General features: G+C 47.5%; 3 protein-coding genes and 1 long non-coding RNA gene across 5 annotated transcripts in view; 3 read left to right on the top strand and 1 right to left on the bottom strand.

The window, feature by feature from the left end:
* Positions 1-5,274: 5,274 nt before the first annotated feature.
* On the bottom strand, positions 5,275-89,903 carry NEDD4L (NEDD4 like E3 ubiquitin protein ligase). Its single transcript, XM_041403830.1, has 33 exons — positions 89,764-89,903; positions 64,854-64,927; positions 54,675-54,756; positions 51,227-51,265; positions 50,203-50,256; positions 31,812-31,862; positions 29,947-30,008; positions 29,729-29,831; positions 29,315-29,481; positions 28,314-28,446; positions 27,772-27,863; positions 27,476-27,560; positions 26,133-26,207; positions 24,700-24,759; positions 21,620-21,751; positions 21,047-21,166; positions 20,294-20,491; positions 19,838-19,915; positions 18,486-18,540; positions 18,340-18,396; positions 14,601-14,659; positions 13,342-13,407; positions 12,228-12,457; positions 11,487-11,608; positions 10,706-10,776; positions 10,507-10,602; positions 9,376-9,449; positions 8,239-8,299; positions 7,881-7,940; positions 7,317-7,424; positions 6,936-7,032; positions 6,606-6,678; positions 5,275-5,643 (listed from the first exon to the last, which is right to left on the bottom strand). Exons 1-33 carry the CDS (start codon positions 89,809-89,811, stop codon positions 5,541-5,543), a joined length of 2,985 nt encoding a protein of 994 aa, XP_041259764.1. The 5' UTR covers positions 89,812-89,903; the 3' UTR covers positions 5,275-5,540.
* LOC121335559 lies at positions 7,040-9,635 on the top strand. Its single transcript, XR_005952599.1, has 4 exons — positions 7,040-7,188; positions 7,799-7,961; positions 9,268-9,322; positions 9,461-9,635. It is a non-coding gene; the product is annotated as an uncharacterized LOC121335559 (long non-coding RNA).
* Positions 89,904-110,720: 20,817 nt separating the features above from the next.
* ATP8B1 (ATPase phospholipid transporting 8B1) lies at positions 110,721-123,573 on the top strand. Its single transcript, XM_041403826.1, has 27 exons — positions 110,721-110,901; positions 112,879-112,976; positions 113,269-113,382; positions 113,849-113,947; positions 114,052-114,113; positions 114,523-114,595; positions 114,689-114,759; positions 115,150-115,232; positions 115,384-115,542; positions 115,719-115,807; positions 116,083-116,273; positions 116,358-116,566; positions 116,991-117,034; positions 117,148-117,304; positions 117,846-118,034; positions 118,733-118,845; positions 119,069-119,233; positions 119,329-119,440; positions 119,646-119,721; positions 119,829-119,961; positions 120,186-120,471; positions 121,067-121,290; positions 121,696-121,779; positions 122,035-122,280; positions 122,432-122,570; positions 122,652-122,782; positions 123,299-123,573. Exons 1-27 carry the CDS (start codon positions 110,721-110,723, stop codon positions 123,524-123,526), a joined length of 3,756 nt encoding a protein of 1,251 aa, XP_041259760.1. The 3' UTR covers positions 123,527-123,573.
* A 917-nt stretch (positions 123,574-124,490) lies between these two features.
* The window catches only part of NARS1 (asparaginyl-tRNA synthetase 1), a 7,181-nt gene continuing 6,381 nt past the window's right edge, over positions 124,491-125,290 (top strand). Inside the window, exons 1-2 of one of the 2 annotated variants that reach the window (XM_041403838.1) lie at positions 124,491-124,646; positions 125,234-125,290. The exon at positions 125,234-125,290 is cut by the window's right edge and continues 26 nt beyond it. In XM_041403838.1, the coding sequence (XP_041259772.1) occupies positions 124,604-124,646; positions 125,234-125,290 (100 nt within the window). In that variant the 5' untranslated portion in view covers positions 124,491-124,603. The remainder of the gene's footprint in view (positions 124,647-125,233) is intronic. The other variant, XM_041403840.1, reaches the window with a different exon arrangement.

The following is a 125,290-nucleotide window of genomic DNA, read 5'->3' as shown; positions in this document are numbered from 1 at the left end:
ATTTTTGGGTAAAAAATAAGGTAAGCAAAACTTGGGTTCTAAAACTGGAGATAGTCCCTACAATAGATGATTAATATTTTCTTGTAAAAATGAGGAAATCAGAAGTGAAAAGACAGGGAAAATTTGGGGAGGAAAAGTGAAATAATCCCTGGAGATAAACATCCTGAGGTAAATTGCGGTCATCAGTTATGGACATGGAGGGAAAATTTTGGGCGTAGAAATGGATGTTTTCTCCAAGATGGAGAATGAAACATTTTGAGGAGAAAATAAAATCACTGGTAGTGGACAGGGAGGGAAATTTTGGGGTAAAGAGTTAATCTACATGGAATATGTAGGAGATGTTTTTGAGGGAAATTGGGGGCAGAGGTGAAAGTCAATCCAAAGCCAACCTTGCTACACCTCTAAGTCCCAGGATAAATTCTACAAGCTGCCAGTGGAGAGACTAAAAATTATAAAAATGGAGCCAAGAATATTAAGAAGGTTTCTGGGAATCCCATCCCAGTGTTGTCATTGAATTTTGAACAGATCTTGAAGTTTTTGATGACAATCATTTATTTCTCAGTTGGGATTGCCATGGACCAAGTGAACACTCAGGACTTGTTTTGCTCATTTCTCCCTGGCGTCTTCCGAGCCATTGGGAAGTGCTGGAGAAGGCAGTAATTCCAGGTTATTGGAGAAGTTTTGTGCTGTCTTGTCAGGTGCCAGCCATTTCTGCCTTAGGGCTGTTCAAGGGGCTGGTGTGTAAAACAGCATTAGCAGAAAAGAAGAAGCAGCCATTCCCAGCCCTTTCTCATGACCCCAAAATTTGCTCAGGAGCTGAGAATATGAATATTCTGAGTTCCGTCCCTAGGTAGGTCAGTCACTTGTCATCATTTGACCTGATCATCCTCGGGGGTCATTGCAACTCAGAATCTTCTGTGCTCTGGAAACAGAGGCACCAATTTCCCCTGGCATTTTAAACGCAGAGGTTTTTCCATTGCAGAGGGCCACAGAGAAGGTGGGGAGAGGAAGGGGAGCACGAGGCCTGGGCGGGCAGGTGCCAGGTGAGCGGCCCGAGCCGTGTCCGCCAGGCGGCGCCCCGCGGGCCGGGACGCGGCTCTGAGGGGGCGGCGCTGCCGCGGGGCCGGCACGGGGGGCCCCGTGCCCCGCCGCTTCCAGCCGCGACCCGGCGGCTGCTGCGGGGAAGCGCCGTGCCCGGCTCCCCGCGGCCGCAGCGGGAGCGTGCCCGGAGCTCCGCTGGAACCCCGGCCCAAGCGGCAGCGGCGGCGCCCGTCCCGGAGCGGCTCTTCCCGGCCCCGGCACCCGCAGCAGACACCGGCAGCACCAGGACCCGAATCCCCGGGCCCGGATCCCGGTCCCGGCCGCACCTGAGCGCGTCGGACGCCGCGCAGCGCCGGGAGCAGCCCCCGGCCCGGATCTCCGCGCAGCGCTGCGAGCGAAGGTCCCGCAGCATCCCGAGACGAGCATTCCCCGCAGGAAGCGGAGCGGGCGCGGATCCGCCGGCATTTACGGGCTGCACTCGGCTATTATTTATTATTACTATATTTATTAATTATTCTTTACGTTATTATTATATTATTATATAGTCAAATAACTACTCAATAGTAAATAACTGAGGGAGCCGAACCGAGCTGCACCGAACGCAGCGAACGGCACCGAGTTCGGCCCAACCGAGCCGAGCTGCGCCGAAGTGCCAAATCCAGACGACTGCGGCCGGAAATAGCCGAGTTCAGCCGTTGAGCCGGCCCGAGCCGAGTAGAGCCGAGCAGCCGACAGTAGTCGAGTGTGGCCGAAGAGCCGATTATAGCCGAGTGTGGCCGAGTATAGCCGAGCCAATCCGAGTTTAGCCGAGTGCAGCCGAAGAGCCCTGTGAGGCGGGGCCCGGAGGCGGCCGGGGGCGGTACCGGGCCCGGCTCAGGTGCGCGGGGCGGGGCCCGGCTCAGGTGCGCGGGGCGGGGCCCGGCTCAGGTGCGCGGGGTCCCAGGGCGGCTGCGCGGGGCGGGGCAGAGGTTATTTAACGCCCAGAAATCGCCTCGGCCGCCATTTGCTCATTCGGATCGCGTTGAGGACGGCGGCGTTGTGTCCGGGCTCCGCAGCTCGGGACAGGAAGCGCTTCGGCCTCCCCTCCTGTCCCAGCCTCTACCCTTCCTTCTTCATTCTCTTCTCCTTTTCTGCCTTCTCTATTCCCCTTCTTTCTCTGCCTTTCCCACCTTTCTCTCTCCTCCCCAAAGCCGAGTCCTTTCCCTCTCTTTTCGGCCTCCCCTCCCCTTTACCCCCTTTCTTCCCCCTCCCCGTATTCCTGTTCTTTCTCCCCTAAACTCTCCCCTCCTTTTTCCCCCAACCCGACCTCCCCCAACTCCTTCCTGTCCTGTCCCTATCCCGCTAATCTCTTCCGTTCCCCCTCTCTCCCTCCTCTGTCCGCCGTCTCTCTTGCCCCCCTCCCTTCGCCTCCCGCTTTCCTCCCCAGCCTGACGTCCCTCTCTGTCCTTTCTCATCCCCTGCTGTCGCTCCTCTCTTCCCGTCCCCGCTTTCCTTCTTTCCCCTCCGCCGCGGGGCTGGGGGTGCCGGACAACAATAAAGCCCAGAGGGCCGGAGCCCGGCGCCCTCGGCCCCCGCTGGAGCCCCTTGGCGGGGTCCCCGTGCGGTTCCCATGAGGGTGAACTTCAGCACGGGGCACCGCCGGGGCTCCGGCTTCCCCCCGTGTGTCACACGGGGGCGCCCTCCTTAGGAGAGGGTCCTGGGGTGGGGGGTGCTGGTTAGGGGGGTCCCCTCGTTTGGAGGGGGTCCCGGGTTGGGAGGGGGTGCTGGTTAGGGGGGGCCCCCTCATTAGGAGGGGGTCCCGGGTTGGGAGGGGGTGCTGGTTAGGGGGGGCCCCCTCATTAGGAGGGGGTCCCGGGTTGGGAGGGGGTGCTGGTTAGGGGGGGCCCCCTCATTAGGAGGGGGTCCCGGGTTGGGAGGGGGTGCTGGTTAGGGGGGGCCCCCTCATTAGGAGGGGGTCCCGGGTTGGGAGGGGGTGCTGGTTAGGGGGGGCCCCCTCATTAGGAGGGGGTCCCGGGTTGGGAGGGGGTGCTGGTTAGGGGGGGCCCCCTCATTAGGAGGGGGTCCCGGGTTGGGAGGGGGTGCTGGTGGGGGAAGGTGTAGGGGGTGGGGGAGGGGAGGAAAGGAGGGTAGAAAGGAGAGGTAGAAAGAAAAAGAAACACAAAAGAAAAGAAACGCGTAAGAAATACCGTGAAAAAGAAATATAGGGCGCGGCGCGGCCCGGCATCGGGCCGCTCACCTGGCACCTGCCCGCCCAGGCCTCGTGCTCCCCTTCCTCTCCCCGCTTTGTGCCTCGGGCTACCCAAGCCTGGGGGGAGAGGGACGGGGGAGGAAGGGGCAGAAAGAAATGGAATGCGGGGAGAAGGAAGGAGGAATAGGCGGGCAGGGAGGGAGGTTTTGGGGGGCAGAGGGACGGGGAGAAGAAAGGAGTGGTAGAGGAGCGGTGGTTTTTAGAGGGCGGAGGAAAGGGGGGGAAATGGAGAGAAAAAAGGGGAATACGGGGTGAAGGAAGGGCTAGGTGGGGTGAGGGAGGGAAGCGGGGAGGTTTTGGGGGACAGAGGGAACGGGGACAAAGATGAGGAACACAGGGAGAAGAAGGGGAAGAGGTGGGGAAGCCGAAGCCCCCAGGACTCACCTGGTGAGCCGGGCCAAGGAGCTCCTACTCTCACCGCGCTCATTGTCAGCAGCTGAGCCACGGGCGATTTCCCGGGATTAAATCACCTCGGGCCGGGCCCGGCTCCTGCCCCGCCCCCGACGTCACCCGGGCCCTGCCTCCTGCGACCCTCCGGGGGTCCGTGTTAGCTGCGCTCAAGGTACGGCTCAGGGGGAACACCTGCATTTATCTCTTCTATCCCCTGAGCCAAGCAGGCAGTCCAGCATTCCTGTCTACTCTGATGCCAGCCACTGTCTTGCGTTCCAACTCGCTCCTCAGATGGAAAAGGTCAGGCAGGAATGTCAGGAAGCATATTTAATAGAGAAGGAATCTTGAACTGCATTCAAGTACTGCCCTAATCTTCCTCAGGATTGGGACCGTAACTGCTGAATGCTACTGGCAGTGAGGCTTCTTCCCAGCTGGGTGATCCTGTGTCCTAGGCTCTGCAGTCTGGCTGGACACACAGGTAAGGCTAGGGCGGTGAGGTGCAAGTTTGTTTTGGTAAGTGGTGTCATCTTGCTTGGATGCTGGGGAGCAGGCTGGGGCAGAGCTGCTCCAGCAGTGCTGTCACCATGTCACTGCACTGGGGCAAGCACAAATCTGTCACCTTTAATCTGCCAGAAAACAGATGCAACTCAGACATTATAGATTAGGCATGCAACATGTCACAGGTAACAAAATGGATTAGATAGCAGTGTATATTAAATAAATCTTTGTAAGTAAAAAAGAAATCACAGAAACAATTACTGAGGAACACGTCTGCAGGCTCCGGTCTAGAGCTGGTGGGGTTTTCTCTTCCACAGCAGCAGCCAAATTCACCACAGAAGGACACGTGTAGTGGGAAGGAGTAAAATCCCATTAACTTTATGCTCAAACCAGGTCTGCCTTCCCGGTGGTACAGAAAGTGCCTTCAGAGTCGGTGCTGTTAGAAATGAACAACCCCAGCGTTAATCAGGTTCATTAGTAAGTGCACACAAACAGGAGCCAGAACAGAGCTGTGTTCCAGAGCGCCAGATTTCATTTGGAATGCCTCCATTGCAAACAGGAATGCAGAAAGGGTGGAAAACAAATCACTGTACAGAGAGAATGACAGGGCTCAGCACGTTCTCCTCAAAGGCTAAATGCCAGCCCTGCCCAGATGCTTCGTAGCACATGTACAGCTCGGCAGTAAGGAGGCAGTTTCAGAGATCTAGAACAGAGATCTGGACATGCTGTGTCAGGGCTCTGCTGTGCCTTGACACTGTTCTAGCACTTGTACAAAAATGCAACATCCAGCCCATACTTCTGGATACAGAACAACAGTGATGTGCTTAATGAAGAGAGTGGCTTTTGAGAGACAGCCTGTGGAGAGAAAGCTTCCAACAGCTTTCTCCTGCTCTCCTGGTTTAGGAACACAAGGCTCAACGTACTTTGAAAAAAAAAAAAAAAAGTCTGGTATGAAATTAAGAAAAATGCTCATTTTTCCAAGTATATGATATTTAATTGTAATGAAATAAAATCTGAAAATGTTTAAATCAATTAAGAAGTAAACATGAGTTGTAATACTATACCTGTAAAATGATTAATTCCGTTCATTGCCATTAAAAATTGTGTAAAATATTTATTAAGGGCTTTGCCTACAGAGGCACAACATAAATAGAGTAAGTCCTGCTGAAACGTGATCAGTTCGCAACTGGTGCGGGAACATCAGCAAGGCCACCCCAGGTGACAGTCCCAGCCTCGGGGACCCTGCCGGGGGCTGCTCCAGAGCCCAGCACCGGGCAGCTGCCATGCCACAAGCCCTCCGAGTCCCTCGGGCAGGTGCCAAAGCCAGCAGAACGTGCTTGGAGAGGGAATGGGTGCTGCAAAGTTAATCCACCCCTTCAAACCCTTGGGCGTTCTCCACGGCCATGAGGAGCTTCTCCCGCAGGTCCTCGAAAGATTCGTACAGAGGTAAGTCTAGGCGGTTAAAGCTGGAAGGGACAAGGAAAGAGTCACTCAAATAATCCATGCAAAACAGACTCCTAGAAAAGATGAAATAATTAGGAGTCTTGATTAAGGATGCGGCCTGTGGTCCACAGTGTTCCCTGCATGCCTCACACCTGCCTGGGTGAGCTCTCCAGTAACTGTGTGCTGCCTTCCTCTGGAAAGCTGGAAGCAGGAATTTGGTAAGAATCACTTCGGAGAGGGAAAAAGCCAACAGAAAGCCCTTCACTGTATTTAGACGATGGAAAGCAATCTTTGTTAAAGGACTGATTTCTTAAAGCTCAGCAAAGATATTCTGGATTTAGAGGACACATCCCTTGCTCTCTGGAGGGAAAAAAGATTAAACATCCAAGAGAAAATCTTCCAAAGGTATAAGTTAGCAGAGAACTGGAACCCAAAGAGGATGGGTTGATTTTGGAGTGTGTTCAGGGTAGTATTGTTGATTGTGTTTGGTAGGTTTTGTGCTTTTGTTTTCAGGTTGTTTTTTTTTTTTTAAATAAAAGCTCATTATTCTATAGAATTATTAGTTCACAGAAAGATCCCCAAGTCTGTACTGACACTCTATAAAATAGTTTTCCAATTCAGCACCATTTTTCTTTAAAAAGCCACATTCCTGAAATGTAACAGAGCAAGACAAATTTGTACTGGATGCTTTAATGTTTGCAAAATCTATAAACTAGGGTTAAATTATCTTATAATCTTACATTTGTTTTGAGTTCTCCAATGATTTAAGGGCTTTCTATGGCTGTTTGGTAATGTCTGACTTGCTGTAGTTAATTACATCCACTTACTAGGATGTGGGAAATGAAAGAATATCCTTCAGTTTCCCAGTTTGTGAAGGCACTGGGGACCCACAGGATCAAAAGCTGTTGGATGCTGAGCTGAGCATGATCAGCAGCGTGGCCCTTCAGGCAGGAGCAGCTCTGGAATTTATGCTTTGGTGACTTACCAGGTGTGAGCCCGGGGCAGCTTATCAGGACTTCCCCACTGCTCTATTGTAAACAGTTGAGGACCATTTGAACCTGGATGAAAATGAAAACCATATGAAACAGAAATTGCTACAGAGACTGCTTCAGCATTATTTTAAACTTGAAATGCTGGCATCAGCTGTGGGCTGGATTCTTCACCTGTAACAGGTACATTAAAGCAACATGAACGTGGTTCTTTCTTTCCAGGCCCAGTGAGTGGGTTTCAGAGCTGCCTAATGCCCAGAAGTGAGCTCAGAGATAACACTGAGAGCTGAGTGCCACGTGCAGGCCAGAGGCTCAGAGCAGCTCACCGTAAAGTTCAGCAAATCCGTTCATAGGCACACGTGACGTCCCGGTCACAAACTGCAGGAGCCGGATCCGCTTCTCAGCATCCATCAGCAGAACAGCCTGTGGGCAAAGGGACACCATGGACACACCACCCTGCCTTGGATGGGCCCCAGGAGCAGCCCAAAGCCAGCACGAGTCACCTTCTGTATGAGCCAACCCAGGACACAATGGATTGTCTGCTCCAGCAAGAGCTACACCCGCCCTCGCCTGAGCGAGGTGGGAGCAGGTCCTGCCCCCCAGCACAACACCCCCCCATTCTTAGCAGTTTTCTCGAAGAAAAATGATTGCAAAAAAGGGCAATAACTTCCACTTCCAGGAGCAGTCAGAGGTGGTGCCAGCCTTACCTTCCAGAACCACTGGATAACGGGATGATTTGGGCAGTAACCATTTTTGTAGATGGTGTGTTGTCTCCAGTCGTTGACATCGACATCGCCAAGGCCACACATCAGTAACTGCAGGGAAAGAGAAGGGTGGGATGTGAATGAGTGTGTGCTTCCCTGCACTCCTGGGGTGCAAGGTGTCACTGCCCCTCAGGGCTCTGACCTTCAGTCATTAATGCACACCCAGGGCAGTCAGAGCTTCCCCACAGACTATTCCAGTTACTGGAGGATGGCTGCACACTGCCACGATGTGACAGCCATGTGTTTGGCTCAAATGTGACTGGCAGAGGCAGGATGGCACTTAGCCACTAAGCTGCTTTCAGAGGCACACCCCCAAGCACCTCCCTGAGTGCAGTTCTTCGCATGTCACGAATAGATTTATTCATTAGGAAGAAACATCTAATTTCCAACTCTGAGCAAGGCACTGTGTCTGCACATTCCCTTAGGGAGAGGGATGGATGACTGAAGAGCCCAGAACATGGAGCATCTGTCAGAGAACTGTCAGCTTGGGGCACCAGATTGACTCACCTCCAGCTCATTTTCATCAAAAATTTTAATCAGATCAATAGGAAGCAGTTCTGTGAATCCCTAAAAAGAAAAAGAGCAAAGGTAAAACTCTCATCCCACATAAATCCTTATTGAAAACGTCAATGACCAAATTACTACAAGCTCAAATAATTAAACTTGAAAGAGAATGACTTTATTCTCATAAGGGAAAGATGATACATTCTTACAAAAGATAAAACTGAAAAACCATAAACATAAGTATTCTATTTGCATTCCCTGCCGAGCTCCCTGCTCCCTTTACACAGACACCAGTGGGTAAGAAATGTGTGTTAGAAAAAAATCCCTACTTTTGTGAAAGAAAGGAGCTGAAGAGCCTCACCTCCAGAAAGGCATTCATTTGTTTCTGCACTCTGTTGACAAACCGCCACTGGATGACCAGGCTGCAGAAAGAAACAAAACCCCATCAGAAAAACAAACTCGTTAGCAGGTCTTAGCCAAGTGCTCAGAGGTTTCAGCAACTCCAAGTGTTTTCAGTTTGTCATTTAAACTTCAGCAGCTTCAGGTAACTAAGCAGCTTTCACCAGTTGTGAAATTTATTGGCTTGTGACTGATGGAATTTTGAAGAAACAAACCAAAAACCCCAATGACTGTGACCAAATCACAGTGGGAATATTTTTGCTCCTGTAGGTACCTACGTGAGCAGACATTTTATTCTTCCAGAGCACTGAGTAATTAAAAATTCCCAACAAAGTCTGCAAGCCCTGAGGAGAGCTGTCAGGACAGCATCTCACCTATAAATAAAGAAATAAACTGCAGCATCAAAGGGACACCTCGCTTTCAGTACCAGTCACCCACAGCACAAACACCTCACAGGTGCAGGCATAAAAAAATCAGTTCCAGGTATGGAATTAATTGGTCCAGGTCCAGGCACTGGAAATGAATTCCCAATTTGCATGAATGTATCAATTTTAATGTCTTTCACCTTGGAAAAGGCCCTGATTTAAAATGCCAGCAGATATAAGTGAATTTAGCATTTGACATCCTGGTAGGTGAAAGAACTGAGAAAGCTGAAAATAAAACCTAGTTTCAGATTTGGCCAATTTTTGGTAGGGATGCTGGCACTGGAATCCTGGCTCTGGTCTGTGACTGGCAGAGGAGGACAGGGGGATGAGGGTCAGGCTGGACAGCACCTTCTGGCTCATCTGAACTCGAGCCAGATGTTGGAGATGCACTTTTCCATGGGGGGGAATGTCAGGAGAACAAAGCATGTAACTTAATTTCCTCTTTGTTCTTATGTCTGACTGGATATAACCAATGATAACAGTAAGATTTTTTTTTTTCCCCAGCGATCCCTGATGCTCTCCGTGCAGTACAAACGACAGGAATTTTTTTTTTTTTTTTTTCCCAGCGATCCCTGATGCTCTTGTGCAGTACAAACGACAGGAATTGCAGCAGGGTCAATTGTAAGTACAACTGCTCCTTCTTACCCCCAGGCACATCCCATAATGCTACTTACTCAATGTATTCCCGCTTGTTTTCATTCGTTACCATGATTTCGGACCCGTTGGGCTTCAGGTCCACTTGATATGTCTGTATTTCAGGAGACCAAAAAACCTCTGGTTATTTGAGGACATCTGGGAACCCACTCCAGGACCCGCTCTCCCTGAGCAGCATTTTACAAGCAGCATCAGGAAATCATTAGTAAATTGATTTACACTTTTGAACAAACTTGTGCTGACAGAAGAGCAAACTGGCAGATGCTGACTATTTACTAATAATTTTATTATAACTATTATTTATAATAATAAAATGATATATTTACACCAAATATAACCACTAAGTACGTACTTTACATATACAAAATTATAATAGCTTTTATAATAAAAGAAGCTAAATCACCTATTGAAATTGCCAAAGCCAATCAGTATATTACAAAACCTCTGTGTTCTGTGGCTTCAATACTCTCCCTAGTTCTCCATGTAATCCATAACCTTGTGGATTATGCTTCAGGAAAAAGGCAGTACGCACTGGAAAGTGGATCAGAATGTTTTTGACAGGGCATTGAGTGCATAGTTTGAACTGCTGAAGTAAGTTTTTATAAAAGGCCCTATAGTCCCCAGGTCCAGTTGTACCTGGAGCCAGGACCTAGGTCTCAGAAGTAAACAAAGTGATGACACCAAAAAAGGTCATAAAAGCCTCTAAGCAAATTAATTAATTTTAATGTCTACAACATTTTCATTTGAAATGGCCAAAGTTACCCACTGCCTGTGACCCTTTTAAAGCTGGCAGCTTCCCCCGTTGTGGCAGCAGCTGCTGTGACAGGCACGACAGAAAGGGCCTCCCTGGTGTCACTGTGCTGCTCCCCTCTGAGGACACCTTCAGCCTCAGAAAGCCAGGCAGTCCCTGGGCTGGCACCACGTCCCAGCTGGACTGTGGGACACCTTTATTCCTCCAAGTGTTTTACTCAGCTGCACATGCAGCTTGTCCCAGAGCTGTTGTGGCTCCCTGACAGGGATGTGGCACCCCCTGTCCCCGCTGGGAACACAGCGAGGTGGAGGCTGACCAGTGCATCCCTCACCACGAGACTCTGCTCAGGACTGAGGTACTTGTTGGTACCAGTTCTAAGATGTAAATAAACTTTACGTACCTGTCCAAAGTTTTCCTCGTCTATGCAAAACATGAGATCCAGCTCTGTAGGGTCATTTTCCAGGATCCACTTCAGAGAGTTGTAGTATTCGCTGTCCTAGGGCAGATCACAATTAGGCAGTTTGAAAATGGGCAATTAGTGCAGAGTTGTAGAAACCCAGGGGCCTGTGAGCCCTGGCACGGGTTCAGTGGGGTCTTACCACTGATTCCATGTCCTTCAGCGTTATGGGCTTCCCCAGCATCATCTTGTAGAACGGTCTGATGAAGAAGCCTGCAAGAGAGAGGAGAGCATTACGTGCCCTGCTCTGCGCCTGCACATTCCATAAAGGTATGACTGCTTGAGGGCACCACCCCTGGCATTTCCTGTTACCTCCTGACTGTAACAGTCCTGCAACTGCAACAGCATCAGCATCACAGCAGCTCAGGTTTACCGAGGCACAGAAAGTCCAATTTTTCAGTTTCTACAATTATCCACTAACCACCCTAACACTAATGGCAGAGAGAGCTGGGGAATTGAGCTCAGGACACACTATCCCATTTAAAATCACCGCTCCTCTCTCCAAGGAGTTGCCTGAAAACCAGGCTGCTGAGCTTCCTCTGCTCAGGATTCCTCTGCTTCCTCTTCTGCACCAGGGCTCAGGAAAATCTGATCAGTAACGTCTGCCTAGTGTGAGGTTTCAAAATGCAGCAGAAATTGTAATCAAATCCTTCAGCAATAATTTTACATATCAAAATATGCCGCAGTTGACGCCCCTAGTTTGGCTGCAGGTTTGCACGGAAATGACCGATACAAATTCCGTGCTTCTCCTCGAGGGACAGTGGCTCTAGAGTTTTAACTTGAGCAGAGAAAGGAGCAAAACTTTGTATGCAACCCACTCGTTGAGTAAGCCACTGTAATTTTGTGAATCATCATGTGAGTCTCAGCAGTGCCAGCCCCAGACTGCCCCTGCCCAAAGGCAGCAGAGCAGGAGCAGCACTCACCGTCCAGCAGCTTCCCGTGGTACACAGCCAGGCCGGCCACCCGGCCGATGAACGTGAAGTACGACAGATGGTCTTCGTTACAGAGACCTGAATTAGGATTAATCTGAAGTGTATAGTTGTCCCTTTTTTGGGGAAAGAAAAAAAATAGCTAAAGAACCGAGTCTTTAAATAAGCACACACTCAGATACGTTAATAAATAACTTGTGCCTAGGGGCATGTCCCTTCGGCTGAGTCCGAGTCCTTTCCAGTCTGTCCCACCAAGGAGCCACTGAGGGCTGACCCAGCAGCAAACCAAACCCACTGTGAGCAAGAGCTGCCCTCTCCCCTTGCACTAACAGACTGCTCCAAGGTTGTAAAGCTGGGCAGCCCCCATGTTACAGCTCTGGGAGGCCACTGCTGGGGAGCTCCTGCTGTGTGAACGAGCAGCTGCGTGCCCAGCTTGCGCTACAGCAGCGCTGCAACTCTGGGCACCAGAGGAAAGGGGCTTTTCTGTGACCCTTCACCATTACTGGCCTCAAAAACTGCACTTTTGCTGCCCTGGATATTGTCTGGGCAATGGAAATGTTTTCTGGGTTCTCAAGGAGAATTCCAGAGGCTCTCTGAAGGGCAGCAGGAACAGGGCAGTGTGGCTGCCCAGGGCACCCCAGAAAGGAGGAGCTACTTCTGCCCAGAGCAACTTTGCCTCTTATGCAAAATGTAATGTACATCCCTTGAGAATACAAATATTTAATGGACACTTACGTTGCTGAGTATTCAAAGAGACCATAGTAAGGGTTAAACATCTCCTTGGACAAGAGAAAAAACCATTCTCTGGCCACACCTCCGTAGTCAAGTCCTTTTTCTGACTCAAATTCAATCCAGAGCCTGGCTTTTAGTACATCAGGTCTCTTCACAGACATGATTCTTCTGTAGGACTCCTCAAAAATGTTATTTCTGTGTAATTTCATCTCAAATCTGTTGGGTATGTCAGCCTGTGTGAAAGAAGATTAGATTATCCTTGTTAGTCTCAAGAAATAAGTCTTTGGGCAAATGACAGGTTGGTAAGGGCTCGGTGACAGCTCAGAACCTGGTGTTCCAGTACCCCGTGTTTTTATTTCCCAGTGCTCTCCTGTCCACAGGCTGAGAGCATGGGGGAAACTGGGCCAGTTCCAGAACAGTGCTGCAGACTTCTATGCTAAATATTTGATGAAAATTACAAGAAAAGTATCAAACAAACCAAACAACAAAGGAGAAAGACTGACTGTGCTCTATTTTAAAGGCATTTGCATTTATCTAGAAAAATACGAGTCTTGAAGACTTAGAAAAGCCTTTTGTTGAGAAACCCATGAAAATCAAACTATGCTTTGTGTTTTGGTCACTGCTTGAGCCCTTCGTGAGCAGCACGATGGAGTAAGCAGGCAGGTGTGCCCCGCAGCCCCCGAGCCCGTTCTACTCACAGGTTTCTTTAACTTCTTGCGGAAATAGTCGTACTTCTGCTTGAACTCCCTGGAGTACGGCACTGCCTGTGGGGAGCGGTGGGGACACGTCATTCCTGCCACTCAGCAGCTTGACAGCCCACAGCATTTAAAGGGGTTACAGCCCTGCCACCCACACGCTGTGCTATGGGCTCCCCTGAGCCCACCCACAGGGACAGCAGCCAGGAGAGCTGTCACAAAATGGCATCGCTTTACTCTGATCATTTACTGATGATAATATGACTTCACTACAGCCATTAAATATTTCAAGCCTTTTGTTGAGAAACCCATGAAAATCAAACTATGCTTTGTGTTTTGGTCACTGCTTGAGCCCTTCGTGAGCAGCACGATGGAGTAAGCAGGCAGGCGTGCCCCGCAGCCCCCGAGCCCGTTCTACTCACAGGTTTCTTTAACTTCTTGCGGAAATAGTCGTACTTCTGCTTGAACTCCCTGGAGTACGGCACTGCCTGTGGGGAGCGGTGGGGACACGTCATTCCTGCCACTCAGCAGCTTGACAGCCCACAGCATTTAAAGGGGTTACAGCCCTGCCACCCACACGCTGTGCTATGGGCTCCCCTGAGCCCACCCACAGGGACAGCAGCCAGGAGAGCTGTCACAAAATGGCATCGCTTTACTCTGATCATTTACTGATGATAATATGATTTTACTACAGCCATTAAATATTTCTGTGTGTTTCCTTTACTTAAACACTATGTGAAATGCAATTTAAGTAAATCTGTTTGTCATGGCATCAGAAATATTATTGAAAGCGTTCAGATGAATCCTTAGTGCTGCTCTGAAATTGATTAGCTCCTGCTTTCCCTTAAAACCAACAAACGGTTGTCAGTCGCTTGAGGAGACCACGATAATTTAATTTCCTTCAAACAAACTTTCTCAAATAGTCTCTCTCATTTATGCTCAGCATTTCTGGAGAGAGGCCTGTTAGCAATTTGCACAGTGCCGTGTGTGAGGGTCTCCAGTTTTAAATGCCTGATAAATAAGTAAATCCCTCCCAAAGGAACTATGGTCAAAAAGTGACTATTACTGATATCATTACTAAGCAATTGGCATTTAACTGTGCAGCAGGCTCATCTGCTATGTACTGAAACTCTTAAAGGTCCCAAGGACTTATGCAGAATGAAAACGTACTCCTGGCACCAGAAAACATCTTGGGATTGGAAGTCTGATCACTCAGAATACCAAAAAATGGCATAAAATGGCATAACCCAGCAGAAAAAGTCAAAGAATCACTCTTTGATATTTTAAAAATTTGACACTGAAGTAAAAGGCAGTGTTTATTTTTTTCTAAGGCTGATATTCTCAAACCTCTGTTTATCCACAGGAAGCTTTATGTCTCTTAAACTGACAGACCCATTTTTTGCCTTTTTTCCCCACTTTGAATCTACATAGGCCCACCTGTCTCCTCTCAAGTGTGAAGAGCTTTTCATTGCCTAGAGATTCCAAAATAAACAGAACGGTGTGAATGCTACTGTCAGTAGTGACCCAGGTAATGGGTAAACAGGAGCACTTCTCCAGAACCATCCCCAAACCCTGGACAGTCTGGGAGACAGCCCAGAACTTGGTGTGACATTCCCAGCTGTTGCTGACTTAGGATGTGGACTGGCAGAGCATTTCATGAAGATCCCACAGCAGTACTTACTGGGCCCGTGATGGCTGGGTTCTGCAGCCTGGGGTCTTCCCACTGGGTAATTTTATTATCTGCAAATAACAAAAGAAATGATCCAATAACTTCTCTGGTACCACACTGAATTTCTGTTGTTCTTTTCTCCCTAGCACTGCTCAGGTCTGTCAGGGTTAGCAAAGGCTTGTGTGTCCCCACCCTCCCCAGCTCCAACACACTGTTTAGTTGAAAACATTCACTCAAAAACACACAACTACCCCAGAGCCCAGGGAACTTGCACTGCTTTGATGGCAACATCTACAGGAGCGAGTGAACATGTTCCTTTGAACATGGGCTGGGATTGGAGATACACAGCCTGACAGGTAAAAGAACCCAGACCTTTTGGCAGTGACACCCTAGGTTACTGTTTGGAAATTGTGCCTAGACAGCTGAAGTATCATACTTGTAAATTTGGAGGGAATAACATTTTTCCTAGGCTCTGATTTAATGAGAAGGCAAAGGGAGGCAGAACTGTCCTGTTTTGGTGCAAGCAAATCACCCAGTTATGACCAACGGAGATGCTGGCAGTGGCACAACAGCTCTTTCCATCTTTCTACAGCTTTGAAGAGCACCAGGAGGATGACAGGAAAGGTTCTACAGGACCATGGTGGGACTCCCCTTCCCTGCCTCCAGACAGCTGCTCCTCCCAAGATTCTGAACACGACAGAATCACAACAAAACAATGGTGTTGCAACAATAAGACAATGCTCCAAACCCCATCCCAGGTGCCACCTGCAATGGCAAGGTGTTGATCACCCTTGGCCTGCCATCCCTCTGTTTGTTACAGACACTGCTCTGGGTTAGGAACTGGGGGTCAGCAATCAAGATGGCATTTTCCATGTCTCTAGAACTGGAAAAGCCCTGTAAGTTTGCATCCCAAGCTGGTTTAAGAGGGAGTGGGATCTGAAAGGTGTCACTGAGCATATGTTAACTGGAGAAAATTCTAAATGATTGCAAGCACATTTCAAGACATTTGATCTATCAGTTAATTAAATAGTAAAATACTGTTTTATTTCCCTTCACACATTAAAGCTATTTATCACTGATGGGAATGCTGAGCTCCAGAGACCCCAGAGATGCATGGAGCAGAGTTGCTGCCAAGGTGGACACCCAGTCCAACCCTTTCCTTTTTCAACCCCTACACTGGCATTCCCTTCTACAGAGTTCTGTGGTCACCTTCTTGACACCAGCAGCCACAAACCACAGTGCCAGTTTTCTGTGGAATCAGAGGCAACACAAGTGGAAATGACTGACAGTGTGTCAGCTCTTTGCTCTCTGTGCTTCAGGGTGTGCAATGACACCAATGAATCTCAGTCTAACTTTCTTTTCAGACTCTTACAGGGACTCCAGATAAAAATGGTGTTCCAGGGCTACAAGGCTCTGGCATGAACCACTTCACCTGGAACTGTAGCTCAGGATTCTCTGTCCTATCCCAAGTGGACATGGATAACAAACTCATTCTTTTTGAAGAACTTTTTCAAAAGTCTCCACATTTTCAAAAATTTTAGAAATTTCAATCTTCCTACCAATACAGTTCTCTGTGATAAACCAGGCTCTCAGGCCTTGGAGGATTCCCTCTTCTCCCTGTCTTTCCAATGGGGCCGCTGTTTCCCTGAATTTTGGGACCCCCTGCCAGATACAGAACTGTCACAGCCAGACATTGCTAGTGCTGATGGCATCAGAAGGGTCACTCCAGGTTGGATTTAGGCACTCCTGTCACAGGGTGAGATAGCTCATGACCAGGTGATGGTATTTTTCATGCCCTTTTCAACCCAAATTCTGCTGATTACTCCCATTCTGAGTAACACTTTGCCATTCTCCTTGCACAGCCCCTTCCTGCACACTGCAGTGGCCATTTGCCAGACTCACTCTGCCTTCCCATCCCATTCCAGTGATCCCCTCTCCCCTCTCCTGCTGAGCTAAGGAGTGGTTCCCCCTAATTCCTTGTGTAAATCACTGATGCACATTGTGAATATCACCGTGTGCAGGTGGATGTGGACAGACTTTGAGGGGAGCCCATTCAATGTATCTATCCTCCCTGCCCGTGAATCACTGGTTCACAAAACGGCTGCAGAATGGTTGCTCTCCCTTCTGATCCCTTCCAGCAGGTAGACAGCACGTGCCTGGGAGGCTCCAGGAATAGCAGCAGAGTGCAGGGAACAGGGAACCAGTGTGTCCATGGAAGGTAAGGGCCCAGAGAGCAGGGAAAGGGGCTCACTGTCACACCAGTGTGCTGCATTCAGTGCTCAGTGCTCCTGGTCCCTGTGCACAGCAGAGGGGCTGTGCTGGCTGCAGGGGACTTTGGCAGTTTCTTCCAGGGATGAGAAAAAACATTTCAAAAATAGGACAAAGAGCACTGGAGGACCATGCAGCAGAGGTACAAAACATAGCAGGGAACAGGACGTGACCAGCAGCTGACTCTGTCAGACTTGTCCTGCTGGTTTTGTGTCCTGGCAGTGGCACAGCCCCTGGCCCTCCAGGCCCCCCAGCCCAGCCACCACAGCAGTGCTCAGGCTGGGACCAAAGGGACATCTGCTGGAAACAGGCAGCATTACCAAAAGCTTCCAAAGCTTCCTAAACTTTGGGGAAAAATGCTATATAAGAAATTAAATCCACTCGGATCAAAAGAGACTAGAGGGAGAATTCAGATGCACATAAATTTTGCGTCCTAACAGTTACAAATTCTTTGAGGAATTCTAATTAATATATGACTTCAACATTCCATTTTAGGGACTAACACGTGCTCAAATAGCTTTAGGAGACTGAAAAATTGAAGAGTTTTTAAGAGAGATTGGAAGGCTCAGCAGTTACACGGGTGTTTTAAATGGCACAGCTTTATCCTGTGACTCCTTCGTGGCAGCAGTTTAGAATCATTGGCCATAGTTATATTTCCAGATCTCTGTTGGGAAAAACAATTACAGAAAGGATGAAGGATAATAACTCTGTACCAAAGTTTGGAAGAGGTTCATCGGGTGCTTGACAAGTGTATTACTTCTAATGTTTAGTTAAAAGTATTTATACCATTTCAAAGCTGCTCTTACTTTAAAGGCAGTCTTTTAATGATGACTTAATACTGTCATCTCTAAGGATGAGCGTGGGAGTCAGTGATACTGAGGGACAAACCTAATTCTTTCAAACATGGGTAAGGTTAGGTTTTAACTCTCTGTGCACGCTCCTGTGATGGTTATGAGAGTTAGCTATGGCTGAGAAGAAATGTCTTATTATAAGAAGACCCAGCCCAGCCTTTGTGGGCTGCTTTGTTTCCAAACACCAACAAAACTCACACAGCAGTTCTGAGATGCTCTAGGAAGACAAATCTACAAAGAAACATCACTTACACTAAAACTCCACTAACAGAACTGGAGAATATTAATGGGCTGGTGCAGTTTCACATGCTCTAAATAGGAAATAAGATCAGAATCAGCACTGCCACAGACCTGAAAGCAGAAGAAAGTACTTCTCAATGCTAATTGCTCCACTGCCTATATGTGGAGCTGTGGCTACAGGATCTTTTCTCATCTTATTTTCTATTCCTAGTTTGTATTTTAATTTATTAAGTGCAAATAAGCCATGGGATCATCAACAACAACAACAACAAATCCAAAATATCAACAAGAACAAAATAAACCACAGAGAGGAAATGTTAATGCTTCACAAGTCAGAGAGGGACAAAGCTTGATGAGCCAATTAAAGCAAGCTTCCAGTGAATGTACAGTACCGTAGGAGGGCACTAAGTCTCTGGTATCAATGTCTCCACATATCAACACCTGGCTTCCTAAATGAAGAGTAAAATCACAAAGCTTTCACTTCAATACTTAGTACCTCCCTTTGTCTATTTGCTCTAGTACCTGAGTGCTTACTTACTATGGTCTATATAAAATGTTCTTCCATCCAGGTGTATTCTTTCCTCCCAGCCAGGCTGGAAATGGGAAATAAAAACAAAGAAAAGAGAGAGTAAATGAAATAATAGCAGTCTCACACAGCCTGAAGCAGTGCAATGCTCACACCTACTGGACTTGTCTCAAAGATGCTTATGAGGTAGGAAACCCCAAGTGACCAGATGCATGGTGGCAAGGCCACAAATCCAGGCAGACTCAGACCTAGATCTTATCCAAGGGAATATTTTTTATAGTGGAAACCTCTTGCCTCAGGATTCCCACCCATTTCCTCTGTGAGCAAACAATCACAGAGAACAGATGGTCCACCGTGGCTTAGTTTGAAAGTTTCTGCTCCCTCTTCTGAAAGCCACGTGGGTTATTTACTGTAAATGTGTAACCCAGGCTCCCTGTACAGGGGGACAGGAATGTCCTAAGCTAGTCCTCAGTGCTTCCCCTTTCATCCTTTCCCTTTTCTCACGTCCCAAGCGCCTGCAGTGCAGAAAGGAGAGCGGATGGCAGGCTGTAGGGACAGGCAATGCTGGCCAGCCTGGGCTGCCAGAAAATACAGAGGAGAAATTATTTCACTTCAAGCTTGTTGGAGAAACTCATGTTAAATTCTGTCATCATCCCAACCTCGCTCCAAACCAGAAGGTTTAGCTGAGGTGAAATCTGTTGCTAGTGACAGGTCAGGCTACCCTGGTTTCACTGCTTGTTTCACCCCTTGCAGTTAACAAAACAAATTGTAATTGGGCCTTCAAGGTTAACACATGCCCCACGTACCTGGACACTGCAAGAGCACAGCTGTTTCCTAAAGCCAAAGAGCATTCCTGCTGCTGTGACCAGGAATGAGTCAGCTTTCACACATTACCTTTAAGGGCTGGGAGTATTTTAAAAAAAAACAAAGCAAAGCTCTATAAATGTCTATAAATCCCCATTATACTTTGATTACAAGTATGACAAAACTCCTGACACTAAATTGATTATTTGCTCTGCAAAAGACGGAGGTTTCATTGAAAAATCAAAATTTTTTCTGATTTCTAATTGCTAGAATATGCTGGTGCACTGATAGAGCTTGCTTGGCACAATCTGCTCTGTTTTTCCTAAGCAGTGATTATGATTATCTAAAAGCACAGTCAGACACAGCCCAGGTAAGTGTGTGCAAAGCCCAACACTTCAGCAGCACAGAAAAATGCCGTGAGTAGAGCCTCCTGGGCTGGCTCTGGAGGGCACAGCAGGGCTCCAGAGGCTCCAGGAAGAGCTGCAGCAGCCTGTGCCCAGAACAGAGCAGAGCCCTGGGACAGGAGGTGTAGGTTAGAACACAGGCACAGCATCACTTACAGGAAGAGGGCCCAAATCATTGGGGTTCAGAGACGCTTTGGATCTCAAGTGCACCGGAAACTTCAGCCGTGGATCCTCCTGGAAAACAGGTATGCAACTGTAAATCCAACAAAGTCAAGCACAGACTCGTCTGGAAATGCTCCTATGTTACAGTTATTCTTTTCTTTTCGGAGAATAAAACAAAACATGACTTATTAGGACCTCTACAGTGCAATGAATTCTCCCGTGCTGAGTGATGTACAACCTGACTCCATTAAATGTGTGCTGTGTCCAGGGATACGCTCCAAAAACCACAGGTCTGTTCTTAGGATGCCTGCACTCCCCAAGAGCTTTTACATCCGCATGCACATTTTTGGCTCTTAGAAGCACAAAGACCAGTGCCACGCTGAAACAGGGGCGTGCAGGCAGAGGCAGAGGTGGGACCGGGCCCCCGGGGCTCGGCTGGAGCGCCCTTACCCAGGTGGTGGTCTTGGTGTTGTGGTCGATGAAGAAGGGGCGGCCGTTCGGGGCGATGCGCATCTCCCAGCCCGGGGGCAGGAAGCTCTGGGCCCCCTTGTGCTGGGGCTTGGGCGAGTTGTAGGGGGACGGCTGTGGGGACTGAGGGTTGGACAGGGTGTCCTTCACTGCCCTGCGCACCGGAGAGTCCTTCATGCCCTGCGGAGAGGAAACGGCACCGCTGCGCACTCGGGGCTGCGAAACCAACCCACCGTGGCTTCACAGCAAACAGCTTTTCATTCCAGATGTAATTCATACCAGAATTAAACGCTGGGATTGATTTACTAGAACTTAATTAGCTCTACCCGTGCCTTCTAACATGCCCGGTCCTTTGCTGTAAAGGACACGGTGTTCTGTGCCTTGTACCTTCCTCTGCACCTGCCCTGGATGTGTCCGTATTTCATTTTACCAAGGCAAAGACAAAAGCAGTGTTTTGTGCTTCAGGGGCAGTATATCTCATTTACAAGAAAGCCTGTAAGTGCAAGGCTGTGTGAGCCACAGCTCTTCAAACAGGAAATCTGAAGAACTGGCTCTCTTCAGCACAGCCATGAGTACCTGAGACAAGAGTTTGAGGTCGAACACGCACAGGCTTTGCCCGCGTAGGGAGCCACGTCAGCTATTGAGCCACGTCACAGCGAACATCAGCCCACAGCAGGTGGAATTACTTGGAAAGAGACTCAGAAGAAAGGCTGAAGGGAGGAGGGAGGGGCTCACCTCGAGCGGCGCAGACAGGGTGACAGTGGGCGAGCTGAGGCTGCGGGGCCGCCGGATCTGCGGCTCGCTCAGGTGGTTGCTGCTGCTGGCGCCCGGCCCCACCATGCCGTCCTCGGCGAGCTGTGCCAGAGCAAAGCCGGGTCACAAACGCTGCCCTCGCACGGGACACGACAAACTGACATTGTATTGGTATTGTCATCGTCACTGCTGTTCCCAACCACATTTCCTTAAGGGCCATAAAGGGTATTTAATGTAATTGCACTGGAAGGGCCAAGAGCCTATGGTTCTATTAATGGCTAGAGCCGACTTTCACATTTAATTCAAACAACACATTTGCCTCCTTTTAAGAGCTCTTCTGCATCTCTGGAAATTCCTTCTCTTGCAGCAATCACCTTAACCTGTGCCTTGACATAACTAAAAGAAGTAACCAAAACCATCCTAAATTATTGCAGCGTTTTATGATTCATCTGTATTGCCGTGACAACGATTAGGATGCTTGCTTTACATCTGGGATTTCTGGAAGCTGCCCCAGCTGAATGACCCTCAGCCAAGCCCAGGCTGGCTCCCAGGTACCTGCATGATGGGCCGTGTCCACGTTGTGGTCCGGTTGTTGTGGTTGACGTAGTAGGTCCGGCCCTTGGCGTCCTTGCGCTCCTCCCAGCCCGAAGGCAAGCCCGGCGTGGTGTGCACATAAGCCACAGAAGGCTGCTCACAGAAGGCAAGAAATCATTGAATTCTTATTATATAATAGCTAAAAAAACATTTAAAACTCTGTTGTTTGTAAAAAAAAACAAAGCAACTCGTTAACTTACACTCTTCTTAATCACGACAACCATATGGAAAAACCCAGTTTCTAATTTAATTTAATTCAAGCTCTTTATCATGTGCCTTTGAATCAAATAATTTTTTTCTCCCAAGATATCTTTTGGGTCACTTTGACACAGATTCAGCAAACAGACAAGCTTACATGCCCACAAACATTCTATTTTGTTACCCATAATGACAAAAAGGAACTCTGTTTTAGTGAGTTTTCCTTAAAATGCTGAGGTTTCCTCCTTTTATCAGGATGGATAAGTAAGAGTTAAATAGCCATGCAGTCAAGATCTCCCAAGTCCTGCTCTCTTCTTTACCCCAGGGTGTCTTGAATCAGTTACCAGAAACTCCTGTGGGTTTAGAAAGTTAATTTTAACCATTTTGCTCTGTCACAAATGCTGCACTCAGGGTTCTGTGTCCCAGCGACACCAGATAACCCCAAACTGGAGCCTCAACTTCAGCATGACAAAAACTTTTAGTAGAAGCTCCACAGGCTCCCTGTCCTAAGAGAAGCACACAGGTAAGGGAAGAGTCACGAAATGCTGAGGTTTCCTCCTTTTATCAGGATGGATAAGTAAGAGTTAAATAGCCATGCAGTCAAGATCTCCCAAGTCCTGCTCTCTTCTTTACCCCAGGGTGTCTTGAATCAGTTACCTGAAACTACTGTGGGTTTAGAAAGTTAATTTTAACCATTTTGCTCTGTCACAAATGCTGCACTCAGGGTTCTGTGTCCCAGCGACACCAGATAACCCCAAACTGGAGCCTCAACTTCAGCATGACAAAAACTTTTAGTAGAAGCTCCACAGGCTCCCTGTTCTAAGAAGAAGGTAAGGGAAGAGTCACATCCTGCTGCCCACAGGAACTGTGTCCCTGTGTGTGGCTGATGTTGTCTCGTGTCCTTCCTGTCCCCAAAATACCCAAGCACGAGTTCATACACTTGAGCTAGGAACTGGAACCAAGTGGGATGAAGGACCTGCCTAATTCAGAGGCTGATGCACTACAGGCTCTGGGGTTTTGCCAAGAAACAGGAAAGGCCTCTGAAGGCTCCTGCTGAAATCCAGGACACATTCTCTTCCTCCCCACTATATTCCTTGCTTCAGCAAGATAACAAACTTAATTCTTGTTCTTGCTTCATCTCTGCCAGACCTTTCCCAGAGCAACTGCCATAGGCAGTGCAGGTGCTGCTGAAGAGCAGAGCACAGTTGACACAAGGAACTGGAGAACTGCAGGGACCATGAAGAAAGGAAAGGAGAAGAGATACGGGGTGGGTCAGGAAGCTGACATACTCCACTGGGAAACAGATGAGAATGCAAGTGCAGATCTCAGACTCATCTCCTTCTCTCCTGAAGAGCCAGGGGCCATCTCCCCTGTGCTGGTTCACAGAGCTGGCAGGCAGTGAGGAGAACACCTTGCCCACGCTGTGCCAGCGGCTGTCAGTCCATCACTTTGGGGTCAGGAAGGCCACAGAAGGACTGCAGACACTGCACAGTGTCTGTTACAGCTCAGACATGAGAAGGACACTGCTCTGGGCCTGACCTGCGGGTCCTGCTCCAAGGAGGGGCTTTGTAGGGATTCTGAAGGCAAAACCAAGTGACCAGAGACTGTTATTGCTGACAGGTTGTTTTTCTGCAAGCATCAGGTGCCCACAGACCCAAGAGAGGGCAGCCTTTGAAGACAAAGGATTTAGACCATGAATCCTCCACAGATCTGGGACTCTGGGTGTAAATGCTGAACAAAGACAAGGGGGGATTAGATACTGCAGCATGGTGAGGTAAAACATCTTGCTATGGCTACACTAATGATGAGTCAAAATATTAATATTTTGCTCTAAAAAGTCAAATCAAGACAAGATGCTCTACCAAGGGAGTACCACGTGCAAGCTCACCTAGCACAATTAACTAACTACTAATGAGTCAGGCATTTTATTTAGACTTTGCTATTTTCAAGTGTGCTCCTCTGGTTCTAAAATTAAAAACCAGTGAAGATAGACAGTAAACAGAGCGATGCATCAACACCCGAAGTAAGATTAATTTATTTCCCAGATGCAAATAGCAATTTATACCAAGTATAAATTAAATTTCTTTCTCTGAAACAAATTCTCCAGGAGGGCATAAATTCATAAAAGCCATTTATGACAGTTACTGTAAATGATTTCTGTCAAATAACTCACTTCAGATTGGCAGTTAATTAGGTTAAAGGTTCAACATATATAATTAGATTAAAGTTCAATACAGATTAAACCCACTTTCCTTGTAATACACATTCAGCAAAGCATATCAAGAATTTTAGGGGATGATCAAACTAGTCTTGTACTGCTTGGACTGCTGAGGAACTGCTGGAAAATGAAACTGGCATTCAGTAAGACCATTAAGAGCTCTGTGCTATATCACTGTACCCCCAAGGCTCTCAAATTAAGACCAACTTTAAGAATTAAAATTCATTAGTCTAGTGGAGAGTAAGGGAAGACAAGAAGATACAAGATACAAACACAGCTACATGTACAATGATTTGATGTCTCTAAATCACTGCAGCTTCCCTTTTAAAAGAATTAGCTGCTGTAGCTTTCATTTTTCAGGAGCACATGGCATTTACTTAGCATACAGCTTTGTCATAATTCAATATCACATCCACGTCCCTAAACCATGCCAGTATTTGAGTACAATTGCAGTGTTTTGAGAAATATTGAGAAAATTTGGGACAAAAATATATAAGTTCTCATTCAATGCTGTATTTCATTCAACACGTGGCTGCTTTTTTTTAAAAAAAAGTTCCTCATTGTACAAGACCTAAATGTGCCCCCGTTTTATTTAAAGATAGTGCTTGATAAAGAGTTGTATTACCGTTGGCTCCTCTCCCCCTGTGACAGTTGAAGAACGAGCTCTCCTAGAGGGACCATTCTGCTGTTAAATGATAATTAACGTTACACAGATTTACTGAAGAAGGTCACAGGTTACCATCTTTAGGAGCAAGGCATCAGACACATTTACCAAGAGAGCAGTTAGATGGGTAATAGCAAATCTCAAAGTCATCAGCTGCTGTAACCAAGGCAGAATGCCAGAGGAGCGCTGCACTGAGGAGGAACAGGCACTCAGCAGCCAGAAGAGAAATGATCATTAGCTCAGGAAGGATGAAATGTGGTTAAGCTCAGGTACGAGGGTGTTTAGGGCAATGCTCTCTGTGCTGGTTTGAAGGTGTGCTCAGCGAGTGTCCCTCAAGAAGCAGGAGAAAGGCCTCTCTCCCCACACCCAGCCCCTGGCCCCAGCGTGCTGAACACAGCAAGGAAGAGCACAGCAGCCCTTGTTCCCCCTGCAGCCAGGCACAGAGGCTGCACTGGACCCACCCAGAGCCAGTCATGCTGTAGCTGCACTAAATAACTGCTACAGCACGGGGAAAACCCAGCCAAGAGAAATCCTCTGTGGTTTCTGGAAATGTTCACCCAAGAGAAGCAGAGACAACAAGCAACACAGGCACAGCAACTTTGGTAACAAACTTCTTGGTATGCACAGGTTTTCTGTTTGCAGATTCACATGGGACATACTTATAACTCTTTAAAAATGAAGAAAATGAAGTATAATCTTTTGAAAGATTCTTTTGCAATCTGACCCGTTTTATTCAAAAGCACACCCTGCACACTCCTATTTTAAGTGGTCTCTGTATCTACTGCTGAGAGGTGGCAGAGAGAACAAACCTGCCACCCCTGCAGCCCTTGGACATGGGCTGCAGGAGAGGCACCACTTCCTGTCAGCTGCAGCACAGTGTGCATGGTTCTGACAGGAGAGAGAACCTTTGTTCACAAAACATCTTTCTATCTTTTCCTGTTTGAACAATCTCCTTAAGTAAACCTGCAGAAGTTGCCTCCTTTTCTCTACAACCAATCCTTTGGGATTTCACACAGACTGATATATTGCAAGTAAAATGAACTTATGGGCCACAGAAATAAGTCTGCTATCAGAGTCCTGTGGCTGCTGCAGCTCAGGTAGAGCTGGCTCTCCTGTCCTCTCCTCCCCCAGCTGGGAACTCCCAGGAGGAGTTTCTCCACTGAGTGCACATAGGAGTGCAGTAACCTAAATTTCCACAGTAAATAACTGAGGAGAGGGTGACTTGTTCAGTCTCCAAACTGAACAAGTCTCAGGAATGTCCTTTTTTTGCTCATTTGAATTTGGTTTGGGACAATCAGATGCCCACCTTGGTCACTGATCTGTGCCTGACTGGAGCTGACCCAAGGCTCAGAATGAGAGAATGTCCACCCAAAAAAGAAGGAGCTCTGGCTTACCAGGGATAACTGGGACTGTTCAGCGACTGTGTCTGTCACACTGCAGGACCTCAGTCGTGAAGAAGGTTCTCTTTGCTGCATGGAAGAAAACAGAAAGATGTCTCCATGTTAGGGTGTCTTAAAACATGATGTTCATTCAGAAAATTCAGTAATGACAGGTGCTAACCTCTTTATAGCAAACAACTACCTAGTTCTGTTTTACCACAGAGGGGTATATCCCATTTCTCTACTTCCTATATGGCCCTTCCTAAAAAGGGTCCATTCATTTTCCTAAAGGAGAAATGCCAACATGAACAAACTCAGGAATTATTGAAAAAAATAAAGCATTAAGAGATATATCCAAAATCAAATACTATGGATGAGAGCTCAAAGTCTTAAAAATTAATTTACCTAAAAATTTATGGTATTTCTTAAAAAGAATAAATTTGTTTCAATCTTCCTCTTTGCTGCTAACTTTTGAATTAGTTGTGTCTTTTCCCATGACACATCCTTCATGATTGTGAACAAAGCCCCCCTAAAAAAGCAGACACACATCACGTGTGACACTAGAATGCAATTCCTCCCCCCCAGTGCAGCTGGGCACTCCAGGACTCAGCAGTGTTTAGGAGAACACTGCCACATGTGCAGTAAAAACAGCGGGGGGCTACCAGAACTGCAGTTCCCAACACAAGCCCAAGTGCCTCTGCATGCAGATCCAGGAGAGCATCAGAGCTGTCACTGGCTGACCAACCTCCAGGGGACATTCCCATCAGGCAGAGCCCAACTGCACTGGCTTTTTGGGAAAAATACACCTAATGAAGATTCTGTTTGATGAGACAAAAGTACTTCTCATCTCCTGAACTGCAGAGGTACCTTGATAGCATCATACTAAGAATAAAAAATAAGTAAGAGCATGATGCTCTGTTTAATATTTACAATTATTTTTGTAATCAAAGAGACATAAAACATTCCCCCACTTGTACATGCATTATCCTGACTTTTTAATGGTATCTGACTAATGGATAACACAAACAGAGAGACCATTTTTTTGGTTTTCCTTTTCCTTTGGAAATCCCCATCTTGATACCCTGGACTCTCATCTACTTTGTTTCACTAAGGTCTAACAGTAGTAGAGTCTGCAGTTAAACTCACACAGAACTCCTGAAATCTGAACAGAGGAATTCTGTTGTCTGAGGCAGTTTGCTTGCTGGTGAAGCTGTGATACATTTTTTGGAAGGGAATTTTAACTGCATGCTCAGGGTTTCCTGAGCCCAGCAGTTGCTCCCTGTGCGTGGAAGTGATTCAGGTTATGCCAAAGAACAGCACATTTCTGCACAGAGCTTTAGGGATTACACATCACGTACAATCAAAGAGCCGAGTTGTTCCCCATTGGAATCAGGAGTGACCTGGAGTCTTCTGCTCAGCTCCTCAGACAGCTCCTGAGGACTGGTCCGGGACACTGGAGATGCAGGAGGAGGTGGCAGTGACAAGCTTAAGGAATCCCCACTGGCACTTGCCTCCTCTGAAATGGTTTCCCAAGGCTAATGAAAGAGAAGAAACTAAGTTCAGATTTTATACAGACAAAGCCTTCTTTCCCTTTGCCTTCTGTGTGATCACCTCACCTCTTCTGCTCAGCTCCTCAGACAGCTCCTGAGGACTGGTCCGGGACACTGGAGATGCAGGAGGAGGTGGCAGTGACAAGCTTAAGGAATCCCCACTGGCACTTGCCTCCTCTGAAATGGTTTCCCAAGGCTAATGAAAGAGAAGAAACTAAGTTCAGATTTTATACAAAGCTTTCTTTCCCTTTGCCTTCACACCTCACTGTGCCCAACACACAAACAACACCTTCTCTTCACCCTAAATCAAGGCACTACAACAAACTGAAGCACAGGGCAGTTACAGCCAGCCCACTTCCCCTTTTTTTATCATTTATTCCACTGTTGCTTAGAGCAGAACATGAAAGTGTTTCTATCAGTGTATACAAGACAAGCAATTTGAAATGCTAATGTTTCTCCCAGCATTCACATGGGCCACCAGGCACAGGACCCTGGCAGCGTGCCGCTGTCGTTGTGCTGCTGGCACCTTCCCCAGGCAATTTCCACAAACGCCGTGTAAACCCACGACTCTCTGTGCCGTGTGGTAATTAGCTCACACAGCAGCTCAAAGTTTAGTCAGCTCCCTAAGCCCAAGGCTTGGGCATACCTCAGGAATGTCTCCACTCTCCGCAGGCTCCGGTTCCAAATCCTCACTGATGTGGCGGCGGGAGCGGAACCGCCTGTGAGCCGCCTCTTGGTTTATCTGTCTGATGTTGTTATCTGACTCGGATCCCACGTCGCTGCAGGGGGGAACCCAGCACGGGAAGGAGAAAAGAACAAGAAGATAACCCAAGTTAAACTAAGCCCCCCATTTTGTCCATTGCCTTCAAAACCTCAGTAGTGCTTTTGATTATAAAAATCGTTATTCATACACTCAAGCTTCATAATTAGGAGACTGTTTAATCCCTCAGTTGAAAGAAAATAAAACTGGAAGCACTTCACAAATATCACAGAACAGCAGGTTGGGAAGGACCTCAGGGGTCATCTGGTTCAACCTCTGCTGGCAGGGAACCCATGGCCTAGACAGGATGACCCAGCACTCTGCGGAGCTCAGCCTCGAACGTGTCCAGTGCCAGGGGGATCCAGCACTTCCTTGGACATGGTTTAGTGGAGGCCTTGGCAGTGCAGGGTTAAACACATGATCTCACTACGACTCCTAACACTGTCAGTTATTCACACTCTGTAAAATGTAAGCTTGCCACGGCTTTCTAAATCTAATCTTGAGAAGATATCGCCACATGTGCTCTCTGACAGCACATCCTGGGAATGAAGCGTATTCACAGAATACTAACCAGGCTCTCCTCAAAGTTAATCTGTTCAACTTCATTAAAACTTGGTAGAGTTGACTTTTTTCCATACCTCTTCAACGGTCTCTATAAACAAAGTAATTTACTCCTGTTAAATTACTTCCTGAAAAATTCCTTATCTGTCTCCTAATACTCTAAGGTGCATCGTTAATGCACTGCCTGCCCTGCCATGCCAGAGTTCCTGGAACTTCCCAGAACACTCTGTGTCTCTGCGATCTGCTGGGGGCAAGCGCGTTCTCCTTTCTGACGGAGCCTCAGCCTGGCCGTCCCTCCCCCGCAGCCCCAGCCCACGGCTGCTCACATGAGGCTGGGCCGGTGCCACTGGGTGCTCCTGTTGTTGTGGTTCACGTAGTAGGTGCGCCCCAGGTTGTCCACCTTCTCTTCCCAGCCGGGGGGCAGCGGGGGAGGCGGCAGCTCCTCCTGGCGCTGGGATGCGGCATCGCTGGGATCCACCACGTCCCAGCCGTGCTTAGGGACCAAGGAAAAACACCTCTGTGGTTAGTGTGCACCTGGTTCCAGCGAGACAAGAGCTAACCCCCACGGGTCTATTGAAGAGGGATTGCCAAAGGTGGCCGGCTGGTGGCTTGGTGCCATTTCTCCTGGTGGCTTGGTGCCGAGGAGAAGCGACTTCCAACTCTGTTTCCAGGGCTTTATCCTCCACGTGCAGCTAACTCTACAATTTTTCTTGAATCCTTCCTTGAGGATTCAGCCTTACCTCAGAGTCATCCCTCTGATCACTGTTTTCTTCCTCCTGGCCACCATTTTTGGGCATATACGCCATCTTCAGTCTCAAGAAACCCTTCACGCGAGATTTGTGGCTACAAGACAAGGAGGTACATTGCATTTAAGAACTCTTAAATAATTGCAAATAAAAAATAATGAAGTAAAAAACGTTTTAAAGTCCTCAAATGTTTTAAAGGTCCTTCCTCTCACCTTCTTGGTCTGAGGAGGAAATCCTTAAATGTGTATGGCCTCTCCATAGTTGGGTCTTCAGTCTGTAAGCAGTGGAAAAAATGGCAAATTAAAGGGCTTGCCCACAAGTCCAGCCACATAAAGAACATTCACTTATCAGGCTGACAGATTACTTCTCTGATTTCCATTGACTCCTAAGTTACCTAAAACCTGGAATCTTGAAACCTTTCCATTCCTTGAGAATTTCAGCTTTCTTACCAAGTAAGCCACATCCTTTGCACAGCTGTGCAAACACACAGCTGCCGTGGGCACAGAACTAGGAATTTCAGATGCCAAGGGAAAAGGATGATGAATCCATACACACACTTCCCCTGCTGATTGTCTGGGGAACTTTAATCTGAACTTAAAGCATGAACTGAGTTACACCTGGCAGCCAAATCCCACACAGCCTGACCCAGTGTCCACTTTCTCTGGGAGAGACACGATGGCAGATTTGAACAAGCTCACCAGGACACCAAGGCACGCACGACTCACACTGCTGTTTAGTGCCCAGCTGGAAGGGACGTGCTCCCAGTGAGGAGCTGCATTATTTACCCAAATTCTGTCCGTAGTAATTAGCTGGTATTGGAGAAACAAGGACTTTGACAAAGAAATCAGCGGGATGAGGAAGCTGATTATTAATTTGTTGATAAATACATCCCACCAAGGCAGTGGAAGGACTGCAGATGTACAGCGTGCACCCACACCTCTCTCACAGGTAACCCTCTCCCTGGAATGGGGCAGCAGCAGGCAGGGAGTGCCCGTGCAGGTCCCACAAGGGCACAGCTACTGAAGGAAGGGCTGCTCTGAGACACAGCAGCTTTGCCATGGAACATGTCTGAGGGGAAAGGACTCTTCCCACTGTCCCACCAGGGCTATTGAGATCACGGCTGTGCGTAAGGATACATAAATGGAGACAGCCACACAAGCCCACACCAAGCAATCCTGCACAGCACAGCTGGCATGACAAGGGAACTGCACATTTGTCACCACAAGGTGTTCCTGATCCTTCCCTTGTAGCTTTCTGCTGTTACAGTCTGTAACCCAACACACTCCACATCAACCATAACAGATACGTCTAAACAAGCACCACGGTGCAAGTCATACAAAGCAATTTTTCTCCTACAATAACATCCACTAATAGCAAGAAGTCAAAATCAGACACAAAAAGCCAGTTATGCTCAACTGACATAACTGGCATATGTTAAGATTAACATGCACAACATTCAGCCAATGTTAGTCATCCAAAACAGTATATAATATCAGAAATGTTTGTATCAAGGCTAATGCAATCACTGTATATACATACACATATATATTTATTCCTATTTATAAACCTAGAAATAGAAATTGCACTTCATTTAGCATCTAGTTTTGCAACCCATGCAGAATCCTGGCTGCTGGGGGGAAACCAGACAACTGGAGCTTTACAGAATTACAGAACCAGCGTTACAGTGAATTCCTCCATTAAATAAGAAACAGAAACAAATATTACCACCTTCAAACCAAACACCTCAAATGCCAATAAAATGACAATAACATGATTCAAACCCTGTGTCCATTACATTCAACTGATTGCCATTGAACTCTTACAGTTGGCAAAGAGTTCAGTTTCAGCTAAAACAACAAACAGGTGACATAGCTCTGGCAGCCTTTTGGCTTTTCACGCATTTGCTGAAGCAAACCTGCTCTCGTGAAGCTTTTTTGGCACAGCAAGTGCATCCCTTCCATGTCTTTGTGCAGGTGAGGCTTGCTTGTCCACAAGAGTTTCTTTTAAGCTCTGCTGAGAGCACTTGCTCTAAGAGAATGTGCAATGAACCCAGGGTTTCCAGGGATGTGGTGCTTACCGGGAGGTGACTGAGCGGCACATCCACCTGGCCCAGGAAGTCGTCTCTGGTCTGTCATACAGAAAGTAAACTTACATCAGAAAAGCAAAGAAATCATAAATATCAATCTAGTCACAATGAGACAAAAATACAGACGGTCGAGTACTATTATTTTAGGAATCAGCGGTTTCTATCCCCTTACTGTTGTGGTAATTCATTTCTCTTAGCACAGTATTTCTTGTGCCACTCCAAACAGGTTTCTGAGCCCACACGTGGCGGTGCCGACACGTTCTGCCTGGGGGGGAAACCACCAAAACCAGCCCAGAGCCCCTCCAAGCACTGAGAAGCCGCAGGTGGTTTCCTGTTGAAGGAAGACAGGCCCAAGGCTTCCTTCATGGACTGGCAGTGCCACACCTAGGCACGGCGGAGCAGCTCCTAGCCAGGGTGAATTCCAGCATTTGGGTCTAGGCTGGGAAACGCTGGCAGCAGCTGAGGCCGAAGGACGCCCGCGGCAGACCTGGGCCCTGTGCTCCAGGGACTCCTGGGATTCACTCGGGCAGGAGCTTTCAGGATCAGGTGTTTGTGTTCTTCCAAAGCCAACCGTCCAGCAGGGAAGGCAGCTTCTGTTCAGATGCTGTTTGTGACACCAGACAGCAGCGCCAGTGATTCCCAAATAACCTGCTGCCTATTTATAACCACGCTATGCACGGAATTCCAGGAAGTGCATGCTGCTGCTGCACAGCCAAGTTTACATATTTCTCATAGCAGAGCATTAAGTTTAATATTAAAATTCATTTTTTATATGATAACCACACAAGAATTCTGTTTCTACTACAAAGATAGGATGACGTTTTGTGATCCCCACGGAGGGGACACATCCTGCTGTGCTGGGTGCTGTAGAACAACACAAAAAGCACCAAGGAGACCATCGTTTTTCCAATTTTAAGTAAAAAACAGGGAGTAGACTTTTCATTACAGAATTTTGACTATTAACCTTCTTCCCAGAAAATGCTACAAAAACCTGGTAGTGTGCCCTGTTTTTAGGGAATTAACATGTTTTCCCCTTAACACTGGCAAATCCAAAGTACTCGCCACCTCCTGCTTCAGTACAGTCACTCCAATAACAACTGCTCTGAAGGAAACACACACCTATTGCTGCATCTCTTCTTGCAGCCTTTAGCTCAAGAAAAACACAGCTCATGAATACAGAATATGTTATAGAAACAGCCTTAAAGAACCTGAACCAACAAAATATGTTTGTAGCTTACAGTGGAACTGGAAACCCCTCAGTCCCAGCCAGCCCTGTAAGCAGAATTACTTCCTCATCTAATTCTGCATGCATATAGTCACCTCTGCCAGAACTAGGGCTCTTGTAAAGCTCAGTCTTTATCTAACACCTGACTGTACACACACATCTGTAAGAAAAGGGGGGGGAGGCTAGTATATTAATATTAGTATTTAGTATTTTTGTCTGTGAAAAGAATTTTCTCTTGCAAGCCTCCACAGCTCTAAAATTTAGGCATTCTCACTTTGGGGTTTCCTGCTTCCAGCAAAGGCACCTCATGAGCCACAGGAACCTTTTCCTCCACCTTCTGTTTCCCATTTTTCATGATAATGATGGTGTTTGGGGTTTGCCCTTTCTTTTTTCTATGTTCCCTGTATTCTTCACACATGTATTTGTAACTCTGTCACCTATAGTATTAGTAGCTAGATTTCCCAGTACTTTTCCATGGCCTTTCCCTAAGCAGAAAGACAAAACAAATTCCAAAGCTCCAAGCACAAGGCTCCAGTACTATCTTGGTTCTTCCTGGGAATCAAGGCTGAGAACAACCCTTCAAGATACATTTTCATGGACAAAGTACAGCTAGTGCTGAGGGGGGGCTCCAGAGAAGGGGCTTCATTGGGGAGGGAATTGCATCACCACTTGTCCTCCTAATTGGTGCTTTTTACAAATTATAAATTGGTGCTTTTTATCAATTATGCTAATTTCCTAAAACCTATAAAAATGTACTCACCCCTGGGGTGGGGGTAGGCTTTTGTGAACACCTTTCCATAACTGCTCCTGAAGGCCTTCAAATAAAGATCCCCTTTTATATTACCTCCTTACTGAAATTATTTCCAGGTTGGGAAAAAGGCGACAGTAACGGCGTCCGTTTCGAGAAACTCTCTGTCACGACAATCCACAGAGCCACCCGAGGCACCAGCTGTGTATCACAGCATCACCCTGCTAACTCCTGCTCCAGTCTGATCCCCCAGACAGTGAGTAATCTCTGCTGCACAGCAAAGGCACAGCATGCAGATCTCACCAAGCCAGAGCTTGAGCTTTCCCAGCCAGGAGTGACCCCTCAAACGCCAAAGCAGCAGAGAAAGGAAAAGCACCCATTGACACTTCAGTGCAAACCAGAACATTTAGCTGAGCCTGGGATTGTATACATCACATCGGCTTTACTTGGAACCACACAAAAGTATGAATAAACTGTTGCACTGATGCTCATTTCAATCACTGAAGCTTGTTGTTTTCCAGAAGGGAAAGTGTCAATAGTTAACAGTTCAGCTATTAGAGACTTGCTCCTTTCAGCTCTGGAATAAAAGGTAAATATTACCTCAGACGTGCACCCATAAGATGAAACAGACATTACAGCTGGGTAAGAGCTGAGCACATGAGCAACTACAAAAGGCAACTCAACTCCACTTTATTCCAGCCTGAACAGAAATCAGAAGTTGCAAAAAAGCAGAGGTACCACAGGTTAGTCAGGACTTTGACTAAAAGGTCACACAAACAACGTGAAGGATCTGCAGGAGGGAGCAGGTCTCACAGGGACCAAGACATTTAGCCATGGGCAAAGTACTATTAAGCCCCCCCAAATGTGTACACAAGCTGACACCCCCAACACTCCCAAGGAAAGGCCCTACTGCTGCCATGCAGTACCAGGCCAAGCTGCAATGCTGTGCTTCTCTGCTGCTCCCCTGGGCCAACACCATCAGGACAGCTCTCCCAGCACTTGCCTGGACTTTTCTTGACTGTTTCCTAAGCTGGACAATACACCATGCTGTTACAAGTGATCACCGACAACGCAGAACAAACTCAAAGTGCCTGAGAATTTTCTAAGGTTGGGAATGATCTCAAAGGAGCCATGCTGTTACAAGTGATCACCGACAACGCAGAACAAACTCCTGAAAGTGCCTGAAGATTTTCTAAGGTGGGAATGATCTCAAAGGAGTGTCCCTGTATGGAAACGTGACCACCTTGGCCTGGGAACCAGCAAGAGCCACAAACCAGAGAGCCATGGCTCGCCCAGACTGAAGCACTGGGCAGAGACAGTGAGAAGCTGTGCAAAGAGGAACAGGCTCCCAGAAGCCGTACTGCTGCCAGCCAGGGCTGAGGCTGGAGCACTGCGGGTACAGAGCTCTCAGAGGTGCTTTGGTTCCCCGGCCAGACACCAGGCTGGGAAATAACACTCCACCCACCTACAGTTCCCTTGGCATTTTGAGATGATCAGGATGTTCCCAGCTTCCTGACCTGAAAATTGTTGCGTGCTATTTTTGGGCACTGTTTAAAGAGATGCTGCGTTCCAACCCAGATATTGCTTAATTTCAGAGCGGGCAGACACGATCCCTACGGCAAATTTAACTGGTTTTTGGTGGCCTTAAAGCAAACCAGACACACACCTTTCTCAGACCACAACCACGCTTCAGCACTCAGCTATGTGCCTAAATTATTATCCAGGTGGAATCCCTGCTGAGGTTCAGAGCCCATCTTCTCCTGACATTTATTCTAAATACATGACAGCCATGTTATTTCCAAACTTTTCGAATCACCCTGCTGGGGAACACGGAATGAGACGGAGTGGCCGTGCAGGGTGCTCACGGGCACACCGTGTGGAACACGTGCCAGCAGTGGTTTGGTGGGCAAGAGGAGAGAGGGACAGGGAAGCCAGCCCTTGGGGACACGGCAGCTGCCTCAAACCTGCTGATCCTGACAGCTAAAGGCACCGTGCAAGGTGGGATAAACCCACTTGGCAAAACCAAATCCAGGCTCTCAAGAGGGCATTCTCACCTGCACTGAGCGCTCAGAAGCCTCTCTGGTAGAACAAAAGTGAAAAACTGAGCATGAATTAAGCCAATTTTCCTGATGTAGTACTTAAAACCAGCACTTGAGATGTGATGTGCCTTTGCTGCCAAGTCCTGCAAAACTGCTCCAGGAGTGGTCCAGACTGTCTGGCTCAGACAGCACCACATTTCCCAGCACAAATACATGGGCTGCACACACCAACGGGAAAACACACAAGCAAAAAACTCTGCTGCCTTCCCAGAGAGCTGCAGGAAATCACCTGGAGAGAAAACTCTTCTGATTTGTACCTTCACCAAAGGCTTTAAAAATGAAAAGGACCCCAAAAAAACCAAAGAGGATTTGTGTTCATGAAAGTATTGTTAATTATTAAAAAAACTCCAAAAAACTTGCAGCAAAACACAATTATATTAATTGAAACAAAGCACATTTAACTGCTCTTGACTAAAACCTTAAAGTATTAATTAGCCATCACAGATGTCTCTGTACACGTAAGGCTTATCAACTCCCTGATCTCATTCTCATGAATAAAGCTACAATGAAACTTTTATGATATTCCTCTATCATTTGATGATATGATTACTAAAATTCTTAGCTGGAAAGTTTCAGCAATCTTTCTTTCTTTCTTTCTGAACTGCAATAAAACTCTCTTCATTTATAGAAACTTCCAGAAATTCTGCCACTTGCCATTGTCACCACTTCTTTCTTAAGCAAAATATTTTCAGCATAACTAAAATTCCACTTCTCATTTGCTAATAATGGCAACTAACTATGCTTTTGCAGCGGATCTCTGCAATCTGGCTCCGGTATTTTCACTGATATTTTCTTAATCAAGAATATTGCACTGTAACCATGGAAAAAAAACCCCTAATTGATGTGTGTGTATGAGGGGGTGGTTTTCCCATTCCAAATCTGTAAGTGCAGGTAGAACAAACCACACAGGTGGGTTATTTCCTAAAAAATCACCTCCTCTTATTCCTTTCCACCAGAGTAAACAAACGCTGACTTTTCCTCCAGGCAGCTCAACACAACAGTGTCAGATTACACTTTTCCCTGGTGCCTTCCCTCTCCACTTTCATTTTACGACCCAATTACTGCCCGCTGGGTGTCAGTGCCAGGCACTGGGCACAGGGAAGGACAAGGTGCTACACGAGGCTCCCAGAGTCACACACATCCCTCGCTCTCCAGCCTGGGACATGCAGGCTGCTCCTGGGAGCCAAACCAGAACTGAGATAAAGGAATTATGTTCTGAGCTGCAGTTTCCCAGATGAGGCAGTGCTGCTCCAGAATCAGCACAGCTGAGAGAGAAACGTCTCCTTCCTGGCACACACGGTCAGCCACAACTGGATCAGCTCTTAAAACAGATTAAGCAAATCGCAAGACATAAGCGTCAATTACTGAAATCCTGAATTATTTGTCTTGCACTACCACTGCTTATTTAAACACAACAAAAACCACCAGGCACCTCTGCCAAGATCTGCTATGCTCCCAAAACCCAGTAACAGCCAAGAAAACTCCGGACAACGTCGGGGAAAAAAGAGCCAGTTCAGCCTTATTCTGTTCATTACAGGAAAAGGCTTTCTGCTGAGCTGCCCATCGTAATTAAAGGCATGGGCTGCAAACAGGAGGCTGCTCCTGCTCCCTGTTACCAAAGGCTCTCTACCTGTGATGGACAGAGCAAATGCCTGCTGTTATTACCATTGCTACGTTACCAAGAGCCTCTGGAAAGACAGGAATCCGTTCCTCCTTAGACACTGAACAAACCAAATGTGGACAAAGTATAGAAGTAGCAATGGCAGGAAGAAGGAGCTGATGCACAAGACACTTAAAACAGGCCTGAGCTGTGAGAGGACGTGGAAAATAGGAGCATAATCAATGCACAGAAGTGAAAGAACAGGTACAAAGTGTAGAACAAAATAAAGGTGTTAGGACAGCATCTGTCCTACGTTCTGTAAGAAATGAAAGAGTTATTGGAAAAAAACCTCTCAGAACTGTGGCACTGCACACCTCTGACAGCTGAGGATTCCAGAGGTACAGGATTTCAGAAACAACAGCATTCCAGCTGAGAATCTGTAGATGAGAGGCCTGCTTGGTAAAGGCAGCAAGTGGAACAAAGGCAAGTTTACAGCGGCAGGATTGCTCCAAGGAAGGGGGGCTGTGGCTCTCCAAAGCACAAACAGCTGCTCTTTACTACTTGGACCTTGCACAGAGGCCCCCAGACTCTCTAGCTGCTCAGCCCCATCCTTGGCACTGCTGCTGCCTGGGGAGGGTGCCCGGAGCTGGGACCTGCTCCTGCAGATCCTGGCAAGCAGGCCAGGGAGGCTGGGGAAGCTCTGCTATGCTGTACAGCGCTGAGCAGAGCAAGAAGAGTATAATTAGCTGGCAGATAGTTCATTAATGCTGCCTTGCTGCAGACACCGGGAACCATGCAAACAGCAGACCTCTTACTGTCTCCACCACCATTCCTTCTCCTCTGCACTAATCCACTTATCCACTTATCCTACCTTTTCCTACTTTCTCTGTTTCTTTTTCTCACCAACAGCAGTTCAGATTTTTGGATATATTCAGATTTTGGATTCCACTATGTGTCTGTCATGACAAATTTTTCTGTGTGAGTGCTTTCTCAGCAGAAAACAGTTAAGAAATACAACCCTCAGAAAAGCCAAGTACCGTTAGAGTAGAAATGCTCTCCTGTGCTAGGGGGATTTATATCCCCCCTAAAGCTACTCCAGTGCTTCTAATATATCCTGGAGAACTGCAGCAACTGAGATCTGGAGGGCTTGAGATGCAGAATGTATCCAGCTCTTGCAAGCATGCTGGACAACGAGCAGCAGGATAGCTGCTTTTAACAGGAAGGTTAAAATGGTCATCACCCTTTAAAACACTCTCACCTCCTCCTGCAACGTGAAGAAGGCAGCTGAGAAAGATAAAATATGTTCAGACTGTGATGTCTGTGGGAATTGAACAGAGGTAAAACTGAAGAAATTCATAGATTCTCTCTCAAAATCTGTCAAAAAATGGAACTGCTGTTTTAATAAATAGCTTGATAAATAGAGGGATTAGGGGTGCATCACTTCCCGAGGCATAACGTGTATATATTCTGCACAGACATGCTGAGTAACCGTGCACTTTGGACATTTTCTAACTAATGATTCTTCTCTCTGCAACTCTTCCATGATTCTGGTCAAATTTACTGGCATTCTTCAAACAAATTAGAATCATTCTCAACTCAAGAACTCTGCAGCAAAGAGCTGGCCTTGAAGAACAATGAAATTTTAGTCATCCATCACAATGACGTAACAACATCCTTCATTACTGAGCACTATTGCTGAATTTGCTCTCCTTCACATGCACGCTGCCCATTGCAAAGCAGCCCTGAAATAATATAAAATGATTCACGGCGAAGCAAAAGTCCCCAGCACTCATTTCTGCCGTTCCACCCTCCCCTTATCCACACCATGCACTGGGCCATCAGCCACTCCCAACAGTTCCGAGCAGCCTCAAATGCCTCAGCAATCCCCACTGTAACCCGAGCAGGACAACCCAAGCTCAGGGGACCAGGGACAGTGTGGAACCAAAGGTTTGTCTGACCCCTCCAGAACCCCCAAAAACCCTTGTGGGCACAGCAGCTCACATTTATACAAGCTGACAAAGTCACAGCTCCCCGTGTGCCTAGCTGAACTCCCTCTCTCTGGGGAAGCTGAGGGTGCACATCTTCATCAGCAACAGTCCAGAAAACTGCAGAGGAAGTTCACCTCAGTAAATGCAGGATCCCTTTGTTTAAAACCGACACCCTAAGGCTGCGGCGGTGCTGTGAAAACTCTGCTCTCCCCGAGAGCGCCAGGGATGCCCGGGAGCAGCAGCCCCTGTGTGCAGCCCCGTTACATCAGGAGCATCACCTCGCTTTTCGGGATCGTGATGCAGCGCTTCAGGCGCGCGGGCCGAGGTTAAACAACGGAGAAGCGGCGGCACGGAAATCAAAGTCGTGAAAGGCTCTGCAGGCAGGGAAATGAGATTGCTGGAATGGAATCAGGGAAAGCACGCTGACATTTATTCAGCCTGAATTTTCCGAAGGTACTAAGTACGTTCTATCAACTGGCTGATCCCAGCAGCACTTACACTCAAGAAGGCATTAGGCCTGGCAATATGTGACATCATGTTTTTGCTGGAATGATTTTGCTGATGTTACGGAAAAAAGCAAGATCTACTGTAAGAGTTCTAAAGGCCACTTTTCTGTGGCACGAGACTTTGATTATTATTCTAATAATCAGAATCCTGAGGGAAACATGGCTGTGCACTGACCCGAGGGAACAGTAAGGTACTTCATGCTTAGGCCGCTGACATGCTAATTAGCGGACATTAACTACTCCTAACTTCTGTAAATTAATAATCATTTACACCTACACGTGTCCAAGCACTTTTTCCTTGCTGAGACCAAGAACCTTCACACCTGCTCAATTTTCAAGCAACACATTTGTTTGTAACAGAAAGGAGAGCCAAGATTATATTGACTAGTTCACGGGGATCAGTCGCTAATATTTACTACCAGATTTTTTATGGTGGGTAATTTAAATTGCAGTCAGTTGAAAATCCAGTGCGTAGCTGGTAATATGAACTCTCTGTGTGAAATTTCAAGAACACAGAAAAAAGCTTGAAAAGTTTGTTACATGCTTTATTTTTTAATTTATTTTGTTCGTATTCTGGAATTCTGCACAACGATTTGATTAGAGCAAAAACCAGAAAAGCCAGCACTCCAGCACCATTGGCTGCAAACGTCTGGTCAGAACGGCCAATCCCCATTAAATTTAGGAGCAGAACAAAAGGCAAGGAAGAGTTCTGGCCAGCTCCAAGCTCCCAGGAAGCCTCTGCAGGAGCCTGCCCGTGCTGGGAAGGGAACGGACGGTGCCAACTCCCACATCAGCTCCGTGGAGAATGGAGCTGGCCCTGCCAACCGGCGGCTCGCGTTCTTCCCTCCCCTTCCCGCATCTGTTTTGGCTGCACCTGGCCCAAGGAGCCCGAGTGATGTCAGCTGCCCGATGAGGCCCTCTGGAAGCCACTGCTGGCGACACGAACCCCGGCACGGCCAGCCCGGCACGGCCAGCTCGGTTCCTGGGGGCTCCAGGAACCGTCCCACCCACCCAGAGCTGCGGCTGCCGGGCCCTGCCGGCCTTCCCAGCAGTGCCGCAGCACTGACCGAGCGCTTCGCAGAGATCCTGCAGCGCCACAAAGATGCATCTACTCAACGGGACAGGAACGTATTTCACGTCCTTACTGGGCAAAGCTGGGCACTTGGTTAATGACACTGAACTCACAGGATTTACAAGCGCAGGCAGGGACAGCAGCCAAAGCCCCTGCACGAACCCTCCTCTCCTTCCTCTTTTTAACTGAACCTTCGTGAAGGGACACCAGAACACCCAAACCCCAGCACAATGCAATGTTAATTCCCTAAGGAATAAACACTGTGAGACTTACTGGGGGGATGGCAAGAGCAAGAGCAGATTGATTTCACTTCCCTCACTAAATATGAAGCAGGTACGGTTTGCTTTCCTGTAAGACATTTGCACTGGGGTGCTGCTGCAAGGCCAGAAAGATATTAAAAAATGGTGACATCAGACCAAAACAAATCTGTTAAGACCAGTTCCCACAGTGCAATGTTTCCTGGAAGGTTTTCCCTGCTCAGCCAGCGTGCCATTCCCCACATGTGCAAACAACAAAATAAAACTGTATTTCACTAGCTCTGTTAAGAGCAGGTATTTTTACACAGTAAATTAAAAACATGTAATAGACCTCAAATAATGTCACCACAAATCAACGGATTACTGAAAACCTCTTTTTCATGCTTCATGTGTTACTAAACCCTTTCAGAAATTGCTGGTATCCAGCCTCACATCAGAGACAAGGCAACTGCTCAAAAATGGAAAGAGAATTTATTTCACTATGCAATTTCTACGCAGAGAGCTGACTCACAAAAGCATACTTAGGCCCTGGATGACATCCAAGCTAATAATTAATTACGTTTTAAGCCACTTGCACTGTAACTCCTAATGTTTCTCATTTTACCTGTTATTTTTGAATGCTGTAGGTGTGACTGCACACGACTGACTGGTGAGCAAAAAGGACAGAAACAAGGAGAGACTGACTATTGGACAGACAGAAGCAACCACAGAGTCAGCATCAGATCTATTTTCTAAAATTAATGATCAGAAAGATTAGTCTTAAACCATCTTCGAGGTGCTTGTTGAACAATAATCCCACAGGACTGTTCATCCTGGAAGTTTTTATTTCCAGCCGAGGCTGAAAGGGAAGTTGCAGCTCTCCACCAAAGCACTGACAGCCCTGGACTCGCATCACAGCACAAAGTGCAATTTCCATTTTATTTGAACAACTCGTCTCATTCCTTTGCCTTCAGCTCTGGAAGTTTCTCCAACACACCCTTTTAATTTTTTCTTTCCTTTCGGAGACAAAAACCTGGCTGGTCATAATGCTGGTTTAATTAATTTATTTTTCTGTACGTAACTGCTGACTTTTGGAAGCTCCCAATGCCATCCTGGTATTCATCCTGGACTTCAGATGAAGAGATACAGTAATGTATTTTACAATGAGATTTAATCTAACTAAAAATAACTAAAACTAACTAAACAGGATAGATTTGGCTTTGGAATAGCTGCTGAACTAAAAGCTTCAGTTCACATGCAGAACTTCTGTTCTGTTTGTGTGTACAAAACATGCACATTCTGAAACTCATCATTACTCGACAGCTTTTCTCAAATAGAAAACCAGCTGAACAGCACAAAAAGCAATCAACACTCTCTGCTTCCTTATCTGTAATTTTCTGTGGCTAGATCTGCACCAAGGCAGCTCTGGCTGGCACCTGCAGCGTTAAACCCGTGTCAGCATTTCCATTATAAATTCTCCACTTCAGAGATTGCTGTGTACCCAAACTCACATACAGATTTTCCATGCGGGAGCAAAGAGTTTATTACTGCTATTTAAAAAAGTGATACTATTTCCATCTCTGCTGCTTCAAGTTTTATTCTGGTTTCTTCCCAGAGAAGTACCAACAGATACAGTTTTCAAGGAGAAAAAGAATGCCTGACACAAAATTCACAGTCCCAGGGAGCGCTGGGAATGTGGAGGGATGAGGTAAAAAGACAGCACTGCCAATTCTCGACTCTGAAAACTTAACTAAAAGTTACAGATGGGTTTGTTAATTCTGCAAGCTAATTTACACTACTTGCCATGAATTATTTGTCCCTCACCCACAGGGGGAGAAGAAAAAAAGCAAACTTTATTCAGGTCCTCGGTACCTGCTGCCTTGACACCCAGCTCCTGCTCTGCCCACCCGCCCCCTCCCCAACAGGAGAGCGCCACAGGGGGAGAAGAAAAAAAGCAAACTTTATTCAGGTCCTCGGTACCTGCTGCCTTGACACCCAGCTCCTGCTCTGCCCAGGTCTGAGCGCGCCCACCTGCCCCCTCCCCAACAGGAGAGCTCTTCACAACAGCCTGCAAGCTGATGGACACCAGAATTAAGAAGGGGTGCAGGTGATTTCTTGTTGAGAAGAACTGATTTTGTCCTTAACAGAAAAGCTAGAGACCCAAGGAATGGAATTCATCATCCTCTACCTGCAGCTGTCAACAAAGTCCTTATCTGCAGAGAGCAGAGGCTTTCCAGATGTCCATCTGCACTCCTCGCAGAGCAAGAGGAGACTCAGGAAATTCACAGCACTATTCATTTGAACCATTTAAACCTCCACATGAATTATTTCCTAGAAATGCCTGTTAAGAGTCCAGGTAGCAATCCCCGAAGTAGGAGCAGTATTTATTCTAAAATGATTTCTAAGAAAGGAGAGGAAGAACTGAGCTGTGAGAAATGCAGGCTTGCCAAACTGTTTGTTTACTAAATATAATTCAGTCCTACTCCTGCAACACTTTGTTCGGGCACGCTGGTTTTTGCTCACAAAGATGCCTTTGTCAGCTCTCTCCAGCAGTTGTCCAATACATTTTTGAAGAGTTTCCCACAAATCCAGCCCTGCACTCACAGCCCCCAGCGATAAACAACGGCAGTATGCGGGATATGCACGGCGCACAGACATTCTATTGCACGGCATATAAAATATCAGAGCGGGCAAAAGGATTTGCAACAAGGCTTCCAAATAAAATTTTTCACAGCTTGACTTGAGCTCAGCCTTTACTTAATATTTTACTCTGTCTGGTAATGAAAGACATCCTGCCTGCCCCAAAGCACTTGTGTAAAAGAGCAGATATTTGAAAGGTCACAGCCACTCGGAGCAGCAGGACTGCAGACGCCCGCTCGGATGTTTGCTCTGAGATAAATCAGGCTGCAGCAGCTGCTGCTCCCAGCCCCAGCCCAGGCCCTATATCAATCACATACACATAAACCTCTTGCACTGGGACACGGCGCAATTATTTTTCTTTCACACTATCAGCTATGAACCACGGCAACCTCTCCCCTCAGCTCAAGAGATCAGGTATTTCAGGTACTCCCTTACTTGCATCAGAGATCTTTCAAACAAACTGCTGAGGGACAGACTGAAAGTGGCACCTTAACAAGTAATGTTCTGTGGTCAAAAAATGCAACAGAACTTGCACCAAAACGCTTCCATCCCCCACACTTCCCACGGCATCCTGCCCAGTCCATCACCTCTAGCCATCGTGTTTCTGGATTTACTACAAGGAAGAGAAACACCAGGAAAATGGTTTAAGTTTCAGTTAGCTCTTTTCCTTTGAGAGTTTCTGCCCTGCAGGATGCAGTGCTACGTGGGTTGGGCAGCTCTGTGCCTGCCATGCTGCACAGCTGCCTCAATCCATTCCTCACGGTCACTCAAACCAACAGCACAGAGGAACAAATTTCCTCATTCTCCTCTGGGAACACTGAAGCATGTCCTTGGGATGGGAATTGTTACTACAGGGGGGATGAAAGCAGGGAGGGGAGATCCTTTAGGAAAACGAGAGCTGCTGCACAAACCCCAGAGCACATCTCTGCAAACCTGTGCTGCCTCTGTGCTAGGTCTGACACCCCACGGCTACTTATAGACCTGGCTGTAGTGGGTCTCCATGAACAGCTGATCTTGGAAAGGAGCAAGGGATAACAAAGAGGAAAGGGAAAATCAGACACACTTTTTTCTGCTCCCTTACACGTCCTGGAACCAAACCCATTCCAGGAAGGGATTTCTCTTTCTATTTTACGCTTTCAAAGCTCCCAGAGAGAAGGCTGGGAAAACACGGAGTCCATAAGCTTTTTCACGGGAAAGCTGCAGAGTCACCCTGGCCTTGCTGCAGGGAGCAGCTGTCCCTGTGCTGCATTTCAGTGCCTGAGAGCACAGGAGCCATGGAGCCTGAAATCTCCTCAGCGACCGCGCCACAGCTGGAGCCAGAGCTCGCTCTGCTAAATACAGCATCCCCGAGCTGGGAACTCGAGTGGGCCGTGTTGGATTGCACAGCAAAGCAATTTAAGCAAATGACTAATCTAAACCCTTCAGTTTCGTTCCTACTTTGGGCTTCGAAAAAGTGGCTGAAAAACATCAGCCGTCAATCCTCACCTGCTGTAACAAAGCAAACCCAGAAGATTAATCTTGCCATCCTAACACCAAACTGAGGCAAATCCAAACAAGTCTGTTTACTGACTTGTGCCAAGCCACTTGCACTTGGACTTGGATCAGGACTTGTGGCATACAAAAGGCATGACATGTTTTTCACTTCCAGAAGGAAGAAAGAAAAATTACTATGAGATTACTATAAGATATTACTAATAAAGATTATTTGACTCCCCAGACTTCCTGGTACCTCAACTAAGTCAGTACTTTGATTTAAATTACCCTAAGATTCCCAGAGTCTTAACAACTATTTCATTACAATACACGTTTTAGAAGCGTGTAGAGGTACGTGTGTGTCCATTACACTCAGAAAGTGCCAAAGCATTTGTTCTTAAAACCAGAGTGCACAAAGAGTTCTTCACGCAGCAAGGTCTCAGCCAACTAAACTAACAAGAACATTTAATTTGCTATTTGAATGCTCTGATTTTAAAAAAATCTTTCCAGCTGACGTAACAGTGAATTAAGAAACATGTGACAGCAAGATCTGAAAATATTACACTGGATGTAACCGTAAGTGAGAGCAAAGCTACATTAGATTAGAAATAAAGATGATCTGCGGCTCGCTCCGGAGAAACGCAGAACATTCCAGCACCAACGGTTTAAGTGCTGCAGTTGGCTCCAGCCTGGCAGCCTTTGCAAGGCAGCCTGTGTTTTACCAGCACACGTACTTCAGCAGCACAGCACGCTCAGCGTCATACTTACTGCGGTGCCGGCTGCCGCGGGAGCAGGGGTGCCACGACCCTCCTTACCAACACCCTGACTTTGTTCTTCCGGCCCGCGCGTGACAAGAATCCTGAAGTGCTGCTGCCTCGCGTTTTGATCTGGTCTGATTTTAAACAAGCATCCCTGCCCTTGAGGCATCCGCTCTACTGAATTGCTTCTAGGTATTTCTGCCCCGTTCCTGCTGTTTCCAGGCAGCTCCGAGTTCAGCCCATCGGCTGCGGGGCTGATTCCTTCTGCTGGTGGCTGGACGGGGTAGGAAGTACTCCTTTCCAGCCGTATCCGGGGGTACCTGACCAATCTGTCCCCTTTTGTTCCAGTAAAGCCAAAGTTACCTCCACCTCCTGCGCCTGCACTGCTTGTCTGTGGCTGCTGTAACTGGAGAACAAAGAACTTTTTCCCTGAATTTGCTGACGGATCTGGCACATGCTGCAAGGACCAGCGCCGGGGTTCAGAGGTGGGAGCACTATTTGGAGCCTCAGGAGCAAAGGGAAGTAGAGTAACTTGAGGCACCTCTGCACTTGAGGCCCGATGCTGAATCCTCACACCGCTTATGTTTAAACCTGAGGCCGCTTCACTCGCTTCTTCTCGCTGGGCAGCGGGCAGAGCCTCCTCGCTCTGGGGGTTAGCACCGCGAAACATTCTACGGCTACAGCAAACGCTTCCGTCTGCCCGCTGCCCCAACTCTTCCATCAGCCTGGGGGAAGAACTTTCAGGAGTCACCTGCGGAGCGCTCGGAGGAGAGCGCTTTTCAACGGGGGATGCATAACGCTCCCCGAAGTCCGAGAGCTTCCAGGGAAGCGTCTCCTCCGGAGACTCCGGGGCCGCGCACTCGTCGGCGCAGCCGTCGGCGGCTTTGCGCTGCAGCGAGATCTGCACGGAGGAGCTCCTGGTGGGGCGCGCGTCGATGCCGTTCAGCAGCTGCGGGATAAACATGGATGTGCTCCTTTTCAAGGAGCCCGCTTCGCGCGGATCTCCGTCGCCGCCATAATCCGCTCCGTGCCGCGAGAACGCGTGAGGGCCGCTTCTTCTCGGCAACGTGTGGAATGCCATGAAAAAGTCATCTTCTCTCTCCCGGGCAAGGATCTCCGATTCGGGGGCCGTGTTGCTTCTCCCAGAGCCAAAATGAAACCGCAGCCGATGGGCCATGGTTTTACAGAGAGGAGAAAAGGAGAGGGAGAACAGCAACAATTCAGGCGCTGCCAGAAGTTAAAAACCAAAGACATGAGCTCCGAGAAAAAGTGTCCCATCTGCCAAACGGTTAGCACTGCAGCCCTGGGAGCGACAGATAGCAGAAATAGCCCAAGTGGCAAGCAGCATTCCAGGCATGATTGGGCAGGAGCAGTCAGCGCTCCTACACACACGGTGACATAGGGTAGGATGGTGGGAGTCACGTGGCCTGGTTCCCCCTTCCCCCTCTCCAATGTAAGTGTGTGAGGAGTTTGTTTTTTCCTTTTTGTATTTTTTTTTTTTTAATGCCAGCAAGAGCCTGAAACAGCACCTTCCCAGCTGCTCCTTTTCCATCAGGGAGGAGCGGCCCCAGCGGGAGAGCTCTCGCAGCTGACAGAGGCAGCGAATACACTCAGCACTGCTATAAATCTGAACCACATCGGATTCACGGGGCACGCTTGGAGAAAGCACTTGCAGGAAAATGGAACTACAACAAAACACTTCCATTTTGTGTTAAAAGTTTAAGTCAACACTGCGTGCAAATGAGGAAAATTCTTTCAAGCATAACATTTTGGTGTGTTACAGCTCTGGGCTGTCATGGCAGAACAGGAATAAATACAAAATGGTTATGCTTTCCATTTTAACCATGCTTATAACACAACTGACAAACTTTTGCCTTTAAAAGGCCCCAACAGCAATATAACCTGCAGTTCCCTTTGAGCAACTCCAAATTACAAACAAAGCAATCATACATACGGCAAAGACCTAGGACACAGTAAAACCAGCAGAAACACACAGCACAGCAAGCCAGAAAGCTCCTTTTCCAGATTTAGCAGGCAGTACAGGTGAGGGAAAAGCGGAGCTGGGTGTTGCATGTCCGTTTGTACTGATCTGTCTCTGCACAGAACTGCCTGCTCCTGGCTGGCCTCCAGCGAGGCAGTCAGCAATGCCACCACGCGTGGCACTGCCAGCACGGAGTACAGTTACACTCTGACAGCCAGAAGGGCTCAGGAGGACAGGCAGACAGGATACACCACAGTGTGAACCAACCACCCTAAATCAGCTCTGCTACAACAAAGACACTCAGTGCCCTGAGGGCACTCACACGTGAACGGCGCACACACCAGAAAAGAAACTCTGGTTAACCACAAGTGCAGCTCCGTCTCAGGGCCTGGACAGCTGCTCCCTGCGAGAACTGGAAAGCCTAAATCTTGTCAACAGCTCTGAAAACCTGTGTGTGGCGGGTCAGTCCTCTGCCGACACATCTGAACTCCGCTTGCAAGCAGCTTGCTTTCAAAAGCCACAAAATTACCAATCCCAAGAGCAATGGCAGCTCGAACGGATCAAACTGCCAGCAGCCAGCACGATCCCACAATTCTTTACATGGATTATGAGACACAACAAAAACGGGAAAGCCATTTCAGTATTGACAATAAATATATGAGAGTAAAGCCAAAATAACCAGTTCAGTGTCTCCTCATTCTATAAACACAACCTGATGGAAACCTGCTATTCCAAACCCCACAAAGCAGTCACCTTGCCATAGACCTCCTGCAAGGAAAGCCATGGCTCCTAACCCCAGGTGCTGCCTTGGCCAGGAGGTTCCAAGCCCCAGGACAGACTGACTTTGGAGGCAGGACCAGAAGGAGAATACACATAAATTGGTTCAACAATAAAAAGTGCTGAAACTGCCAGGGTAAGGCCGGTACCGCACACCCAAACCCGAAAATCCAAAGCAGTATGTCTGAAATAAGTATCCCAAAGCTGTCATTTCCCAGCTGTCACTGCACAGGAGCTTTTTCTCTAACCCACCTCCATGCTCCTGTGGCACCTTTGCATTCCAATGGCACATGGCAGTTTGAAGAGTGCGAGTGGTCATTATGATCATTATATACAAATAAATATGCTCCTGGTCAGCCACTGTAGAGGCACAGTGCCACCAGTTCACCAGTTTACTTCCTCCTGGGGAAAGACCCAGTCATTCAGCTGCCAGGTCCTCTTTCTCCCCAGATCACAGCTTGTGTGGCTTCCTTTGCTCTTTATTTATTAGGGAGATAGAAGGAAAGAACCTATTTGTTGAAGACAGAAGCTTTTACACTGTCTTTTTTTTTAATGAAAGTATCTTTGCAACTCTGATCCTAATCTTAAGTTTAGTAAAGGTTGTATTGCCCCCAGCCCAGAAAATGTAAATTCGTGATCTCATGAACGGAGATGGTGTTACAATGTTCAAAAGGCAAACCCCCAAGAGCCATCCAACAGTGTGCCACTGCACTGGCACGTTTAACCCTGGATGTACAGAGGGACACTGACACTTTTCCCATGGATCAGAACTACAACAGAAACCAGCAGCAGTCAGAGGGTGAAAGCCTCCTCCAGAAAAGCTACTGCATCAGCCAAACTCAGTGCAAGACAAAACCCACTAACAACATGTGAGCATTGTGAGGCAGAGATGAAACCCAAGGGAGCATCATTCTGCCATGACCTCGAACCTTCACACGTGCACTGTGCACACAAGGTGCAGCTCTGCTAAGCTGATGCACCTCCCCAAGCAAGATGCAGAAGCACTAAAGGACTGGAAAGGGACACTAAAATGATAAAGCAGCTGCTTTATCAGCAACTAAAAAGGTCAGGACTTGATTGGTTTGAAGTGGGGAGGACCATTTTGGTCTGACCCAGAAGGGCACTACTTCAGTGCTCTTTTAGTCCCAGACCCAAATGGTTTTTACAGCTCTATTTGTGTTTCTTGGCACGCTCACTGAAACAACTGTCTGAAGACACCTTTAGGCTGGGGCACACAGAGCCTTGTGATTAGTGTAACACAACTAAGACGAGCACTCACCAGTCTGTTTTCATCAAACACCTCGAACAGGAGCCGATGGTTGGTTGGGTTTACCTGAGGGAGAAAATCCAAATGTCACTGCAAGTTCTGCACCTGGACAATAACAATCTGGGTACGAGCTCAGGCAGCGATCAAACCAAGGTGATTAGGACAGGACTAACAGTCTGATGTAAATCTTTACTTGAATTGGAGCACCAGAACCTTACTGCAACTGGGAAGAGCCTGGCAGCTGACATGAAAGCTTTTATTTGCTGTACTCAGTTACATTTCCCTGGCAGAGGACTCCAGTCCCAGGCTGGACAGACTGTCAGAGCTCCCTGACTGACTGACTGATTGATTTACAAGGAGCAACAGTTTTGCTGCATTTCCTTCAGAATTTACATTCAGATATGTTTCTGCCTGTCCGTTGCTCACCATCTCCAGCCCATTTGGCACACACCCTTGGAACACCCAGCAGAAATCTCCCCAACACCTGAAAACAACAAATACACCTCCAGAAAATTCTTTATTTAAACTGTTTGGTGCATGTGTCCCAGCAAGCATTCCCCACGACGCTGGGAACATCCCACTGCTGGCACTGCTGTCCCAGAGCTCCCCATCCGCGGAATTCCCAGCCGGAACAACGCGCCACATCGGCCCTCAGGCGCTGCTCGAGATTCGTGTTTGAAACCCCCTGAAATTCTACCTGACCTGCTTTTGTGGGAGCTACAGCTACACTGAAAGTCAAACTTCAATTGTTCTTTGGAAAAATATTGTCTGCAACTGAGTAGCAAAGTTGCTGCCCTTCAGGATTATGTAATTGCAGGTTGGGAAACAGTTTCTAAGGAGCCTGGAGCCAATTCCTGCTGAGCATTCCATCCCCTCAGAAGCACAACAGCAAGTACTTCAGGGCAAGCAGGTCTTTGCAGTAAACATATAAACAAATAGAAAATAAGATTAGCTGTGCAATCTATTTGATAAACAAACAATAAACAAGATTAGCTGCACATGTTCTAATAAGGACTGCAAATAAAGAGAAACTTACTCTGAAGTAAAACTCTTCATTCCATTTAGGGTTCAGTGTCTGCAAAAGAAATAACAATATTTATATCTGATGTTTAAGTTTTCTGGTGTGCAATTATAGAAACACACATGCAAGTGACAGTTTTCTAGGGAAATAAAAGAGAAAGAAAAGAATAAAAGAATAATAAAAGAAATTGAAAAATATATTGCCAACTAGAAATTCCCTATTGAGGTAACCAAATGTGGGAGGATATTTGAGTCAGATGATCCTAAAATAGATGTTAAATATAAATAGAATTTGATGATTAAAAGACAAATCATTGAGAACCTATAGGAATAAAATCTGAAGACATTTCATTCTCAAGATTCATTTAAACCCAGAATAATTTTTTTAAACACAAAGGTAACTTCAGGGCTACAAGAATATGCTCAGATTTACATTGTGAAATAAACACAAAAATTAAAAAAACCCAAAACCAGAAATAAAACCAAAAGAGAAGGTTATTCCTTGGAAGAGGTAAGATATTCTTCCAGTGTCCTCCCAGCCCAAGGATTTTAATTTTAGCAACCTGACTAAAATGCACAGAATAAACGTGCATACAGATTGCCAGCTGAAGTGAGCTCAAGCATGACATAATAATTTGATAAAAAAGAGATGAGAACTACAAACAGTAATTTGGGCAATTCAAGCTCGGGTAAGTATAAAAACAATTGGACAATATGTCCAATGTTTTTGTGCTCATGCCAAATCATTCCCTCATCTCTCACACAGCAGAGATTTACGGGCAGAGCTGACAGGGAAACTTGGCTTTACACCCACGACAATTCTGTTCTAGCAGAGAAGGGGAATCTTGGCTGTTTATCTTACTCCTTGCTATAGATCCAATAGATTCCTCATATGCAGGACATGGGGCTGACTATACTGCATGTCTCTACAAACTGGGAATGCAGGACCTCATGGCAGAGCAGGAAACAGTTCTGGAAAGAAAAGACCACTCACTGTAAAGGGCAAGTGAATCAAGGACAGGAAAAGTAGGGATGGGCTTGCGGGCGCAGAGAAACTTTCAGCTTTTTTTCCCAGAAGGAGCACAATGTATCCAGTAAAACACAAATTACAATGAAGCAGTAAGGAAAACAATGTTACATTTTAACCACGGCAAGAGAGGGTACCCGCAATTTACCAAACAAAGCACTGCCTTAACGCAGGTTTTGAGGGCACTGCTGCCCATTGACAATCCATTGATTCCAAATGCTGCTTAACCACAGAGCTCAGGGAAATCCGAAGGACAAGGCAGCAGAGCCTTTGGTAAATGCCTGGTAACTCACAGAAATCTGTCCCACCTTTGCAGGTCCCACTGTTAGTGGGCTGAGTTATCTGAGTGCCAGCAGGGAAGGAACTGCAGGAATGGCTCCATCCAGGACACGAGCAGGGAAACAGGAACAAAAACTCAACCTCAAGAAGAGCTACATCCTAAAAAGGGCAAGTGCTGCACACAAAAAGGACTGCCAGGAGTCAAGCTGAGCTAGACCTTCCTCAGGTATTCAAAAAAGGGTTTTCATTCAAGCCTACACAGAAAAGGAGGACATGGAGAGAAATGATGCTCCTGAACACTGGAGCTCAGTGGGGAGACTGGGCGCTCTCAGAGATGGAGATATTTTTAATATTCAATATGGGAAAGGCAGAAGTCTTTGGAGCTCAGCACAGTCAAGGTGAAGAAATTTAAGAAACCGGATAATCTTCATCTGAACTTTTAAATTCCAGCAGGTATTTAAAGAAAACACTGGCCACATTACAGGATCGAAGGCAGCAAACAGCAAATCCAGCTTTGCCTACTTCAGAGAGAACCTTTTCAGCAGGGTATTCCAAAATGAAGTACAAAGCAGTAATCAAACCTTACAGCTGGATTAACTATGGAGGGAGATAAATTGAAACAAAAAGCCTCAGAAATTTAACCCGGGTAGATCATGGTAACATGAAACTTTGTTTTTTCAGAGTAAGAAAACAATGTGCATTTAACCCCTCTGGCTGCAATGAAGCACTTGCAGAAGGACAGCCCAGCTGGGCAGTAGGGTACAGATCAGACAGCAGCACAGCACGTGGAAAAGGAGAACAAAAAGGGGACACTGCAGTTCCTTCTGCTGTCCCAAAAGCACTCCTGCAAGGCAGTGCCTCACTAAGTTATCCATTCAACTGAGGAACACAAAAATGAGGAGAAAAATGAGAAACTTGTGAAGGGTCAGAGACAGTTACAGAGCTGAAGGAGGTAACTGCCACTCAGTCATTCCTCAGATCAACTGCACTCGGTATTTTTTTAATGATTTTAACTCAAAATTGAGATATGCTAATGATGTTTGCTATTTACAAAATAGAGGATTGCAACTTGCACAGGGAGAACTCTGCCTTGAGATGAAATTTAACAATTCAAAGCAGAAATTACCAAGTAGAACTTTCCAACATATGAGTTAACACCACTATTACAGAAAGGACTGAGAATGTCTGGGCTTTAATTGACAGTGAGAACAAACAGCAAAAAAAGGCAGATGCAGTCCTGAAAATGAAACAAGCACTAATGGCTAACCAGAAGTCTTTGAAAAATTCCTTTTCCACACCAAACATGGCCTGGTTCTGGGCCAAGTTCTGCTTGGATCTTCCACACCTCCAGAATTCCACACTGAATTTCTCATATCACCCAACATCCTGATTTTAGAACTGCACCATTTCAGTCTGTGCTCTCAATAACAAAATTCTCCCCACTATTCTGTTTTGCAGATGATTTCAACTGAACCCTTGCTGATTCTAAATACCTCCATAAAAAATGACAAGTCATTATTTTCCCTTACTTTTCATACAGCTTATGACCACTTTCCTCTCTGCCAGCAATACCAGCAAAATAAAATAAAAAAAAAAATCCTTACAAAATCTTAGGGTCCTGACAATGACAAATATGCCCTGGTGGAATTTTGTTTGTGTGAACTAAAACTGAGAAATTAAATGAAACTCCGTTTTGGTTCTAATTAAAAATGTAAGAAATCCCAGGCTTTTCTTACAGCCTACCTTCTGTCATCTGGTTGTTTTAAATTCCCACATCAGGAAAATATTTTGAAAATGGAAATTTTGAACAGAATGATCATTTTTCTTGAAAGTCAGATAAATGATAATTAAAACAGAATTTCTCAGTCCTTTATTTCAGCCATGTCTTCCAACGCAATATGAATTTTAAAAAAGAATCTGTGGATGGTGCAGCCAAGCTTTAGGGGACAATATGCAACATGAGGTGCTGTCTCCAGGCCAGACACACTGAGGTGCAGGCACTTGTTCTCAGACTTTGCTTAGGAGACAACCACATTATCCAGCTGCTTGACGGACATGTATGCAACGATTTTAATTAGCGCTGCAGCATGTTATACAATTATGTTCCAGCGATCTTAATCCTTCCAAAACCACGGGATTAGAAAGAGTATCTACATACCTTTTTGATAGTTTTTGTCTGCACAAGAGCAAGTTCTCTGTTCTCATCTGCTACATACAAGGAAAGTTTCACATACGGGTCGCTGCAAAAGAAGACATCAGATTTAATCCCCACAACTGTACAGCCAAAGAGCGTTGCAGAAGGAATTTTTAATTTAACTGGGTAACAACAGCACTGTCTTCAGTGAAAGCTCAGAACTCTGTAAGCTACTGACACACTGAAAATCAGAGTTTGAATGTTAAACCCCACCCGTAAGAGCAGAGATCATTCTGGCAGCTCTGTCCCTGCTGGGGGCAAGAACCGCCTGTTCCCACAAGCACGCCTGTGGCACTCCATTAAAACCAGGCAGGGAAAAATGGCAGCCCTGGGCTTTGGGAGAGCCTGGCTGCAGCTAACCTCTGGAGGCTGAAAGAAGTGCAACAGGAAGTGTTCTGAAGCAGTGGTTATAATTGTTCTAGGCCATAAAATCAAGCTGTACAGTATCAGCAGTGACTCAGGGCAGAGAGCAAGCTGCTCCTGCCTGGGACACAGATGGGACTGGATGGTCCTCAAGGCCCCTGCCAACGCACACCATTCCACGGTTCTGTGCTTTACACTGCAGAAAGAGCATCCTGCAGGAACAGGTGAACTTCACACGGGTCCAATGTCAGGAGTCTCTGCTCCAAGGGGGAAATGGGTGCCTGAGTAAAACCAGGACCCTGAGCTGCTCTGGCGCTTCCCTCTCAAGGCTGCAGCACACTCTGCTGATGGCGACCCAAGGCTTCTTGAAAGCATCAACAAGAGACACTCACAATACCACCAGACATGCAGATTCACCAACCAAGTCATTGAAATGCTGACACTTTTTGAATTTAAGGAACTATTTTGTGACAGTATCACTACAGAACAATCAGAGCTGGCACGTTCATTATCCTGGATGTTCCTTGTATGGAATATAAAATGCCACAAAGGTGGAAACAAGAATAAACAAGACATCTTGTTGGATTGATTATTCCTATCAGTAGATGCACATAAATGCATCTCTTCACCTGCAATTAAGTTCAGCATTAAGAAGCAAGGTTTAGAAGAAAGCAAAGCACCATTGTGATTATTGTGCTGGTGCTGCTTTGAATTACCTGATATTTACAGGTATCTTCCCAGATTTGGGCTACCAGTCCATACTTGGGCAATGTTCTTTTAGGAACCATTAGAAATACTGCAATTTTTTAGTGCTAAAATACCCTGGATGACTGTTTTGCCTACAGAAAATGAAAACTGTGCCACAGAGATTATTTTTAAAATGTATTTCTATTTAAAAAAACCAGAGAATAATCAAGTTTATGACAAAGTTCAGTAAGGAAATTTTGCCCTTACTGAACTGACTCCCGACATCTCTGGCTGCTCTAAAAGCAGGACAGAGTGAGCCAACATCCAAATAAACAGTGTAATTTGCAAGTGCCACGAAGTGAGCAGCTCCAGGTGCAATCCAGGGGTCTGTACAGCCCCACTTGTTTGGATCCTGCTCAGTGGCTGCCCTGCAGGTGACACCACCTGGGATCCATACAGCTACCAGGGACATGAAACAAGGACAGAGGAAAGGAACACACACCAGCTGAGACTTCCTGGGGAGCAGACATTGTACCTGAACAAACTGGTGAAGGAATCAGAGAATGGGCAAAGAATGGAAGAAGGCAGAACCCCAATTAAGTCACAGCAGCAAAACAAAGTAACTGGGATGCCAGAGAACAGTCATTATATGTCAGAGAAGCAGCAGAAACACTGAGTGAACTTTACAGGGGTTAACTGCACCCCAAAAAGCCAGCTAATAGCAAGTATTCCAGATAAACGTGGCATCTTTGCAAGGGAAAGTAAGTACCAACGTGGAAGATCTATTAGACAAAAACATGAAAACCACTAAAATTGAGGGAAACTTGCAAAAGAATGAAATGCAGCATTTGGTCTGTTAAAAGTGACTGGAAAACCTATCCACAAATTGGAATGACATAGACATGAAGACAAGCAGTAAAATACCAGACTCCTGTCTCACAGCAGCGCCTGCAGATGTGTTAAAGGAAGGAAATCCTGATGATTCAGGCGACAGAAGACAATAATAAACCAGACACCTGCTGAGAGCACCAAAAACCCCCAACAAAGCAATCAGGTGAGTCTGGACAATGCTCTCAAGCACACAGTGAGACTCCTGGGATGTTCTGTGCAGGGCCAGGAGCTGGGACTCAGTGATGAACTGATGCTCCATTCCAACTCAACGTATTCCATGGTTCTGTGGTTCTAACTTTGAGCACAGACAGCAGACTCGAATCACTCTGGAGCTGTACCTGCCAGGTATTCTCACCCTGAAACTGACTGATTAAAAGGAGGGGAGATGGGGATTAAAATGAAATAGTGCTTTCTTGACTTTCCTCAGGCAAACTCACTCATTCCTCCAGAAAGCACTTTAAACCCCCTTAGAGCACTCCTGGAAAGCACCATTCCAAGTGGTGCATGAATACTTTCACTGTGCTCTAAAAACAAGTGGAAAATAAAGCAGCTCATCCCACAGCTCCTTGTGAACACCAGCCTCAGCCCTGAACTGCTGATTTGCACCAGGATTTAAAAGGGCATGCTGGAAAAGCTTAAGGGACACTGGATGAGCAGAACCAAGCCCTTCCACTCACACAGATAACATCGTGTATCTGACATATGGAACTGTGTCAGTTTTGCACCTTGCTAGGAAAGCTCGCTGCAGAGGTCACTTGGAGGAAAAGTACCGGGTTTGCCTGGGGAAGAGGACAAAGGATTGAATGTGAAAATGTCACGAAACAGAAACCTACAAGTAGGAAACTTTCTCTACATCAATTTTTACACTAGTAGCAGTGCTAATCTGCCATCTTAATGAAACCTGCAGCACAACAAGTTGGCAGTCACGGACTGCTAGGAGTCTGTCAACGTAGTAGGAAATATCCAAGCGGAATCTACACAGCTGTAACACCAGAAAATGGAGACAGGAAACGAAGGGCACGCCTGGAGCCTGAGGACACTACAGATGGCCAGCCCATCCCCAGAGTTCCACAGGCAGCACCCAAACAGCACTGCAAGCACAGGGACACGACAGACTGCTGGAGAGCCGCCCAACGCAGTGAAGCCGTGTGTGCAAGAGGTGACCCGACGGTAGCCACGGTGATACTAAACCTACATTTAGGCAACAAAGAGAAATTTCAAAGGACCAAGCAGTGTTTAAAAGAGAAATGAGCCCAGTCACCATCACACCAGTGACTGGAGATGAAGGGGAGTTCATCTGTGGACGCCTATCTAAAATGCTCCTTGCTACAAAAGCAAAAATTATTAAAAGCACCAGATCTCATCTATCCAAACACGACTGGCCAAACCTAAAGAGAACATCAGCACCTGCCAGGATCAGGAGAGCCTTGGATCTGATAACAGTTCTCTAGAGAATAAAAGGGAATCCTAAAAAACAATGCTAATAATGAAAGTCGTATTAATCATAATCACAACTTAGTTCAAAGAGAGTTTGGCAGAACAGCCATCAAAACAATCTGAGGCTTTAAGAAATCCTTTTCCTGACCTCAGGAATCCCTCAGGCATCCAGAATTAGCTATTTGCCTTGGTTTTGTCGACTTGCAGTATTTGGCATTTTCTTAAAGCTCAAGCAACTGTAGATATATAATTATCATCTTTCATTTGAATCTCAGCATGAAAAGGCAAGCTTCCAGCTCTTCTTCTGGAGAACAACAAAAGCACTGATGACTTAAAAACTCCAGCGAAAAATCTCAAGGAAGATCAGCCTCCTTTAAAAATCACATTACTTTAGAGCAGTGTGAAAGTAGGGCCCATGAACAGAGTTCCATTTGTTCACTTGAGTCTGGAATCACATCTGCTCTATACTTTTGAAACGGTTTTGAAAGCAAATCTCAAACTAGCTTCTGCCAGTGACACGATGTATTATTTACTTATTTTAAGCTCTAAAAGAAGGGGGTGGAGAGCACAGGCACATGTGAAAGAACAATGGAACTACTAAGGCCTACATGGCTCTATTTTTATTTTAAAAGCTGAACCCGCCTCCCCACATATAAAATTTAGTAACACTTGTTATGCAAGTGCGTGAATGCCAGGCTTGTCACATGCAGGCAAACTTTGCATTTCAAAACAGCCCGACTAGTTTCCTTTGGAACAGTCTTGCACAAGGTAATTTTGCTTCTGTAAGAAATACAGAACAATTCCCTTTGTGCTGCCCCTTTTCTGCCTCACGTATCTGAAAGAACTGATCAACAGCTCCTGTAATTCTGGCTGCAGAAACACCAGCACACTCCAACATAAAGGCAGAGATGCCTCTTTCTCAAAGCCATATCCCAATCTGATTCTTTCCCTGGTCTTGAGGGGACCACTATTTGGCTATCAGTTAATCCTCACCCATCCCCTTTTCCCACCCCTCACTCCATCTATCTCCTCAGTGCAGGTATACATAGAACAACAACCTCACTGAGCCCTTAAGGCGTGTGCCTCCTCGTACTCCTAAGGCAGAGAAGTTGAACGTTTCAAAAATGCACCTCAGCTTTCTGTCCAGAACAGCAGAAGACCTCAGGCCACCTCCTCGCCACGGGGCTGAGGGCTCTGGCTTTGCCTGGTCTGGGGGTCCCTCCAGCTGTGGGCAGGCAGGGAGGCAGGTGTGCCCAGCACTGCAGGGATGCTCTGGCAAACCTGCTTTGACACACAACATGCCTTCAGGAACACCACTGACAAATTCAGATCAGTAACGTACACTGTCTTCAAAAACATTCATCTCAAGGAGTCTCCACAAAGTTATGGGAGCTCTTGGATAGCAGCTAACATCAGGGCTGAAAAGCAGGTTATGCTTGGCAAAAGGAAATGTTTTTCAGAATTATTTAATCATACTTAGAGAAACTCTGTCTGTGCATGCATTTAGTGGAGCTTAAAAAATTCCAATTTTTTTTTAATTCCGATGTTTTGCTTAGTCACTTTTAGATCCAAAGAGATGAGGGAAACAAATTCCCAAAACATGCATCATCAAAGAAGATTAGAATTATAATGAGATACTTCTAACCAAGTTTTAGAGAGAGCAGTAAAAACAATGTTCTAAGGCAGAAACTCTTACAGTCGCTGTCATTTTATCCCAATAACCATTCCCCCAGTGACTTTCTCCACTCCTGCACAGTAAGGAGAAGTAAAATAAGAATACACAGCAATTAACTACATGGAATACTCCAGAGCACACTGGCTGTGTTTGCTCCCTGGTTTCATTTTAGCACGACCCTTCTGGGTTTCATCTTTCTGCCTGTACTGAGTAACACCCATGAAGAGTTTTTCTCAAAAAGAAGAAAGATTTTGCTGCCTGTACTGAGTAACACCCATGAAGAGTTTTTCTCAAAGAGAAGAAAGATTTTGACCTCACTGTCATACAAATCTCATGTCCTGTGGTGACTTTCTCCACTCCTGCACAGTAAGGAGAAGTAAAATAAGAATACACAGCAATTAACTACATGGAATACTCCAGAGCACACTGGCTGTGTTTGCTCCCTGGTTTCATTTTAGCACGACCCTTCTGGGTTTCATCTTTCTGCCTGTACTGAGTAACACCCATGAAGAGTTTTTCTCAAAAAGAAGAAAGATTTTGACCTCACTGTCACACAAGTCTCATGTCCTGTTACACAAAGTGTCCAATCACACAAGGATAAAGGAACATCAGCTTCTGAAAAGAAAACAAAACCTTACCTTATTCTTCACTGCAAAGCCAAACTTGCAATCCATTGTGCCTAAGCATCCCAAAATCTCATTCCTCCACACCAAATCCCAGAGTCATTTTAAAGACCTCCCATCTTCCTTCTAGTGTTGTATTTTGCAAAGAAAGGCTCACACTTCTGACTCTACAAGAAATGCAGCAAGGCTTTACCAAAGAGCTGCTAGAGATAATGACTCACATCACAGACAGCTGCGAAGAAGTGCCTGTGAGTGAAAAAAGGAGTTAAAAATTATACCTCAAACCCCACCTCCAGTGTCTCCACCTTCCTTTACCATGTTATGTTCTAATGAAGAGTAACGAGATGGATTCCTTTGGTATTCTTGCTCTCTTGGAAGTCTCCCAGAGCATAAAGAATATTTTAATCTTCCAAAACAGATGGAAGTGTAAATATGGGTTTTTTTCCTCCCTGAGGCCAATTTTTCTTGCAAAGTTTAAATGAATGCTCTAACAGAATATGCATACATCAGCCCCTGGAGCTGAGGGGCTGATGTATGCATAGATCTTCCTATGCCATTTCACACTCCCAAAATATCTTAACAAGCCCCAAAATCCAGCGCGGGTGGGGAAGGAGAGAGAGAACTCTGTGACACCTGGCTTTTGGAGGAGAAAAGCTCAGCACAGTAGTTCTGCCTTAAATATCTAAGACCCAAAGACTTTCCCTACATGATTTTATTGACATGCCCCTTTTTTCTTTTAAAGATACCAAATTCAGGTAAACTCACAGATCACAGTAGACAGCAGGCAGGTGGGAAAGCTGAGGAGCTGAATACAGAAGTTTCTTTTCCCTTTACTCAAGCAACAATAAACATTTTATGTTTCTGTATTTGTACAAAGAAATTTTTCCATTAAGCAACTATCTGACGAGAATTATTTTTCACTATGACATTATAACTGTCAGGAATTATTACCACATCCTCTTCTTAAGTAGCAAGACCACATCCTCGAAAAAGCAGCATTTCTCCATTTAGAGCTCCTGAAATATACACCCAGTGCATCCTAAAGACCATAACATGCAGAAATGGGTAAAAACCTGCCGATTTTGGTGAAAAAGCCGAGAGCCCAGTTTGGTCGGAAGCCGTCGGGTACCGGCTCGCGGCGGAAGCGCTCTGGTGCCCTCTGCTGCCAGGCACAGCCAGGCGAGACCGAACACCCGTGTGCGAAGGACACACCGATACCCCGTGCGGCCCGACATCCATTTCACACACCTGCACGAGCATCCACATTACGGCTTCACAAACAAAACTATCCATTAGCCATACTTCTGCTGAGCAGCCTTTCATCTCTGCCTGTGCCAGCAGCTCTCCTCCACTGGCCACTCCTCCCCAGGTAGGCACACACGGCTGGCTCTGCAGCCAGCACTGACTGTGCTCATCTCTGCATCTGCCCACGGCTGCTCCGTGCACCCCACGGCTGCTCCGTGCACCCCACGGCTGCTCCCCGCACCCCACGGCTGCTCCGTGCACCCCACGGCTGCTCCCTGTACCCCACGGCTTCATGGGAGCACACTTCATTCCACAGGGAAAACACGAGCCACGAGCTCGCTGCTTTCTTTCCCTTCCCACACTGTTAATAACATTTCCTTTCCTCTACACTGGAAAAACTTCCACTGCAAATCAGCTAGAAAAAGGAAAAAGCAACAACAGAGTATGAACTCTCCCCTACTTGAGCAACTGCCCTCTAGTTAAGTGGCTCTGGGAATTTGGTCACAGGTCTGTTCCACCTCCGGGGCCTCCCTCAGCCAGGACGCACACGTGGTAGTGCTGAAGAGGCATTCAGGAGCCAGATTATTTTTTTTAATTGTTTGATTAATTGATGATAGCCCCTCCCTTCAATAGATTGGTCTCTGCTCACCAGGGGAGCCATCGGTACGAGAAGGGGAACAGGCTGTTTGCCAATCCAGTTCCAAGGCAGCACGCGGGCCATAGGAGATAGCTCCAGGGGTACAGCTATCACCTCAGTTTTTCCAACAGTTAAAACCAGATATACCATAACTCAAAGTGGACTAGAAAAGTGATAGCAGACTTAAAAGAATAGGTACAGGTATCTGCCATCTTTGTCACCCGCAAAGCCACAGCCACGTGTGCTCTCCTCCCTTCACAAATCACAGTGACAGCACACACATGAATTAAAGAATTCAGCCACATTTCAGGCAGCCTTGCTCACAAAAGGAGTATACAGCACGACTTACAATCCTACCAGCAGCCTGGAGCCTGCCTTCCCCAGCTCCATCGTGGATCCTGGACACAAATCAAATGAAATCAGTGAAATCAAAGCAGAAAAGGGGCTTTTCAGAAAGGAGCAGGTAAAAGCAATAAACCCAGTGGCAACCCATAACTAACTCCTATACCATTAGAAGCACAGCTCCCTGACAATGAAAAACATCTGCAATGTTAACTGAAAAGCACCTAACATTTTCAGCTTCCAGACAGCCACAATTTTCACTTACTTCATGACTTAGAAGGAAAAATACAGTGCTGAAGGCAACCCATCAGCTGTACCTTTACGGGATACGCACAGTCTGAGTTCAGCCAGTACTTGGATTCTTGTATGAAATTTATTAAGACACTTCAGTTAAGAAGCTGGAAGGAAATAAATGCAAGCTGATACTAAATTCACAGAATCCCAATCTGCAGTACTACAGTTCACCATCAGTACACATCACAGACTTGTAATTTTACGGGGCAAAATATAAAGCAGGTTACAGACCCCTGCTTACGTCTACACTAACCAGTCTCTTGTGCCCACCTCCACTGCACCTGTGCAGATGAAATTTTAACCATCACCTCGGGCTGCTCACACTTGCTAATCCACTCTACATTAGTTGCTTTGTGTCATTGCAGCTGTAATTCCATACATTTCTTAACTATTAGGAATCACTGGTCGGAAAAACCTTCCAAGATCATTGAGGCCAGAACAAATCCACATCCCCAAGTGCTACATCTAAATGGCTTTTAAATCCCTCCAGGGATGGGGACTCCACTGCTGCCCTGAGCAGCTGTGCCAAGGCTGGGCAGCCCTTTTGGGAAAGACATTTTCCCTAATCCCCAACCTAAACCTCCCCTGGCACAACCTGAGGCCCTTTCCTCTTGTCCTGCCCCTTGCTCCCTGGAAGCCGAGCCCGACCCCCACCCAGCAGCACTTTCCTGTCAGGGTATCGTGGCAGAGCAAGGTGGTTTCCCCTGAGTGTCCTAAGATATCCTTACTTGCTATTAAAATGATTTCCTAAGTCAAAAAGAAGCCAAAAAAAAGTAAACTCAAGAGCATTGAGATTTCTTTACTGTTACAATCTTCAGAGGAAAAGTACAAGTTTCTCCAGTGCTCTACACTGTAAGAGACTTTCCTTAGATTTAATCAAGAAGAAAATGGCTTTTGGACTCTGCAAGCCCACAGGCAGAGTTTTATAATGGTAAAGTTGATTAAAAATGGACAGAACAACCCAGTGAGACACAAAACACAATGTACACCTTGTAGCTAATCCTTCACAGCTAGGCAGGAACACGGTAACTGTTCTGCTCCAGTCTGAAGCCCTGCACAGCTCCACCACACAGAGGCACAGCAGCTGCTGGGGCCTCAGCTCTGCAACACCAACGTGTTTTCAAATGACTGCACATTAACTCATTTGAAAGATTAAAACAAATTTAAAAACACATGTAGGGAATATGGTTTTAACTCTGTTTTTATGGAAATCCTACTGACTTGAGACCAATTTCCTTAAAATATGTTATTGGCCACATCAGTAGGATTCAGTACTAATTACACTTGGATTTGACTTCATGCATTTTGAAAGAATAAAAGTTATGTTGCTGATGGTCAGCATCAAAAACTGTTCTTCAAAACAACTCATTTGGAGAAAGAAAATAAAAAAGCTTTGGCACACCATATACTGCACACCGCTACCAAAGGAACGCTGGTTGCAAATTTCACCCAAAACACTAAAGTTGATTAAACTTTTAATTGCTGCTTTCACATAGTTTTAAGCTAGATACACAAGCTAATGAACCATTTTTAAAAATCATTAAATAAATACCGGAAAACCCACAGGGAGGCTCATTCATACATTAAGAAATTAGTCATTTCAATAAAAGCTAAAATTGGATACCACTAATTTCAAACAGATAAAACCCTTCTAAGTAGATAGGAACATTTGCAGTAGAGCATTTTGTCATGCTTAGGCTTACGAGAGCAGGAATGCCAAGCCTGAATCAACCTCCAGAAAACAAAAGCCACCGTGTTTGGGCTCCCTGTAGCTTCAGAGGCAGCCTCTCCCGCAGCCGTTCCCTGGTGGGTCCCGTGCCCGCCGAGCGGAGGGAGCAGCGGGCAGGAGCAGCCGTGCCACCGCAGCCCAGCACCCGCGGGGACCGCAGCGCCCTCTCCCTGCCCGGCCGATGGCGTTGCGAGGATCGCGGGCGCTGCGCAACACCCACCTGGCTCCGAAGATGTCTTTCTTCGCCAGATCGATGCCAGAAACCACCTTCACCCGGAGGATTCGAGACTCCTCCTGCAAGGGAAAAGGAAGTGGGTTTAGTGTTTATTCTGTACGCCACTTCGCAGATCTGGCAAGAGGTTAGCAGATAGCAGGAGGATTTGGAAAAGAACCGCCTCTTTCCAACCGTGAGGAGTATTTGACTCCAGTCAGAGCTGTGAAGAGTTCAATAAAGGCAGAGTAGAAGGAGACAATGGTAACAACATCACAGCAATCATACTGTAACAATAATAGCAAAAAAAGTAGAAGAGTATTTGCTGAACAGGCCATTTCACATCCTGAGTGATCCATATGCCACAAATTCATTCTGCATTGACACTGCAGCTCTTCAAACACAAGGGAAATTATGCATAACCTTTTAGCAATGAGAGATGTCTGTAGTGTAAAAATCGAGGCTGCACAATTAAAAATAAATACTGAAAATGAATTTTTTTAAGGCTGTCTCACCACCTTGGTGTACGTGGAGAGCTCAAAATCAGCGTTCACTGACAGATGGCAAGTCCTGCAGATGCACACCACTGAAGCATCAGCCTGATGCTCAGTTTATCCTTCATTGCATGAAGTGCCTGAGGAACATCAGTAAAAATGGCCTTTTTTCACTTTGGTTTTTTTTCACCGTGTTTGAGCAACAGGAACAGGCCACCAAAATGAAACCTCGAAAGTCTTCTACAGAAACAGGTTCTGCAGTCCCCCATATCAGTGATACCTTCTCTCCTGTGATAAGCCTCCCAGAACTGCAAGATACTGGATTCAATTACAGTAACTTGAGACTCTGTTCCTTGAAGCCTGTTCAGAAAACAATTACACTTTCCCACAGGTTTCTCCCGGTCTGTTTGCTTTAGGCAGCTGATAGCCAGACACAGCTTTGTGTCAGCTGTCTTGGCACAGATTTTTCCACCTGTGAGGAAGGTCAGGACCAGCCCCAAAGCAAAGCCATACCCGGGCAGCCCAACTCAGCCCTCTGGAAGGAGGCACAGACAGGGAATCAGAAAACAACAGTCCCATTGAACCTGTCAGCAGGGCAAGTTCCACCCTGGCACATGTCCTGCCCGAGGAACTGGGCTGCAGCAAACACTTGAGACACAAATCCTTCCTGTAAACCTGGCGTTTGGAATTCTCCAGCAGCACTCACCACCGTAAGGTACTTTCTAATTAGGGAACAGGACTTTTTTCCCCCAAAAGAGCCCAAGGCTTACCTGAGAGGTGACAAACAGCATGTGAAAAAGAACAATTCAATGGACTCACACTAGTGGATATTGAAGTTTTTTCCTACGTACCATATGTCTGTTTTCTAGAGCAGTTTTAATATACAAAAGGCAATGAACTTGCAAATTGGGATCAAGATATTCCTTCAATAAGAGAAGAGAGGAGAGAAAAAACCAAGCAAAAACTCAAGACTGTTCAGACCTCACTGAAGCAGAACTAGAGGAGAAGTTGCAATAGTTGTTTCTGTATCAAGTGCTACTCAGATTCCCTCTAGCAAAGTCCAACATCAACTTTGCTACAGTGGCATCTCCCTCCTGCACTGAGGGCACCTCTGCATATTAACTGAGTCAAAAGAAATCAATGAAAAACACAACCAATCCCCCCACCATCTTTAAAAGATAAAAAATGCAAGAGGAGGTCCCACAGCTGGAGGATCCCTAGTTGAGTTTTGCAAGACACAAAAGATGATGCTCCAGATGATCTAAACAGATTCTCAAAAACATACCTGAAGGGTCACATCCACTTTAAGGATCCCAGAAGCTATGACCCTGTTCCCTCCTGTGAGAAGGCTCTCAGCCTCTCCTCAATACTCCAATTTAACAAGCAGAACAAGTGCTTTTTCAAATGTTTATTCCAATTTTCATATGCATGAAATATGTATACATATATATGTAATGTTTAAAAAAAAGTTAAACCACCTCCTCAGTTAGTGATGAGGTCTACCATATGTACCATACATATTAACTTTTGCTGACTCCTGGTATCACAATTTCATCCTTTATTTCCAAGCGTGCTGTGTCCAGGTAAAAAAGGAGTTAAATTACTACAGCAACAGCAAGGTGATCTCACCTCATTGTCCACCAAAAAATCAGATAAAGGATTGCTTGGCTGGCACAGCCTGAGACTCACAGAGTACCAATTACCTGATGCATGTTTCCACCCAGCCCTCTCTGAAAAGACTCCACAAGAAAATTAGGATTTTGGTCAGTTTTTGTTATAAACCCAGGGCACAATAACAGAGATCACTAACCACAGGAAAATTCTGCGTGAGCAGACCCAGGATCCAAACCCCAAATAATAAAGGGGACGAGCAGAGAATGGGATAAGGAGACGGATTGGGAGGATTAAGAAGTGCAGGCAGTGAGGCTGAAGGATAACAAGCATAGAGCTGGAGTCCTAATTTCCAAGCAAACAAAGCAGAGCGAGCAGAGCTGGGTAACAAGACCGATCAGACACAGCCCAGCTCGGAGGCACTCGAGCCAGGGAGTCAGGTACACACACGGCAGGAGCAAGGCTCCCTGGGGAGGAATGCCTGTGGCTGACCGAGCAGGGACACCCGCTGCACTCTAAAAAAGCACTTGCTTACCTAGCCCGGCCGGATCTTAAAAAGGAAAGAGATGCCAGAAGCAGTGGTACAACCGCGAGTTCTCTGAGCTGAGCAGCTTCAGGTCCCACATGAACTGACACCGCTGAGCACACGCTCACACTCAAACTGTCCAGACCACAACCCGATCCACACAAAAGCTGCAAAGCACAATTCACTGGCAGTTAAGTATCCTGCCTGAAAGACTTCCACCAGTGATCAATCACCTAACAAATTCTTAAAGAGCAATTCATTTCCCAACACAAACTCTCATCTTCTAGCAAGACTATCCCAATACCCTTTGAGTCAGCAAGCAGCGGAGGCAGCTGCACACTACAGTCACAATCCTGAGACACTCCGTGCCTTCTCCTGCACCCAAGAGGCCAGCACCCACCCTCATCTGCTTATCATCCCACCCCATCCTTCCATGAGCAGCAAAGTTCTCCTCCTTGCAACATCACGGAGATCAGGATGCAGGAAACAACAACCTGGGAACAGTTAAGGGGAGACAAGTCTTCAGAAGTCACTTGCCACTTGAGTTGCCATTTGCCAAGGAAGAATCTTTGCTCTGCCCAGAGCTGAAATTACATGGCAGAAAGAAATACTTGTCTGGTGATGAGACTAAACCATATTCACCTTCTGTGCAGGAAGCGAACACCTGACTGCAATTTTTGTGTTCCACTGAATTACCAGTGCTTTGTAAAGCACCTATCCTAAGCTGCTTTTGGAAGCACAGTTTGAAATAGAAGCTCAGCTCACCCCACAGAGACTTTTTGCTATCCTATTTCAACCTTGGAAATAGGATAGACTGAGCTTGGAGGGGGCTCCAGGTGCTGCCACTCCGTACCCTGGGTGGCTCCTGCTCCCACAGGCCAGGCTGTGCTCCGCGCAGCCCCAGAGCTCCATTCCTGCCTCGCTTGGGTTTGGCACCTCCAGCGCAGAGCACAGCCGGGGATTCCAAGAAGTGCCGTCCTGAGCACTGTGACTCAACCCACGGGCTGCTGGGAATGCGTGGGCAGGTGGGGATGGCGGTGGGGCCGGGAGCATTTTGGCAGCTCCCTGCGGACATTCCGGCAGCTGTCCCTGCCCACGCTCCTGTCCTGCCCCCAAACACGGCCTCCCCAGCTGCTGCAGCAGCCTGCCCTGAAGGGCCTGGTTACCTATTAGTGCTGAGCTCCACTGCACCTCACGTCCACACCGACTTCTGCTTTGTCCAATCATTAACATGAGGTTTACATATTCCTGCCTTCCCAAAACATGTCAAAGGTTACAGAGTTCTCCTCTTCGCTGAAGGATAACCTCTACACAGTTTGTGTTCTCTTAGCTGCAGTTCACAGCGCCATTTCAGAGGACTCAGCTTATTTAGGTGGAACTGGAAGCCTATTACAGACCAAAACCCAGACTTCACCAACAGCGAACAAACCTCGATTTACCTCAGAAAAGATGAAGGAAAACAGGTGTACTTCCAGATTTAGCAAACTTTTGTATGTATATCTATCTGTATTATTCACATTTTGTTAGTTCTTTGTTAAACACAAACCACATTCACTTTCTCCAGCTGCTCTGGAAAGCCAAGTAATTTCTAAGACCCATTAAAGCACTCACAAAGAAAACTTATTAAGTTCTCCCCTTGGATTAGTAAAATACCCTGGAGCTGTGGAGTTTAGAGAAGAGCTGTGACAGCAAAGAGAAAGAATGACAGCCAAACACAGCGTCCCGAGCTGCTTTCTCCCCCGCAGACAGGGTGAAATGCTGCCTGTTCAAAGGGTGATCCAGGAGACGCAGCTCAGCCAACACCAGCTACACCAACATAGGACTGCTGTAAAACCAAGCTGAACAAGCTTTGCAATACACATCTGCATGTTCTGAACGCACAGAAAAGAAAGCCACAGCAATCCAGCCTGGTGTAAGAAGGAAAGCTGCAGATGTCAGCTTCCAACAGGACAGATAATCCCATGACACACGTCGCGTACGCATTAAGAGACCAGCCTGAAAATGCCAATCGATGGGGGTATAAAATTAGAAGGTTGACGCGTTTAAATGAACGGACAAGTGTGAAAGGCACAAGGGCTGGATCGATGCAAACCAATATTTGAACAGCTGTCATGCAGACCAGGAAGATAAAACATTTAACGTGTTTTTCCAAAGGCACACAAAAGCGTCTCCGAGTGGAACGCCCCAAGGCGGGCAGGTTTACACCCCCGTTTCCTGAGCACACTGCCGCACGCAGTCACGCCACACCCGGAGCTGCACTTACCGCGGACCCCCGCGCCAGGAGCTCCGCAGGCACCGCCGCTCGCCCGCCGCCTCCGCCCGCGGAAGTTCAGCAGCCGTGGCAATAAATGACCATCACCAAGGCAACGAGGGGAAAGGCCAGCGAGCTTGGGTTTCACCTGCAGAGACTTCACCTGAGTCACGGCGGGGGAGTGTCGGTCGGTCGGGTTCAGTTTGGCTACTTCTTTCCCTTCTCTCTGTGTAGAGACATTTTTGATTCCAACCCACGATAGGCGCCAGCGAGGTAAATTTCCACTGACTGTGAGGAGAGAAACCAGATCCCGCTGGAACGTTACCTGCACACAGAGACTCCGTGAATCCAGTTTCATCCACTGAGCGCCTCATCTCTAGTTTCATTATATCTGAAAGTTTGCAAAACATAACGTACTAAAAGATAACAGATCTTTAAGCCAGTGTTTTGATGGCAAAACAAATCCAAATGGAAAAGACAACAAACCTTTAATTCAATGTTTTAACCGTGGCACTTCTGGTTTCCTGAATGAAAACTCACACACAGAGCCCTGTGTGCTACACACACACAATCACCCAAACACACATCGCTCTTACTTCTCCCCCTTGCGGGGATAAATCAACCCAGGATCTGCAGTTCCAAAGCCAAATCAAGTATGTGTAAGCTACTTAAGGGCCAGTGCTCGCCACAGCAAGCCTAGGAACCACGTTAGGCTTCTCCTAAATCTCCCAGCAACTGAAACCAAGTTCAGCGGCAGAAGAGTTGAACTGATTCTTACTTTGATCTGGTGGATTAAGCCAATTCACATATGGCTGAGTGGAAAAAAAATCTGCTTTAGGAAGCTACTCAACATCACCCTCCTGCAGAGAGTATTCCCAAATTGGCTTATCCTGCTCTGACTGGCACCTCCCTGACATCAAACAATGCTGGGCAGCCCGAGAGGGAGAATCCAAGTGGGGTACCCTGTCTGGGGGGCTGTCACCATCACCCCCAGGGAAGGGGTGCACCCCAAGGAAACAGCTCGATCTCTTTTCACAGTGACTTTCTGAAGGCCATAGCAACAGAATGTGGAAAGCCTCCCTGTAATTCCTGCAATATCTTACTAATCTTGAAATTGTCAGTGGCAATTTTGCCAACAGTGTTTGATAAAATCTCAGTTGTGCAATGCAAACAAAATCATGCACCAGAGCTATGACCCAAATCTCCACTCACCTCTGCAAGTTCAGCACAGAAAACAAACTTGAAAGGTCACTTGGTTACAACTCATCTGGCTCAAGCAGGGGCATTAAAATCTCCTTTCAGCTTCACCACAAGCAGCCTAGGAACCCAGCTCAGAACTCGGTTCTTGCATGTGTTTATCACACTCCTCACCAAATCCAAGAGTAAATCAAACTGTGCCTTTTCTTACCCACAGAGTTCTCAACCCTTGCTGCAGGATGCAATGTATTTGTAAAAACCCCATTATTTTCTCCACAGATGGCAAAATTAGAGCAACTAAACCTAAAAGCTTTTGAAGAAAAGAAGGCGATGCAGTTTGGATCATAAAAACCCTCCTGGCTGAAATGCATTGGTCAGTTCATGGAGCATACCTGGTCCTCCAGAGCACTCCTGGCCAAGCAAGGATTCTCCCACAGAAGGAATCATACCAGTAAGCATCAGAAGAACTGCAGAGTTTGGAGAACTATGGTATTCAAAAGCTCATACAACAGAAAAATAGTAAATGCTTTACAACAGTGATTTAGGTCCTATTTCAGACCTCTAAAGAAAAGGGACTATATTCATGTTTTCCTCGGCTGGAATGGCATACTCAGCAGAAAGAAACACCAGGCAGAATTTCATCAAGGCACCAGTTTGTCTTAGAGGGACACTATAACGGTGCTGCTCTTCCAAGGGGACGAACCAGGAGAGAAGAGCACACAAAACTGGAATGAGCAAGTCAGAACACAGACACCAGGGATCAAAGGCACCCGCACATCAGTGACAGTGCGTGGGACCAGGAGCCCAGACACCCAGTGCTGACAGCACACCACGAACAAACAGGCTCAAACCACAGTGCTGCCCTCCTGAAAATCTGCTTACAAGGTATCTTTACTACGTGGTTTAAAAAAATAAGTGTTCCAAGTGAACTGTGATCTATTTTTATAGAAACCCGCTGAAGTCCGTGCAGTTAGATACACTCCAGCAATTTTAGCAAGCGTGTTGAACCAGGCCACCTGTGAGCTTTGGAAATACCCAAGAGGATGCAAAAGAACTTCCATTTAATGGACCTGCTGTACTTTTTTCTCCTTATTTACCTTTCAGACCTATTTATATCATTGAAAGAATTCATGTAAGCAAAACATTGTTTTCTGCACAACCTAACTGATACTCATCCAATGTCTCATGCAGCAATCACAGAATCATGACAGTTGGGTGAGACCTTCAAGATCACCAAGCCCAGCCTTCAACCCGATACCACAATGCCCACTACCACCCTAAGGGCAGGAGGGTATATTTGCTCAATCATCTGTACATGTCATGCATTTACAGTCTAGGAAATTCTCTTTCCAAAGGAAACTTTGATCTGGTTTTCTCTGGACAAGACAAGAAGAGTGTTTAATCTTTGGTGGGAGCAGAGAAAAAGAAAAGCACTTGGTACATGTTGCTATTAAAAACCTGAACAAAGCTTTGACTGGAGTAACTGGTGCATTTGCAGCAATCTGTGACCTGACAGTGACTCTCCTATATGGACTTAGCTTTAAAAACAAAAAAAAACACCCAACGAAATCACCCCAAAAACCACACCCAATCTTGATATTGCATGACAGAGCAGCACCAAGACCATCTGCATCCAAACTGAATATTTACTGTGAATCTCAACAGAAAATTCCTAAAGAAAAGTCTGACAGAACTTCTTTTCCTTTCCTCTGGGGATTCAACAACCAAACTGATTAACTAAAGCATCAAGGTTTTAAGCAAGTACCCCCCTTTCTGACATGCACAAACTACCATAAAACAAAGGAACGATCATTCTCTGTGTAGGATTTTGCCACTGTCAGGACACTGGCAAAAGAACAAGGTAGGTTGGTTTAATTTCAAATCCTCATTATCCTCAGGTCAGGGCCCACACGGATCCATTACTTTCCAGCAGTACTTCAAAACTTACGAGGCAAAAGAGCATCACTAAAAAGCCATGTCCCCAGTGGATGTCTGACAACCCCATCCAGTAACAAGGAAGGGTCTGAATTCCCAATTAGCAGCCTGCAGCAAGGACTCACAGAAGGAGCTGACAGGAGGACTTGCTTTTAAAGCAGCTGCTCTAGAACAACACAAAGGTTTTTACCTTTCACTAAATTAACGTCTGATACATTTATATTTTAATTATTTAAAAAAAAAAAAACTTGAGCTGGTGTTTTTTGACCTCATGAAATGCACTAGGTCCTTAACATTCTTTAAAAGTGAAAACTTATGCCTTACACTTAATGCAACAATCTCCATTTTCCCCTACATGAAATGGCATGCAAATCAGCGTAATGCTGTATTTTGGACAATCGGTTCCCACAAAACCCCAGCAGTGCATGCCAAAGCCTCCACCAGCGCGCAGCAGACACACCCACTCCCCGCCCAATTGAGCAGCGATGTTACTGCGGTTAATGCTATTCCCAACTCAGGGCCAGGCCGGGCGGGGCTCGGAGCAACCTGGGCTGCTGCAAGGTGTGGCAGAGCACACAAAGCTCCTGCATCAAACAGGGGAAGTGGAGTGCATTCACTCCACTAGCTCAGCTAGTTGCCAACGGATCACACAAACATGTTTATGTAACCACAATCTATATTCTTGTTAGATATTTAATGATTTCAGACCATAAACCATCGGTGGCTGCACTGTTTAATGACAAAACACACATTCAATAAAACCGTAATCCAACAATAAACTGTGATTGGAGGCTCATTTCTAACCCAGATAACTGCAGGGATCGATTCCACGGCACACACCCACAGCCCAGAGCTGCACCGCTGGCTGTTTCACCTGGACAAAAATGGCATAGGAAGCTTCTTAAACAGGCTTTGCTGGAAAAACCTTGAGAGCAGGAAAACTATGCCAAGTGACATGAAAATGCCAGTGTCACCTCTGAACTTCTTCAGTCCCAGAAAGACACAAGGCTCAGGTACCCTGGGTGACAGCCAGCGGGATACGCCAGGCTCGGGAGAAGTGTTTGCCAGAGGGAAGAGCTGGTGACATTGCAATTACTTTGGGACACCAGAACCCACAAGTCACCTCTCCTAACAGCCCATGGAGTGTCTGATGTGAGGCAGTGCTCTTGTAACTGCTCCACAGAGGCTGGGAAAATGGATTTACTTGTGCCTCAATGGGCAAAGGACGCTGGGGGCAGAGAGGCTGAAGGAGCTGGGTTTGCTCAGAGTGCAGTAACTCTTAATTCCCATGGATCACAGCCTGACATCTGCAGGGAATTCAGCCTGTACTTTTCACTTTTTAGCTGTTGTAACAGCTTACCTGCAGTAGCTTCAGCTCAGAGCAGAAGCGGGGAATGTCAGTGTTCAGAGACACTTCATTTTCTGACACAGTTTGTTTTGTTGCATGAATCATCCTATTATCCAACCAGAAATTAAATTAGATCTTCCAGCTCTTGGCTGCAGTTAATAATTAATGTTAGTGTATGAGTTTCCAACCTCCCCTGGTGAAAAAATTCTTCCAAACACATTAACATTTCAGTGAGTGCTGTTGTCAGTCATTCCAGCAGTACACTCCTTTGGCTTCTCTTCCTCATCTTGATCAAGTTTCTTTTTTTGAAAGAATAACAAGTCATAGCCTCTAGCAGTACCTCTTGTCCATTAAGGCTTTGCTCCCCAAGAATTTCACATCTGGGGGAAGAATCACTCCATTACAGCCTCTGCCCAGATTAGGGGAGAAAAACCAGCCACTTAAACCAGTGAGAAGGCCAAGGCAATAGGCAAGGGATCTGCTCCCACCAGAAACATCTCTTGTCAGGCTTTTGGATCCTGATTGTAGTCCTGGTGTTCCCAACCTACCTGCACACCATGTTCTACCTCCTTCTCCCCCTTCCTTTCCTGCTCCCTTTTTATCACAGCAGCCCTTGACAAAGCTTTGACTCTTTTTGTTCATTATTATTTATTTGTTATATAAATGGATAGCCTAGGGCTAGCAGGCTCTTCCACCTGTGTCTCACAAAGAACAAGAAAACTGTTCAGTTACTAATCCAGGCTTAAGGCTGACTAGATTTTGGCAACTGAGCAGGAGCAAGCACAGCCCCTCCTGGCTGGAAAGACAAATCTTCTTCGCTTCTTCTCCAGTACGTCCACTGACATACAGGGATATATTATGAACAGACAAAAATGAGAACAGAATTTAACTTTGTGTGAAAAATAATTGGAGTGGAAAAAAAACCCATATTAACAAGAATATGCCCAATGCAGGAGACTGAGTAATTCAGCTGCAGAAGCTCTCTCCTATGCACTGAAGGTGCTTTTGAAGAAGAACAGCAGGCCCTATCTTAATTTAAAAGCATTTTCTTCTTTATGCTTGTCTTTCACACACTGTAAAAGAATAGACTATAAAGAAAAACAAATACAGTGATAGTGATACTGAGTGCTTTTTTGGTTTGTATCAGTAATTTCTGCATATATATTGATGATGGAAGGCTTGGAAGGGTTTCAGGCAGGGTTGCACCGTTGCTTGCATTGGTTGTTGGATTTGCATTTGTTTTGGTTTTTGGTTGTATTAATTGTTTATGGGAAATTCCTTGAAAATTTGTGAACTTCTATCAATAAATGGATTGTTGCCGGACCAAGCTCAGAGGTTAGCTCAGTCACTTGTTCCCAAAATGGTACTTGACACTGACTAGACTAAGAAACACTCATTGAAATGTTCACCACTCATTATCTAAAACAAAGGCTGCACTTTGTGTCCTGCCAGGCATTCTGGATGCAAACTGGGGCTCGATGCCCCAAACAAAAGGCACATTCAGAATCCATGTTTTGCAGAAGCGCTGCAGTAGGGTCAGTCATTCAGCATCCCGGAGCAGGACCTCGTCCCGGGGAAGCACAGATGCATGTTCCTCAAAGAGGCAGAACAGGAAGGGAGCAGAGGGCACAGCAATGCTGAATTCCTCAGGAAAGCTACAGGCAGTGAGGCAGCGGATCGGCTTCCACAGCAACCAGCAACCAGCTGCTAAAGAGACTATTGCTTCTACCTGCTTATTCCTGACCCAGTATCACACTGCTGCCTGCAGAGATGATGAGGTACACACACATGGCCGGTTGCTCCCGACACCACTTTTAGAGAGATCAGTCAACAACCTTGGGAATAAGGAACAGGATTTTTCTTCCAAGAACACAAATGAATATTACAGTGACTGAAGTACCAGTGAAAAGCTAACACAAGTCTGAAGAACAAACTCAGTTTCCTCCAGGCAGGTTTAAATGAAGTCACATACCTTTCCAAAAATAACAAGATGATCTACATAAAGTCCAGTTCTGCTGCTAAATGGTGACCGTGCCGCACAAAGCAAAGGGAGAAAACCAGCTTGGAGCTGCAGAGCCCAAACTGCAATGGCACAGGCTCCCACTGGAGACAGGCTGGGGCTCCACAGCAACATACAACCTAACATGTTCGAACAAACTCAGTTTCCTCCAGGCAGGTTTAAATGAAGTCACATACCTTTCCAAAAATAACAAGATGATCTACATAAAGTCCAGTTCTGCTGCTAAATGGTGACCGTGCCGTACAAAGCAAAGGGAGAAAACCAGCTTGGAGCTGCAGAGCCCAAACTGCAATGGCACAGGCTCCCACTGGAGACAGGCTGGGCTCCACAGCAACACACATGTCATGGTATTTGTCCTGTATGCAAGCCCCATACTGCAGCTGCTTACACTGAACACAACAAAATCTGCTCCAAAGATCAGAAAACCCAAATGCTGGTAAGGAACTTGTGACACTAAGAAAAGTGCTAAAGTGGTCAGCGAAAAAAACCAAAGTTGCCAGGCACAGCAATGCCCTGAGGGCAACTAAATCAAACGCAATCACCACACCGAGGTCAGCAATTTGGTTTGTGAACACTTAGTCTGTGTTAAAGCACAAGACCCAAAGTATGAATGCGGGAGGCTGTGTTGAGATTCATTCAGCAAGCACAAAGTCTGGAGCAAAAAAGGAAAAAAACCCACAACCTCCTGGAATTGCTGTGGCATCTGAGTAACTCACACAATTTCTACAGCATACAGGTAACTTCCCATTCCCTGCTGAGTGCCACCCGGACAACAAAGAGCAGCGTTCTCCCAGCTCAGAGTGTGCTGAGAGAGAGAACCAGCCCCGCACACACAGACAGCATCACCGAGGCAAAGTCTGTTTTCCAAGCTCCCCTCTCATCCCAAGCTCTGCAAGGAACATCAGCAAGCACGAGTGTGCTCTTGCAAAGCCTTGCCAGTGCCTCCTAACCCAAGGAATCAGCCTGGCACGCAGGACTAGCTAATATGTGCTGAATCCCAGCTTGCTTTCCAACACAGGCCGCAGAGACAACAGGAGTGGCTCCAGCCCTGGGCAAGGAAAAAGCAGAAACTTGTGTAGCACAAAAATCACAGCCTGCTTTGTCAGAAGGAAGCCTGAAAGTCACTGGCCTTGAGAAAGCCTGCCAAGGAACACTGCTAAGAAACAGGTGTCCTGCAGAGGGACATATCCTCTCTTCCTAAGCATTTTCATAAAGAGGGAAAAAAACCCAGCACAAAACTCCACTACACAGACAAATAAAGGAAATCAGAGGGATGATAAAGTACTAGTTCCTCCCATGTAACCAATAACCACCCGAGAGATGGAACATGTCTAAACCAGAAAGAGGTCCCAGCACAAAATGCAAGCTGCCAAAGATGCAAGGCAGCAATGAGAAAAAAATTAATATTATTCACTGTCCCTTCAACTCTTTACAACAACTTTATCCTGTTTTGCTTCGACCATCTCAGAGGCAGCATTTCAGCTTAGTCACTTCCCAACTTGCCCATAATCCATCCCCACAGTAGCCATGCCAGAACTACCACCAAACTGGAGTAAGCTGGAATAATGAAAGATTCTCACAATTAGTCTTTACCAAGTCATTGCTTGAATGCAAAAGGGGAATTTTTATTTAATAATGAGAGTGCTGGCCAGTCCAGCAGACACCTTCACCGGCACACAAAGCCTACTATGTAATTTGGTACCATCTTCTGATAGGGATATCCAGTACTTCTGCATCCAGAGCAGCAAAGTGCTCTCTCTTCCAACGCTCCCAACTCTCAAAGAGTGACCTGGACATCTTCTTTCCTCATTCAGCCTTCCCTAAAAACTACAAGTGAGGCCAGAAAACTGTAAAAAACAGTAAATCAATGTACTCCCTGTCCTATGCTGTCATGTACCTCCTGCCTCTAATGCACCTTCCAAGCACTCAAAGCATTTATGGAATATTAGGAAGGAAAGGGGGAAGGGGAGCTTCTCCATGAAAAAGCTTTTCAGAGGTGATCACACAGGTTGTCCCCTGTCTCAATTACCCATAATCCTGTCTTTCCAGCTGACTGGAAGACTCAAGATTTCTCAGAAAGAAAAATCTTAGTGTCATTGAAACAGCACGGATGTTCCAGTCTGAGTGGCTTCACTCCAAGGACTGGCACAACATTAATGGCCAGTTTGACAGTGCAGAAGGGCTTAAACCTCTCCTGAAAACTGCAGGGAGTACCACCTCTACCTGAGAGCACAGACTGCAACCAGAGATGCAATCCAAAGGTCAAGAATTGCCTCACTGCTGGGCACAAGCCACTCACAGCACAGACCTCCACGCTGGCCCTTCAGCCTCTCCTTACTCTTGAGTTTAACACTGAGTCCCAGGAACACAAGTGAGAGGACGCTGGGCAGAAACGAGACCACCAAGCTCATCCACAGGAAGCACAAGACCCAGGTGAACGCCAGAGCAAGAGGAATTCAGGAAGCCCCAATAAGAGCTGTAAACAGCTTTTATCACACAGAAGTCCTCACTTTCAGACATAGCACACTCACAGGGAGCACACACACACACACATGTGTTCCTCCTGTACAACCTGTCTGGACCAAAGGCCAGCTGTGGGAGGCAGAGGGTTCTGCCAGCTGTGGCCTCCAGGACAGGGACAGTGCCCCAGCTCTTGGGGTTAGCCGGCCCCCATGGCGGCCCAGTGCCCAACACCCCAGAGACAAGCCAGCAGGAGATGCCTTCGGAGCCACGCCAGCCCCAGGACACAGGTGGAGCCTGTCTGACCTCCTGATGGCAGCACCTGTGTGACAAGCCTGCTGTCACCAGCCCTGGTGTGCGATCCAGGCTGGGTGATCAGCTACAGCACTGCCTCACCTTCCCAACGAACAGCAGGAGATGCCGAGCGCTAAAGCACGAAAACCAGCCTGTTTCCACAGCAACTGTTAGCACTGACACACAGAGCTCCTGTAGCACAATCCAGCCTTATCAGAGGCCATCAGTTGGCACGTGTGCTCCAGCCTGCAGTGACACCGGGCTGGGGACCCCAACTTCACTTCCCAAATGCTACAGTGCTGGTGTCCAACACACAGAGGCAACCACAAGTGGTAAGTGCTTGGTGATTTCCCTCAATGGCTGCAGCAGCCATTTCGGCACTCGCCTCCGACCTCCCTCTCCCACAGGATCTACTTCCTGTCCAAGTTTTGGGAATTTGAAACAACATCTTCACCCCCTGTAGGGCACAGACACTTGAGAGCTGCTGGGAGCCTGTGGCATGCACTGGCCCAGGGTACAGGTACCTGCACCAAATTACAGATGATCATCTCTCACTGGAGTGAAATGAAGAAACACAAATGCAGGTACAAGTAGCTCAAAACCAAACTGACCATACCCAAAATAAAATGACAGCAGCACAAGAGATTAAAGGTAAATTCTCATTATGTCAGCAGCCTGAAGAAACCACTCAGGGTTTTGCTAAATCAATTCAAGCAGTGTTAAGAGGCATTTCTTTATTAACAATGTCAATCAAAACAGTGACTAAAGCTGTGACTGAAATGTTTTAAAATATGCACCAGTTCCAAGCCAAATTTTGGACAGCATTCTAAGGAAAAAAAGTGACACAGGTAGGCACATGATACGAGAAGGTGACCACAGGACTTGAAAACACATTAGCTACAAACTTCAGCATCTTAACCCTGCAGACTTTGAGGCCAGTCACTAACAGTTGTGAAGGGCCCATGCTTTCAACAGCTTCCAAAGGGGCTTTTGTCAGGATCTTGCATTTAGGAGCATGCAGGAACACGGTGACAAATGACCTGGCAGGTAATACACACCCAGCCTGTAACCATTTAGCACAGTCTGGTTTACAATGTTTGACTTTCTACAAACACAGTTTGTGACAAACTACAACAGAAACTAGTTAAGACAAAACCAAAACCTGACTGCAACTCGATTTGGCACAATCTCTAGTACAGCTGCAGGATATCCCTGGAAAAAACAACTCTGACCTTGCTCCCAGCCTGGTCAGACCTGCCCAGCACAGCACCTACAGGACGGGGGGGTGCGGGTCTGCCGGCCTTTGCTGCAGCCACCTGTCCCATTCTGGGCTTCCAGAGTGCCACAGCCACCACCCTTGGGATGCAGCTGGCCCTAAAACAGGGACAAGTAAAATCTCAACCTCAACACAGGGGAGGAAAATGCAACATGTTCTTTGTCATGCTAATTAGAACACAGCAGGGACCGCGAGTCATCAGCACGGACGCTGTCGGGATCCAGGTGTGTCACCGCATTGCTGGGACCAGCCTAGCCTGCCAGGGAAAACCACACTGCAAGGCTCTCTCCCACAGGGAACAGAAAGGAGAAGTGCCTCCTCGGGCCACGGCAGCAGGAGTGGTGTTATTCACACACAGCTCAGGCCAGGCATGCACAGGAATTTACCTGACCCTGAGGACTCAGTGTTTTTCTACGAACAGTGGAAATAAAGAATAAAATAGTAAATGACCAAACTTGACCAGATGGGACTGAACCAAACCAACCAACCAGCAAGGACAAATGCAGAGGTCTTTCTGGCACCCACCCAAACTTGTGCCTCCGCCACTTATCCTAACGAAACAAGTGCAGGCTGTGCAAAGAATGTGCCCCTCACTGTGGCACACAGCACCTAAGCTGCCCAACTCGCCGCTCCTAGGAAAGGGCAGTTCTCCACCTCAAGCGTCCACACCCCCAGTGGGATGGGTGCAAACTTTAGCACTAAGACTGCATTTTAACAAAGGGGTGGGGGGAAAGGCACATATGAAGATAAAAAGTGAGGCAAGGAGGGGATCCTGCAACCCTGAACTCTAAACAGTGACACCATTCCCTCAGCTATAAAATGGAGCTGCATCTACACCACTGCTGCATGCTCTCAGTTCACTAAAGCAAGACCTGTCCAAGACAGAACATTTTCAAGTTCTTTCAGCTCAACTGTAACAAACAATAGCCAAGCCAATATTTTATAATACCTCGAACATCACCGTACCCAAGAGCACAGGTTAAAGAAGCACATCCATTGCTCACTGCTGTACAGCAAAGCTGTTGCTTTGTTAAGGAGGCTGAATCAGCACAAGCACAAAGCCCAAACTCACAGTTTTGTCCACTCACCACTTCTCCCTCTTACCACTCCCTTCACCACAAAGAGCAGGAGCGGTCCACTCAAGAAATCTTTAAAGAAAGGTTAAAAACTCCACTTGTTTGTTAGGGAATTAATCTGTTTAACATTGTGCTTTTAGACAAACTAGTCACAGACTTCATCGAGGTCAGGGTTCTAGCCGAAGCTCTGGATTCACAGACCCACAGAGCCAATGTCACAGCTCATGGCCACCAAAGAGCCTGTGCCCTACCCTCCCTTCACACACACCCTCCCACCACCACCCCAGCAGCTCGTGCCGCACATACCTCTGAATTCCATCACCCTTCTAGAAGTTACTGCAATTCAACAGCCCTGCAAAGACATGGGACGCTGTCCACAGGTGGTCCCAGGGTGTACGAGAGAATGCAGCATCTCTCTTTCAGCAGTGTAAATCCACTGGGTTTGTGTGTGCTCCAGAAGCCATCAACCTTGACTCCCCCTGCTCAAGAAGAGGATGAACGTGCAAGTAAACTATCCTGGGATCAACCACAGACACCAGCACCAGGTGAAAGTCCTCAGCACATCTCAAACAGCAGCACTAGCTGAAGGACCTTATACATATTAAATACCAGTACCAGCTGAAGGTCCTCAGCGCTCCCCACACACCCAGCTGTGCCACAAGGGCCCAGTGCTAAGGAGGCAGTCTCAACAGGCAACCCTGCAGTACACCCAGTCCATAAAACCACATTTGGTACATTTGAATAAATCAGGCTGAGGTACCTCTGACGGGAGCAGCCAGTACAGCCTCATTTCCAGGCACCTGGGCTTTCTCCATCACCCATGGTCTCAGCTTGGTCTCCTTTTTCCCACTCCAAAACCCAACACTTCTGTGGGAACTTCATTTTTGTCCGCATGGCTTCCACAGCAGTATGCTCCAAACCTAACATCCAGTGCCACCAGGAAGAGGACAAAAGCAGATTTTCCCCACCACGCCTATTTCCAAACAGACCATCCATGAGGGAGTCATCCCGGGACACCTTCTGAACACTACTGATCACCCCCATCTCCACAAAATCCCACCATGAATTCGGTGTGCTCATCTACATAACACAGAGTTGCTTAAGGAGAGCCAGACTTTGAGCTGCTTTCAATTAAAACCAACACAGATTACAGGAACATACTTCCACCCTCAAACCAGGATTATTCAACACTAGGATCTGCCAAAGGAGAGCGGACTGCACGGTTGTGCTCCCGTCCCTGTTCCAAATCGTTCTGCTTCTCTCCAGCAGATAAACTACATGGAAACAGGAAAACCTGACTTGAGCTGGCAGGACACCAATACAGCCACACTGATCCGTGCAGTGAGGCACAAAAAAAGGTGCTATGGCTTAATGGCAAAGCCCAACTCATTCACGGAGTGATTCCTCGGAATAGCCAGTGTTCTCACCACTGGAGATGTTTATTTTGATTACAGAAAAGGTTCCTAAATCCTAGAAATCAGGATTCTGACAAACACCTACAGCCTGCCAGCACGCAGGAATCATGGTCAAATGGAGGGAGGAAAAAAATTAACAATTACAAATGTACACAACCGAGTCTGTTGTCCTGTCAAGACACCACCTGGCAGACATAATACGTCTCTATATTCCATAATCCATCTCAGAAATCAAGTTTCAGGATTTGTTTTGTTGGGGCTTTGAGCTGTTTTTTATAGGTTGGCTTATTTTTAACTATTTTAACTGCAATTAGCTTACAGGCCTGTGCAATTTAGCCACATCTCTTATTTTAAAATTAATTACTAGTTCTCTACAGAAAACAATCCCTTTCCAAAAGATTTGGTTTTCTTCTTTCTGGCAGGGGAGAGGAAAAGACAGTGGGAGCAGGGGAAGGGAACACTCCAGCACTAGAAACTGGGCAGCTTAAGAACCCCATGCTGGACAAAGTTGGCACGACAATGTGTTGAATACTTCTGAAAGCCACAGTTCCAGTCCCAGGTAAACCCTGCCAGGTGTTGGTACCGACCTGGCAGCAGCTCCAGTCCTGAGCTGAACATGCCAGCAGCAAAACCACATTCCTTCCTCCCAGTGCTCAAGGTAGGAGTCACCCAACCCGCGCCGCATTCCTACCCAGCTTACCCAAAATAACAGTGTACACAAGATTACACTGCGCTTCTTTCCGCAAGGGGACAGAGCTGCCCAGCAGCACTTCTACTGCTACAGTAAAACCCTCCTATTCAACACAATGAAACATTTAAGAGGAAATAGCAGTGAAAGAAAAAGGTGAAGAAATTTATGGAAGTTAATGAGATTTCTCTGTTTACCAACACCAAAATTTAATTTTAATTAAATCAAGCTACTTCTGCACATTGTTATCCCATCTATGACTTTCTGTTGACCGAAGCTGTTGGATAAACCAGCCCTCACTGCTATTACAAGGCCTGGAAGTTTCCAGCTTGCTCAAAAAGTCCCAGTTTATACTGCAGAGTTTAATTAAGCAAAGGTCTAGGCCCCATCCAATGTTCTGGGACTGGGAGGTTGTCAATTTGGCCCATTCCAGCAGCAATCAGCGAGCTGCCAACAGGCTGCCACCTCCGACGTGGCCTCTGGATTCTAAAGCACCTGTGCAGGCAGCCCACCTCACACCAGGACCTGTGTTCGGTTCAGAAAGGAAAAGTATTGCATAACACAGAACCTTTCACTGGCTGGAGACACAACTCCAGCCTAGAAGCTGCAGGGGTGAATTCTTCCCACAACATCCTAAGCTGTAACACCGATTCCCTTCTGACAGATACGCTCATTCAGCACTCACACCATGCCTGGTGATATTTTCAAAAGAAAACACAAAAAATGCCGTCAGAAATCTGTTAACTCCCAGCGCAAGCTGTGCCCCGGGAGTGAGGTGCCTGCTCATCAACAGGTGCGGGGCTCACAGTCCATGTTTGCTTCCCAGGAAAATGGCCTCTGTGCAGGAGCGGAGGAAAACCTCGAGTTCCTATTTCCCATTACACAGTGCCCTCCAACGGCCAGCCCTTCACACGAAAGCCAAGGAATGCTTATCCCCCTTCCCAAAGGCAGCAGAGGAACCGCGGCTTGCACTACCTGCATACCACCCTCAGAGGACAGGACAACAGCCAGGGGAGACAGAGCCATCTCTCAGTGGGGGTACAGCTAAAACTAACATTCCTTGTCTCCCTCAGACCCTCACATTAACACAAGCCTCCTTCAATGTCTTTACATTCATTTTATAATAAAACTAGAATTCACTTAGTGTCAGCACAACATGCCGATAACTCATCAAAAGCTGGTTTAAAATGCAGGCTGTTATAAAAATCTATTGACCTCCTGAGAACCACAGCCTATTTTGATCTTCTGCCACACAAGTAGATATGCAAGCCCTGTCATTTATGAAATGTTTCCTTACCTGGACTTTTTAATCATCATTTAAGGTTTACATGCTATCCCTGAAGCCAGTGCACTTAAGAGTCTATAAAAACAATTCAGGGTCAATAAAAGTCACTATTCTGAATTGCTTAGTGCTAAGACACTCTCAGTGCTGTGACCAAGGGAGGCCCCTCTCACACTCAGATGGCAGAGTGAAGCTTTTATGTAACCAAAATATTCAGAGCAGAAACAGCAGAGCTCTCATTTAAAGGGTCTGTGTTCAGTGGTGGTGACAAAGGGTGCATCTTCTCAAGGAACTCGAGGGTTTTTTTCACATAAAGCCTCCAGATTTCAAGAACACAGTGGGCTGGACTGGAGCTCATGGGGCCAGGGGTGCATCCCCGGGCAGACTGGCCCCCCACACTGCCCCTTTCCACCGCACAGCTGAGGAGCCACAGCCACCCACAAGCTGCTTCTCCAGCACATCAGTGCCCTGGTCCTTCATCCAGCACTCTTCCAGGGCCACAGCACCCGGAGCTCCAGTGCTGCTCCGGAGCTGAGCTGGGAACCAGCGCAATGAAGGGACATGGCTCTGGAGCCCCTCCCCAGCACCAGTCCTGGCAGGGGCTCCGTGGGGCCAGCCTGGGCTCAGGGAACAACTCTGGCCGTGCCAGCACAGTGCACAGAAGCTGCAAGGTGCAGCCTCAGCACTGCGACCACACAAGAGGAAACGTCACCTGAAATCGGACTGCAGCCATCCACAACACTGACGCTGCGCAAGCAACCCAGCACTGCCATTGCTTCCAAAGTTTATGGTTTGCCTCAAATGCAAAGCAGAGAAATCCGGCCCTGAACTCCCACTTGTCACTGCTGTCACCAAGTCCAGGGAGGGAGGGAAAATCACAGCCCTTTTCCTCCCCAGTAAATCCTGCTGATTATGAGCAATAACATCTTGAGGCCTTCACAGCCCCAGCTCATGGATCTGTTAACATGAGACTCCAGTACTGAGAAAGAGACACCCTCAAGGGAGATCATTCCAGAGCAACAAATCCATCAGGAACATGTAAACAGGAGGCACAAAAGCCAACCTCCCATATGCCTCAGTCTGAAACAGTTTGCACAGACAGTTTATCCATCACAGCACGAGCTGCATTTCACCACAGCACCACTGTGGCAAATCTTGGCTTATTCCTTACCTTGATGCCAGATCCAGAAGAGGTGAGCCCGTGTTTTACAGGAATCCATCCATTTCCATGACACTGGGGTTGTTTCCCTTTCCTCAATGTGTGTATCAATAAAGTGAAACACAACACAGGCTCCTGAGGTCCTGAAATCCTTCAGGATTCACTCTTCAGGCACAAGGCTTTGCCCAGCACAGCATACCAGAACTGAGATGAAAGGTTAGGCTACAGTGACTACACACAGAATCATTTATCTTGAGGCATATGGCATTGTATCTCACACATCGAGATATTTTCAGGAACATAAGATCCTTTTGACAATTTCTAAGGCATGACAAAATGTCATCTCAGTAGGAAGCTTCTAATTCCAATTGACTCAATCACAGGTCACAGAAGTTGAATAGAACTTAAAAAGAGAATAATGCTGGAACTGCAGAGAGCAGTTTCACATATGAACCCCTTTTTTCCCTAATATTTTAAAGCATAAAAAGACACTCTTCAAGGATCTTTTTTCTCAAGTTCCGTTTTTTATTAAAGCAAACAAGTTCCAAGGAGCTGCAAGTTTTGCCTCCATCCAAGGACACAAAGAAAGCAAAATATTTGTGGATTTGTGTGGGCAACATCTGACTCTGAAGAAACCCAAACTGAAACAAACAAGAGGTGCACTTCATTCATAAACATTTTCCACTACAAAGGGCTGTAAGTTTTTATACACACTGATATTTTGAGATTGCACGAAAGCACCTCAGCTTCCAGGAGCCTGTACAAATATTATTTCACAGAATCGCAAAGAGGCTGAGGTTGGCACAAGCCTCTGAAGGTCACCTGGCCCACTCCCTGCTTGAGCCAGAGCTGGCTGCCCACGCCTGTGTCCCGATGGTCCCAAACAGCCCCAAGGATGGAGCTCCAACAGCCTCTGAGCAGCCCGGCCCAGTGCTGAGGTCATCCCGACAGAGAAAACCTGGCAGGGTATGAATCTGATTTACAACTCATTTTAACTAATTATTATAAAACACTTTACAGTTCAGGTTTACAAGGAGGCTGATCTATGAGCACAGCATGCCTGCCATGAAAAACTGCAATGGTTGGCTCATCCCGTGACTCAGTGATCCCCAAATGCCCAAAAGGCCTAGTGTTCCAACACCTATCAGTCCTTAGTGAGGAGAACACTCAGGTGGAAGGCAGCCCTGCTGCGCACAGGGATGAGTGCGGGCCCATAGTCTGCAGACACGCCGGCACACGCGCAGCCCGGGCCTGCTCCACACCTACCACACACATCGGCTGTGCAAGCAGGAGGGAAGCCTGTGCCTCTGCTCCGTAGGAGACTGCTGCTTCTCTCTCTCTGGAGAGCAGCTCAGCAAGTCCAGCTCGCATGTAAATCACTGCATTTTCCAATCAGCAGATGTGCCAGGAGTGGAAGCACTGCACAAGGCCAACTCAAAGCCCTCCGAAACCCATCTACAACAGATCTGCAAACTGCATTTCAAACCCAGGCAGGAACAAAGGAAATGAATAGGCTGAATACATCCACATACGTAACTCAGCCTCTCACAGCTCTCTCACAGCTAATAGAGCTCTGCTTTCCAAAATGTGATGAGCCAAGCCCAGGTGAATGCTAGCAGAAGTCATTACCCAGAGGCCAGCATGCAGAGAACTGTCAGCACACCTTCCTCAGCCCACTTGAGCTTTACCTTTACTACAACTTTCGTCCAGCCATCTTACTGAGAGAGACCATCCTCCTCCCCTCCTCCATGCTCTCCTCCTAGAGCCCATTACTAGAGACTCAACAGCAGGTCAGCCTCTCAGAGTCATGAAACTACAGCCCAACAGGCTGGAAGTATCACCTGCACCCTTCTCCATGCCACCCCTCCCTCAGACCCTTTTCCCTCTTTTTTCCATCCTATTTCCATTTGTGAACTCCCACTGTAGTTTTAGATGGTCGCTGCTCCTCCTGAGAAGTGTCCAGCATCAGCAGATGCACGGCAAAGCAGGAGACAAAGCACAGTCTGCTGTCCCTCAGGCAGTGTGGCTGTGGTCATCACTGCAGCTGTGACACTGGTCACTGCTGAGAGACGAGAGCCTGTCTTTTCCCAGCAGCTCCTTTTCTAACAGCTTGGTTTTACCTTGGGAGATGAGTGACAAACACATCTCTCTGCCCACTGCTCCACAGGCCAAGGCCCCAGCATCTGCTGGGGCTGAGCATCATGGCAGGAACAGCCCCTGCTGTCCTGAGATCCCTCCACCTCCAAACCAAGGTGAGAGCAGCCAGCAGATTTCTCCCTGTATCCATTTCTCTTTAGCATTCTGTGCAAGTACCAGCATATGTCGAGGCAGGAGGCAGGGACAAAAGACACAGCCAAGCGCACGCACAACAGAAAAGGCAGCAGCCAAGCTCCAGCATGATGTTCTCAGCCACCTCCCTGAGACCTGGCAGGGTGGCTCCAGGTTTCCCTTTTCCTCACAGATCACACTCGCTAATATAAGCACAAAAGCATCTCCGATCAAATGTCCTGGAATGCCCATGCTGGGACAGCAAACCCCAGTGCCTTTAGCTGTTCCCTAAGCCTGTGCAAACCCCCCAACAGCCCAGGAGCAGCCAAGACCACCACAGGCCCTCCGGAGCCCAGGACTGACAGGATTAGCACAGGCCCCCCGGCAGCCCCGGAGCAAGCAGGGCCCTGCAGTGGGCCCAGCCACCTGCAGGGTGAGGCAATGCACCGGAGCTGGCCCAAAGCTGCCTGGGGACTGGTGCCAGCCACCGCTGTGCTCACACGAAGGCTTACGGAAACAGCCCAGGGAAGAGAAGGTTCTCCTCTGCTGTTGTGCTCGCTATCTACATCACCCAACGCTCCTGCAACGCCCTCTCCTCTCCCCTACCTTCACACACATGCAGAGCATTTGCAACCATTCTGCTCTCAGCTTTATAATTTAACAACAACAGAATGACACCCCCCGTTACCAAAACACCCACTCCTGCCCAGGAACCTCCTTCCCAATGAGAATTAAACATCACAGTCATCCAGACCCAGTGCTGCTGAAACACACCAGGTAAGAAACACTGTCACTTTCACAAGGCAGAAGATGTTTTTAATGTTTTTTCTACACCACAAACAGACTGACACATCGCCCGTTGTGTTCAGCCCCACAAAACCGGAAGCAATGCTGTTGTAATTACTATTCACTCCTGTAAAAATAAAAGATATACGAGCACTCCTAACAGGCGATACCCTGAAACCACAGCCCAGTAATGCAGCCTTGCCCATTGCTGATGCTCTATGACACTGGCTCCTAAGAAAAGGAGCACCTGACCAAGGCAATGAAACAAAAAGGGCATTAAGTAAGATTTTTAACATTCACCTAAAGTAAACTGGACTGTTCTGTATGATTTGTTTGATTCGCAGAAGACATCGGCTGATAAAGCCGGCACACGGCGATTAGCTATCGCGGGTCCTACCCCGCTTATCAGCCCCATCTGCATTGGGGCCAGGCTGTGTCTGACACAGTACCCGGCGCACCGGCCCGGCGGCTGCTCCGCTCCGGCCCCGCGGCCGCTCCCCGGGGACACCGGCAGCGCTGCGGGGAGGAGGCGGAGAGGGGCTGCCGCCCCCGCCCGCAGCACCGCCGGCCGTGGCTCTTTGTTCGCCGCCGGCCCCACCGAGGCACCCGCGGGCTCTGGGCGGCCGCACCTGCCGAGGGTGCGGGCAGCGCTCCCCGGGCCGGGCCGCCCCTGGGCAAGTGGCCGCTGCGGGAGGGGCGCGGAGCCCTGCGGGGCGGGCAAAGCTTGCCCTCCCGGACCGACCGTCGACCTTCGCCCGGCTCCCGAGCCTCAGCCGCGGCTCCCGCCGACGGGGCCCGGCACACCCCAAACCAGCCCGTCCGCGCCGACCCACCTCGTCCTCCGAGAGCCCGTACACCGGTTCCGCCGCCGCGGTCGCCATGGAGCCGCTCCCGGGCCCGCCGAGCCGCCCGCCGCCGCCTTCTCCTCCTCCTCCTTCTCCTGCTGCCGCCGCTGGCCCGCGGGCGGCGGAAGACGCCGGGAGCCGAGCCCGGCGGAAAGGGGCCAGGGGCGGGGCCGCCGGGGGCGGGCGGCGCGAGGGATGCGCGCGCTCGGGGGCAGCGGGCGCGTGTGGCAGGCGCCCCCCAGCGGGCGGGAGCGGCGCCGCTGGGCCCGGACTGCGAGAGCGCTCCCAGCGCGGGACCCGGCCGTGTCCCGGGATGTGTCCCGGGATGTGTCCCCGAGCGGGGCCCGGGCCGTGTCCCGGGATGTGTCCCGGGATGTGTCCCCGAGCGGGCCCGGGCTGGGCAGGAGCGAAGCCCCCGCTGCTCGCGGCTGTCCGGAGCAGTCGGAGGTGTTCGCTCCCTGCGGCATTTCTTCCCTCACCATCACGACTTTTAGGGAAACAAAGCCCTGTGGGCACTTGGAGCGAGGGCACTTCTGGGCACAATCGAGTCCCGCTTTAGCTCTGAAGGAGCTTGGATCTGTTTCGTGCCCCTCCTGTGCCAGTGTCCCGTTTATGATCTCCCGGTTTCTCCTGGCGCTGCGGCGCTGCTCCAGTGCACGCTGCTGAGGGAGTTCCGTGCAGCGGTGCCCAGACACGTTCGTGCTGTGCTGCACTCACCCTTAGGAGCACAATGTGTGACCAGAGGCGCGTGGGCCACTGGCACGGGACAGATGTGCCACCACAGCCCAGCTGGAGGCTGTTCTGCACACTTCAGGCAGCCCGCCTCTGTGTGCCCAGGTGCTTTGTGCCCCTTTCACTGAGCACAACGGGGAAAAGGAGATCCCTTTTTCTGGGGAGATTCCACAGCAGTCCGTAGGCCAGGAAGCGTTTTCCCAGCCTTTCTGGGGCGGGAAGGGTGTGACCTCTGCCCAGCCAGCGGTGCCTCGGAGCTGAGCGCGAGCTGTTCAAGGCCAGCCCGGGAGACATCAGCCTTTGCACTGGCACGGTCCCTCCCGGCCACGAAGCACGCGTGGTGTGCAGGGCCTGCCCCAGCAGCACGGCCAGGCTGCTCCTGCCTGCTGGCCAAGGCCGGGAGCACCTGGGATCGTCCCACAGATGATCCTGTCTGATCCCTCTTTGTTCCGAGCTCAGCACATCATTCCCAGCTCTGCAGGTAGCTTTGCCCCCCCTGTTTTCACTCACCTATTGGTTGCCTTAACAGAAGCATCTCCGCCGCCTCTCATCCCCTGGATAGATGGAAAACCAGGATTTGGGGAATCCTTCCATTCAGTCCGTGAACACAGCTCAGTTCTTTCCCTCCCGTATCTTTCTGTGCTGACACCAGGAGTTGGAAACCATCAGCATCCTGCATGTTCCTATCCAAGAACGTTTGTTTCTGAGGGGCAGAATGAAAAAGAAGCAGTGGATGTAATTCAGCAGCTCTAGGGGGACTGATCCCAGCACTGTAAAGATGGTGATATGTGGAAATCTCAGAACCCAGATCTTTTCTGCAGCACGTGTTGGTGTCCCTCTGAAATCACATCCGTGCTTTTTCCTTGCATGGATGTGATTTTAGATTTTCACAGCGCCTGGACAGGCAGCCAGCATTCCCACTAACAGGTGCTCCCCAGGGAAAAGCACACCTGTACAGGAGCAGAAAGAAAGGATCTCTGAGGCCAGAGCAGAAAATTAGCACCACTAACAACTCAGACGGATTGCAAAGCTTTAGTGTCAAATCCAGGCTGCAGATTACTTGTTTGTTTGCATACATAATTCCTCTTTGGAACTGTGTTTACAGTAATAGATGGCCCCGGAGACACGTAATTCATGTGATAATGCTGACATCAGAAATCTCCAGGTGCAGCTGGGGTGATTTATAACTGGCCTCTTTATAGAGCCAAGGCCCATGAATTATTTACAATTTTCAGAGAAAAGCAGATTTAGTGTGTCCACCCACCTGTGCAGAGGGAGCAGTGGGATGGGGAGGGTGCAGCTGGAGAGCAGCAGCTGCCCCCGGGCACGGGGACGTGAGGACAGTGTGGAGTGCAGTCACCCCTGCTCTTTGCTTCCCTGCTGGACTTAACTGTACCAGCTGTTACCCAAATATTGGGAGGTGCTGCTTCGAAGGTCACTGTAACATGCCAGTAGAGAGACTTTACACTGTAAATCCCTGGTACTTTTAATCGTCTGCTGACTGCAGACACGAAGAGAATCCAAATAAACCATGATCTTCCCAAATACAGATGGTTTGGATTTTAGAGAATTGGCTTGAACAGATTAATAGAGCCCCGACCTAAGCAGAAAATGCTCTTTAGGAAATGAGCTGGATGCTTCCAGCTCACCAAACAGCATTATGAGAGCAAACTGCTGCCAGAGGCTGCCCAGAATGACTTGCTTTTTGCTGTTCAATTTATTATTTATTTATTCCCAACAGCTCTGGTGAAATACAAAATGGGAGTGCAGAGGTGAAAATCACCCAGACGAGGCTCCCTTAGGTTTGATGTGGCACCAGCTGCACATGGAGTTTGGTAATTCCTGTATCTTTTAAATGATTGTTGTACTTCAGAGACTGCCAAGGGGTATTTAAAATGTTCTATTCACACTGCATTACTCATTCCAGTGAACTTAACAAATCATAAAAGTATAGTGGCAAGGTACAGATTTGATCTGATTGGCTCTTCCATCGTGGTTTAAAACAGGATTTCATGATTTCTGCAGAGGAGGAAATAAAATCTGCATCACACTGGGCTGAAATGAGGCTGTGTACAGACACACCTCAGCATCGTTCAATATTTAATGGTGTTACTTAACAATTTTTTGCTGAAAAAAGGCTTTTTCCCACTGCAAAGCTTCTCGCTAGTGATGATTTTTCTCCTTCCTTCTGGAAAAATTTCATAAGAAATGTTAATATTTTATCAGGTTGCTGTTGGACTAACATAATTGCCTCTGTGTTCTCAGCATATACCTTCCTTGAAGCATTATTGAAATGGCTGGGGGCTGAGCATGGTTCAGAACACAGAAAACTAGTAAAAGATTAACTATTTAAAAACGTGTCAGTATTTTATAATGTATTATTGAGAATGTGATCGAAAACTCATCAAAGCTATAAGCCAAGTTGAATCAAGCTCCCACAAAACATAAATTGTTAATTGCTTTTCAGTTCCCAGTGACAATATAACACTGCAGGCATGAGCAAGGAAAGAAAGATTAACCCTGGAGAAGTCGAGAGAAGCCCTGTGTTTGTGTCAGCCGTTGGCAGTTTACAGGAAAGGAAAAACCCAACGTTTTGGGGCTATTTAAAGAGTAATAATAGAATTGCACGAGGTGTGGTGCCACAGCGATTTGGACAGGGGCTGCTAATTGTTCTGGAAGGCCTTTGATACAGGCACTGGTCTGTTTTCCAGACAATTCCTTCCAGCTCAGTCTCCCACAGCGTGGAAGCATTCTGGATGCTGTGGGAGTGGAAGGGCCAGGTCCCAGGGAGCACAGAGCAGGGGCTTTTCTTCCAGCTCAGTACTTAACCTGAGGATGTTTTACCTTGCTTAGCCCCTGACCAATCCAAATGCCATGAGTTTTGTTCTCTGGACTCTTCCTTTCTCTTGGATTTCACATTCTGTGTTAACACACCTTGGGTTTGCTGGGATGAGTGTGGAACTGAGAATCACAGGCAGGCATCCCTGGGGAGGACAGCAAAGAGAGAGAGAGGAAAAATGAAACGAAACCCGAAGCATCTATGGAAGCAAAGTTGCTCAGCAAATTTACCCCGTGTCAGGCTCACTGAGCAGTGTGTGAGTCCTGGCTGCCTGTGACACTGGGTGGGTGGCAGGGAGGGAGAGCATCCAGCAGACCTGGGCTTGGTTCTGGGCTAGGAGGAGCTTTCCACAGCTTCCATGGGGATGGGGGAGAGTCACGGGGGCCTCTAATCTTTGGGGCATCTCCCAAGCAATGCTGTCCCTCCTGTTCCACCACACCACAAACCACTGCAGGGACAGGAGCTCTCCCTGGTGCTCACCCCTTGAGGGAGGAAAAAAGCCCAGACCTAAAGGACTTGTGTAATTAACATTCAGGCTCATCATGCTTGGTCTCTGGAACTGGCCAGAGTGGAAAATTCCCTCCTTCTGCTGGCCTCTCTGTAATTCTGTCATTTGATTTCTCCTGGTTCTTATATTATGGTACACAGGGAGTATCAGCTGTCCATCTTCTCCAGGGATTTGTGCTTTTACAGCCCCTCTCCTTCAGACCCTGTCCTGCTGCAAATCTGTAGCACATCCAGTCCCTCTAAGATCCCCAGCTTTCAAACAATCCATTTCAGTTCTAAGCAGAGCTTTGCAATCCTCATCTCCTTTTCCTTCCCTCCCAGCCTGTTCCAGGGTGGCTCTTTGGGAGTAAGAGCCATGACAAACACCACCCAGAGACAACAGACCTGCACCTTCCTGTAAAGCCCTTTTTGGCTGCTGCTTTGGTACTTTGCTACCCCACCAAACATGGCTTTTCTTAGCTCACATCCTGCTAAAGCTGGTGTGCCACCTGAAGGGCTGTCACCACACCACCCCAACACACGGCCACGGTTGCTTGTCTTGCTCATTTTTTTGCAGGATTATCAACAGGGAATTTGCACTAAAATCCCTCTCTGCTGAGCTTTAAGGAGACATTGCCGTGTTCAAACTGGAGAGCTCTGGGAAGGAGCCCAGCTTTTGTAAATCCTCCATCATTCCTGCCCCAAACTGTAATCAGCACACCCATCCCACTGGAATTCCAAATCAGCAGGCATATCTCCTTTCAGGGTGGAGATTTCTCCTCACTTTGGGTTTCGTAAGGCCGGTGTTTGGGTTGCAGCTGACAATCATTTCTCCTGTGTCTGCAGGGCACGGAATGGCTTCTCCCATTCCAAATGCCAAAGGCAGCACAGTAGCTTTGTGGAGGTTTAGCCAAGTTAGGACAAGTCCTCCTCCTCCAGGGAGGTTTTGGAAGCACGAGGAGAACAGATTTTCTCACAATGGGCTATCCCTACTTTTAACGTCATCTTTTTAAAGGAGAATTTGTTCTCTTACCTCAAATCCAGACAGCCTCAGGATTTTTACTTCTTGTAGAATTGAAGGCAGGTCAAACTCACAGTCCCACCTGACCATGTCTGAAGGAGAAATAGGAGTGATTCCCAAGACATGACCTTTAGACCCTTTAAAGTGTGACAAGCATACAATTAATTAACAGCCAGACTGCTTCAGTGGGGTTTGGCAAGAGATCTCAGTCCCCCATCTTTGTTCCTGTCCAAAAGAGAGAGGTTTGATATCTCTCTCTCAAAAGCAGCCATGGGCTTTACCATTTCTGAGCCTTCATTTCAGTTGTGTGAATCCAGACAAAACTGGCAGGTGTTCCTGAAAACTGGTGTAAGAAGCTTTCAACCATTTCCATACAGGGCTATAAAGATTTGGGAGAAAAGTGTCTTTTTGTGGTTTCCTTCAGGTGATGTCCCCAAATCAAATCTTTTAGGAAATACCTAATTTAATTAAATGTGCTGAGTACAAGATGGATAATAATAACCTGGAGACCCTGGAAGATCCTTGGGCACAGAAAGCAACAGCATCCTTCTTAATGGGGTGGAAGATTCAGCTCCAACCCCACAAAGTGCTTGCCAGGATGTGGCACCCATCCCATCAACTCAACTCACACTGAGGCATTTGGATATTCCTGTTCAATGAGCTGCTTGGTTCCATTTGGGTTTGTGTTGGTTTTTAAACTTTCTGTGCATTCAACCCAAGCAAACTGTCATGGCACAAGTCATTGGCTGAACTTCCCAAGGAGCTTTAACCCACAGGACGCTGCAGAAGCTGGTAGTGCAGCAATGAAATATGTGTGTGTTTCACTAGGATTTCTGTGTGTGACTGCAGCAGGGAAATGAATCAGTTGTCTTTATAAACAGAATATTTCCCCAATTCTCTTATGCTGTTTGTCTAACTTCAGCTCAAGCTGCCCAACTTTTCCCCAGAGGCTGGGGATGGTTTGGGAAATGCAGGGTCTCTCTCCAAAACACGGATTCTGAACGGTCTAATAATGAATTGCTTAGGATGAACAGTACAAGACAGCTCTGGTGTAGGATGAGGAATGCCAGTTAAGAAAATGCCAGTTCCAGAATAGTCCTGAAGAACTCAGTGTCAGCCTGCTGAGGAGCCCAGCAAGGCACTTCCCCCTTGGCTGTGAGGCCCACGTGGCAGCCTTGGCCCAGCGTCCCCTGGCCGGACAGGCTGGGCAGCACAGAGCAGGGAAGAAGGAGAGGGAACACACGAAACAGAGCAGAGGGAAACAAGAGGAGAACTGGGAGGAGAGTAGTGAGCAAAAGGGTGAGTAGGAGGAAAATCAATCTGAGCTGTGGGCGGGTAAGAGGTACATAAAGCCATGAAGATGGCACCAGATTAGAGTCGTGAGTCAAGCATTAAAGCGTGAAACAAGTCTACAAAGGGTATCCCAGGTTCTTCTAATTCACACAAAAACTTGGGGAAATAACCCCTCTGTTACACAAACCCAATATTCATCATGTGCAGTAAGTAATGCTCAAAGGTGAGTCATGGAGCTGATGCACATACGTGGGGTCAAGTGGTGGCACAGGTTCCAAAATACAAGGAAAGAAAAGGATGGGATTAAGAATTGTGCAAAAATATAAAAACTGAGATTACTTTGAAAGTAATTGCCCTGAAAAAGGAGGAATTTGTATGGTTTATATTTACAGAGCCAGCTTAGGCTCTGAAGAGGAATCAGTTCAATCCACCCAGCCTCTGAATTACACTCATGGACATTTTTCCTCCATCAACCACACACACAGTAGAGACACGGCAAACCAAAAAAGGCCAGTGCCAAATTACACGAAACTTGTGATGTTTTCTGTTGCTGTAAAACCTTATCTGCCTTACTATTGATTTCTGTAAGGTTGTACTTCACAGCACCCTCTAAACTTCTAGTGGCCGTGGATGAAACTCAGTGCTGAACTGGCTGAACATCATGTGGAGACTGTTCCCCTGGTGCTTCCATGTTCACCTCCATCTGCTGCGCTGGAAGAAGAGCCAGAAGGATGCAGTGACAAGGATCTGCCAAAAACACCATCTGAGGCTACCTGAGGTTCAGAAAGCTGGCATTTCTGTACCAGACAAAGGTGTTTTGCATTTCTCTTCATACCTTCTGAGCACAGCCGTTTCTGCTGACGCTCACGGGGATGGCAACGCATGGCAGAGGGAAGCTGGGGGCAGCACAGCTCCGTCCACACGAGTGAGGCTCCTTGGAGCTTCTCTGGCAAGATGGCAGTTTGCAGGAGTCCTGAGGGCAAGAACAGCAATCAGTAATCGAGCAGAACCTGAATGTGTTGTTTATCTGAGGGACAGGTCGGACACTGCAGGGAACCCGATGCCCTGCCTCGCTAAACAAGAGTCAGGAACAGTTCCCCAGGGCTGTGTTAAATTATTCTAGAGTAAGGCTGACAGCGTGGCAGCCTGTGCAGCTGCTTCTCTCGCTGGGTGGGAGGAGGATTAGAGGAGAGAGAAAAAAGCCATCAGGGAAGGTGTTGTGTGTTGTCAAAAGCTCCAGCACGTGTAACTCCGTGGGTGGCTGCACATCCTCACGGAGTCCCCGCGGACTCATCAGGCAGAGCTGGCTGCATCCTCCTGTGGGCACACACCTGTGACAGCATTACTGCAGGTTTCTTTCGGTCCAAACAGCAGCACTTTAGGAGAAGCTGCATAAATTTAATGCAGATGTGCCTACGTCAAGATTGCTGACATTTTTATAGACCAACGCACAAAGCGTAAATCACATTTACCAGCAATCCAGTGCTTAGGCATTTCCACTCTGCTTACTTTGGGGGTTTAATCAAATGAATGCTAGCACCATCTAACATCGTTAATCAGCCATTTTAAGCAGTAATGGAGGATTAAAGTAGGATGAGTGAGTGAATTTCTAGTTAGCACATGCTTCTCTGCATATTAATTTTAAGTCTTGAGTAGACTCACAAAATATCCTGAGCTGGAAGGGATCCACAGGGATCAGCAACGTCCAACTCCCAAAGTCCAAGAAGAGTGCATCCTCTCCTTGCCCTCGCTCTGTTTCAAATCAATCTTTGCCACAGCTCCACATGAGCTCTGCTCAGTGATTCCTTTTCTGGAATACTTTCCCCTTAACTTCAGGCTTCAAGCCATGTCAATAGAGAACAGCATTTCACCTTCCATAAGGTGCAAAGACCAAAGGAATTTCTTTTTCCTTTGTATGTGGAGCCTGCAAAAGAACCATGGGAGCTCTAAGCCAGGAAAAGAAGAAAAGGATAAAAGGATGCTGTGACAAGTTATATATATATAAAATATACACATGTACATGTATATATATACATCCATGGCTATTGGTAGAGGCCCAGTCATGAACACATTACATAAAATGACATTGTGAGGTGGCTAAAAGCAGCAGCTTCCCTCAAAAACAAACAAACTGACTCACTTTCACATGTCTCTGGTAGAACAGAGGGATGCTGCTGCACGATGGATAAACCCTGTGAGTCCTGGGGACAGCTGCCTTCCCAGCCCCAGCAGAACAGGGGGTGCCACGGCAGCTGGGGACCTGGCTGCTCACAGGTGGCATTGCTGGCAATCTGTGCACGGAGCTGGGTGCCCTCCTTGCAAACTGCTCCTGCAATAGAGTAAAAATAACAATCCACATAACCCAGAGTTCCTTTTGTGTCTCAAACCGCTGCTTCCCTGCCCAGACATGCCGCCCATGTGGTGAGAGAGCAATTGTAGGGCAGAATAATCCATTAGGAGCATCTGGATGCATACCCTGCAGCCACAATTTGTCTCTGGTGCTCTTACTTTCTTCTCCTTAATTGTATTCCTTGCCTGCTGCCGTGTGAGCAGCATTTCAGTGGAATCACTTCACGTGGAGTTGCTTCAGAGATGATTTAATCTTTGTACAACGCTTTGAGTTCGTAAGAAATATTATTGCTATGTACCTTGCTCTCTCCTGGAGGATTCCCCTGCTACTGAGAATTTTCATGGAATTACAGCTAGAATTGCCTGGCAGACTGGTTTCTCCCATCCTTTTTTGCATGCCAGCCAGTCAGGAGAACAGCAGTGTGCACTATCTGGGATAACATCCCAAAGTAAACGCCCGCACAAAGGGCTCTGAGTAATGTTGTAGTAATTCCTGATCACAGAAGTGCCTCCGGGGAAACACGAGATGGATTCCCTCTTTAAACCACATAAAATAATAGCAGGGTTTTGTTGCTGCTCTAGTCAAGCCAACACACATTCCCGTCCCTCAGAAAGTATGAAAGCAGCAAATTGCCCCAAATGGCTCTGGTTTTGTGCAGACAACAATGCAAGTCATAAAATCAATAATATCCCAAAACAATTGCCCAGAGCTGAACAATGGGATACACTGGGTGAAAGCTAAGCACAAATAATGCTCCCTTAAGGAAAGACTCATCACAAATCACAGAAGGCAGGATGCAGCAACTGCAGAGTGACAGCCAGAAAAGCCAGAATTTGGATTTGTGGCAACATAGACTCATAGGAAGAAAAAAACAAACAAACAAACAAAAAAAAAAACCCAAACAAACAGAGGGATTCCTAAGTGTACTCTGGGGGGAATATTTCCATGTTCAAAACGGTCCAGAGACCCATCTGTGAACATAGACTCATAGGAAGAAAAAAAAAAACAAGCAAACAAAAAAACCCCCAAACAAACAGAGGGCTTCCTAAGTGTACTCTGGGGAGAATATTTCCATGTTCAAAAGGGTCCAGAGACCCTTTTGTCTGTAAGCAAAACTCACCTTCCCACTGAAATTCCAAGTGAGAACCTGAGAAGCAATGAAGAGTTTGAGCACTGCAAGGCTTCTGGGCTAAATCAGTTCAGCTCTTCTGGGGAAAGGGAATTCAGAAAGGAAATACAATGGGAAGAGGCACAGAACTCGGGTCGGTGACTTTTAGTTCCTCATTTCCAAATAGCCCTGCCAGACCGGTGTATATTTCTACTCCTCTGAATGTATCCCTGTATTTGTCGTTTCCCACATCCCAGGAACTCCGTTCCCTCCTGCTTCCCAACCTAATCCTGAGTGGCAGCACGTAGATGTAAGGCTTTTAAAGCGTTCTTTTAGGGCAAAGCTGGAAGCAGCAGCTCCCGCCCGGGATTCAGCGGTGTGCTTCCCCATCTGTTGGCAGAAGCGAGGAGTAACACTGGAGCTCCTCGGGAAAAGAGGTTTGGATCCAGATGGAGTCAAGGGCCCCATTCTGTGTCAGGCCCTGATTTCACAGCTGGGGGAAAAGAGCTGTTCTCCACATGGGAAACATCCCTGCCGTGCTTGGAGGAGAGGTTTTACAGAAACACGAGCTTGTATAAAATCCATGGATTTGATGGATCACAGCCAGAGAGAGCAATGCACAGGAAACAATTTTTGAATAGCTGGAGCAGGAAATATCTCCACACCTCCATGTCCTTGCCATGAAGTTTGCATTGGGATTTCTGCATGTCTGCAAACACAAGAGGCTCCCCTATCCAGGGAATATCGAGGCACACTCCAGGTGCAGCCACTGCTCTGCCTTTGTGGAATTCCCTGCTGGGCTGCACCAGCCCCAACTGTGGTAATTAACAATTCAGTTGGAATGGAGCCCGATTTAAAGCTGAGCTCTCTCCAGCAAGTGCCAAACGTGAGGCAGGAAAGAACCTGGGCAGAGCAAAGCTCCCAGGAGAAACCCGTACACAAACACACGAGTCCCCTGCTAATGCTGCTGGTCTTAGAAGAACTCCTAAAGTTCTTCAGGACGTGCAGCCACCCCTTTAATTGACTCAGTGACCAGCATTCCATCTGGAACTGCTGTGTGGGGAGGCACAAAGGCACGGCTATCCCCTGCCAAGGGTTGTCTCTGGAGCTGTGGCTGCTATTGATTTGTTGGTTCCTTCTCTCTTAGATATTGATGTTAGGAAACTGAGGCTTCCAAAAGATCTGGGCTCAGCCTTCTGGACACTGAAACAGGGCTTTAGCCTAGGAAGGCATCTAATTTATCAATTTTGTCTGGACGTTTTTAATTTAAAGGGGGAGTAAAAAAGGAAAAAGGTGAAACCCTCCGCATTTAACACAGAAGGCACAATTCTTTCAGCATGCAGAATTGCCACCATTTATTTTCTGCCTACAAACTATATAAGTTGTAGCATCTGCCCTTCCCTCAATAATTTTCAAAACTACTTTTGATTCCAGATTAGCTGAAAGGTACGGAGAATTAAACTCTTTTCCCCCTGTTTGGATTAATTGATAGAGAAAACAATGGAAAGATAAACAGGGAGAGGATTGCTTAGAAAGACAATCTGCATTATCCCCTGGTTTCTGCATATTAGGAAATGAGTCAAATACAAATGTGAATAAATAGGTGTGTTCAGAGCTGCTTAAATACAGAATTACTGATATGCACAACCCTTTCTACACAGTTGTGTCCCAAACCCTGACAAAACGAGACAAACAGGAACAGAGCTTGGGAAGGAGAGAAGGAGCAGTGGGACAGAAAGGAATGCATTTTTTACTGGGGCATGTTGCTATTTTGGGGTGAAGGGGCACGAGTGAAAGATGAGACTGAGGAATAAAGGAGAGGATGGAGGAGAAAAGTCCTGAAGCAGAACTGGAAGTACCTGCTGGGAGTGACCAAGAGCAGGGTCAGAGAGGATGCTCCTCCCCGTGGCCCCAGTGTAGGGAACAGCTGCTCTTTCCCTCAGACACGGATCTGCACTACCTAAGGGTAAAACTAATATTTGGGCCAGGCCATTAGTCACTGTTAAGGGGCCCTTTTATCTCCAGTAATCTCCTTCCTGACAGTGTGTCCCACAAACCAGGCTTTGCAGCAACCTTGTGAATACTGAAGTCGAAGCCAAATGTTCAGCCCTGGACAGGAATTAATGTCCTGCTCAGAGGGGGAATTGTCAAAAGCACGAGTAACCTCTGCTGCTTTGTTCGGCCAAAATGTTCCTGATTTTAATTAACTTTGGTTTTATTCTGGTGTGAGAAATTTGAGGCAGGCAGTAAAACAGAAAAGTGCTGAAAGACACAGCTCTGGAACTCAGCATCACATTTTTTGGTCTAGGAAAACCAAGTCTGTTTGAACAAGACTTTTCTGGCACGGGAAAATTGTGTATTGTTGCTGCTGAAAAAGAAACCAAGTGATCTCTGCAATACCTGCCAGTCCAAAACAAAGATCACTTTTAGTACAGAGCAGCAGCCCATCATCACTTTGAGGGCCAGAATTTTCCAGATTTTTATGCTTCATCAGATCAGTAACCATATCTGCATTCCACTTGCCCTAAAAATTGCATTATTTGTGAACAAATGTGCATATGGCAGAACAGCACTACTGTCATCCCTAAATGTGACCGCTTTATCCGTTAATTAATTTATCTGCTTATTAATGAGCAAAACCATCGGTTAACAACATCATTCCTGCACATCCCCCAACTCTCCAGTCCTTCCTCAAAAGCATTTGGGAACCAGGAGACCATTCTGAGCTTTTAAAAGGCCAGAAGGTTAAAATCCTACAGCCCTTCCAAAGCCCTCTAATGCTGTACAGTCCGGAGCGATAAAGCAATCATGTCATTTCGAACAATGCCAGGAGGGAGATCCCAGCTATCACCAGAGCTTCACCAGAGCTTCACCAGAGCAGGGACCTCCGGAGCGCCCCGGGCCGGCAGGGCAGCACCTCCCGCGGGTGCCGGCACCCCGGGCCGGCAGGGCAGCACCTCCCGCGGGTGCCGGCAGTGGCCGGACGGTCCCTCCGGGCCGGGACCGGAGCCGGGCACGGTGCTGGCCCTGGCGGCCCCTCCCCAGCTCCCTGCGGCCCCTCCCCTGCCGGCCTGCTCCCCGCCCAGAGAACCGGGGGAACCCGTCCGGCCGGTCTGGCGGCGGCTCCCGGGGAGCCGGGGCGGGCTCGGGAGGCGCTGAGCGAGCGAACGGGAGCCGCGGGCCCAGGTGAGGCCGGGCCGGGGGTCCCGGGCAGCGGCGGCGGCGGGGCAGGGGCTGCCGGAGCGGGGCCTCCATCACCCCCGGGGTCGGGGCAGGCTGTGTCCCGGCGGGGCCGGAGCTGACCCCGGGCGCACCCGGAACGCCTTCTCTTCTTTTCTCTTCCCAGAGCATCAGCTGCTCGGAGCGGGGACCCCCAAAAGCGTTGTTTTGGAGGGTTTAAAGCCCGGCGGGACCCCGCTCGCTCCCACCCCGGGATGTGCGGCCGGTGATGGTCGGACTCAGCGCAGAGTCTCTCCGCTCTGAAGGTTAAAGAAAGCGCAGGAGTTTGCTGGAAGGTGAGGTAAAGCAGCTCGGCTGCCTCCGGTCTCCCCGAGCCCCCCGGGCACTGACTCCAGCTCGTGGCTCTGGGCAGGTTGTCCTGCTCCCGGCTTTCCCCCCACAATCCCATATGTGGTGAGAACAGCCTTCAGGGCTGCGCGGTGATTACTCATTAGTCAGTGTTTGTACAGTCATCACAGCAGCAATAGGTTAAGGAGCAGTAATTCTGCAATAGAAAATACTGGGCAAGTTGCTCGTGAGGTCAGTGACTTGCTCGGAAAACAAAACAAAACAAACTCGGTGTCTCGATCCTGTTAGCTCGTGCTTCGTGCCTACAGCTTCAGCAGCATCCCTTCCTTGGAGTCGGGATGGAGCTGTGCTGAACGGAGCAGCTGATGGAGCGTTTCACCGCTGGCTCGGGTGTCAGCAGGGACGCTTTGAAACCCAAGAGCCAAACAGCATGGGGTCCGGCAGCCCGGGTGTTGGGCTCCAGAATGAGGGGTGTCTGGGGAGAGCGGGGCCGCTGGGATTTGGGGTGGCCCTAGAGCAGTCCCCACCTGTGTGGCTGCTGCTGGAGAGTCCCTGGATTAACTCCCTGTGAGTGTCTGGGCCTGCTCAGGTTTCTGTTTGGTCGTGGGTTTTGATTTGTCTTTGTTCTCAAAGCCTGGTTTAGAAGACGAGTAGTATCTGGCCATTTTTGAAGTTTTCCTCGTCAGCTTCTGCACTGGTGGTCACCTTAGAGTCTGCTTGCTTTTGTACCTGCCCCAGGCCTCTGTTTGTCTCTGTGTTAACTTGAGCTACTGGAGAGATTATTTTCAGTAATTTCTAAACTGTTCTCACTTAATTCTGCCATGAAGACAGCATGTGAATGTTCTGCACCTTTGCTTTGGAGTTTGGGATGGTGAATTCCAAAAGCCACTTGCACTGAAGTTATTTTAAAAAGAGCTGGAGTTTATTTCTCTGCTCTCTTGTTGGTGTGGCTGTTGTCTGAGGGCTGAGAGCTTGAAGTGCTGCTCTCAGATGTGGAAAGGGGGTTGGTTGTTATTGTGTCAGATCCGAGGGGTTTTGATGTTCTTCCCGGTGTGGGCTTTGTCAGGCCTCTTTTAAATGAGATGCTTTGTGCAGCTGTAATTGAATGCAGGACGTTGGCCAGGAGCTTCTGAAACCCAACCCTGGCTCTGTCAGTGACTTACCCAACGGCCTTGGGCAAATCACTTAACCTCTCTGTTCCTGTGCTCCTGGGGTGAAGGGCAGGATTCTCATTGCAGACAGATCCTCTGAGCCCTCCTGGGCAGCTGTGACAGCACTGCTTTTTGGCAAGCTTAGAGTCCCTCAGGAACTGGGTTTTCCCCATGTGGTCTGATAGAAACTTGAAATATGTTTTTCATTTGACAGTTTGAGAATTGATGGTGATAGGAAAGATGTGCTAATGACTTCACGAACAGGGTGTGGGTGTTCATATCTTTGAAAGGTCTCTGCCAGCCTCAAGCCACAAATCTGTCACAGAGCCCAGACACCTTAGGGTGATAGGACAAATGGCTCCTCACAAAGCCTAAGAAACTTTGCAAGGCAAATTAATTTCACGATTTTCCTGAAGAACAGTTTTTCGTTATTGTGTGCGCACAAGGTGGAATGAGCCAATAAACTGTTTTCTACACTGTTCCACTGCAGATGGAGCCTGGTTTGAAGATGAACACAGGGGATTCTCTGTGAGTGGCAGGTGCCAGCGTCTGTGATGCAGTCTGGGCTTCAGTCACACGCTCCATTGGATAAAGGTCAGTTTAGGAAAACGGTTCCAGTGTCCATTGTAGATGCTGCCAGAAGAGGTGTATTAATGGCATCTCCCATCTTGGTAGCAGGAAGTAACCTTTATTTAGTAACCTTTATTTTGGAACTCTATGAAGTTCCAAAAATCTTCTACTCCGAACAATGCAGTTTAAGTGTGCACAGCAATAATTATTTTTTCCTCTGTTCAGCTCAATATGTGTTGATGTATAAGGTGAACCTCGAGACCAAGGTAACACCCTCTAAAAGGCAGGCTGAAACCCCTTCAGAGAGTGCTGGAACCTGTAGCTTGGGCAAAGGTTACCAACCCTCTTATCTTCTGCAAAGATAGCTTGCCTTGCCTTGGACTTTAAATGACGGAACTCTGCAGATCTGTTAATGAGAAATCCTGGGGCAGATAACGGGGAAATGATGATTTTGTTTCTGCAATGGCCCATCTTCAGCCATTTTTGTGTAACCTCAGGCAGCTGGCCTGCATGCTGTGGGTCCTTTCTTGGAGTGTTTTTCTGCTAAATTCTTGGTGTCTGCTTAATCTCTTCCCTGTGTCAAATCCTGTTGGCTCATCAGGATAAATTAGTTATATTGGAAAGTCCTTCATACTTATTTTCATACAAGTTCTAATAAGTAGCTACACCGGGGAGTATGCAATAGCCTCTGCTTTCTATTTTAATTTTTTTTTCCCTAAGATGGGACTTGAACATTTGTCAGCAGCAAGAACTGTACCCTCCCTCCTCCCTCTAGAGGGTTTCAGGGTCTTGCTTGAACAGGTCTGCAGTGTGTTCAGGGGAGGAACTGTCACCTCCCTGCAGCCTGCTTTGGCAGGAGCAGCTTTTTTTTAAGTAAGATTTTCAGAGCTTGGTAGTGCCAGTGTTCCAGTTTTACTGTGGACTGTTTGCCTCCTGATGGTGCAGGTAATCAGAGTTCTTAGGGCATTGGAGGAGGGACTGGGGTTGGTTCCTTGCAGAGGAAAGATCTGTGGGTGTTGAGGGTTGGCTGCATACAATAGCAATTTAAAAGTCTCTTGGAACTGGAATTAGTTCTTAATCCTCAGAGTTTGTACAGCCTCCAGAGCAGTAGCAGGTGCCTGTGTTAAGGTACTGTTGTGAATCAGACACACTTTGTATTTAAAAACGTTGTGTGTAAAATGAGGGGCTGGGTGCACAGCAGCACTCGATGGTGCAGCCAGGCTGACTCCTCTGGGACCTGTCACTTGCAGAACAGGATCCCCAGGGACTTCTCACCTTGCAGGGAGACCTGGAGTCCGTGCTGCTTCTGCTGTGTGGAGAGCTCAGGTATGACATGCTGTGCTCTCCTGAGTTGTGTGGGTGCATCGCTTCCCCACGAGCATTTTGTCTGATACTGGAATCCCTGTGATTTGAACCTTTTGGGGTGATCCCGAGTCACCTGGTGTTAGGCAGGCTCCAGTGGGAACTGTTTCCAGGGTCACAGTGTAGGGTCAGGAGTTTGGCTCAGCTCCTGAGCTCACCTTTCTCTGGGGCATCCCAGCAGCTGGGCTTTACCTTCCTTAGGGTGCGTGGGACAGCCACTGTGTTTGAGAGCAAATGACTAAGGGAAACCATTCCCCTCAAGATATCATTTTTGAGTGTTCAGTTACTGTGGAGTAGTCATTCAGGGAAGTAACTGGAGCTGTTGTGCGTGAAATAGATCTACAAATTGATCAGCTTTAAGTATGTCATTTACATGGCAATCTGAAGCTTAGTACTGTTTGGAGTGAAGGTTATTTCCTTGGCCCATTTGTGCTGATTCATGCTATTTTAGCTGCTGTTTTTCTTTTCCTCTCAAAATGTCATAAAGATTACGTGGGAGGTTTTAGCTGTTCAGAAGACCTTTCTATCTGCCTGTCCAAGCACTTGTTACCAGCCACATTTCACAGCTGCTGTGAGTAATCAGTGATCCATCTCATCTATTGGAAGCAAATCCAGTTTTTGATTTGCCATTTCCCTGTAGCAGCTCTGGTTCCAGGGAGATGAGTTGCTGAACACATTTTTAATGAATACTCTGCCAAAGCCTTAGGCTGGGATCCCTGAGGGGAGAGCACAAATGCAGTATCACGCTGTTTGAAGTCCTGGCATCTGACTGTGCTTTGGGGTTGTTAAAAATAATTCTAGGAGCATTAAGTGGTACCAGTTGGGTCATTATCGAGCTGGAGGGTGGATCATGACCTGAGAGCGGATGCTGTCTTTGCAATTCCAAATTCCAGGTCTCAAGTGCTGTTACAGCCATCCCTTAATCCTGTGCCTGTGGACGAAAGCTCAGTCTGAAAGCTCTCGGGGTGTGAGCTGGGATATGGACTCGAGCCCCTTGAGCAGAGGTGTCTGCTCTGGTGGAGCCATGCAGGTGCTCCGTGGGCTCTGATTTCTCCTTTGGCTGGCAGCCCAAGAGCGTCCTCTCGGCTGCTGCTCCCTACCAGGCTGTCTGTCCGTGTTCCCATTTTGGCTCTGGCTGTTACTGGTGAGGTGAGCAGTGTGGGACAGCTGAAGATGGCAGAATAATTACTGCTGTCTCTCAGGGAAAATGTAATTGGAGTGATCATGCATCTGCCAGCAGGTCCTTGTGGGAACCCCACCCCAGAGGCTGATGTCAGACGTGGCTTTCTGCTGCAGTTTTGGGAGTTTGTATTCAGCCCTCCTGTGAGCAGGTTTTGTTTTGCAATGCTGGATGCTCCAGTAACTCCTAATAAAGAAATAAATCTTACGTGTCTGAGGACGAGGCTTTGCATTTAAGTACTTTTTTAAATGCCAAGTTAAATCAGTGAAACGTCTTGCTGTGGCTTTTTTGTCCTGCTTGAACTCCGGAGGCCTGAAGCAGTTCAGAAGGGTCCCTGAGTTACTTTTTGTACTATTTGAGTTTGCTTTATGAGTCTTGCTTAAAATACTGATCTTGTTGTGTTCTGGAAGAACAGCGTGTGGCCAGGTTTGAGCAGCTGCTGAGCTTGGCACTGCCAGAGTGTGTGAGGTAGTGCAGAATGTGGTGCCAAGGACAGGAACCCAAGGGTGTGGGCTGTGCACGGGCTGTGGAGGCCAGCAGGTGCGTAATGGTGAGGCTTGTAGGTCTTTATATCCATAACAAACACAAAATAACAGCTTCAGTGGCATTTTAATCCTTTTACTACACACGTCCCTTGTTCTAGATGGATTGATTAACTTCCAGGGCACTTTGAGTGATGACCTGATGTACAAGAAGTCACCCCAAGTGCTTGCAGCAGTGTCATGTGCAGTGACTCTCCAGAGAGGAATTTAGAATAAGATTGGTTTGGGTTGTTGTTTACTGCCTTGGAACAAATGCAGTAAGTGGAGTTTTTACAAGGTTTAATTTATTCCAAATTATCTGGTGCTTGCCCTGAGGCAGAAGTAGACACAAAACCTGAGTTACTGAAGCACTGTGGAATTTGCCCTTTCAGTAAATAAACTGGATCAGGTATACTTAAACCTGTGCTTAATACCATTTTGATCCCCTTTATCTCCCCATATATCCATCCTGCCGTTGGATCAGCAGGATTTTCCAGGCTAGAAGGCAGAACTGGGAGCTGGGCACTGCAGTGTGAGCTGCTGCTTCCTCTAGACTGAAGTGGTTAATGTAAGGTTTTCTCATCTGAAACAGTGTGCAAGCCCCTGTTGTCAAGTCAGGAACTAGAAAAAGCGGCCTGTGCAGCCAAGAACCAGCTTTTTAAAGTGTTCTCTGAGTATTTGATCAAGCAGGATTTAACAGGCATGTTGTTCCATCTCAGGCCCTCCATGAACTGTTTCCACCGTCCTCAGAACAGTGACCAAAATCAGTAGTGGCCCCCTCTCTTCTTGCCACGTTTGTGCCCCTGGCGTTTCTGCTGGGTGCTTCCTGCATCCAGGTTCTGCTGGGTGTGCTGCCTCGGGGTTAGTTGGCATCTCTGCTGCTCCATCCCTTCCTCCCATGTCCCCTTTCCCATGGTGATCCCTCCCCGCCTTCCTCTGACCTTCTGACACGGCTCTGCCGGCCCAGCCAGCCCTTTTCTTCCCGAGCAGGTGTCAAGAAACTTAACTCTAAACCAATTTGTCCTCCTGTCAGGGGAGGACTCCTTTGCCCTGGGTCGCACAGCAGCTCTCGTCTCTCTCCCAACTGCGGGAGCTTTTCCCCAGGCTCCCGGCCAGCCCCGGGCACAATTCCACTGCCTCCTGCCCATGCTAATGGTGTGCCCGCAGCACTGAGCACTTGTGCTGCCTGCAGGGTAACACTTAATGAGATCTCCTCTCTTAACGAGGTTTTCCAGTCGGCAGTTTAGTTCTGTGAGGAGGGAAAGTGACTGCAGTTAATTTAACCTTACCCCAGATCGCTTGGCTGGCTCCGTTCCCAGTGAGCATCCCAGGCTGCTGCTGGTGGAACTGTAGGCATTGCCACATCTGTAATGGAGAACAAAAGCAGCATGTTTTTGGCGTCTCATCTACCCCTTCTCATGACTAATTAGTTCATTAATCATTAAGCGGTTAATCAGTAAAGTTTAATAGGCTAACAACTGAATCTCTGTGTGCCAGGGATATGAGCTTGTTTCAGTTGTTGGAGAGCGAGTGCCAGTCAAAGATCTGGTGGCATTTTGTGTTCTAGGGACTGAGTGTGGGAGGAACTTGTTCCCTCCAGCAGTCCCCATGAGAGGTGTCAGCAGTACAGAAAGAACTAAAGCATGGAAAAGAAGAAAAATAAACCAGAATATCACAGTGAGCTATTCAGGGGCCTGAATTGGAGCTTGAAGTGTATTTCCTAACACCAAGGCTATTTAGGAAAACGTGATCTGTCACAGAAGTGTCAGGTTCTACACCTGTGTTAGTGACCAGCTGTCATACTCCTGGGTAATTCCATCAGGGAGAAGCCTCCAACAGCTTGGGTGGGTCTTGGGAGAAGCTGTGTGGATTCCTGTCCACTCAGCCCGGCGGATTTGTTGTATTTTGCGGGCTGTCAGTCTGTGCTGGGCGGGCCCTGCAGAGCTGTGGAACGTGGCCTGCCTTGGGCTCCCTGCCAGCAGCCTGCCACTCGAGTAGCACAGTCTGTGCTCATGGAATATTTAGGAGATGTTAGGGAGGGGAGATGATTCAGCTTTGCAGAGCCAGAAGCTGAGGGGGGTGGCAGCAGGTTTGATGGCGGCCCTGCTGGTTGCTGAGTTTGTTAGCAAAGGCAATGCGGCGGTGGTGAGGCAGGTCAGGGGGCGAGCTGGGAGCTGATGAGCAGTTCAGGATTGGGATCACAGCCAGTGATGGCTGGAGATGTCCAGTTGAAGCACAGCTGAAGGCACATGGGCATGGGCACATCTCAGCTCATCCCTCCTCCGGTACAGCTCAGGGTGTTTGGACAGTGAGATGTGGGATCTTGCAGTGACAAACACTGATGTTCAGCCCGAGGGACGAGAGAGGAAGCGAGGCTGGTTTGGGTGAGGCTGTGCAGGCCGGGATGGAGGATCAGCTGTGACCCCAACCCTGGATGTGTGACCTGGCTCTGTGTCCCACTGTGGCCACGCAGGGCTCCAGCTCCTGTGGCTCCTCAGGGAATGATGTAATGGCTGCTGGGAGACGAGTTTGTGCGCTCCCCAGTTCCTACGTCCTGTGTCGGGAGCACACGCTGTTCCTGGGGCTGCAGCGTGTAATTACACGTAGCAGAACAGTAATGAAGGGCTGGCTGGGACAAGAACTGCCCCCTGATTCTGCTCAGTGCTGGAAAACCAAACTGGGCTTTCACACGTGGGGTTTGGCGAGCAGCACCAGCAGAGTAAAACTGGAGGTGTGGTTTCCAGCACTTGCTACGTGAGCTCTTTTCCCTGACACGTCCAAAATGCTGGCAGGGTGCTAGCAGCATGATCTCGGAACGGGATTCGGAGACCACCTTCGAGGAGGATTCCCAGCCCAACGATGAGGTGGTGCCGTACAGCGATGACGAAACCGAGGACGAGCTGGACGCTCGGCGGCCTGGCGCCGAACCGCGACCCGGCCAAACCAGCAGGGACGCCGCGGAGAGCCGAGACCCTGGCAAAAAAGGTAACAGCACCCTGAGCCTGATTGGGGCAGTGCGCCGTGCTGGGGGAGAGGCTGAGCCTCAGGGACCCATTGCTTTGTTCGTCAGGTGAGGTTTGGAATGGCCTACCTGACTCTGGAGGAGTAAATTGATGGCGGTTCGGTTTAACAAATGCCAGAATGAAACCCAGTTCTGTGCCGCTGCTCCTTGCGCAAAGATAATGAGCTGCCTGCTGTTAATTAAGGCAGGCCCTGGATGTACGTGGCCTGTGCTCTGGGAACCCTTCAGACAGACCTTCAGGTACTTGGTTTCCCACTCCTCTGGAAATGGGCTCCAGCATAAGCATTTTGCTGTGCTTAGTCAGTGTTTTCCCTGGAATTCTGCTTGTGCAGAGCAGATTTCAACCTCACTGCTCATTTTGTAGCCTCATGAGTTTCCTAAAAGGTGAAAGGTGAGTAGGAGGAGTTCAAAGGAACCGGCAGGTACAGCCTGTGGCTGCTGCCAGCGTAAGAACCTCAGTAGGAGGAGCCTTTCTGGCATCCCTGCTCTGAACCTCTACCCAAGAAACATCTGCAGCTCCCCTAAATTCCCTTTTTTCGTGCTGCAACGCGAGTATTTCCAATGTAACCAGAGCCTGTGTAATTTATACAGATTTTTTTCCTGTTTGTGTGGGAACAGTTGATCAGCTCTCATTTCATAACCACCTGTTACGTGTTGTCATTTTACAAGCACCCGTCACATGTTTAGTTTAAGATTTTTTTTTTTATGATGACATCCTTTAAAGTTGATGAATTACCAAAGCAGCTTGCCAAATATTGGGTGTTAGTACCTCACTTTAAAGTAATTTTGAGGAGCTTCCTTCCTGCAGGTTTTACCTCAGACCTAATTTGTCAGTTTTCCATCAGTTTTATCAACACTGCAATGTTTTTGGAATGTGTTAAAGAAATGTTTATGTAGACTTTATGTTTTTCTTTGTGCCCTGTCATTTTGACAAACTTAGTAACTTCCTAAATTCATGCATATAATATTTAACTCAAAACATGCTTCTTCGAGATAAATATTTCTCTGTTATCTTCTGGGCTCGTAACCAAGGTGCTGGAAATGAAAGTTGCGTATCCACAGGAAAAGTCCAGCTATGTCAGTGTGGAATTTGCTCTGTGGTGACTGGGGAAAAAAAAAACCCCGCCTTTGCACTTGGGTTTGGGTTTTGAGGTGTTAGTCACAGCCGTGCCCACGCCTCTGCCGCCGGGAGTTTCACCCGTCCGTGGGTGAGGAGGATCTCATGGAACCAGGAAGAGCAGCCACAGGGACAGTCCCTGTGGGCTGGAGGAGTCAGGAGAGCTGCATTTCAAAATCCCACCCGTGTCATCCTTCCCAGGCTGGCTTCCAAAGCTGGGAAGGAGCTCCCGGGGTGTGGGCAGCAGGGTGTCTGTGCTCAATGGGAGCTGAAGGGGCTGGCAGGGAAAGCGGGCACAGAAAATCACTCCGTGGATGCAATTCCTGTTCCTGAGTTTTCTCCCGATCGAACAAAACTGAAGAAATAAAATGAGCGCTTCAGATTTGTATTTTTTGATGGGTGTGGATGAAGAGCAGTGTGGTTAAATCAATTAATTGCCTTCAAAAGGTGAACTGACCCCTTCGTTTCCAGCAAGACACATACCCGGCTTGGAGTGCTTAGAGCTTCACGGGTGTCAGAGGCAAACCAAAAGAGGGGACAGAGGGGAATTTAGCATGAATAAATGTTACTCTGCAGGCGTCCCACAGAACTTTCAAATGTTGAGCAACGCTTCTCCCTGCCTCTGAATGTACTTGAATTGCTAATAAAGACAGCCTGGAAATGTCTTGAAAAGGTTTTTTTTAAGGATATGTGTTATAAAGCAGGTACCAGTCTTGCTTCAGTCGAAAGTACCTTTAAAATATGGACGTGAGAGAAAACCTGAAAGTGGCAGATTTGTTCCTTCGTGTTTGTAACCCTTTTCGACCCCTTTTGTCCCTTCCAGACTGCAGCTGGCAAGTTAAAGCAAACGACCAGCGCTTCTATGACCAGCCGGGCTTCAAGAGAACAATCTTCCTGTGCTTCAAGAAAAGCAAATATGCCGTAAGTTGTTTTATCCCAGTGAGGTGCTAATTGTCGGGTAAATGCTTCCTTAATCCCGGTAAGATCTTTGGAATGGCTGGTGAGTGGTGTAAAAGTTCACAATTCCTCAGTGTTTCCAGCAGAGGGTGGGGGAAGAATAACTGGGTTGGGGTTTTGGAGTGGAAAATCAAGCGTCTATCGAGAGACGTGTTTAAGGTGAGATAGAGAATTAGGAACTTAAAAATACACACTGTACTTTTGTGTTGGAAGGAGAAGCTCTGCTGTGTGACTGACGTTTGGCTTTCTCCCACAGGGAAATGCAATTAAGACATACAAGTACAACCCCATCACTTTTTTACCTCTGAATCTTTTGGAACAGTTCAAGAGAGCAGCCAACTTCTATTTCCTTGTTCTTCTCATATTGCAGGTAAGCAAGATGGAGAGTACTCACTGTGAAGGGAACCTGAGCTCAGAAGTGTTTATGACACAATTCAGTGCTGTCCTGTCAGGGAAGTGAGGGGCACTGTCTGAACTGCTGCAGAGACCAAGCCCATCCTAACAGAAACCTGCAACAAACGAGCTAGTTGTACAGAATTAGAATGAGCTCATTGCAGAGCTCATGAATTTCATGAGGAAAAGATGTTTCTTGAGTTCATCTCATAAATCAGAAGCACCACCAGATTATATGAGCCGGTGCAATTGTTCAAGGGAAGCTGATTCCTAAGTAGTGTAACAGCCAAACTCTTCCCACAGAGTTTTGTTCATTTTCACAACCTGACTTAAAATTCTCTCTGCTGTGTTGGTTTTTTCTCTAGTCAGGTCACTATGAAATACCTCTGATTTAAATTTGATTGATGATCTCATACTGACCTGATTTTATTGATCTTTTGTAGTCGATTCCTCAGATAACTACCCTGTCGTGGTACACAACACTGGTGCCCTTGCTCTTGGTGCTGGGAATAACTGCAGTCAAAGACCTGCTGGATGACATTGTAAGAGCCATGTTCTGTTACTACAAAAAGCCAAACCTCCCAGTGCAGCTCACTTCTCCTGTTGTGACACAGGGCAGGGAGTACATTGTTTGCTCCGGTTTCAGGCTCGTCACAGGATGGACAATGAGGTCAACAACAGGACATGTGATGTCATCAAGGATGGAAGGTCTGTATGGTCCCCTCTGAGCTCTGTAAGCGATGATGGTGTCCCTGTTGCTGAGCTTTGCCACAGATCTGAAGCTGTAGATGATAGGAAAGGCTCAGCTCTGTTCTCTACTGCCTGTCTGAAAATCGAATTGAAGCTGGAAGAGAATTGCTTAAAGGAGTAATTTAAAGTTAATTCTCCAGGACTAAATCTGTGCTAAGAGCAACTTCTTTGGAGAGAAGGACAGAATTCATAACTAGGTGAAGTGGGAAGAGAAGAGGTAGCTTGACTTCTGAGCTGTAGACCCTCAACTAAATTGCAGTTTCTGAGAAGCAAACCCACAGCACACCAAAAGGTCATTTCAAGATTTATAGAGTACATTGTGTTCTAGATTAAAGAGTAATAATTATTAAACTATCTTTGGTATTAGGTTCAAAGCCACTAAATGGAAAGATATTAAAGTTGGTGATATCATTCGTCTGAAGAAAAACACTTTTGTTCCTGTAAGTGCTTCAGATACATTTGTTTATGTTTCAAGAGAGCTCTGTAGGAATTTTTACCTGGCTTTATTTGATGTCTATTTCTTTGTTTCCTAGGCTGATATTTTGCTGCTGTCCAGTTCAGAACCAAACAGCCTGTGCTATGTGGAGACAGCTGAACTGGATGGGTAAGGTTCCACTTAAGGATGTCTTGGAGTTCATTTGGGCTGAGTGGGAAAAGAGCAAGGATTGTGTGTGGTAGAGTCTGCTTGGTGTGGAGCTGTATCCAGCTGCTGATTCCCACGATTCAAGAATCATTAAAACTTCTCCTCTGGCTGCTACAGACACATCAAAAGTGTTGGAGAATGTGACATAGGAAGAAAGGGGGAAGGACATGGATTTATTTTTTTTACTTTAGTATAGAAGAATGTGACATAGGAAGAAAGGGGGAAGGACATGGATTTATTTTTTACTTTACTGTAGGTTGCCCAGAGAAGTATTGATACCTTAATTTAATTGTGTTTAAACTTCTGTACCCATGGTTTTAATGAAATCACCTTTTTATCCTTTCTTCTTAGTGAGACTAACTTAAAATTCAAAATGGCCCTAGAGGTGACACACAGACACCTTCAGGAAGAAAGTGCCCTGGCAGACTTTGATGGTTGGTACAATTCTGCACCTAATGCTATTAGAACCTAGCTCAAATCATGTGCAAGTCAAAAATAAGTAAAGTAAAGCTGCTTTGATGGTGGTTACAAGTCAATGCATTTGGATTTAACTTGTACATTAAACACATTCTCCAAATTTTCCAGGTCTGGTTGAATGTGAAGAACCCAATAACCGACTGGATAAGTTTACAGGAACATTGTCCTGGAGAAACTCAAATTATTCCCTGGATGCTGATAAGATTTTGTTGCGTGGCTGTAAGATCAGGAATACAGACTTCTGCCATGGAATGGTCATATTTGCAGGTGTGTAGCATTTCCCCACTACAAGCACACCTGTAGAGTGAAAAAGAGTCTTCATCCTATAGACACCAACTGTATTTCATGTCCCAGTTTGGTAAAACTGTAATGATAACAAACACACTGACATGTGTTTGTTATCCTATCTTCCCCCTTTTTAATTTTTCACTCTTTATTTTTAGGTGCTGACACAAAAATAATGAAAAATAGTGGAAAGACAAGATTTAAAAGGACAAAAATTGACTCCCTTATGAACTACATGGTTTATACTGTAAGCCTTTTTGTTTAAAATTCAGATTTTAAGTGAATAGTGAATGCAGAGTTAGGCAGCTTATTCCTGTGTGTACATAATAGATATGTTTTGACTTTTTTCTGGCCTGCTGAGCTGGGATGGAGTAGGAGGAAATCTGAAAGCTGCCAATGTGGGAAATGTTTGCTCCATTTCTCCTCACAAATACCCGTCACATTCTGTTTGGAACACGGGGATCTGGGATTTAAGTGGAGCAAATGTTTCTGAGGTGTGAGAGGCCTCTCTGTGCCCTGCAGATCATCGTGGTCCTTATCCTGCTGTCGGCTGGGCTGGCCATCGGGCACACCTACTGGGAGCAGCAGGTTGGCAACTCCTCCTGGTACCTGTACGATGCGCAGGAATCAAGCCCTGCCTACCGGGGCTTCCTCACCTTCTGGGGATACATCATTGTCCTCAACACCATGGTGCCCATTTCCCTCTACGTGAGGTAGGGCAGTTAGCTGAGGAGGTGCCACCGTGTGCAAATGGGAGCTGCGGCTGGGAGTGAGAACATTCCTTCTCTTTCATTTAGCGTGGAAGTGATTCGCTTTGGCCAAAGCTATTTCATCAACTGGGACCTGCAGATGTACTACCCCGAGAAGGACACGGCTGCCAAGGCCAGGACCACCACGCTGAACGAGCAGCTGGGCCAAATCCAGTACATCTTCTCTGACAAGACCGGAACCCTCACGCAGAACATCATGACCTTTAAAAAGTGTTGCATAAATGGGCAAAGATACGGTAAGTTGTGCAAAGGAGGAGGAGGAGGAGGAATTTTAATACCTGTTGGAGGTCAGGTACATACAAGTTCTCTTGGTTGCAGCTGAATTTAGACCTGGCACTGGGTAAAGCATCGGGTTGAATTGTTGGGGTTTTCCCACTTACGAAGTGGAAATTGAGGAACTTTAGTGCGAGCATCTCAGCTTTCAGGAAAACTGAAAATCGGTCATTTGCACAATTTTTTGTACTAATTTACTTTGACTAGAAATGCTCTGGGGACAAAGTCAAGAAACACACAAGGAAATGTTAGTGTGAGCAGCAGCTTGTCCTTTTCCTTCCCTTGCGGTCAGAGGGCAGTGCCTGTTGTAGATGTGTTTCACTTTGTGGTGGGCTGTAAAAGCTGTGTTGTGCCTGGTGCCCCTGAGTGTGGGTGCTTGCCTTGCAGGAGACTGCCGGGATGCAGCAGGGCAGCTCCAGAGCCACCCAGAGGTAGGTTCATGCCAGGCACCGCCGTGCCCCGTCCCTGGGATGAGGGGTGCGGGTGGGCACAAAGCAACGGCGCCTGCGGTGGCTCAGACTCTCTCCCCCTGTTTTCTGAGCAGCAAGTTGACTTCAGCTGGAATGTGTACGCAGATGGAAAGTTCTTATTCTATGATCACTATCTGATAGAGCAAATAAAGTCTGGAAAGGAGCCAGAAATCCAGAAGTTCTTTTTTCTGCTTGCTATTTGTCACACAGTCATGGCTGACACTTCTGATGGTGAGTGTGGCTTTTGGGTAGTTTGTTTTCCTTGTGTAGCAGAAAACAGTAATTCAAATCCAGTTCCACGAGGGAGACATCTGCAACTAATGCTGATACCATAAGGGAGGAGTGTTAGGCTGCCCTTTTAAATTAAACAAAACTAAATGTAGGGGTGATCAGCTATTGAATTTGTGAATTCATGGGTTAGAAGATTCAATTACAACGTGGAATATGAATATTGCTTTACTCCCATCTTTGTGAAATCTCCACAAACACCAACAGTGTCCTGTCCTTTCTTTTTCCTTATGTTTTTGGGATTGCTTCCACTCATTGTATTGGTGTCTCTAGCCAAGGATTTGTCTTTTGGACCTTCTTTTGAAAATGTTTAAATGACTGGATTATGAGAAATTAAGATATTGAGGTAGAAAACGTGGAGTTTTGCTTTAATACGTGGAGGGCAGCAGGCTGAGGAGTGATCCTGTTTGGGAAGTGTCCCAGACTGGGGGTGGTGGTCCCTGCTGGGCACACCCTCAGCTGTATCCTGGCTGCAATCCTGCAGGTCAGCTCCACTACCAGGCGGCTTCCCCGGACGAGGGGGCCCTGGTGACGGCCGCCCGGAACTTCGGGTACGTGTTCCTGTCCCGCACACAGAACACCATCACCATAAGTGAGATGGGGGTGGAGAGGACCTACGACGTCCTGGCCATCCTGGATTTCAACAGCGACAGGAAGCGGATGTCTGTCATTGGTAAGCTGATTGCCACCACCCTGCTCCTAATGTTTTTGGGATTGCTTCCACTCATTGTATTGGTGTCTCTAGCCAAGGATTTGTCTTTTGGACCTTCTTTTGAAAATGTTTAAATGACTGGATTATGAGAAATTAAGATATTGAGGTAGAAAACGTGGAGTTTTGCTTTAATACGTGGAGGGCAGCAGGCTGAGGAGTGATCCTGTTTGGGAAGTGTCCCAGACTGGGGGTGGTGGTCCCTGCTGGGCACACCCTCAGCTGTATCCTGGCTGCAATCCTGCAGGTCAGCTCCACTACCAGGCGGCTTCCCCGGACGAGGGGGCCCTGGTGACGGCCGCCCGGAACTTCGGGTACGTGTTCCTGTCCCGCACACAGAACACCATCACCATAAGTGAGATGGGGGTGGAGAGGACCTACGACGTCCTGGCCATCCTGGATTTCAACAGCGACAGGAAGCGGATGTCTGTCATTGGTAAGCTGATTGCCACCAGCCTGGAGAAGGCTGCTTGTTCAGGGGTGAAAAGGGATGCTCAGAGGAAGCTGAGGTCAAGAATTCACAGCTGTGTGACAGTCCTGGGGCACGTTTGAGCCCACTGAAGAAGAACTTTGGTACTTTGGTACTTGGCAGTAGGCTGAAAAATCCGATCTGAAATGATTCCTTTATATAAGAGTGCCAACTTTGCTGTTTCCCTCCACAGTAAGAGAGTCTGGTGGCAATATCAGGCTGTATTGCAAAGGGGCTGATACGGTGATTTACGAGCGGCTGCACCCCAGGAATGTGAAGAGAGAAGCCACAGAAGAGGCTCTTGATGTATGTTTGCATTTTGTATGTTCTTTTTAACACAAAAATTGTTTAGTTCTGACAGCAGTGTTACTAATTTCCTTTTCCTAAGCTATTAAGAAACCTGCAATTGGTTCTGAAAGTTGGACTTGTTCTGTCAGACTTGTCAAATGCTCATGTTCTTGCCCTCATGTTTGGATTGGAAATGCAGAGTTTTCTTTTGTGGATACGTGTGGTTTTCATTATTTTTCAGGTCTTTGCAAATGAAACTCTCAGGACACTCTGTCTGTGCTATAGAGACATAAGCCAGGATGAATTTGAAGTGTGGAATAAAAAGTTTGTGGAGGCCAGTTTAGCTACAAGTCACCGGGATGAAGCTCTGGACAAAGTGTATGAGGAAATAGAAAAAAACTTGATTGTAAGGAGCTGTACATTTCTAGTACATTTCAATTCTTATATTAAAAGAAATGTGTTTCAATGGTACTAAGCACCTGTATTTCAAATGCCTTCCAGCTGCTTGGTGCAACAGCTATTGAAGACAAACTGCAGGATGGAGTTCCAGAAACTATCTCCAGACTCTCCAAAGCAGACATTAAAATCTGGGTGCTTACTGGAGACAAAAAAGGTGGGATTGCTTACAGCCAAACAGCTAAAAACAGGAGGATGTTTTCCTGTCCATCTACCCTGTGGTGTTGAAAGGGAATTCTCATACTGAAACATAAATCAGAAATTACTCAAGAGCACTTGAGGTGCTGCCCCTATCAATCATCAATCACTTGTGGCAGAACTTTCAGTAAATACTTCTTTCTCTTAATTTTTTTTTTTTGTAGAAACTGCTGAAAATATTGGATTTTCTTGTGAACTCTTAACAGAGGACACGACCATCTGCTATGGAGAAGATACCAGGCAAGTAAAAACACAGAGGAGTTAATTTTCAGGATTTTCAGCCTGGGACTGACCTAGCTTAAAGTCTATCCTTGACTTTTTTGTACAGTTTCTCCCTCTCTTTCCAGTGCTCTCCTTCAAACGAGGCTGGAAAACCAGAGGAACAGGGCTGGATCCAGCCCACATTCCTCTCTCAGAATGAACGAGCCATTCTTCCAGGGCAGCAGAGATCGAGCTCTAATCATCACTGGCTCCTGGCTGGTATGTACAAAGGCTGTTCTCCTGAGGGTTTGGGGTTTTGGGGCATCACCAGCCTACAGTGTCTCTCACTGAGGACTCTGTTCCTTTGTCTGCATGAGCAATTCATTAAAATGCCAGAAATGGATGCTGGGAGCATAATGACCTAGGTGTGTTGCTAGGCAGTGCCTGGAGTAGGACTGCAAATGGTGCAGAAGAGAATACTGTAAGTTTTATTCTTTTCACAGAATGAAATCCTGCTGGAGAAGAAAAAGAAGAAAAAGAAACTTAAACTGAAATTCCCCAGAACTGCAGAAGAGAAGAAAAAACAAACGGAGAAAAGGAGAAGGGCAGAGGCCTACAAGGAGCAGCAGCAGAAGAACTTTGTTGATCTGGCCTGCGAGTGCAGGGCTGTGATCTGCTGCCGTGTGACACCCAAGCAGAAGGCCATGGTGGTGGAGCTGGTGAAGAAGTACAAGAAGGCCATCACCCTGGCCATCGGGGACGGGGCCAATGATGTGAACATGATCAAAAGTAAGGCAGCTGTCAAGCTCTCCCGCTAGGACAGATCTCCTCTGGCCTGCTCCTGCGGTCTCTCCACTGTCCCTCTCTGTCAGAAGACTCTTCCATCTGCTTTGCTGCCGTGGGCCTTTTAGCTTCTGTGCCTGTTTCCCTTTCTGAGGAAGCACTTTAGGAAATGGTTAGTGGTTTTTCCTGATCTATTTTTTTTTTTTTCTGTAGACATTCCTTAAGCAGGAATCTGTTCTCATGCTGTGTGTTACAGAAGTGTAATATAAAGACCAAAGCAGCAGCTTGGCTGCCCCTTGCCTGGTGGCATTAGCCATCCCAGATTGTACCTGCTCTGCTTCCCAAAAGATGCAAGTGAGGAAAAAGCCTCTAGGATAGGGCTTGTGTCCCAAGAGTGTTAGTAAACTGCCTGGCCAGTTTGTTCAGGACTTTACTCACTCTGTCTCATCGCTTGGTTCTCCTTTGGTCATATTTCCCAGAAAGAAACAGTTTCTGACAGAACAAGCACCGAGACACAGTCCAGGTGACAGTAGGAATGGCCCTGGTGATGTTCCTGTCCCTTTGTCCAACCTAGTGTGTGGTGTTTGTCTCCTTCACCCAGCTGCCCACATTGGAGTTGGGATCAGTGGCCAGGAGGGGATGCAGGCTGTCATGTCGAGTGACTACTCCTTCGGACAGTTCCGCTATCTCCAGCGGCTGCTGCTGGTCCACGGGCGCTGGTCATACATCAGGATGTGCAAGTTTCTGAGATACTTCTTCTACAAAAACTTCGCTTTCACGCTGGTCCACATCTGGTACTCGTTCTTCAATGGCTTCTCTGCCCAGGTAGGAAGGTGTGCTCGTGTGGGATAACAACAAGCAGATGCTTCTGTCAGTGTGGAACAGCAAAGGCTTAACCTGGGAAGCGTCAGGAATGTGAAGTTGTCACCAGTGATTTCTGCAAGAGGATGCAATGAGTACTGAGCGAGTTAGTTACAAGCAGTTAGGTATGATTCCAGAGCACTAAAGTCAGGATCAATGTGGTACAGGGAGGAAGATTTGGAAGGAGTGGGGCAGCCTAACACAGACTAAAGAGCTTCAGCAGAGCCTTGAGCCAAGGTGCTGCTGCCTCTGTTCCGAGACAGGGAACTTAAAGCTGCAGTAGAGCACACGTGAGTTTTCTCAGGAACTGCAGGGGAAGGATGTAATAGAATGAAATCACCAAGTCCTGCAATCACCCCTCTGTTGCAGACAGCCTACGAGGACTGGTTCATCACACTGTACAACGTGCTGTATTCCAGCCTCCCGGTCCTGCTCGTCGGCTTGCTCGACCAGGTATCCCCATGTTGTTACAAATCCAAAGGCACCCATCACCAGGGCTTTAAGTTAACACTGGTTGTCCATGAAACAAGAGGGGCTTGGTTTTGTGGCTTTGAAGAATGCCTTCCTTTTGCATTACTCTGTGCAAATCCCTGCTATTGGAAAGAGAAAGGGATCTGCCATTCCCTTTCTCTTCAGCTCCTCACTCTCCAAAGCTCAGGCTGAGAACAACAATTCACAACTTTCCTTTTCTTTTTCCTCTTTATTAAGGATGTGAGCGACAGACTGAGCCTTCGGTTCCCCAGACTTTATGTTTTGGGTCAGAGAGATTTACTTTTCAACTACAAGAAGTTCTTTATAAGTTTGCTCCATGGAGCTCTAACTTCACTGATCATCTTCTTCATCCCATACGGAGCATACCTTGTATCTATGGGACAAGATGGAGAAGCCCCTGCAGATTATCAGTCCTTTGCTGTCACAGCAGCATCCTCTCTGATATTTGTTGTCAATTTTCAGGCAAGTAAGCTTGGTTCCCTGAGCTCTGGTGCTCTGAGAACGCTTTCTGCTCACTGTTCAAATTTCTCTGCTAGAAAGGTAGCAACATGCAAAAAGTAGTTGGCATTATTTGGAATTAAGAAACTCATTTGGCACTTTTGTTTGCTTTTAGATTGGCCTGGATACGTCTTACTGGACTTTTGTTAATGCTTTTTCAGTATTTGGGAGTATCGCACTTTACTTTGGGATCACATTTGACTTTCACAGTGCCGGAATCCATGTTCTCTTCCCTTCTGGCTTCCAGTTCACAGGTCAGTCCTGGTGGTTTGTGGTTCTCAGTCCTGACTCATGTAGCTTTGTCCTAAATTAACTTTTGCCCCTTTTATTCCCAGGAACTGCTCCGAACGCTCTGCGGCAGCCATACCTTTGGCTTACCATGATTTTATCCATTGCCATTTGCTTACTGCCTGTAGTGGCCCAGCGCTTCTTATCCATGACAATCTGGCCTTCGGAGAGCGATAAAGTGAGTGAAATCTGTTATTTGGGTGAATGTGGCAGGTGTTTATTTACAGGAGCTGGCGTCAGTGCTGAGGTGTGGGCTAGTGGATGGTCTCCTTGCCCATGGCAGGGGGTAGGACGAGATGGGCATTAAGGTCCCTTCCAACCCAAGCCATTCTGGGATTTTATGATAATGTTAGAGACAAGCAGGTGATGGTGCCCTTGGGAGAGCGACACAAGCCTGGCTTGGGTCCCATGGATGGAGGAGTGGCTGCAGGGCTGGCCAGAGGCAGCAGCTCAGTGGGGGCTGTTTCCTCGTGTGCCTGCCTGAGATCTGGTGATGCCACTGAGACCCCACGAGGGTCCCCGTTTGGGTTTAATTTAGGCTGGGCTGGAGCGCCAGGGTTACACATCAAGAGTGTAGGGGATAGATTCGGCTACTTCTGCTCCGCCTTGAGCCAGCACACAGCCATGAAAACAGTTCAAGGCGCGGTGACGCTGCCTAACTCACGACCCGCCGTGTGTGTTTGCGTGCGTGCAGATCCAGAGGAACCGTCGGAAGTACCTGCTGGAGGAGCAGCAGTGGAAGCGGCGGCAGAGCGCCTTCCGCCGCGGGGTGTCCGCCCGCCGCTCCGCCTACGCCTTCTCGCACCAGCGCGGCTACGCCGACCTGATCGCCTCGGGGCGCAGCATCCGCAAGCGGCGCGCCCCGCTGGACGCCGTGCTGGCCGGCGGCCCGGGCTGCGGGGACACGCGGCGGAGCAGCTGAGGGACTGCCTGCCTGCTGGGGAGGAGCTGTTTGTCACAGCCGCTGCGCTGAAGTGTTCCAAACTAACTAACTGGGGGTCTTTTTTAACCACCTGGCCTAAGGATGTGAAGGTTTTTGTGTCTTGGCACAGAAGTTTCTGGGTTTGGACTCCTGGGAGAGCAGAAGGGCCGAGAGTTCTCAGCGGAGCTACTGATCCTTGTGTGAGTGCTCCGTATGGCAGTGAAGGATACATCTGCTGGGAATGGAAACCCAGCGTTAGTTTTTAGTGATGCCTGGAATTGCAGACTTTTCACTTTGTAATACTATGTTGGTCTAAAACTGTATCTACATTTCATACTTGTCATGGAAAGTGATTTCGCTTGTGTGCTCCATTTCATTAACTGCTCAGACGTGATGGCACATGAGGCTGCTCAGCCCTGGAGAGGGCCCTGGATGCTCCCTTCGGAGCTGTCACAGCTGAGCTGGGGTGTCTTTGGTGATAAACTCCAGCCAGTGTAAGATTGGATTAGGAATCAGGATAGATCTCAGCTCTGGAAGCTGCCCCTGGGGCTGGCACCAGCTGTTCATTTCAGTTCTGGACACAGTCAGTGATGGATAACTAGAAATCAGTCACTTTCATTGGAATGTGTTTCAGTTGCTGGTGCCTCAGTTCTTGCAGTGTAAAAAAAGTGGTTTTATGAGTCTCTTTGCATTTGCACATTCTTTACTCAAGTTGAGGTGTTTGAATGTTTTATCTACTTCCCCCTCCCGAACTAAAGCTAATTACTGAAATGGTTTTACAGTAAAAATTATGACCTACAGCTCTCATTCAATGGAATGTACATTTCAAAAGCGTAATGCGAATAAATATGCGAAAGTCTACTTCCTTGCGATGACTCCGGGGGTCAGAGCGGACCACGCCGACGTGTCAGCAGCTCCCGGGGAGGAGCGGCCCGCTTTGCCCCGCCCGTGCGGGGACAGGGAACGGAAGGGAACGGAAGGGAACGGAAGGGCAGGGCAGGGCAGGGCGGGCTGGCTGACGCAAGGCGGCGGAGGGTTGGCTCAGCCCGCCCGTGATGCAGTTCCTGCGCCGCGGCCATGGCGGGGGACGTGCTGGGCAGGACGGCGGCGCTGACCCTCGGTGAGAGCCCGGGGGGCCCGGGCCCGCACCCCGGCTCCCCCAATCTCATCCTCGCAGCCCCGGCTGTGCCGGTGCCGCGGGGGCCCGGCGGCGCTGCGGCTGCGGGGCGCACCGGGAGCGGCCGCAGCGCCGGGCCGGGCCCTGCCCGCTCCCCGCTCCCCGCGCTTCTCGGTGCGGTTCCGGCCGCGGCCGAGCCCAGCGCTGCCCTGGCTGCTGCCCCGTCTCCCGGCTTGCCTGCACTAAGCTGTTCCCGGGAAGGGCTGCTCCTCGATCCCGATGTGCAGCCGGTGGCTCCCGAGGGTTCGGTACCTCGGGAACCCTTGAGATTTTAGCGAACGCACTGCATGGATTGGTTTTTTAAATGAAGTGTATGATATAATTCTTATATTGACTGACCAGCTGGAGCATTTGAAGGTTTATCACTGCTGATAACCAGCAAGATTTGGTATAATTTAAAGGGTTGGGTTGGAAGAGGCCTTTAGATCACCTCGTCCAGCCCCCCGCAGTGAGCAGGGACACATCTGTGCGTCCATTTTCTTTGTCGTTATGTGTTTTGAGTAATTGCCCGTATTTGTCATGTATCCCAGAAGAGCTGTATGTGTCTGAACGAGAGGGCAACGACTCCACTGGTGATGGAACGCAAA

The sequence above is a fragment of the Onychostruthus taczanowskii genome, unplaced genomic scaffold (genome assembly GCF_017590055.1).
Source record: "Onychostruthus taczanowskii isolate IOZ18803 unplaced genomic scaffold, ASM1759005v1 scaffold201, whole genome shotgun sequence".
In the NCBI taxonomy this organism is placed as follows: Eukaryota; Metazoa; Chordata; class Aves; order Passeriformes; family Passeridae; genus Onychostruthus; species Onychostruthus taczanowskii.
This window is presented reverse-complemented; position numbering and strand designations above follow the sequence as displayed.

Bases quoted from the DNA above. Each gene is read 5' to 3' on its own strand.
- ATP8B1 (XM_041403826.1), top strand. From the start codon at position 110,721: ATGATCTCGGAACGGGATTCGGAGACCACCTTCGAGGAGGATTCCCAG. The intron at 119,962-120,185 runs GTATGTACAAAG...TTCTTTTCACAG, and splicing joins TCATCACTGGCTCCTGGCTG to AATGAAATCCTGCTGGAGAA. The intron at 122,783-123,298 runs GTGAGTGAAATC...GCGTGCGTGCAG, and splicing joins GGCCTTCGGAGAGCGATAAA to ATCCAGAGGAACCGTCGGAA.
- NEDD4L (XM_041403830.1), bottom strand. From the start codon at position 89,811: ATGGCGACCGCGGCGGCGGAACCGGTGTACGGGCTCTCGGAGGACGAG. The intron at 18,541-19,837 runs GTAAGTGATGCT...TCCCATTTCCAG, and splicing joins ATGATTTGGGCCCTCTTCCT to CCTGGCTGGGAGGAAAGAAT. The intron at 7,033-7,316 runs GTAAGGCTGGCA...CTTTGCCCACAG, and splicing joins TTATCCAGTGGTTCTGGAAG to GCTGTTCTGCTGATGGATGC.